This window comes from Clarias gariepinus, chromosome 1 (genome assembly GCF_024256425.1).
Source record: "Clarias gariepinus isolate MV-2021 ecotype Netherlands chromosome 1, CGAR_prim_01v2, whole genome shotgun sequence".
Lineage (NCBI taxonomy): Eukaryota > Metazoa > Chordata > Actinopteri > Siluriformes > Clariidae > Clarias > Clarias gariepinus.
In genome coordinates, this window is record NC_071100.1 from 10,647,905 (window position 1) to 10,792,083 (window position 144,179).

The following is a 144,179-nucleotide window of genomic DNA, read 5'->3' on the forward strand; positions in this document are numbered from 1 at the left end:
CACCGCTGCAAGACTTTTGGGTGGGGGCACCTATGGGGCGAATGGGCGTGGACACTCACAGCCAGCTAGGCTCTCCGATGTCATCTACCGGGTGCGGTTGGCAGGGCGGGCACGAGTTTTGCCCCACCGGGACCGTCTTGCGCCTCACCAGCCGCACGCCGGGGAACTATTGAACTCTGGAGGCCGGACCGCCTCAGGACTACATTCGCGTTCACCCCTCACCTGCCAAAGGACGCCGGCGTTCCCACCGCCAGCGCCGACCGCCTCCACGCCTCCGAAACGGAGTTCATCATGGTGACCAGGGACGGTCACAGCTCGGGTGGGGGCAGTGTGGCGTGGGCGGGGCGGCGGCTGACGACCAGCATGCCTTGCGGGGATGTCGGTGTGTGTTCACCATGTTGGGGAAAGGTGTTCTGGTTAGTGGCTTAGGCCCTGTTGTGTGTGAGGGGGGTGTGTGACGTGTGAAATGTGCTCCAGTTCAAGCTAGTGCTGAATTGGATGTAGGCTCCTGAGTGAAGGTGCTGCTCATGCCTTATATGCTGTGTGCTTAATAAAGTACTCCCAGCCATTGCATTGGGTAGCAAATAAGCTCACTCGTCTCTCCAGCACTCTTCCGGCGTAAAAACGCTACAATATATATATAAACAGTATATATATATTGTGCAATATGATGAAACTCTCATGAAGACCTTCCCAGGGAAGCAAGACCAAAACTTACCTCAGCTGCAGCAAAGCGTTTGTTGCTCGCACAAACATACATTAACTTTATACATTGTTCGACAGTGACCATACCTAACTGTTATCGCTCTTACTCTCCTCTCATCTTCTCTCTTTTCCCCCTTCCTGTCTTTCTGTCTAGCTATACATGTTGCTCCTGAGCTGCCAGTCATCCAGACCCTCTCTGCCCTCTGAAGCTGTCTGACTCGTCCTGGCATTTTGCTTCTGGTTGAAGATCTCGTCACATGGATGACCCGTGTGGTCTGCTTGAGATCTACATATGTGGTGACTAGGGACGGTTCCACTTTTCCACGAAGACAGGCCTGGCCTCCGCTGGTGCTGAGAGCTGTTCTCTGAGAACCTGTGCCAGTCACTTTATAGTTCAGGACTGGATTTTCCTACAATCTACCTGAGCCTTCAATATCAAACTAGACTCTATATTAACTTCACATCTCCTGTTATACTGAACTTTCAGCCTCCTAACACACAGTATGACGCAGATCAACCCCTGCTATTTATTATCGCCCAAATGAGGATGGGTTCCCTGTTGAGTCTGGTTCTTTTTAAGGGTTTTTCCTATTACCATCTCAGGAAGGTTGGACAATGAAACTGAAACACCTGGTTTTAGAACACAATAATTCATTTGTATGGTGAAGGGCATCCTTTTGCAGCCAATACAGCGTCAATTCATCTTGGGAATGACAAATACAAGTCCTGCACAGTGGCAAGAGGGATTTTGAGCCATTCGTCTTGCAGAATAGTGGCCAGGTCACTACATGATGCTGATGGAGAAAAACGTTTCCTGAGTCGCTCCTCTAAAACACCCCAAAGTGGCTCAATAATATTTAGATCTGGTGACTGTGAAGGCCATGGGAGATGTTCAACTTTACTTTCATGTTTATCAAACCACTCTGTCACCGGTCTTGCTAAGTGTATTGGTGCATTATCATCAGGCACCACCTTCAGGATATAATGTTTGAACCACTGGGTGCACGTGGCCCTCCAGAATGGTTCGGTAGTTCTTGGCAGTGACCCGCCCATCTAGCACAAGTATTGGGCCTAGGGAATGCCATGATATTGCAGCCTAAACCATCACTGACCCAACCCCATGCTTTACTCACTTACGCTTCTTTGGGGCTTCTCCACACCGTAACTCTCCCGGATGTGGGAAGGACAGTGAAGATGGACTCATCAGAGAACAATACATGTATCAAATTGTCCACAGCCCAAGATTTTGCTGCTGGCACCATAGAAACTAATGTTTGGCATTCGGACGAGTGACTAAATGTATGGCTATAGCAGCCCCACCATGTACATTGACCTTGTGATGAACCGTTTTGGTGGAAACAGGAGAGTTGTGGTGCACATTTAATTCTGCAGTGAGTTGGGCAGCTGTGGTTTTATGTTTCTTGGATACAATTTGGGTTAGCACCTGGGCATCCCTTGCAGACAGCTTCCTCTTGCGTCCACAGTTACTCCTGTTGGATGTGGTTCGTCCTTCTTGGTGGTATGCTGACATTTCTCTGGATACTCTGGCTCTTGATACATCACAAAGACTTGCTGCCTTGGTGACAGATGCGCTAGCAAGACGCACACCAACAATTTGTCCTCTTTATGTCACCCATAATGTTGTATGCATTGCAGTATTTTAAGCAAAACTGTGCTATTACTCTAATTCAGTGGTTCTCAACCTGCAGCTTGTCACAAATGCAAATGCAAATTTTTTTTACATGGTCCGCGATGCGGACCATGTAAAAAAAAAAAAATAAATAAATAAATAAAATAATAATAAATGGTTTTACAATTCATTTTAAAAAATGTATTAAACAAATAAATGTATAAAACAAACTTTGAACTATATTTTTGTCACATAAAAGCATTTTGGTGATCATGTTTTCATATATTGCGCGGAACTGACGCACCTATGGACTGATGCGATTACACAGTTAACGCGCACAGACAGATTTAAAAAATCATCAACTAACGATCAAAATGAACAAATGTGTTATTAAAGGAGAAAAAAGATGTGAGGAAAAGACTAATGAAGGAACACATGCAAACAAAAAGAGTCGTTGCATCAGCAATGAAGGTAGGAGAGTGCTTGAAGAATGGAAGAATCAATTTGCAGTCAACGAGCGAGATGGACAGCCTTTCTGCTTGCTCTGTAGAAAAATACTGGGTGTATGCAAAACTTACAATGTGAAAAGACATTTCGATACCACCCACGCAACTTTTGACAAGAAATATCCACTTGGATCTCAGGAAAGAGCTTTCCAGAAAACTAGTCTTGAAAAAAATGCCATTGCTGAACAGAATACAATGCGAGCTAGCTTAAAAGTGTCTCAGGCCGTGACATAAGGAACATTCAAAATTTCCTGGCTCCTTGCCAAACACGGCAAACCATTCAGTGATGGGGAGCTAGTTAAGAACTGTTTTCTGGAAACACAATGTCTGTTTGAGAATCTGAGCAACAAGAACGAGTTAATTCATGGGATAAAAAGTTTGCAGCTCAGCAACGACAGTTACTCGTTGAATTTCTGAAATATCTGAAAATTTGACAGAACAACTAAAAACCACTGCTTCAGCTCTCAGTTTGGCAGCGGATGAATCGACAGACATCGGAGACGTTGCTCAGCTTTGCATTTGGGTGAGATGTGTGAATTCAGAGACCTTTGAGGTAACAGAAGATTTATTCACGTTAAAATCGCTACACGAACGAACACAGGGCGAGGATATTCATAGAGCACTTAGTAAAGCATGCAAAGACATGAACATACCCTCAATGATGGGAAAACACAAGGTTGTATTGTGTTTCACTGTATTGTGCATCAGCAAGCACTATGCAGCAAGTTAGTAGATGAATACTTCATGGGGGTTATGGAGACCGTGGTCAAGGTGGTCAACTTCATTCGAGCGGCCTTTAATGCACCGCCATTTTATTGCGTTGTTGGACAAACTGGACAGTGCCTACGGATTTAGATAGTGATCTAACTCACTTTCCACTTCTGAATGACGCGTGTGATGGTGTACTGGACAGTTAAAACTGTCAGTCAAATGCAAGAAAAATTCATCTCTCGTTTTTCTGATTTTGAGAGAATAAAATATGCAGGACATTTTATCAGAGAGCCATTCACTTTCCCTGTGGAAAAAATCAAGGACTTGGCTGCAACTTTCGGTTTGCCTTGTCGCGCGCTCGAAGATAAACTGCTGGATGTTCAGGCAAGAGGACACAGCCAAACCGCACAGCAGTCATCCTCAGTTGCAGAAATGTGGCGAAACATCTCTGGACAAAACCTCAGATTATTAAATTCAAAAGTGCTTTCCATATTTGGATCCACATACATTTGCGAACGCACATTTTCTGCAATGACGCGCATCAAGTCACGTTTCCGTGCGCGTCTTACAGACTATAACTTACAGTCACAACTTCATTGTGCTGTTACTCCTTTTGAGCCGAATTTCATCAAATTGGTCGGCTCCCGACAACATCAGGTGTCCCATTAATGGTAAGTAGAATTATACTCTCCAATGATAATAATACATCTAATTGTAATAATTTTAGATGTATAATATCTGGTTATTGAGCATTGATGACGTCATATGTAAATAATATGCGGCTTGTCAGACTTGAACTTGGACATAGTGCGGCCCACTGCAAAAAATGGTTGAGAACCACTGCTCTAATTAAACCTTCACACTCTGCTCTGACTGGTGGAATGTGCAATCAGTGAAGACTGGCCACCAGGCTGGTCAAATTTAGCCATGAAACCTCCAACACTAAATTGGCCAGTGTTTCAGTTTCATTGTCCAACCCCTGTACATCACAATATTAACTGTTCAAAGGAAATTACAGATTTCGGATGGCTTCAGCATTGTTTTACAGTAAACAAACATTTGACGTGTTATAACCGCTGAAAGTCTTTCTTCAGTTTATTTAGCTTGGACACTATTTGGTCGGTTGTTCGTGTGAAGCCTGCGACTATTAGTTCTCTTATTTTCTCACACACTTTTTTTTTCTTAAAGCACTTTCCAATTTCTGCTGAATTTCTGCGAATGTCCAAAATGCCGAAAAAACGCCTTTGTTTCGTCCGCGCTCCACATTAACAGACCTTGGGTCTCCGCCATTTTTTTTTTAACGCTCCCTATAACTCCGCCCACCGCTCGTGACGTCACGGGTTTTTGCAACTAGACCAGCAGAGTTTAGGGGCCGGTTTAGTGCTTATTTTAGGTCAACGGCACCAATTTATTTTGTGGAAAAGTGCGGCACTGGTTCCAAAATTGGGAACCGGCACGGGAACCAGAGCAGTGGAAAAGGGGTATCTGTCCCCCAAACTCGGTGTTCTGGACAGACATCTCTCTACCTTCCTCTCCTTAAATTCTTCAGGATCTCACCAGGACATTTACAATGGTTCACGTTCTTTGTAGTAACTTATGTTTGGATGTAAAATAAATGCCAGGAAATTAGAAACTACAGCTTCAGAAATTCCTAGGATAGGAATGACTGCATTTTCTTAAAATGTCCTCCACAGTCTCATCTAGAACATGTATTTAAGGCACTGTTGAATACTGATGATCTGACTAATCTCAACCCAATCTGGATGGGATTTCCTAACATTTTATACACTCACTTACACAATAAAAATGATGTATATAATTGTTAATATTGGTATGTGTGGCACTTCAGTGTACAATCCACGTCCGTTCATGTCTGTGGAAATTCATAACTAAAATGTTCATAAGTCGGGGACTATCTGTACAGCCACCTGCATGTGAGCATAAGACTAGACGATGAAATTATTTATTTGAAACAATGCAACGATCCTGACTGATTTATTTCAAAACCTTTACAGCAGACTACACGATTTTTTCATATTCGTAATGTCTGTTTTCATTTCAAAGTCAAACACACGGAACATCATCTGATAAAGTGTTCCAGCAACGGTTGTGTAATTTGTATTTATTGTGCCGGTGAGAGAGGACAGTCTGTATAAATAACATCAGAAGACATACTGGCAGTTTTAGCAAGGCAGGCTTTATAAAGTGGAGCATGGCCCTCAGACCTGTGTATATAAAAAAAAAAAGTTCATCTGCAGTACATATCTGCATCTAAATATTAAATACAGTAACCAAATCATCCTAATAGACTAACAGGGTATAAATACAGCACTTCTCCAGTGTCCTTTACTGTAGATCATTTATGGTTTCCTCCTCCTCGTGAGTCAGACCCGCCTCGTGGTGTCGCTGCTTGTGGATCTTCAGGCTGATGTTGTGACTGAATGAGTCTCCGCACTGTTCGCACGCGAAAGGTTTCTCCCCGGTGTGGACGCGCATGTGCGACGTGAGGTTCTCCATCTGGTTAAAGGAACGCTCACACACTTGGCATCTGAAAGGCTTTTCTCCAGAGTGGATGAGTTTGTGCCTCCTCAGCCGGTTTATCCGCTTAAAGCCTTTGTCGCACACGTCACACACGTATTTATGGGGACCGCGGTGAGACCGGACGTGCTTGTTTCGTTTGTGAATGTTGTCGAACGTTTCTGAACAGTCAGGACAGCTGTAGGGCTGATCCTCTACAGGGTGGGTCTGCTCGTGCTCCAGTTTGGCGGGCTTGGTTTTGAAGACCTTCAGACAGTATTTACACGGGTGATCGTAATCCGAGTGGAGCTGAGTGTAGTGGATCTTTAACCCGCCCTCGGTGATGAAACGCTTCCCGCACTCCGGACAGACAATGAATTTGGTTTTGTGTTCGCACACGTGCTCCTTCTTAGCCGTGTGAATCTTCCCACAGTCCTGACACAATTTAAAGAACGACTTGGCCCCGTGCTCCTGTTCGGCATGGATTTGAAAACTGCCGAAGTCGTCGAACCGGACGGGTAGTGTTTCTAAAGTGTGTGTCTGGACAGTGTCACCTGAGCCGCACCGAGCGCAACAGAACGTTTTCTTGTGCTGATGGACGGAACAGGAGCGCGTGGCCTCACCCTGACACTCCGTACACCACACCACGAGCTTGCGCTGACCGTCCTCCTTCTGGTCCTCATCTGCCGACCCGTTAGAGTCCGTGATCTCTTCCTCTAAACGCGGCTCCCAGTCATCTGAACTGTCCCCGCTTTTAGACTTCCTCTTTCTTTTCCTTCTCACTTCCTCTTCCTCTGAGCTTGCCTCCTCATCGTTGCTGGATAAATACGAGCCGTCCTCGTCGATGAACATCTGATCGCTCCCCTCGTTATCTGACGACACAATCTGCACCACGATCTGCAGGAGACAGACGTTCTTGAAATACAGTTTCCGATTTTAACAGTCGTCTATATAATTATTTCTACCAAATTTATTAACAGATTCATTAGCTATTTTTTAGCTACAGATTCATTAGTTATTTTTAAGCATTAATAGAGCTTTGCACTGCAAGTTTTCGATTCAATAACTTCAATAATAAAAAATTTAAAGCTACCAAAATTACCTCTAAAGTAGATAAAAAGAATTATTCAGTTGTGAATCGTGATTCCTTTGTACGGTGATTCACATATATTGCCACACTGACTCCAAAATCCATGTTTTTAATTATTTTTAGAGACGAACTGGTCAATTGGCCCATGAGTAGAATCGTCCGGTTTTCAGTTTGATTGGTGATCAGTGATCAGCGTATCGGCCTCAGATATAAACGATTCTGTACCGAGTGAAGAGGATTTTGCAACAGAAACGCATTTTTATGGCGTCATGTTATTAAAAATCATGCGTGTTAAAAGCCTCTGATCTGCATCTTTTCCCACATAAAGAATATACCAATAAAGAAAAATAGAGTATAAAAAAGGAAGCGTGACACACTCGCAGTCACTTGACCCGAGCGCTCACTGTCAAGTTTTAAGAAGTTCCAGGAGGTAAAACATCTGTGCGGTAGAAGTGAATTACTTACGAAGTTTGTTTAGATTTGATAATTATGACAGATGGTGTTTAATTTAATTTGAAGTTAAAATGTCAAACTCTTGTATTTGACGTTAGTTTGTATTGTTTAAATGCTGCACTTTTTTTGCGCAATTATTAGTTTGGAGTGACACAGCGCGATTCCGGACGCAAGCCGCCACTTAACACCACAAACAGTTAGCTGTGTATTGATTTGGGAGAAAACGACAGAAATTGTCAGTAAAGGCTTATGTTATGTCTGAGCTGTAGATTTTGAAACTTTTAGTTCTGAAAGTTTAGTTGCACAACTTAGTGGTTTTGTATAATTATTTATTTTAATGTGTGCCTTAGTTTTTTGATACTTAAAGTCATTAGAAATACCTTTTTTAGTTTTTGCATCTGAGAAAAGGCTTTAAAATAAGACTGTATGACACTAACGCACTTAATTTATCTCAGTCAATTTTAAGCTGTTCCTTGTATTGTAAATAATGACAATGTTTATTTTTGATAAAATGCTGCATGCACTTTTAAAAAATAAAAGTTGATTAAAAAAAAAAAAAAAAAGTAATAATAATAATAATAATAATAATCTTTGTTTCTCTTATATATTTTACATTGGCGTTTAATTAAGCAAAAGTAAATTTTATCCAATTACTTGATTACATTTTTGGTAGAATACTTGATTACTAAAATATTCGATAGCTACAGCCCTATATAAATAAGATGTCCTTATAGTGTTAACAGTTTTAAGCAACTGTAACAAGAAAAAACAATTTCCCTCTGGAATTCGTTGAAAAGTTCTCTGAATCTTGAATATCGGGAGGTGCCTGATGATTCCCGTCCCTAATAATTAGCACTGAAAGGCTGTGTAACTTTTGCTGCTGATTGTTTGAATCTTTTTATTTTAAGTGATTTATTTCTCGACAACATTTTGCTTCACACTCCAGAAAAAAAAAGTCCACTAAAGTGCACTTTTTTAATACTGTTAACGTGTAGCTGATAAAAAAAAAAAAAAAAAAAACAACACACCTCGCTGCCATCGTCATCTTCGTCCTCTTCGTTTATCAGTTCATGTTGGGTCTCATGATTTTCGTTCCCCGCAGGTTCCGCCGAGGGCGGCTGACTTCTCCAGTCTCGGTGGTGGTCACAGCTCTGGCAGTATTGCGTGATGGAAAACAGCTTCTCGTTGCCCTCGATGGTGAAACTGCACTCTATTTGGCAAAGCCAACAGAACTGGAAGAGCTCCAGCAAACACTGTGTGCTCACCAACACCTCACGACTCCTGCGATAAACACGGGGGGAGAGGATGACTCAGCAAGTTGTTCATATACTTATACCCATGAATACACTGTGTATGTTACCAGAGGAGACCAGTAGGGGGCGACCTGAAGGTTTCAATCAGCGACACTTGAGTAGCTAGGTTTTAAAACAGTATTCATCTCCCACTGTTGTGACATGCATATTTATCACTGTGATACATCATACAGGTAATTTTTTTTTTATGTGCCAAGATGATGACACTGCTCCTACTGGTTACCTGCATATTACATCTTGTTTGGATCTATGGACTAAAAACAAAATTCAGGATACGTGAGGCAGCCATCACGCAAGTGCGTACACGTAATTAAAAGCAAGTGCATTTCCAGCCTCATCAAAAGCATCATCATTATCAGCAGCATGGACCAAGAATTTAGTCGGGAAACTAATCAGGACTGCTTCCCGTCTGGAGAACAAGAACCTGAATGTATTAAGAGTGGTCGAGTCACAAACTTAAACCTGCAGCCAGAGGTCACATGAGGTTCTACCAAAACTTCACTTGATGATAGGGGTAAATACTTACATAGCCAAGAAATATTTGTTTTTGGCAATCTAAAATTTGTTTCAAAATTGGAAAAAAAAAAAGTTTTCTAGCCTAAATTAAAATACTGTATATGGGGCGTTCAAGTCAAACCACGACTGCAGTAAAATGGCTTTTATCGTCATTTCAACCATATACAATTCAGTTCAGTACACAGTGAATCGAAACAACGTTCCTCCAGGACCAAAAGTGCTACATACAACAGAAATTAAACTATCTAGCTAACTAAGACACCGACAGAACAAATGAACACCATAAATTAACAAAAGTACAGTGGAACGCCTCTCGCCTTTACAGCCACCTACCACCCTCTCGGCTTCACACACACACACACACACACACACACACACACACACACACACACTGCCTTACACAGAAACTGCTCTGTCGCAATTCTTTTCAAAGGTAAAATAAAAAATGACAGGCTGATACAGGGAGGGAGAGAAAAAAAAAGGATCTTTACCCTCTAATGAGACTTAATTTTGCATTAGCTGTACAAACACAAAACAAAATATGTTTCACACACACGTGGTCACAGTGTTATAGTAAACAGAACACGCGTGCACGGATGATTCCTGGAAGGCCGGCGTTTCAGGCGTGAATCAGGCAGTCTGATCATGCTGGAAAAACTTTCTACCTTGATGGTGTTCACGCACATGTGAATTTCTGGGATAAGTGCTACGTTAGTGCAGCAGGGGGTTATATAGAAAAATAAAGGGAGTTTATACTCTCAGGACTATGTTGTTATTCTGTATATCCCGTTTGACTTGAACGCACCTCATATATATTGCAAACTCAATTTTTTTTTATCTAAGAAAAGATAAAAGAAGCAATGCTTGATTCTTACTGTAAGATGTTGGATCCCTCAGGAGTCTGAACGTTCTTAAATGCTGTAGAAAGAAAACAAACAAAAAAAAAAAAAAACACAAAAGTTTAAACACGACTCTTTCAGTAGGACGTCGATGCCCGTGTTCCGCTCATGTCTCACCCTCTGTCCTGGCTCTCTCGGTCAATCTCTTTGCGGGGCTCAGCAGTAGAGGGGAGAGCTGGAGAGCGTCTGTGGATTTGTCATTACTGCGATCATGAGAAGACAGAGTGGCCTGGACTGCTGTAAGATATTTCAACATATTTTCAATTCAGAGAAACGTTACTCAAAGTTCATCTTCATCTGAAGCTAGTAAAAAAAAAAGTTACACACCTGCACTTCTGAAGTGAGGTTGGAGAGTCCTGAGTGACAGCTGTGTGCTGCGCGTGTGTTGAAGTGGCGGGTCGGTCTGGCAGGCCGCGTCGCTCTGCGTGAGGAACAGTAAGCTGCTGGTCTGTACACAGGGGACGGCCTTCTTCCTCAGTTCTGGTACCAGGACATCGCCGACCTGTACACAGGGAAACGGTTATGGTTTAATACGGTATCGACTCGAATCTGTGGTTATGGCAACAGCTTTAAACAAAGCAAAACTCATTTTAAGTTTATATAATGTTTGAAATGTAAAGTTTATAGATTATGTATAGAAATCACAGTTTAACAAGAAACAGTTTACTGCTCACTTTACACTCAGTTTGTTCAGCTTCAGCAGAAACACAAACCAGCAAGCATCATGGAGCTGCTTCTGTACCTGTAGGTTTTGTGCATCTTTGGAGTCCAAGGTACAAAGAGACATGGTAGAGTAAAGGATAAATAAATATATTTATATACATACAGTTTTAAAATCATTTTAAATCATGTAGTGCAGATGGTCCTTCATCTGTAGGCTCTAATGTCACCAGGGAGAGAAATCGCTGGTCTCTGGTTAAAATAAATGATTAATTAAATGTAGCCTTTTTTTTATAGCATTGGTTTTCGCACATCCTTATTTTGGTAATAACAGATAGCAGGGATTGTTGAATTTACAGAATAAACTGAATGACCAGCCAGTTTTATTTTTCTTCCTTCTTTGATGGCACGGCCATAGTTCAGGCTTAAACAAGATATATCCATCAGAATTTGACTGATTTAATAACATGTCTTAAATGTAGTAAGAACATTCAATAATCCAGGACTCATGAATGCAAATAAATGGTCAAAAAACTCCCAACATCAGTTCAGAAAAAAATATCTTTTGTATCACTACACGGACTAACCAATCACAAATCTATAAAAGACTCTAAACGTGCAAATCATGAATCTTTTATTACAACACGATAGCCGTTCCACGAGTGATGATAATAGGCAGCAACAGCACCGAGATGCTTAACTGTATGTCTCAACTGTATGTCTCGCTCTGCATCCCAGGTGCTGTCCAAAGTGGTTAATGACACTAACTGTGGTTCCCAGCGTGGGTAAGAGTAGGTCTGTACGGTCCTACAGTACTAAGGAGAGAGCAGCTCTCTGACATATCTCACATTAACAACCAGTCACAGAAGCACTTTCGGCAACAAGACACATCTAATAACGTTATGCCGTCTTAAACAACACGCTGTCTCCTCCACCACATGCAAAGCTGGAAGACGTGTGCTGAGATAGACAAAAAAAAAAAAAAACATCTGGGTATAAAAAACACTTATTCAAAATCAAAGTAAAGTGATGGCCAGTCAGGTTCGGGTTCTGTCCCCTCCCCAGTTCACTTTAGTTCAAAAAGGCTTCACTGGCATAAACATTATTATTAATTATAATAAACACTATTCAGTACATTCAACAATCTTAGGCATTCGCTCTAACCCGCTCTCGCACTAACCGGCATTCGCTCTACCTCGCTCTCGCACTAACCGGCTTTCGTTTACCCCGCTCTCGCACTAATCGGCATTCGCTCTTCCTCGCTCTCGCACTAACCGGCATTCGCTTTGCCTCGCTCTCGCACTAACCGGCATTCGCTTTGCCTCGCTCTCGCACTAACCGGCATTCGCTTTGCCTCGCTCTCGCACTAACCGGCATTCGCTTTGCCTTGCTCTCGCACTAACCGGCATTCGCTTCGCCTCGCTCTCGCACTAACCGGCATTCGCTTCGCCTCGCTCTCGCACTAACCGGCATTCGCTTCGCCTCGCTCTCGCACTAACCAGCATTCGCTTCGCCTCGCTCTTGCACTAACTCGCTCTCGCTTCAACTCGCTCTCACGCTAACCGGCATTCGCTCTACCTCGCTCTCGCGCTAACCGGCATTCGCTCTACCTCGCTCTCGCGCTAACCGGCATTCGCTCTACCTCGCTCTTGCGCTAACCGGCATTCGCTTGACCTTGCTCTCGCGCTCTAACTCGCTCTCGCGCTAAACGGCATTCGCTCTAACTCGCTCTCGCGCTCTAACTCGCTCTCGCGCTAACCGGCATTCGCTCTACCTCGCTCTCGCGCTAACCGGCATTCGCTCTACCTCGCTCTTGCGCTAACCGGCATTCGCTTGACCTCGCTCTCGCGCTCTAACTCGCTCTCGCGCTAAACGGCATTCGCTCTAACTCGCTCACGCGCTAACCGGCATTCGCTCTACCTCGCTCTCGCGCTAACCGGCATTCGCTCTACCTCGCTCTCGCGCTAACCGGCATTCGCTCTACCTCGCTCTTGCGCTAACCGGCATTCGCTTGACCTCGCTCTCGCGCTCTAACTCGCTCTCGCGCTAAACGGCATTCGCTCTAACTCGCTCTCGCGCTCTAACTCGCTCTCGCGCTAACCGGCATTCGCTCTACCTCGCTCTCGCGCTAACCGGCATTCGCTCTACCTCGCTCTTGCGCTAACCGGCATTCGCTTGACCTCGCTCTCGCGCTCTAACTCGCTCTCGCGCTAAACGGCATTCGCTCTAACTCGCTCTCGCGCTCTAACTCGCTCTCGCGCTAACCGGCATTCGCTCTAACTCGCTCTAACTCGCTAACCGGCATTCGCTCTACCTCCCTCTCGCGCTTACCGGCATTCGCTCTACCTCGCTCTCGCGCTAACCGGCATTCGCTCTACCTCGCTCTCGCGCTAACCGGCATTCGCTCTACCTCGCTCTCGCACCAACCGGCATTCGCTCTACCTCGCTCTTGCGCTAACCGGCATTCGCTTGACCTCGCTCTCGCGCTCTAACTCGCTCTCGCGCTAAACGGCATTCGCTCTAACTCGCTCTCGCGCTCTAACTCGCTCTCGCGCTAACCGGCATTCGCTCTACCTCGCTCTCGCGCTAACCGGCATTCGCTCTACCTCGCTCTTGCGCTAACCGGCATTCGCTTGACCTCGCTCTCGCGCTCTAACTCGCTCTCGCGCTAAACGGCATTCGCTCTAACTCGCTCTCGCGCTAACCGGCATTCGCTCTACCTCGCTCTCGTGCTAACCGGCATTCGCTCTACCTCGCTCTTGCGCTAACCGGCATTCGCTTGACCTCGCTCTCGCGCTCTAACTCGCTCTCGCGCTAAACGGCATTCGCTCTAACTCGCTCTCGCGCTCTAACTCGCTCTCGCGCTAACCGGCATTCGCTCTACCTCGCTCTCGCGCTAACCGGCATTCGCTCTACCTCGCTCTTGCGCTAACCGGCATTCGCTTGACCTCGCTCTCGCGCTCTAACTCGCTCTCGCGCTAAACGGCATTCGCTCTAACTCGCTCTCGCGCTCTAACTCGCTCTCGCGCTAACCGGCATTCGCTCTAACTCGCTCTAACTCGCTAACCGGCATTCGCTCTACCTCCCTCTCGCGCTTACCGGCATTCGCTCTACCTCGCTCTCGCGCTAACCGGCATTCGCTCTACCTCGCTCTCGCGCTAACCGGCATTCGCTCTACCTCGCTCTCGCGCTAACCGGCATTCGCTCTACCTCGCTCTCGCGCTAACCGGCATTCGCTCTACCTCGCTCTCGCGCTAACCGGCATTCGCTCTACCTCGCTCTCGCGCTAACCGGCATTCGCTCTACCTCGCTCTCGCGCTAACCGGCATTCGCTCTACCTCGCTCTCGCGCTAACCGGCATTCGCTCTAACTCGCTCTCGCGCTAACCGGCATTCGCTCTAACTCGCTCTAACTCGCTCTAACCGGCATTCGCTCTAACTCGCTCTAACTCGCTCTAACTCGCTAACCGGCAGTCGCTCTAACTCGCTCTAACTCGCTAACCGGCATACGCTCTACCTCGCTCTCGCGCTAAATGGCATTCGCTCTAACTCGCTCTCGCGCTCTAACTCGCTCTCGCGCTAACCGGCATTCGCTCTAACTCGCTCTAACTCGCTAACCGGCATTCGCTCTAACTCGCTCTAACTCGCTAACCGGCATTCGCTCTACCTCGCTCTCGCGCTTACCGGCATTCGCTCTACCTCGCTCTCGCGCTAACCGGCATTCGCTCTACCTCGCTCTCGCGCTAACCGGCATTCGCTCTACCTCGCTCTCGCGCTAACCGGCATTCGCTCTACCTCGCTCTCGCGCTAACCGGCATTCGCTCTACCTCGCTCTCGCGCTAACCGGCATTCGCTCTACCTCGCTCTCGCGCTAACCGGCATTCGCTCTACCTCGCTCTCGCGCTAACCGGCATTCGCTCTACCTCGCTCTCGCGCTAACCGGCATTCGCTCTAACTCGCTCTCGCGCTAACCGGCATTCGCTCTACCTCGCTCTAACTCGCTAACCGGCATTCGCTCTACCTCGCTCTAACTCGCTAACCGGCATTCGCTCTACCTCGCTCTAACTCGCTAACCGGCATTCGCTCTACCTCGCTCTAACTCGCTAACCGGCATTCGCTCTAACTCGCTCTAACTCGCTAACCGGCATACGCTCTACCTCGCTCTCGCGCTAACCGGCATTCGCTCTACCTCGCTCTAACCGGCATTCGCTCTACCTCGCTCTCGCGCTAACCGGCATTCGCTCTACCTCGCTCTCGCGGACAAACTCGCTTTTGCGCACCAACTCGCTCTCGCGCTAACCGGCATTCACTCCAACCGGCATTCGCTCTCGCACCAACCGGCATTCGCTCTCGCACCAACCGGCATTCGCTCTCGCACCAACCGGCATTCGCTCTCGCACCAACCGGCATTCGCTCTCGCACCAACCGGCATTCGCTCTCGCTCTCAGCGGAGGACTCACTAACTTACGCACTAACTTACACACTTGCGCTCACTCTTGCACTCGCAAGAGAATGTGCTCCCGGAATGGAACTCGTTTGTAAGTCGGGCACTAAATGTAATTTTTTTTACTAGCAATTATAAAAATTTAGCGGTATATGCACTGTTACAAAAAAACTAAGAAAATAAAGCATGGACCAGAAGACAAGAAGCATAACGATATGAAAATGATGTTTTTTTTTCCTTCTAAGTGAGACACTTTTTGGCTGAGAAGTCTTGAAAAAGAAAATGTCAACACTGTGCACAAATTTAATGTCACTGTAAATTGTAAAGCCTTTGATGCCCTCAGCATAACCAAAAAATCTAAAAGATCTAAAAATAAATAAACGTTGCAGCAGTCTTTGTGAAGATAAATGTGTGTGTCATTCTTTAATATTTTCCCCACAACAAACAGCCGAGGTCACCATGTGATTGGTGCCATAATGACGTCAGTTATGCAGCTCGACCCTATGATGTAACCAGAGGTGAAACAGAACCTTTAAACACATCTCCTGATAAACACACTGACCTGAGGACAGACACACACACAGTTATTCACTCAGACCGGACTAATCCTGAACCAGGTGCCCCGTGTGTGTAGTCAGTGTAAACACTCACCGCCTCGGGGTCTGGAGCTTCGCCCCTGATGGTGGGAACAGACCCGGGTTTGAGTCGGAGTCTGGAGGCGAAGCCCGCTTTAAACTGTCCCTCATTCAGAAAACAGTCCGAGGTGAAGTGCTTAGCGCAGACATACAGGAACTTGGGCACGTCCGCGGGAATATCCCTCCCGTAAATGAAACTAATCCACTTAGCCTTCACCTGCTCGGAGGACGGCGGCAGGAACACGCTGGTGTGTCCCTTCTTACAGGCGAACACAGCGCACTTGAAATGAGCAGCCTTCTGCGCCATCTTGGCTTCTTCTTCTTCTTCGGCGTCTTCTCCTCCGGTGGGGGCGTGTGTGTTAATGATCTGGTGCGACATCAAGTGGTCGGGATCGGAAGTGCAGATCAGGAAAATGGTTAAAGCTAAAAATAATCTGCTGATCTTTAATGTAATCAGTGATATTATTATTATTATTATTATTATTATTACAGGTTGAGGTCCACTTATATGTCTGTCTGTGTGTCTTTCTGTACAGCAGAACTCCCTGTCTAACTTATTTATAGAAAGAAATCATATTCTGTAAGGTTAAGTATCTTACGCCTTGTTTACACTAAGTTGTACTTCTTGGAAGAAATGGAAAAAGTAGATCAGATAAAGATGAAGTTTTGTTTTAAAATGTAAAAATTCACCACTTCAGCACTGTTATTTCAGCCAAAGTGAAAATATGAATATGAACTAATCCCAGTAAAAATATTCACTTTATCTTTTCTAATTAATATCTATTGGTGCCGGTGTTTGTTTACATTGAGACTGTAGCGCATTAGTAGATTATTTTAAAGTAGATTATTAAATCCCGCACATAACTGTTCATAACATTGCTTTTACTCAACATTTCAAATTCTAATTTTATTTATCACATACACAGTCATAGACGGTATTATAAATGACCGCTGATGATGTAAAAATCATCAAGAAAGAAGAAAACTATATGCTGTAAAAAGAAATATGTGATGTACAAATAAAATAATAAAATTGAAATTGAAATGAAACCATGTCCAGTCATGAGCAAGACAATTTGATTTGATTTATGGTGCAGGTTAAACTTCAGGCAGATACTTAAGTACTGCAAAAGCTCAATTAAATAAAATTTTGTCCAGACAGATGCTGTGACAAAACATGGCAGGATAGACATACAGAAAATCGAGAGTTCTGACAACTGTGCAGGCTGAAGATATGAGCCACGAATGGACCGCTGTCTTCACTTCTCCTTTGTTAGAAGTAAATATTCGTCCTCGAATGGCTGCTCACAGGGGAGCGAAAAGAGGAAAAGATCGATGGAGCGAGATCAGGACTATAGGGAGGATGCCTTAACACCTTAAAACCAAGTTTTGTTTGCAGAGTGTCGGTGTGAGCAGAAGTGTGTGGATGTGCATAGTCAAGCGAGATCACAACACACTTAAATATCAGTCCTCTGTGTTCAGCTCTTCAAAAGCGTCTCACTGTAACACTGAGCACTGTTGACTGCTAAACCATTTTTATGATGATGTTCCAATACTTCTGGCCTACGAGAATCACAAAACACGATTCTTTAAATGGACTGCTTGTAGACTCTAGAATAGCTCCATAAATAAGACCATTTAACTCATTAACATCTTAATTAGAAAAAATTGTTTGTAATATATTTATCCAGGGTTGCAGGAATACAGTATTTCGAAAAACCTTCTCTACAGCAGAGGTAACGTTTTGGTCTTGTTTTCCTGTGAAGGTCTTCATGAGAGACTTAAAATCTCCAGTATTGTTGTAGAATATAGAATATAAATCACTAAAATCACAAAAACAAAGAAATTTGCAAGTGTAACTTCAGAACTGCTAAAATATTTTATTACATTTTTAGTAAAATACCACCTTAAGGAGCAACACAGCTTCTGCATTCACCAGCTCAGTATTGAAGTCAGCCAGTAATGTTGGGTCCATCCACCAGGTGTCAGCCCAATGAACCTAAATTTACACTGAACTGACAGAAAATAAAATAAATAAATCATAGTTAAATGTTAAATGTTTTGGCTTGGCTCGTGGACTGGAAAACAACTAACCCGAACCCTAGGTAGATCTGAAATTGGGTTAAGAACCAACACATTATTAACATTTGTAAGGACTGTGTTCACCTTTGTTGAAGAAATGTGGTCAGGGAACAAATCATAAATGGAGATTGTTAAACAGATGCATGGTAAAAAAAAGGAAAATAAATAAAATAAAATAAATATAATAATAATAATAAATTTAAAAATCAGAGATACAGTATGTATACATATACACACACACACAGACACACACACACACACACACACGTGATGAGAACTCACAGGATTGGGACTAAACAGCAGTGTGTCCATAATAAAACTTATCAGGGGAAAAAAGAGACACATTTAAATATGTTAGAGAGCATAAAGATTGTACTTTGTGTTTCACAGAGCCAGATGGACCACAAGTATGTCTTAATCTATTGATGAATTCATAAACTAAGTGAGTTTTAAGAAAGACTGAGTGTCTGGATTCATAAAACAAGAAAAAGTAAAAATACATTTAAAAGTTGTACAAACAAGCTTGATTTTAATACGGCTTGTTTTAAATTGTTTCTGATATTAATTTCTTCAACTAAATAAATATTTTTCTTTAAAGTCAATCGAGCCCAAACTCTATTTAAGACCCCCTGCAGTAAGGTGAAGTAAATCAGTAAAAGAAAAGATGTTAATTGTTCACAAGTAATGGATTTATTTCAGTACCTGAATCACAAGAACACAACGGTAGTCATCAGGAATTAATATTTTTTAATGCTGCTACACAGAACACAAGTGTCTGGACTGGGTCTAGGAACACCATACAGTACAGAAAACACACTCAGACCATCAAGAACTGGGACAAAAACTTATCATAAAATGTGAATAAAATTGTCGCATTGTCACTTTACTAAGAAACTCTGTCCTCTTTACTTATCGATTTATTCTTAACATCGTTTAGCACATTCTTCCTCCTGAGTCAGACTCCCCTCGTGGTGTCGCTGCTTGTGGTTCTTCAGGCTGAAACCTTTCTCACACACGTCACACACGTATTTATGCGGACCTCTGTGGGACTTGACGTGTGTATTGCGTTTGTGAATGTTGTCGAACGTCTCTGGACAGTCCGGACAGCTGTAGGGCTGATTGTCTTTAGGGTGGGTCTGCTCGTGCTCCAGTTTGGCAGGCTTGGTTTTAAAGACCTTCAGACAGTATTTACACGGGTGATCGTAATCCGAGTGGAGCTGAGTGTAGTGCATCTTTAACCCGCCCTCGGTGAGGAAACGCTTCCCGCACTCCGGACAGACAATGAATTAAATTTTATGTTCGCATACGTGTTCCTCTTTGCTGTGACAAACTTTCCACAGTATATAAAATGGTTTGGACCCGTGCTCCTGTTCGGCGTGGAGCTGAAAACTGGTCACGTCGTCAAACCGGACAGGCAGCGATTCAAAATCACGTGACTCTGTCTGGTCGCCCGAGCCGCACTGAGTACAGCAGAATGCTTTTTTGTGCCGATGGACGGAACACGAGAGCGACGACTCGGCCCTGCATTCTGTACACCACACCAGAAGTTTCCCCTCACCGTCCTCCTTTAAAGCTGTGAACAGATCTTCATCCACGGACACGTCAGTCTGTGGCCTCTTCATCTAAATGTAGCTCCTGTCCCAAATGAGGATGGGTTCCCTGTTGAGTCTGGTTCCTCTCAAGGTTTCTTCCTATTACCATCTCAGAGACTTTTTCCTTGCCACTGTCGCCCTCGGCTTGCTCACCAGGGACAAACTGACCATTTTGATTCATACTAATTCACATTTCATACAAACTTAAATAATTCTTTTGACTGTGTAAAGCTGCTTTGCGGCAATGAAAATTGCTAAAAGCGCTATACAAATAAAATTGAATTGAATTGAATTGTTCATCTGAACTATCTTGTTTATTTAATTTCCTCTTTTTGATCTTAACTCTTAACCTTCGCTGTGAACTTGCTTCATCATCATCATCGTCACTAGAGAGGTATGCGCCGTCCTCTTCAGTGGACCTTTGTTCATGACACTCGTTAACTGAAGACCCCGTTTAAATCACAACCTGAGTGAGGGAGTGAGAGATGTTATTTTTATAATGAGCAGAGGTAGAAAGTAGGTAAGTAAATTAGCCATAACAGTAGCTGATTAGCCATAGCATTATGACCACCTCCCTTATTTTGAGTAGGTGCACACTTTAGCCACTGTGTGTTCCGACACATTTCTATCACAACCAGATAGGGGTGGGCGATTTACCGGTAGACACGGTTATAGCCTAAGTATGAAAAAAAAAACAGCTTTTATTTTGTGCACTCTAAGCTACAGCGGGGAATTGTGGGTAAAATGTAATTTGATGGTCGGCGCGGTCTATTTCTATCAGAGTTGGTCCGTAGAACCAGTAGAAATTTGTCAACCGATAGAGATTTTGGTCTTAATCGCGATTGAGATCACGTGACGTTGCACGTTACATAACTACGCAATACACATTTACTTCTATGGGAAGCCAAACACATCTAAAGTGAGACGAAACCGTGGCATTCGATTGAGCTGGTGTGGGCAGACCAAATATTTGCGCGGCCCAGTGGATAGTGCAGTGCGACTATCTGGATAGCGAAAAGATTATCTGATTTATTTGCGCAGCCCGGTGAATCGTGCAGCGCGGATTTGAAGTCCTCTCAGTGTCCCACTTCTACTTGGCTAGCCTCTTTCCCTGTATACACTCCTGGACTTCCTTATTCCACCACCAAGTCTCCTTGTCCACTTTCCCCTTACCTAATGATACACCAAGTACCCGCCTACCTGTCTCCCTGATCTCATTGGCTGTAGTTGTCTAGTCAACTGAAAGCACCTCCTGACCACCCATGGCCTGTCTCAACTCCTCCCTAAAGACTACACAACATTCTTCCTTTCTCAGCTTCCACCACTTTGTCCTCTGCTCTGCCTTTGTTCTCGTCACCTTCCTCCCCACCAGGGTCATTTTACACAACCCCATTGCAAAGTCCACCACGATCTGTCCTTCTTAGTTTCTGTCCTGAAGACCAAACCTACCCATCACATTCCCATTACATCTGTTCCCTTCCCCAACATGTCCATTAAAATCTACACCAATCACCACTCGATTACCTCTGGGGATGCTCTGCCTCACTTCATCTAACGCAATCCAGAATTTCTCCGCTTCTGGCTCACATCCTACCTGTGGGGCATAACCACTAACAACATTTCACATCACACCATCAATTTCCAGCTTCAGACTCATCAACCTGTCTGATACTCTTTTCACCTCTAGAACATTCCTTATAAACTTCTCTTTCAGAATAACTCCTACTCCATTTCTTTTCCTACCCACACCATGTTAAAACAACTTGAACCCTGCTCGAGTTTTGTGTCTGTAAACAGTCAGAGTCGTATATTTCAGAGTTGTATTGTAACAAACACACAAAATCTCGTATCAGTAAGCTGTTGTGGCCGTAGATATTGGAATTCAACTCAGACAAAAGACAGAATTACACACAAATCTTTTTTTTTTACGCATGAATTTTTTTGACAATGATCTTATTCCATAATTTTCTAAATTCTAGAACAATACTGGAGATTAGGTGGATGAAATTTATAGATGTGATTAGGTGATAAATTAAGAACAACAACAAAAGTTAGTTGTTATTTTTTGTCCTGGAACAGTTCTTGCAAGAACAGTATTGTCTCAAATGCATTTGCAAGACCCATCAAGCACCATGATGAAACTGTCTCTCATTAAGACCTTTCCAGGAAAGCAAGACCAAAACTTACCTCTGCTGCAGCAAAGCATTTGTTGCTTGCGCAAACATACACTCATTTTATACATTGTTTGACTGTGACCACAACTAAGTGTTATCTCTCTTACTCTTTTTCTCTCTCCTCTTCTATCTCTTCTCCTTTCTCTGTTTACCTCTCTTTCTTTCCCTCTACCTATTTCTCTGTCGAGCTATACATGTTGTTCCTGAGCTGCCAGTCATCCAGACCCCCTCTCCCCTCTGGAGCTGTCTGACTTGTCCTGGTGTCCTGCTCCTGGTTGAAGATCTCGTCGATAGTTCAGGACTGGAGTTACCTACAGTCTGAGCCTTCAATAACAAACTGGGCTCTATATTAACTTCACATCTCCTGTTATACTGAGCTTCCAGCCTCCTAACACACAGTATGATACAGCTCAAGCCCTGCTATCCATTATCACCCAAATGAGGATAAGTTCCCTGTAGAGTCTGGTTCTTCTTAAGGTTTCTTCCTATTACTATCTTAAAAATGTTGGACAATGAAACTGAAACCCTGTTTTTAGACCATAATAATTCATTAGTATGGGGTAGATCCACTTTTTGCAGCCAATACAGCATTAATTCATTTTGGGAAGGACAGATACAAGTCCTGCACAGTGGCCAGAGGGGTTTTGAGCCATTCGTCTTCCATAATAGTTACCAGGTCACTATGTGATGCTTATGGAGGAAAACGTTTCCTGACTTGCTCCTTCAAAACACCCCAAAGTGGCTCAATAATATTTAGATCTGGTGACTGTGCATAAAAAGTATAATTCTAACCTCTCTGAAATGTCTTTGCTTCCATTTTCTTTGACTTCTTTCCATACTTTTTCCATTTGATCTTCATTGTTATCCTCTTCTTCTTCTTCTTCTTCTTGCCCCCATCTGTCAGACATAATATCAGAGGAAGATTCAGATGAGCTGTCACTAGAGGAATTTGAAGACAATGGTATTGCCTGGATGGACCCTGTGGCATCTCTTCTAAGAGCTGTTAAAATGAACACAAATAAATACATAAGGTTCACAGCTAGCAAAAATAGAACACAGTACCATGAAGATAAAAATCACCTAATGAGACAACTGTACTATCATTTGAATAGATGTTTTGTGATAGAAGACTAAACTGATGCCAGTTGCTCTTTTAGATAGTCTCTCTCTCTGCTCAGGTCATCAATCTACTCCTTTTGACACTCTAATCATATCTTACACATCTCCAACTCATGGGACTTTCTTTTGTCTGCCAACTGTACAGTGGGGGCAATGGACACATCTAATTGAAAATAATTATACATTCTACAATAAATTAAGACATTTCTATTACCTGTAATGATTTATACCGACCCGCTCCTGTACATTAAGTTTACATTAAAATCATCATTACACAAGGCACCTGTTGTGACGACCCTTGTGTAAGTGTGTCACCGTTGGATTGAATGGCTCCGGCTCCTAATTAGTTTGATCAAGGACACCTGTTGCTGAGTTCCTGTTTGGCCTTTTTAAAAAGCAGCATCACAATTGGCCAGCAAGAGCTGCACGTGGGACTTGGTTTTGTTTGGTTTCCGTTTACTTTTGTTTTATTTCATGCATCCAACACTCCTACAGCCCATTACATTTTCATGCATTCACTTAACTCTACACTACTGATTCTTGACTGTCTCATGCCATATTGTTTTGTTTCTGTATAGTTCTATTATGTTAATAAATTTTGTGTATTATTTGCACTTTCTCGTGTGTCCCCGTCCTTGTTTCATTCTTTTGAGCCATGGGGCGTAGCACCTGTTAACAGGCAGGAAAATGCATGCAGCGTGGCACGCTCCCACCCCTTTGGGCGTTCCCCGACCTTAGGACCTTATGCTAGCCATCATCCACACAAACAACATACTCACCGCTAGTGCCACTAACGGCCGTGTCATCCAATGTATCCGTGTTCCTCTTGGCCCGGATCCGCACGCCTTTTCGACTTTGCTCATGGCATAAATGCACTACTTTAGTATTCCTTCCATATGGTGGCCCAAAAAGCAAATCATCTTTCCCGTATATGTGTATGTTTTTTCCTTTCTACGTGTGTTTCTTCCCATTTAAATGTATAATTTTCCCCTTGACAATGTATGATTTTCCCATGTAAATGTACGAATTTTCCTGTTTGTGCGCAAATACTTTTTCCCCGTTTATGCGCAACTACTTTTTCCCCATGTGAGAACTCTATTTCTTCTGTATTTTACAAGTTAAAAGCTAAATCTAATGCGCAATGCACTATATGACTGATGTCAAAATGCAACTAAACACGGCACTGTGCTGGATATCAGCTCCAGAACTTATCATGATGGAATATACAGTGAATTATAGCTTTGACTCATATAACCTGCCTAAATATCATTGCACACTAAGTTCATCATTTCACTGAAAAGTATTCCTTGCTGGCAATAGATAATTTTCCACTTGACCTAAAACATCTATAGATTGTAATCAGATCAAGTGTCTGTGTGCTGTGGTGGAAAACAAGTCTGATCCATGGAGGCCCCACGTCACACCTTGCTGGACTTAAAGGATCTGCTGCTAATGCCTTGGTGCCAGATACCACAGCACACCTTCAGAGCTCTTGTGGACGCCATGCGTTGATCAATCAGAGCTGTTTTGGGGGCACAAAGAAGACTTGCACAATTCTTATGCAGGTGGTTTTATTGTTCTAGCTGATCAGTGTATATGTATGCTGTATATATTATACATGTACAGTGGCTTGCAAAAGTATTAGGCCCCCTTGAACTTGAAACATGAATCAATTTTATTGGAATTCCACGTGAAAGTCCCAATACAAAGTGGTGTACACGTGAGAAGTGAAACGAAAATAATACATGATTCCAAACATTTTTTGCAAATAAATAACTGAAAAGTGGGGTGTGCGTAATTATTCAGCCCCCTGAGTCAATACTTTATAGAACCACCTTTTGCTGCAATTACAGCTGCCAGTCTTTTAGGGTATGTCTCTACCAGCTTTGCACATCTAGAGACTGAAATCCTTGCCCATTCTTCTTTGCAAAACAGCTCCAGTTCAGTCAGATTAGATGGACAGCGTTTGTGAACAGCAGTTTTTAGATGTTAAAATTTAACTTTTAGTAATTTAAATTTAAATAAAAAAAACAAAACATTTTTTTTAATTTATTTTTTTTAAATAGGGCCAGGTAGGGTTGGACTACTCTTTTCCCTGAATAAATGAAACAATTATTTAAAAACTGCATTTTGCATTTACTTGGGTTATCTTTTTGTATTATTAAAATGTGTATGATGATTTGAATTATTTAAGTATGACAAATATGCAATAAAAATGTAAAAGATCAGGAAGGGCAAGATTATCCCTAATTATTCCTCATGGTGACCTAGTGGTTAGAGCACTTTGGTCCAGGGGCCAAGTAACAACCATGAGCAAGATGTTCACATACATAATAGGTATAGTGTGTTTTATTTCATTTGCATTTTGTTATGAAACTTAATGGAAGGCAGCACAGGAAACAAGGAAGTAATGTATAAATGTATAGCTGGAGTTCCAGAGAAAACTGGACACAGAGGTAACTGGGTCAGGTTTGTAGGCCTTCTTGCTCACCCTCGCCTTTGCAGTGCCGCCCACAAATTTTCTATGGGATCAGGGCTTTGTGATAACCACTCCAATACCTTGACTTTGTTGTGCTTAAGCCGCTTTGTAACTAATTTGGAGGTATGCTTGGGGTCATTGTCCATTTGGAAGACCCATTTGCACCCAAGCTTTAATTTTATGGCTGATGTCTTCAGATGTTGCTTCAATATATCCACATACATTTCTTTTCTAATGATGCCATCTATTTTGTGAAGTGCACCAGTCCCTTCTTCAGCAAAGCAGTCCCACAACATTAAACAGTATTACAACCCCCATACTTCACAGTTGGGATGGTGTTCTGAGGCTTCAAAGCTTTGCAATTTTTGTTGTGTCAGACCACAGGCCATGTCTCCAGAAATAAAAATTTTTGTTCCCATGTGCAGTTGCAAATTGTAGTCTGTCTAAGTAATAGCTTCCTCCTCCCAGAGTAACTTTCAGCTCATGGTGGTACAGAACTCGTTTACTGTAGATAATGGCACTGTCTTACCTGTTTCAGCCAGCATCTTCACAAGATCTTTTGCTGTTGTCCTGGGGTTGATTCGCACATTTTGCATCAAAAAATGTTCCTCTCTGGGACTCAGAATCCGTCTACGTCCTGAGCAGTATGATGGTTGTACATTCCCATCTTTCTTATACTTTTTTTAAACCTTCAGGAATTTGGAAATTGCACCTAAGGATGAGCCACACTTGTGGAGGTCCACAATTCTTTTTCTGATGTCTTGGTTGTTTTCTCTTGATTTTCCCATGATGTTAAAGAAAGAGGCTCTGTGTTTGAGGTGTCTTTATATGCATCCACAGGTGTGCCACCAATCAACTCAGATGGAATCAGTTAATCTATCAGAAGCTTCTTAGGCTCAGAATGAAATCATCTGGAGTTTTCTTTTTGTTTAAAGACACATAAAACTTAGTGTACTGCACTAACCCTAGTACCTAACCTAACCCTATACTGCATATATTTATGACTTTGATGAAAGTGATAAAAACCAATACATAAGAATTCTCCCTTGCTCAATCCTGACATTTAACAAATGCAACAAATATATTATTATTTAATGATATAAAAGAGAAAACATATACTCTGATTTAATGTATGACAGTAAATTTTTTTTTTCTTAAGTGTATGTAAATATCTGGTTTCAACTGACCCTTGGTTTGGATAACTCAATGCTTTATGTGTATTTGTAAACCCATTATAGTCATAGTTAAAAACAGGGAACATTGGTACATTTTATTGACTGCAGCAAACTCGTTTGCATATTCACAGTACACAAAAATAACAGTTTTTGTAGTCAGGACTACTGTACATTACTCAGTTACCCATCAGCCTTGATATCTGAGATTAAGTGCACCTGTGTCAGGTTTATTTCTAATGAGCATTACAGTATTTAAGATCTGTATCTGCTAACATCTGTTGTCTTCTGGTTGTTGGCCTTATGTCGTGTTCTTGTGTTACTGCATACCTTGTTTTTATACCAAAAATTAAACTGTATTTGTACCTGAACCTTCTCCTATTCCTTCCTGACATTTGTTAGTTTGACAGAAACATTTACATATATATTTTTTGTAAATACACTGTTTACTATAGAACAGAGAAGATAACATGCTATAAAACCCCACTGACAATTTTGCGGTTTAGTGTGAACCCTTTCCTGCACCAGCTATTTTTATGCAACTACATCATTGAGATCAGATGGGCAACTTATAGCTTTTTAAAATATATTTTTATACTACTTTTATGTTATTCCTGACTATTTGTTTAAATAATTTCTTTCAAGCTTTATTTTACAGTACTTTTTTCTCATTCTGAAATGAAAGTCAGAACTCAAATATGTTTTGATGGTGGCTCTAATTCTCCTACGTATGGGTGAAATAAAATATTTTATTAATAATAATAATAATCATAATAAAACATAGCAAATTAAAGAACATTGCTACCACCAGTCTGTCACAGGGTTCTGTGTGTGGGCTTTAGTTGAGGCATAATCACAGAGGTGAATACTTAGAAAGTCTTTTAATAAAGAAAACAGAACAGTTCTACTTCTTAGTTCCACAAATGTGAAAGTCTGTGTATAAGCACTTGTAAGCATTTGTTTTTCATCTAGCAGTTAAAAGAAGTAAAACATTAAGAATTTAATATGAACTGAAAACATTCTACATAACTGATCGTTTGTTCTGTCAGACTCTTAGAACAGAATCATGAAGCCATCAAACATCTGCTTTTGAACGATGACATGAGAGTTGAGCCACACATTTAACTCTGCAGTGAGTTGGGCAGCTGTGGTTTTATGTTTTTTGGATACAATCCAGGTTGCCACCCAGACATCCCTTCCAGACAGCCTCCAGTTGCATCCACAGTTACTCCTGTTGGATGCGGTTCGTCTTTCTTGGTGGTATGCTGACATTACCCTGGATACATCACAAAGACTTGCTGCCTTGGTCACAGCTGCGGCAGCGAGAGGCGCACCAACAATTTGTCCTCTTTATGTCACCCATAATGTGTGCATTGCAATATCTTGAGAAAACTGTGCCATTATTTGAAACCTTAAACATAAGGTTTAAAGGTAATTAAACCTTCACACTCAAGATTGGAACCTCCAACACTAAATTGGCGAAGGAGATTGCAGGTTTCAGCCTTCAGCATTGCTTTACAGTGTAGACAAAATAAAAAAAATAAATCAGGAAAGACCACAGAGTGTTCAAACTTTTGACCGGTACTGTATATTTACTGTGCATGTATACAAAAGATGCATGTATACTGTTTATGCTGATCCAGTCCTTCTAGCACCAACAATCATGCACATTTTGTTCATTCTGATGTTTGACATGAACATGACCTGAGGTTCTTCCCTGTATCAGCATGACTGAAAGCACTATGCTGCTTGAATATGATTGGCTTATTGGATAACTGTACAAACAAATGTGGGATGTAACTTGTTTGGATGTAAAATAAATGCCATAAAATTAGAAACTACAGCTTCAGAAATTAGGATAGGAATGACTTCATTCTCTTAAAATGTTCTCCACAGTCTCATCTAGAACATGTATTTAAGGCACTGTTGACTACTGATGATCTAATTAATCTCAACCCAATCTGGATGGGATTCCCTCACATTTTTATACATTCACTTACACACTAAAAATAATGTATATAATTGTAAATATTGGTATGTGTGGCACTGCAGTGTACAATATACATCTGTATCTTTGGAAATTCATAACTTAAAATGTTCATAAATTGGGGACTAAGTGAGCATAAGACTAGACAATGAAATTATTTATTTGGAACAATGCAACGATCCTGACTGATTTTTTAAAACCTTTAAGGCAGACTACACGATTTTTTCTTGAGACTTATTTGTAATGTCTGTTTTCATTTCAGTCAAACACACCCGAAACATCATCTGATAAAGTGTTCCAGCAACAGTTGTGTAATTTGTATTTATGGTGCCGGTGAGAGAGAGAGAGAGAGAGAGAGAGAGAGAGAGAGAGACGTCTGTATAAAACAAATAACATCAGAAGACATACTGGCAGTTTTAGCAAGGCAGGCTTTATAAAGTAGAGCATGGCCCTCAGACCTGTGTATAAAAAAATTAATATTCATCTGCAGTACACATCTGCATCTGAATATTAAATACAGTAACCAAATCATCCTAATAGACTAACAAGGTATTAATGCAGCACTCCTCCAGTGTCATTAGTCCTTTACTCTAAATCATTCATGGTTTCCTCTTCCTCCTCCTCGTCGTCGTCCTCCTCGTGAGTCAGACCCGCCTCGTGGTGTCGCTGCTTGTGGTTCTTTAGGCTGACATTGTGACTGAATGACTCTCCGCACAGTTCACACATGAAAGGTTTCTCCCCGGTGTGGACACGCATGTGCGACGTGAGGTTCTCCATCTGGTTAAAAGAACGCTCGCACACTTGGCATCTGAAAGGCTTTTCTCCAGAGTGAATGAGTTTGTGCCTGTTCAGCTGGTTTAGCCCCTTAAAACCTTTCTTGCACACGTCACACTCGTATTTACGGGGACCGCGGTGGGACCGGACGTGCTTGTTTCGTTCGTGAATGTTGTCGAAATTCAGCGGACAGTCCGGACAGCTATAGGGCTCATTGTCTTTATGGTGGGTCTGCTCGTGCTCCAGTTTGGCGGGCCTGGTTTTGAAGACCTTCAGACAGTATTTACACGGGTGATCGAAATCCGAGTGGAGCTGACCGTAGTGGATCTTTAACCCGCCCTCGGAGAGGAAACGCTTCCCGCACTCCGGACAGACGATGAATTTGGTTTTGTGTTCGCACACATGCTCCTTCTTAGCCGTGTGAAGCTTCCCACAGTCCGGACACAATTGATAGAACGACTTGGTCCCGTGCTCCTGTTCGGCGTGGATTTGAAAAGTGTCGAAGTTGTCGAACCGGACGGGTAGTGTTTCTAAAGTGTGTGTCTGGACAGCGTCACCTGAGCCGCACCGAGCGCAACAGAATGTTTTCTTGTGCCGATGGGCGGAACAGGAGCGCGTGGCCTCACCCTCACACTCCGTACACCACACCACGAGCTTGCGCTGACCGTCCTCCTCCTGGTCCTCATCCGTCAACTCGTCAGAGTCCGTGATCTGTTCCTCTAAATGCGGCTCCCAGTCATCTGAACTGTCCCCGCCTTTAGACTTCCTCTTTCTTTTCTTTCTCACTTTCTCTTCCTCTGAGCTTGCCTCCTCATCGTTGCTGGACAAATACAAGCCGTCCTCGTTGAACATATGATCGCTCCCCTCATTATCTGACGACGCAATCTGCACCACGATCTGCATCAGACAGAAAGTGTTGAAATACACAGTTTCCAATTTCAACAGTTGTCTATATAATTATTTTTACCAAATGTATTAACAGATTCATTCACAGTTATTTTTTAAGCATTAATAGAGCTGTGCACTGCAAACATAACTTTAATGTTTATTGTCTGATTTGTCTCAAGCAGCTGTATTTCTTATGAGTCTTGACTTGAAAAATTAAAAGCTACCAAAATTGCCTAATAAGTAGAGAAAAATAATTATTCAGTTATGAATCGTGTTTCTTTTGTATGGTGATTCACATATATTGCCACACTGACTCCAAAATCCATTTTTAAAATTATTTTTATGTTTATAGTAGAGATGAACTGGTCAATCGGCCCGTGAGTAGAATTGTCCGGTTTTCAGTTTGATTGGTGACCGGTGATCAGCCTCAGATATAAACGGCTCAGTACCGAGCGCGGGAGATTGCGCAACAGAAACGCATTTTTATGGCGTTATGTTATTAAAAATCCTGCATGTTAAAAGCCTTTGATCTGCAATTTTCTCCAAACTCTGTGAGCCGAATTCAAATTCTATTTCAAATTACAATTTTACTTGTCACACACACAGAATGAAATGCTTGTACGACCGTCCAATAGTTAAAATTTAAATAAATAATAAAATGGTGTATTCACATAAAGAATATAATAAAGAAAAATAGAGCATAAATATTCACATGAAAAAAAAAAAAAATGAAATAAGGATAGAATGATAAAAAAAAATTATAAAACAAATATAATCTATAATATTTGTCTTGAACCCGCTTATTACACACTGTCACTGTCACATTTTGAGAAGTTCCAGGAGGTAAAACAAAAAACCTTTTCTTTATAATCCTACAGGTGGCGCGCTCTCAACTACTCACACATATTCATACACATTCATACCATGTGGTAGAAGTGAATTATTTACGTTTACATTTAAGTTTGTTTATATTCAATAATAATGCCGGATGGTGGTAAATTTAATTTAAAGTTAAAATGTCAAACTCTTGTATTTGACATTAGTTTGTATTGTTTAAATGCTGCACTTGGGTTTCTTAGAGAGAAAACTAATGTTATAGAAAATGTGCTACGCCTAATTAATCATTATTTATGGAGAAAAAAAAATATATATATATATAAAAATAAATAAAAGTACAGTGGCTTGCAAAAGTATTCGGCCACCTCTGAGGCCGTCACAGAGCAGCTGTATTTGTACTGACATCAGATTACACACAGGTGCACTCTATTTGCGCTCATCAATTCGATTACAAACGTGATCGAGGCAAAAAATTTTGCCTCTAAGCTTCTTTTAATTAATTTTAAAAGCTTACGTTATGTTTTTGCTCAATTATTTGTTTGGCGTTACACAGCGCGATTCCAGACGCAAGCCGCCACTAAACACCACAAACAGTTAGCTGCGTATTGATTTGGGGGAGCGTTCTGTTACGGGATGCAAAATGGAAGGTAGCGATAAAATTATCAGCGAGCCAAGAGATGAAGAAATCAGCAAGAGAAAACGACAGAAATTGTCAGTAAAGGCTTACGATTTTTGAGCTGTAGATTTTGAAACTTTTAGTTTTGAAAGTTTAGTTGCACAACTTAGTGTTGTAGGATTACAAATTTATAAAATGTTAAATCTAGCTTCCAACATAATATAACATCAGTATACAAACTGAACAAGTTATGTACATTGGGTTTTACATCTTAAGGTAAAGTTGGTGACATTCTAAGAAGATCAAGTCTGGAACCCCAGGTGTCAGAGACATTAACCTTTTGCCTTTATGTACTTCCTTACATTCCTAAAGTCAATGGGAATGCTAATTTCAAGACCAGGCTGTGCCTTTGTCTCTATGATAATGTAAAGGTTTGGGTGATACTGTCAGGCTGATTAGATTAGCACCTATGCATTTGAAAGCCACTGTTATGCTGATGAGATCAGGGCTGGGGAACTTCCGTTACCAGGCTGACTCCTGTACTACACTATGCTTTGTTTAGGTTGTCTCCACCTCTTTGTATCCCTCCCTTTTGTAAAGTATAAACTCTCCAGAGCTGAGTTTTCAGTCAGACATGAATGACTACAGCGACGCTCTGCGAGTTCTCAATAAAGAGTTACTTCTGCTTGAATAATATCCCAACGTCTCCTAGTCTCTGAAAAAGTTCCCAACAGTGTTTTTGTATTTTAATGTGTGCCTTTGTTTTTTGATACTTAAAGTTATTTAAAACACCTTTAGTTTTTGCATCTGAGTAAAGGCTTTAAAATAAGAATGTAGGACACTAACACACTTAATTCATCTCAAGTAACTTAGCTGTTCCTTGTATTGTGAATAATGACAATGTTTATTTTTGATAAAACGCTGTATGCATTTAAAAAGTAAAAGTTTATTTTTCCAATAAAAAAAAAATGTTTCTTATATATTTTACATTGGTGTTTAATTAAGTAAAAGTACATTTATATACTCCATTACTAAAATATTCGATAGCTACAGCCCTATATAAATAAGATGTCCTTATAGTGTTAACAGTTTTTTTTTATGATCTGTTGCCCTTTTTTTATTTATTCCTCTTTGCATCTCAGAAAAACAAACATTTTTAAGCAACTGTAACCAAAACAAAAGCAATTTCCCTCTGGGACTCGTTGAAAAGTTCTCTGAATCTTGAATAATCGGGAGGTGCCTGCTGATTCCCGTCCCTAATAAATAGCACTGAAAGGCTGTGTAACTTGTTTAAATCTATTTTTTTTTTCTTCTCGATAATATTCTGCTCCACACTCCAATCCACTAGGTGGCGATATTACTAATTACCCTTACACTCAAAAGAAGTATTAGTTATAATATATTTGAAAGGAATTTTAGACTATTTACAGTCTGTATTTTTAGGTTCTATTATGTCATAAAACAGCATCAATTAATTCTGCATCAGGAACTGTCCCATTGATTTAACAAATCGAATTACAAAAATCATTTAACATGTAGCTGAACATTAGAAAAAATAAAATAAATAAAATAATAATAAAAAAAAAAAAACGCACACACCTCACCCTCTTCGCTCATCAGTTCATGTTGGGTTTCATGATTTTCGTTCCCTGCAGGTTCCCCCGAGCGCGGTTGACTACTCCAGTCTCGGTGGTGGTCACAGCTCGGGCAGTACTGCTTGACTGAAAACAGCTTCTCGTTGCCCTCGATAGTGAAATCGCACTTTACTTGGCAAGGCCAACAGAACTGGAAGAGCTCCAGCAAACACTGTGTGCTCACCAACACCTCACGACTCCTGCAATAAACACGGGGGGAAGAATGACTCAGCAAATTGTTCATATACTTATACTATGAATACACTGTGTATGTTACCAGAGGAGACCAGTAGGGGGCAACCTGGAGGTTTCAATCAGCGACACTTGAGTAGCTAAGTTACCATGTCGGCATTTTAAACGGTACTCATCGCCCACTGTTGTGACATGCATATTTATCACAGTGATGCATCATACAGGTAAAAATTCTCTCCATTTTTTTTTAAATGTGCCGAGCTGACAACACTGCCCCTACTGGTTACCTGCATATTACATCTTGTTTGGATCTATAAACTAAAAACAAAACCCAGGATACGTGAGGCAGCCATCACGCAAGTGCGTACACGTAGTTAAAAGCAAGTATATTTCCAGCCTTAAAAGCATCATCATCATTATCATGACGGAAACTAATCAGGACTGGTTCCCATCTGGAGAACAAGAACCTAAATGTAATAAGAGTGGTCAAGTCAAGAACTTAAACCTGTAGCCAGAGGTCACATGATAATGGGGGTAAATACTCACGCAGCCAAGAAATACCAGGACCAAAAGTGCTATATACAACAGAAATTAAACTAGCTAGCTAACTAAGACAGAACAAATGAACACCATAAATTAACATACGTAACGAAGAACTATACAAAAGACAAAAAAAAAGACAACATAAAGTGCAGATGTGCAAAAAGACAAAAAACTGTAATAGAAATACACAAAAAAGTTATTTAATTTATTTTCACCACAATTTCCGATTTAAAATTAATTTATATGATTAAAAACTCCCGTATACTCAATTTTTATTTATTTTTACCTTTAACCATTTCCTGGCCTAAAAATCTGATACTGCATGTCAGTGAGTTTTCTTTTCAAAAGAGAGAGATTAACGTTAAACCGACCGATAACGGAAAATCGCCAACTCGCGGAAGAGACACATCTGTCTGTGGTAGCTGTATACACACACACACACTCATTCACAAACACCACTCATTACATTACAGGAACTTGACTGGAAGTTATCGCCACATACACCGCCTGAGCCAGTGCTCCCATTAGTATAGCAGGGGATTATACAGAGAAATAAAAGGAGTGTTTACTCTCATAACTGCGTTCTGTTATTCTGTACAATCCCGGTTTGACTTGAACGTACCTCATATATATTGCGAACTCAAATTTTTTTTTTACCCAAGAAAAAAATAAAGGAATCAATGCTTGATTCTTACTGTAAGATGTTGGATCCCTCAGGAGTCTTCCTTACGTTCTTAATGGCTGTAGGGGGAGGAAAAAAACAAAAAACAAAAAAACGTTTACTAAACACGACTCTTTTGTTGGACGTCGGTCCAGTGTTTTCCTCTCATGTCTCACCCTTTGTCCTGGCTCTCTTGGTCGCTCTCTTGGTCAAACTCTTTGCGGTGGTTGGTGGAAAAAGGGAGAGCTCGAGAGCGTTTGTGGATTCGTCATTACTGAGATTGTGAAAACACAGAGTGGCCTGGACGGCTGTAAAATATTTCAACATATTTTCAATTCAGGGAAACATTACTCAAAAGTTCATCTTCATCTGAAGCTAATGGAAAAAAAAAAAAAAACGTTACACACCTGCACTTTTGAAGTGAGGCCCGAGAGTCCTGAGTGACAGCTGTGTGCCGCGTGTGTGCCGAACTGGCGGGTGGGTCTGGCACGCCATGGTTCTGGTCGGTAGACAGGGGACGGCCTCCTCCCACGGTTTCAGTGCCGGGACGTCGCTAACCTGTACACGGGGAAAAGGTTATGGTTTAATTCGGTATCGACTCGTTTGATTGAAAACATTTGATTTACAAATGGACCAGTTCGTAGATGCAAACAAAATATCTTACAAATAATGTAATGGAACCTTAAATTGCGAACATAATTCGTTCCGGTAGAGGGCTCGTATTCCAAAACACTCGTAAATCAAAGCATAGAAATAATGGAAATTAAAATTATTCGTTCCACAGAGAGAAAGAAAAACACACACACGGATTGATTATACCAGTAAGAGACGAGCACTAAGACCCAGCAGGGGAGATGAATACCCGCAGCGCCAGAGAGAGAAAAACCGTTGGCTCAGTTGTGATGACGCGACGCTCGGTGTCAAAACAACAAGCGCATGCGTTATACATGACACTCGGAGCTCGTAAACCACGACAACGCTCGTTTTTTTAAGTCAAAATTTATTAAAACTCTTTGCTCGTCTTCCGGAACGCTCGCGCCAGCTCAAATAAATAAACAAACAAACATTGCAGCAGACTTTGTGAAGATAAATGTGTGTGTCATTCTTTAATATTTCTCCCACAACAAACAGCCGAGGTCACCATGTGATTGGTGCCATAATGACGTCAGTTATGCAGCTCGACCCTATGATGTAACCAGAGGTGAAACAGAACCTTTAAACACATCTCCTGATAAACACACTGACCTGAGGACAGACACACACAGTTATTCACTCAGACCGGACTAATCCTGAACCAGGTGCCCCGTGTGTGTAGTCAGGTGTGTGTAGTCAGTGTAAAAACTCACCGCCTGGGGGTCTGGAGCTTCGCTCTTGATAGTGGTTTCTTCTTCTTCTTTTTTTACGGCGTCTTCTCCTCCGGTGGGGGCGTGTGTGTTATTGATCTGCTTTGGAAGTGCAGATCAGAAAAACGGTTAAATTATGCAATTTTAAAGATTGCTAATATTGATTTATGAATCTCTTAAAACAGGTTTACATGTATGCAAGGTCAAAAAACAGTGGTTTTCTCCAAAAATAGATTTAATTTTACCCTATTTCTAAATGATTCGTAAATGACTCGTGTGAAGCAGTTCGAAGAATCAGTCTGTCTAAATCCCTCCTTTCCGGAGGAAGGGGTAGCTGCAGATCGGAGTAATGGGCTGTCGAAAGGTCTTTATAATTGGTTGCGCAAGTTGCCTGTTTCACACAAAGGCTAATATTAAACACTAATGTTCTTTCTAATAATGCGTTTATGTAATGCAGCCAACACAATCCTCTATATTAAAATTTCATTTTTTTCCCTGTAAAACATCGATATTACAAATATTCCTTTCTAAACATTATACTGCGTTGCGACGTCATCCTCGCGCGTTTGAGTCATGGTCGTAGCTAGAAGGGATATATAGCTCCGACCAGAAACTAACAATGAAATGAATGAATTGTTATACCTATTGGATCGGTTTTCACGTCTAAACCTAATCCTTTCCGTAATACTTTTTGATGAACGAGATTTAAAGAACCGAGTCACTAAAATGATTCGTACTTCCCATTAATAAGAAAGTAGCTAAAGTCTGCTCGTTTTTTTTCCTTTTTTATTAATTAGAACTAGACACAACAATATAAAATATATAAAACCATCAAGACATCCAAATAGTACAAAAACTAAAAGATTTATTGTTGTGTAGTGAGAGAAAAATAACGTTAGATTGATGTGCGCATGGGCAATAGCTCGAGCTGTATTAGTTCTAGCCTTAACCCTATTAAACCCATAATCAAAATCAAATTACATTTAAAAGTATATATCAGACCACAAGCTGATTATAAAATTTATGTCATTTCTAATATTTTTGAAGTATTATTAACTTAGTATTTACTAAACAACATTACATAACTTTTTCATGAGTTAATATGATTCTTTAGGGTCCTAATGAAAAGTTTGTAATATACTTTAATGAAAAATTCTCAATGGTTGTGTAAAAAAAAAAAAAAAAAAAAAAAAAAAAGTACTTTTACCTGGTAAAAAGTAGCTCTGTTCTCAAGCAACCTATTTCATATATATATATATATATATATATATATATATATATATATATAGACATAACCATGTTCTATGAGAGTGTAAAGTAACTTACACTCGGCATTCATAGTGATTATTAGAAAAGGCGATCTGCAAAGATTCATAGAAAGATAAATCACACTCACCGAGCCTGATGAAGATGAAGCAGGAACACGAAGCGTTGGTACAGCTCCATTTTTCAGGAGCAGCTTCGTAGCGAAACCTGCTTTATATTGACCCGCGTTTATAAAGCAGTCTAGCGAAAAATGATTAGCGCAAACATTAACGGTTTTAGGTAAATCGGCGGGAACGTCCGCTTTAAAAATAAAATTCAGCCACTGCGTCCTCAGCGGCTCAGATGTCGGTAGTACATGGCGACTGCTGTGTTCGCCATTACACCCAACAACTGTACACCACAATCGCTTAGGCGGCATTTTCCTCCAGCGGCGAAACAACAATGGCCGACAGCTTCTTCTCACTCGGGAGCGGGTCTTTGCTAAAACACCGGTGTCAATCAACTAATAGGAGCGGCCTCTGTCGGTGTGGCGTCACATCAACAGGCATTTGAGAGTGGCCAGATTTTAGAAGAGGAACCTTGTTTTAATAAATGAAAAGAAAATCACTGGGCGGCTCTTTATCAATGTTGCGTACACACTCTCCTAACACACAGTTCAGTCCAAACAGCTCGAAAAAGTGCATGTAGGACCGAATGACCCCTTTGTCTTCACAAGTTAAAAAACCTCTCTGTCAGAAAAAAATGCCGTAAACACTCTTCCGATGCCACAATTAAATGACGAAAATCAAGCGGAAAAAAATAATGTTATATTGAGTAACCAAACAAAGCCTTACCGCCGCCATGTGCTTCTTCGCTAAACTAAAGGTACTTACATATAAACAGGATAACCGACGCAAAAGCTCCTTTCACCAATGAGAAACCTTTCGACACGCCCCCTACCTTTTTAGTACGCTGATTGGCCAACGCAGAAACTTCTTTAACCAATGAGAAACCTTTCCACACGACCCCTACCTTTCGGCACGCTGATTGGCCAACGCAGAAGCTCCTTTAACCAATGAGAAACCTGTCCACACGACCCCTACCTTTCCGCACGCTGATTGGCCAACGAAGAAGCTCCTTTCACCAATGAGAAACCTTTCGACACGCCCCCTATCCTTCGGCACGCCTTTTGCTCCAGCCTGCAGTGCCTTCCCGTGAGCCCTCACTGCTGTGATTGGTCAAATTCAAACACACTACGACATGCAGTGAATATGCGGTCAAAGTTCACTAAATGGCGCGGTCCTTTATGATGTGTCTACCGTTACAGCGTGTGTCGGGAAAACGAAACGGCCATTAGTATTACTGAATGACCCCTTTGGAGACCCGTCGATACATAGAAAAGATGGCGTCGGTTTTACCCTATATCAGTTCGAGCCGGAGTCTGACGATGAAAATACGTCTTTTTAAGAAAATGCCATCATCAATTAATTAATCATACTTACAGGCAGAAGTTCAGAGGAGCAAGCCGGTCCAAATAAACTGGGCACTGATCCATCTTTTAACACCAAGCGTTTGACGAATCCCGCGTTGTACTCCCCAAGATTGGAAAAGCAGTTATCAGGAAAATGGCGCGAACACAACACAAGATTGGGATTGTACTGCTGAGGTGTTGTTGGGAAAATAAATTGTAGCCACTCAGTCTTTGTAGATTCTTCCTTCGGAAGGGCATATAAAACAAATTTACTTTTACAGCGCAGGATACAGCGTCTTCTTGACATGATGTAACGTTAATCCACGTGGAAATTTGCACTTTTTAATGGAAAGTAGTGATGAGTCGTTCATGAACGAATCTTTAACATGACTCAGATGAACGAGTCGTCTCGGAGAGTGATTCGTTCATTTTTCATTGGGCGCATGCGCAAAGCATCGCAAACCCTCCGTATGATGTACAGAACGAACGACTCCGACTGGAAGGTATAAGAGGTGAGCTGTTCATTCTGTTTATTATAATATGTCCTTAGTTGCATTGTGATATTCTATCCAGATATGATATAACTGGAACTATAGTCAAAATTTGTGTACGTAGTCGTATTGGGGTATTTTTTTTTATTGAAAACGCTACATTTTAACTTATTTTTAATCAAATGAACGAAATGATTCAAAAACGATTCGTTCATTTTGATGAACGAGATTCAAAGAATCGAGTCACTAAAATGATTCGTACTTCCCATCAATAAGAAAGTAGTTAAAGTCTGCTGTTTTTTTTAAATCTTTTTTTTAATTAAAACTAGACACAACAATATCAAATATACAAAACCATCAAGACATCCAAATAGTACAAAAAATAAATATAAAACAAGACACAGGGTTTACATTAATCATTACAAACATTATTTTACAAATACTTCTCCCCTGACAACTACATACAGCAACTAAATAAAAATAATTATAGAAAACAAGATGGGATCATAAAAAAAAAAATCAGTTCTTTAGCAAATAGTATTGTTTGTTTACACTTTTTACTGTCAATAGTCTGAATAGAATCCACGTATAGTTTTATATCAACTAAGCAAGCCTTCAAACAAGGCTTCGAATTACTATTTCTTTTACTTTTATGAATATGAAATTTACCAAATAAAATTATAAGATTCAACATAAAATTAATGGCTGTACTCTTTGATTCAAAATAAAATAACACATCTTTTGAAGTCAAATCACAATTGTAACCTGTTTTCCTCTGGACATACAGGGATACTTCTCACCAAAACTTCTTTGAATGTACACATTCATAAATAAGATGAGCTAATTTTTCTGATTCATTCAGACAAAATTATCATTTATCATCAATATCCATAAAGTATAATTACTGATGTAAATATTATGAAGAATTTTCAAATGTAATTCTCTATGTTTGTTAGAGATACAAAATCTGTAAGGTAACAACCAAGCCTTTTTCCATATAAAATCTGTAAAACAAACGTTCCAGAAAAATTTCCCTCAATGCTGTAGGGATCTATTTTTTTAAATAAAACAGCTGTCTAATAAACTTATTTGTACATTTATTACTATTAATATCAACTCCATTCAGACAGAGAGCAGGTTCAGATCGACAAATATTATATGACTAAAGTCTGCTTGAAAAGTTGCCAAATGTCGATAGATGACGTCATGCGTATTTGCATATTGATGACGTAATTACGTGTGTTTTACCTAATCCTTCCTTACATGTCCAATTTAAAACTGTTATCAATTACGTTACATATTTTCTGTCAGACAACACAACGGAAATTATTAACCAGCAGTTACAGTACATCCTCTGCAAAGACATAATTCCGGAATCTAATTACTCGTTTAGGCGTTGAAATAATCTGATCAGCTTTAATGTAATCAGTCAATTTATTATTCTTCTTCTTATTATTATTTTTATTATTGTTGTTGTTTCAGGTTGAAGTCCAGTTACATGTCTGTGTGTCTTTCTGTACAGCAGAACTCTCTGTCTAACTAATTAATACAAAGGAATCATATTCTGTAAGGTTGAGTATCTTACGCTTAGTTTATACTAAGTTGTCCTTCTTGAAAAAAAAAGGAAAAAGTAGATCAGATAAAGATGAAGTTTTGTCTTAAAACGACTCCAGCGCTGTTATTTCAGCCAAAATGAAAATATGAACTAATCCCAGTAAAAATATTTATTGGTGCAGGTGTTTGTTTACATTGAGACGCTAGCGCATTAGTAGATTATTTTAAAGTAGATTATTAAATCCCACACATAACTGTTCATAACATCACTGTTACTCAACATTTCAAATTAAAATTTTATTTAGCACCTACACAGTCATAGACGGTATTATATGAAGTGAAATGCTTATATGACCGCCGATGATGTAAACATAAGAGTTTTCAATAAGAAAGTAAGAAATAAGAGAGAATTGTTTACAAGAAAACTTAAATCTTTTTCATGATACTGTTTCAATACTTCTGGCCTACGAGAATCACAAAACACTATTCTTTAAATGGACTGCTTGTAGACTCTAGAATAGCTCCATAAATAAGACCATTTAAATCATTAACATCTTAATTAGAAAAATAGTTTGTAATATATTTATCCAGGGTTGCAGGAATACAGTATTTCGAAAAACCTTCTCTACAGCAGAGGTAACGTTTTGGTCTTGTTTTCCTGTGAAGGTCTTCATGAGAGACAGTTTCATCATGGAGCTTGATGGGTTTTGCAAATGCACTCGACACAATACTGTTCTTGCAAGAACTGTTTCAGATCAGCTGACCTTCATGTCTTAAAATAACAGCTGCCTTACAATTGTTGTTGTTACATAATTACCTAAGTCCATAAGTGTCATTCCATAGTTTTAAAATCTCCAGTATTGTTGTAGGATATAGAATATAAATCACTAAAATCACAAAAACAAAGAAATTCGCAAGTGATCCCAAACTTTTGAGCAGTAAGTGTATAACTTCAGAACTGCTAAAACATTTTATTACATTTGTTGTAAAATACCACCTTAAGGAGCAACACAGCTTCTGCATTCACCAGCTCAGTATTGAAGTCAGCCAGTAATGTTGGGTCCATCCACCAGGTGAACCTAAATTTACAGAAAAAAATAAATCAACACTTCTAAGGAGTAAGATTTTTGGCTTGCCTCACGACCCTGGAGAACAACTAACCCAAACCCTAAGTAGATTTGATTGATTAGTTCTTAACCCAATTTCAAATGATTAAAATTGGGTTAAGAACTAACCAACACATTAACATTTGTAAGGACTGTGTTCACCTTTGTTAAAGAAATGTGTTTAGGGAACAATCATGAATGGAGATCGCTTAAACAAATGCATGGTAAAAAAAAAAACAATAATAATAAATACAGTATGTTTAATACTGAAAGTAAGGGCATTTTCACACACACACACACGTGATGAGAACTCACGGGATTGGGACTAAACAGCTGCGTGTCCATAATAAAACTCATCAGGGGGAAAAAAAAACACTTGAAATATGTAAATAGGTTGAATATGTTAGGGAGCATAGAGATTGTACTTTGTGTTTCACAGAGCCAGATGGACCACAAGTATGTCTTAATCTATTGATGAATTCATAAACTTGGTGAGTGTCAAGAAAGACTGAGTGTCTGAATTCATAAAACAATAAAAAGTAAAAATACATTTAAAAATTTTAGCTTGATTTAAGTATGGCTTGACTTTGATATGTCTGATATTTATTTGCTAGAATGAATTAATAAGATATTTTTCTTTAAAGTCAATCGAGCCCAAACTCTATTTAAGACCCCCTGCAGTAAGGTGAAGTAAATCAGTAAAAGAAAAGATGTTAATTGTTCACAAGTAATGGATTTATTTCAGTACCTGAATCACAAGAACACAACGGTAGTCATCAGGAATTAATATTTTTTAATGCTGCTACACAGAACACAAGTGTCTGGACTGGGTCTAGGAACACCATACAGTACAGAAAACACACTCAGACCATCAAGAACTGGGACAAAAACTTATCATAAAATGTAAATAAAATTGTCGCATTGTCACTTTACTAAGAAACCCCGTCCTCTTTACTTATCGATTTATTCTTAACATCATTTAGCACATTCTTCCTCCTGAGTCAGACCCGCCTCGTGGTGTCGCTGCTTGTGGTTCTTCAGGCTGACGTTGTGACTGAACGACTCTCCGCACTGTTCGCACGTGAAAGGTTTCTCCCCGGTGTGGACGCGCATGTGGGCACCGAGATTTTCCGTTCGGTTAAAGGAACGCTCGCACACGTGGCATTTAAAGGGCTTTTCTCCAGAGTGGATGAGTTTGTGCCTCCTCAGCCGGTTTATATCCCTGAAGCCTTTCTCACACACGTCACACACGTATTTATGCGGACCTCTGTGGGACTTGACGTGTGTATTGCGTTTGTGAATATTGTCGAACGTCTCTGGACAGTCCGGACAGCTGTAGGGCTGATTGTCTTTAGGGTGGGTCTGCTCGTGCTCCAGTTTGGCGGGCTTGGTTTTAAAGACCTTCAGACAGTATTTACACGGGTGATCGTAATCCGAGTGGAGCTGAGTGTAGTGCGTCTTTAACCCGCCCTCGGTGAGGAAACGCTTCCCGCACTCCGGACAGACAATGAATTTAATTTTATGTTCGCATACGTGTTCTTTCTTTGCTGTGACAAACTTTCCACAGTCCTGACACAGTATATAAAATGGTTTGGTTCCGTGCTCCTGTTCGGCATGGATCTGAAAACTGGCCACGTCGTCAAACCGGACAGGCAGCGATTCAAAATCACGTGACGCTGTCTGGTCGCCCGAGCCGCACTGAGTACAGCAGAACACTTTTTTGTGTCGATGGATGGAACACGAGAGCGATGACTCGGCCCTGCATTCTGTACACCACACCAGAAGTTTCCCCTCACCGTCCTCCTTTAAAGCTGTGAACAGATCTTCATCCACGGACACGTCAGAGTCTGTGACCTCTTCATCTAAATGTAGCTCCTGTTCATCTGAACTATCTTGTTTATTTGATTTCCTCTTTTTGATCTTAACTCTTAACCTTTGCTGTGAACTTGCTTCATCATCGTTATTGTCACTAGAGAGGTATGCGCCGTCCTCTTCAGTTGACCTTTGTTCATGACACTCGTTAACCAAAGACCCCGTTTGAATCACAACCTGAGTGAGAGAGAGAGAGATGTTATATTTTATAAAGAGCAGAATTAGAAAGTAGCTAAGTAAATTAGCCATAACAGTGAGATAGCTTCCTCGAGTAGGTTTACCCTTTTGCCACTGTGTGTTCCGACACATTTCTATCACAACCAGCTTTAACATTTTCCTTAATCTGATCTCTAATGGATCACACTACACGGGCCAGTCTTCACTCCCCATGTGTATCAATGATCCTTGGCCACCCATGACCCCATGTGGACCAGTTTACTGGTTTTCCTTCCTTGGATCACGTTTAAAAGGTTCTGACCACTGCAGACCAGGAACATTCCACAAGACCTAGAGTTTTGGAGTCGCTCTGACCCAGTCCTCTAGCATCACAATCTCGCCTTTGTCAAATTCACTCTTGCCCTTTTTGCCTAACATGGTATATCCAACCCACTTCCAGCCGCCATTGTGATGAAATATTGGAAATGACGCTGCTGTGAGAAGGACCAGATTGTGATGGCTAGACAACTGGGTCAGAGCATCTCCAAAACTCTAGGTCTTGTGGGATGTGATCCAAGGAAGGAAAACCGGGGAACCTGTGAGAGACAGGGTTAGGGGTCACCAAGGATCACTGAGGCACATGTGGAGTGAAGGCTGGCCTGTGTAGTCCAATAGATCCAAAAAATCCAATAGAAGAGCTAGTGTAGATCAAATTGATGCTGGTTGTGATAGAAAGGTGTCAAAAAAAAAAAAAACAGTCCTTCACTGTTATGGCAGCACAAGAGGGGACCTACTCAATATTAAGCACGTATTCTTAGTTTCTTTTACTATCATTGGAGGATTTTTTTTTTACTTTTGCTCCACTACATCCTATAACAAGGATTGATACTTTTACTTCACTATATCTCTACATGGTGTTGCGTTAAATAACTACAAGGCGGTGTATTATTCGAAGCGGGAATAATCGCCATTGGTGGCCAGGTTGGTGGAGTGGTTAACACAAGGACATCATCCTCTAGGGTGGAGGGTTCGATTCCGGTCTGAACGTTCTCCACGTGCTTAGTGGGTTTCCTCTAGGTAATCTGGTTTCCTCCCACAGTTTAAAGACATGAAGATTAGGCTAACTGGTGTTTCTGAATTTCCCATAGTGTGTGAAATAGATTAGCGCCCCTTCCATGATGTAAATCCACCTTGTGCCCCAAGTTTCCTGTAATAGGATTCAGGCCCCCACGACCCTGTATACAGGATAAGCGTATAGATAATGAACAAATGAATGAATAAATTACTCTTACATTGACTTAAAGGCTACATTGAGCTAATACAAGCTCAGTACTTTTGATACTAAAGTAAATTTCAAGGTGAGTACATTTGTACTTTTACTCAAGCACAAATGTAAATAGATCACTTCTACTTTCACTTGAGTAACATTTGACTTGGGGTATTTCTACCTTTATTCAAGTACAGGATTTGTGTACTTTGCCTACCCCAGAGAAGGAGGTTTAAGTCGATGGTGATCAGCCCTTTCTGATTATATTAATGTGGTCCTGCTTTCTGAGAACATCTGCTTCCACACTTAATGACGTAAAGAATAGCTGCTTACATAAACACACACCTCTTCATGCACTGTCTGATGATGTTCTATCCCCGCAGGTTCCCCCGAGGGCGGCTGACTCCTCCAGTCTCGGTGGTGGCCACAGCTCTGGCATTCCTGCGTGACTGAAAACAGCTTCTCGTTGCCCTCGATGGTGATACAGCACTCTAGATGACAAAGCCAGCAGAACTGGAAGAGCTCCAGCAAACACTGTGTGCTCACCAACACCTCACGACTCCTGGAGTAAAGGAGAAGGAGAAGCATTCTCTGTTGTCGTGACATTCATCATCATCATCAACACTGCTGAATTTATTTAATCTTTTAATAAAACCTAAGAAAATAAAATTGACTGCTTACTTAAAAATGTTCGATCCCTGAGGAGTCTGAAGACTTTTAACAGCTGTGGAGAAAAAAATGTTATATTAAAACTTTCCAGCTGAATCTAAATAATAAAATTTGAATGCAATTCTTTACCTTTAAGCCAAGACATCTCTTCTACCTCAGAACATGCTGAGAGCGGAGTCGGGGCATTTTCTTTTTCAGAAGACACCTATATAAAAAGAAAATATTGTATACTTGATATAGCTGCATTCAAAGCCATTGTAAAATACATGATGTACACATACAGAAACCACATTACAACATACAATTCTGACAAACACTGTTCTGTTTACAACACACACTAAACTTTGTCCATTGTTTTCTTAACATTCAAAGCTCAGTAACATTCTGTATTGTGTGTTTCTTATCATTAATATATAATTTATAATATACTTTATGATACTGTATCTCTTTTTTATTTCTGTTTTTTAAATGATTGTAGGCGTAGTGGTTCGGGTTTCGATTCCCAGTCAGGCTTGATTTCCGTCTCTGTGTGCATGGAGTTTGCATGTTCCTCCCGTGCTTGGTGGGTTTCCTTCGCATACTCCGGTTTCCTCCCACAGTCCAAAAACATGCAGATTAGGCTAATTGGCTTCCCAAATTGCCTGTAGTGTGTGAATGAGTGTGTAATTGTGTGTATGTGTGTGCGCCCTGCAATGGATTGGCACCCTGTAGACTGTGTACCCTGCCTCGTGCCCTAAGCCTCCTGGGAAAGGCTCCAGGGTCCCTGCGACTTTGAATACAGGATAAAGCGGTATAGACGATGAGTGAGTGAGTGATAAGTGAGTGAGAAATGACTGGAGTTAATCATGCCCTCTTGTGGCCAAATGCTTTATTGCAGTCATCGTTGTTTATTAATTCCTATGCAGATGGAAAATCCACCACCAAGAAGTAAAACTCAACATTATTAAGCTGAATTATTTAATACAATGTTAATCCTTCCTTTCCAGCAGGAAGACCAAACTAGATGTCATCTGTTTTGTAATTAAGATGGTGCCAAGAGGAATCATAAATTAAGGCCAAGTGAAGTTTAATGTCTATTTATTTCTTATTTTACTTTATTTTCATGTCTTTTCTAGATATTTTGATTGTTTTTTTATATGTGAATATTATAGTATTGGAATTTGGTAATATTGGTAATATGTAGGGGTGGCTGAAACATTATTTAAATTTACATTATTTCCTATGGGACAATGAGTTTCGCAATACAAAATTTCTTAAGAACTCAAAAACAGATTACATTCGTATGCCGAGGTACCGCTGTACGTTAAAGGAAACCCGCCAAGGACGAGGAGACCATGCAAACTCCATGCACCAGGAGCACCCGAGGCGGGAATCGAACTCAGACCCTGCAGGTGCGAGACGAAAGTGCCAACCACTATGCCACCGCGTCACAATTCTTTGTAGGAGAAAATACTACACGAAAAGGGGTTCATGTTAAACTGAGGTGACATTTCTCAAAAATGAAAGCGTAAAATCTATAAAGACATCTCAGATGATGCTTCTGGATCTTATTGAGTTAGACCCACATACTTTCAGCCACATAACTTTTTTTCATTCTTTATTTAAGCTGAGTCTGAATGAATTACTGAACACACTCTGGACTCATCGAGTCCTCCAAGATAAAGCTTGGTGAAGATCTTTATGGAAGAAGAAAAAATTTTATCATTCTGAGGTGTTTAAACTTGACCAGTTTTTTTTTTTTTTTTTTTAAGAGAGCTTAAAATATTTAAAATGTCCAGGATTAAAAAACTGTGGTAAATCATGCTTTAATAAAAAAAAAAAAAATCTTCATTTTGTGCTTTAATGCAAGTCATCATTGCTGAATACGATTCTTGTTTCTCTGTATTGTCGCTGTTTGATGACGTGTACACGCCGCGCCGGAACTTATTTTCTGATTTTTGTTTACAGTAATGTTTTAGTAACGTTAGAATACTTATTCCTACAGAAAACGGCACATAGTGCATTATTAATCCACAATTTAAGGATGTTTTATGTACCGTACAATGATGTTAAAGTGTTCCCTGTATAAACAGAGCCCTAATAAACTCGTTTGTACCTGATTGTGAGGTTTATTATGAGTCTGAGCTGTCCTCCTGCCTGTCCTCCGTTTACCCTGGAATACAGACGGAACTGCCGTTTTCTTTAAAACCTTCTTTGGTGCACATCCCAGTAACTCCGCCTTTAAATCCCTCTCGTAGTCGTCGGGTCTGAAGTGCTGGCTGCAGACCCGTAGAGACGAGTATTTCCTCCCCGTGTGGTTCACATCCCTGCCGATAGCCGCTAACCATCTCCCGCAGAGCTCCAGGTCTTTCTCGGGGAAGCGGTGAATAACCACGTCCTTAGCTTTCGTCTGATTGCGTTTCCCACAGCCGCGGACACTGCACCTCCATGACATTATTCACACCCAGGCTTTATAACCCCGAGAAATTAAACGCGTTTCTGTTGTTTTTCCTTAACGGAATGTTTTCTTCAACGCTTTTTTTTATCCATTGTGACAACAGAAAGCATCGTGATTACTGCCCTCTAGTGTACCGGTGCTGTCACACTACAGTGCTGCCAGATTAGATTAGATTAGATTCAACTATATTGTGCAAATTACACCTCAACGGCAATAAGATTTAGCCACCAATTGTGCAAATTCTCTGGAAAAATCACTCCATGGGGTCAAAATGATTACAAGAACTGTGAGCAAAAATCCCAGAACCACACGGGAGGACCTATTGAATGACCTGCAGAGAGCTGGGACCAAACCCAGATAGCACACACAGGTCGCGGAGACGTCTATACGACGTCATCTGGCAGAGGGCGTTTGTTAGAACGACCTTTAGCCTACGTATTTAAGACGTAAATGAATTCAAACGTCCCTGATCCACTCTTTAATCAGATGTTCATACATCTGCCAAAGGTCTGGTTCATGTGGGATAGACATCGTTTTATTAAAAATCCCCCCTCCCATTATTTTAATTAAATACCCTCGGTTAATTATAATTAACCATGGTCAACAGAATTCTGTGAGGGTAGGAAGCATAAGACAAACGAGATAAAACTGAGATTTTTTATTTTATATTTAATGTTTTACACCAGCAGCAACTTAAAAATGAGGTCTCAATTTGAAAACATGTACAAAACATAAAACACCACAAATAAGTATTAATCATAGAAAAACAATTAAACACCAACAGAAACGTTTTGTACTTTATAACTGTACGTTATGACTTTTAAATATGACCGTTAGAGACGGTTGGTCAGGAAACTCCTGAAGTCAGATGCAGACAGGACACTTTTCACTCACAAACTCCTGTGAAAAAAAATAGAGATAGATTTAATTAAAATTCATGATGCCTAATTTATCAAATGAACAATATTTATACTTTGTTCCTCTCGCTTTACAACTCATGAGAACAGACCGAAACCAGAACCGAACCGCAGATTAAGCACGCGCATATAACCGTCGGTATTTTAAGTGTGATTAAAAATACAAGAAATAGCTTAAACCAAAATAACGTGACTAAACATCGCTAAACAGCAGGTGACCTTAATCAGGCAATCTACAGACGATCAAAATACGACTATAAAACAAACTAAAATGATCTTTACCAGATGATACGCTCTTTAGCAGACATCTCCACGACGTACCTGTGCTATCTGGGAAGTAACAAATGCTACCATCCGTAACACACTCATCAGCCAGGGACTCAATTCCTGAAGTGCCAGACGTGTCCCCCTGCTTAAGCCAGTACATGTCCAGGCCCGTCTGAAGTTTGCTAGAGAGCATTTAGATGATCCAGAAGAGGTTTGGGAGAATGTCATATGGTCAGATGAAACCAAAATAGAACTTTTTGGTAAAAACTCAACTCATTGTGTTTGGAGGATAAAGAATGCTGAGTTGCATCCAAAGAACACCATACCTACTGTGAAGCATGGGGGTGGAAACATCATTGCTCTAGAGGAGATCTGCAGGGAGGAATGGGCTAAAATACCAGCAACAGTGTATGAAACCCTTGTGAACCTTGTGACAAAATGCAAAAAATGAGGAAAAAAAATCACGAAAACATAATGTAATCCTACTTTGCACGACAAATTTCAACCAACTTATGAATTCCCTTCCTGACACAACTCTCCTATTTTATCAGGGCTTGGGACCAGCAATGCATCCACTGGCTGGGAATTGAACCCAGACCTTCCACTTGGTAGGAGAGAAACTAACTCCTGAGCCACCAATGTCCTTTCAATTAATAATACTGATAGTATTGGCAGCATTGTGACGTAGTGGTTAGGATGGAGCCTCACACCTCCAGGATCAAGTGTGCTCTTGTGTGCCCTACATTGGATTGGCACCCCGTCCAGGGTTTACCCAACCTGGGATATTATCCAGGCCATACTAAATTCTTGAACAGCATAAGTGGTTTATATGCATGTTTGTGTCAGAGAGATATGACTCATGTCTCAGGGCTCATTGCAGATGTTTATTCACAAAACTATAGGACAAAACAGAGAATGTTAACAAATGTAGCAATCAGTTAAAAGAAAAAGATGAATGCCTTTAGCTTTACAATTAATATTTTCAACTAACTAAAGCATTAATAATAATAATAATAATAATAATAATAATAATAATAAACAGTTCCACTTAAAATGCCTCCATGATGAAAAAATACGAATAATGTCGCACAAACAAATCTCTTGATTGAATTCTGTCTGAATTACATATTACATATTTAATCTTCTAAATTCTTTTTGTAATTTATTGGCATCTGCACTTGCATATCCCATTACAGCATTAACTCTTCCCTGTGATTCAGGGTGTATGTTTCTCAGCTCTCTAAGTTTCTGAGCAACTAAGCCCCTACCAGTTTTCTCAGCTTGAGGGATCAAGAAGTCAAGAGCCTGAATAATGAAAGCAGAGTCTGGCTTTAAAGCAATCTCACACAGTTTTATGATGCCAGTGTACGCTTCTTCTACCAGTTCAGCCTTTTCCTTTTCTGTCCTGATGAGGTCTTCTTTCAGTCTCTTCTCTATGTTTATCTTTACTGACTCCTGTTTCTTGTTGCGTTCTTGGTCCTTTTCAAGTTTAAGTTCAAGTTCAAGTAGGCTTTATTGTCATTACAACCATATACAGTTAGTACACAGTGAAACGAAACAACGTTCCTCCAGGACCAAGGTGCTACATGCAACATAAATTTACAACATAAATTAACAGAGACACTAAACTAGCTAACCAAGAGGCCTAGTTAACTGGCTAGCATAGACAGGACAGAGAGATCTAACATAAATTACAACATAAATTAACAAAAACTAACTAGCTAAGTAACATTTTTACAGACAACATAAAGTGCACGTGCAAATGTGCAAACAAGAGCAACAACAAAGTGACAGTGCGCAACCACGACATAACAGAACATAAAATATGGTGTTGAGGTAGTGGGTAAACATAAACATTCCTTAAAACAGCAGCAAGATTTGAGGAATTAGTGCAAAAATGTAGTCCAGTAATGATCATTGTGCAAAAAGATTGTTAAAAACAGTGAAGCATTTACAGGTTGGTGTGTACGATAATTTGGTGGTGTAGGTCAGTGTGTCTGCACTTGTGTTGATTAGTCAGTCCAGTCTCAATATTTTGAGGTAGTTGAGTTAAGCTGTGTGATAATGTTTGTGTTTGTGTGTGTGTGAGTGTGTTTGTGTTTATCAGTCCAATCCCTTTTTGTTGAGGAGACGGATGGCTTGTGGAAAAAAGCTGTTGCACAGTCTGGATGTGTGTGCCCGAATGCTTCGGTACCTTTTTCCAGATGGCAGGAGTGTAAACTGTGTGTGAGAGGGGTGTGTCCGATCAGCCACAATGCTGGTGGCTTTGCGGATGCAGCGTGTGGTGTAGATGTCTTCAATAGAGGGGAGAGAGGCCCCGATGATCTTCTCCGCTGTCCTCACTATCCGTTGTAGGGTTTTGCGATCCGATATGGCACAATTCCCAAACCAGACAGTGATGCAGCCGCTCAGGATGCTCTCGATAGTTCCTCTATAGAAGGTGGTCAGGATCGGTGGTGGAAGCTGGGCCTTCCTCAGTCTTCTCAGAAAGAAGAGACGCTGTTGGGCTTTCTTCTGTAGGGAGCTGGTGTTGAGGGACCAGCTGAGGTCCTTCTCTAGGTGGACACCCAGGAATTTGGTGCTTTCGACGATTCCCACAGAGGAGCCGTTGATGCTCAGCGGAGAATGGTCGCCTCGTGTCCTCCTAAAGTCAACAACCATCTCCTTTGTCTTGTCAACATTTAGAGACAGGTTGTTGTCTTTACACCAGTCTGTTAGCCTCTGCACTTCCTCTCTGTACGCTGACTCGTCGTTCTTGCTAATGAGACCCACCACGGTCGTGTCATCAGCGAACTTAATGATGTGGTTCGAACTGTGTGTTGCTACACAGTCGTGAGTCAGCAGTGTGAACAGCAGGGGACTGAGCACACAGCCTTGTGGGGCCCCAGTGCTCAGTGTGGTGGTGCTGGAGGTGCAGTTCCCGATCCGTACTGACTGAGGCCTACCGGTCAGAAAGTCCAGGATCCAGTTGCAGAGGGAGGTGTTCAGGCCCAACAGGTTCAGCTTCCCAATCAGTTGTTGGGGGATGATAGTGTTGAATGCTGAGCTGAAATCTATGTACAGCATTCGAACATATGTGTCCTTCTTGTCAAGGTGTGTGAGGGCAAGATGGAGTGTAGTGGAGATGGCGTCGTCCGTTGAGCGGTTAGGACGGTACGCAAATTGCAGTGGGTCCAGTGAGGAGGGCAGCAGGGTCTTTATGTGTCTCATGACGAGCCGCTCGAAGCACTTCATGATGGTGGGTGTGAGTGCAACGGGACGGTAGTCATTGAGACAGGACACAGTAGACTTCTTGGGCACGGGGACGATGGTGGTGGCCTTGAAGCACGTGGGAACGACGGCACTGCTCAGAGAGATGTTAAAGATGTCGGTGAGAACATCTGCCAGCTGTTTAGCACATTCTCTGAGCACTCTGCCTGGGATGTTGTCTGGTCCAGCAGCTTTACGTGGGTTGACTCTGCGTAGAGTTTTCCTCACCTCAGCTGTAGTGAGACACAGCACCTGGTCGTTCGGAGGAGGGGTGGTCTTCCTCGCCGCTACGTTGTTCTGCCTGTCAAACCGAGCATAAAAGTTGTTCAGCGCATCTGGGAGGGAGCCGTCACTGTCACAGGCAGGTGATGTCGCCCTGTAGTTTGTGATGGCTTGTAAGCCCTGCCACATGCGCCGTGTGTCACCGCTGTCCCTGAAGTGATTGTGGATTTTCTGGGCGTGTGCGCGCTTTGCCTCTCTGATGGCCCGAGAAAGTTTGGCCCTGCTGTGCTGTTCTTTTGTACATTTTCAAAGACTTTTGTGTCAAACATGACATTTGAAGCTGATTTATTGCTGCTTTCATGTTGATTTTTGAGCTCATCAAACGTCATAGTGACATCTTTGCTGCGTGTAACATATTTGTTCCTCCCTATTACATGTTTAGTGAAATGACATTTACCTGTGCATACAGTGCAGTACTCATGTTTAATGACTTCACACCACAGAGCATTGGGGAAACACCAGCAGTTAAACTCATGGCAGTTCTCCTCACAGACAGAGCAAATAGTCGCCTTTCTGTCCTGAAACGAAACTTTTCTAATGGGAACTTTTTTTTTTGTAATATTCTGTGGCTGTAAAAGTGAAGTTTTTATTTTCATTAATCTTTTCTTGGTTTTCCTGAAGGACTTTCTGAATCTGAACCAGTTCTTTAGTTTTACCTTCTACAAAATGAATCCGGTTTTGTAGATTAGAAATACAGGCTTCAAGTCGTCTGGACTCAGTCAGGACATTTTCAGTTTGCTTTAGGCTTTTTCTATTCTGTTCTTTCAGTGAGGCAAAGAATTCTTTTAAACTGCCCTCTGTTTGTTCCCAGGCTGTCTGGAGGTCATTGTCATGCTTCAGGCTTCTTTGCTCCTTTTGAACATTTTCGAATAGAAAACACTCAGGTTCATTATCTTCATCTCTCCTACAGGAAATCCCTGCTTTTTTAATGGCATTAAGAGCATCTCTTGGTAGCCTTCTATTTGAATAAGTAAAAAAAATGACAATGTTGTTCTGTATGTCTTTACCAAATAAGGACAAAAGTGCATCAAAGATGTATTGCTGTCGGTCAGTGAGTCGATTCTGAGATGCTTTTACTACCAGACACACTGCATCGATTTCTTTCACTCCACTGTCACTGTGAAACAGTTTGTACAGATTATCAGCAATCTGCCTGTCATATTCTCTTCCCCTGGTGTCTCCATATCCTGGAGTGTCAATGATGGTAAGAGAGGATTGGTTGTCTTGGACAAAGACCTCATACACAGTGATTTTGGTTGTTTGGCTTTTTGACTGATCTGAGATGGGATTATCTCCTCCCTCTTCTGTAATCTCAAACCACACTTCATCTGTAAACTTCACCCCGAGTATATAATTCACCATGGCATTGATCAGAGTAGTTTTGCCTGTTCCAGTTTCTCCTACTATCAGTATTATTTTGGTTTGTCTGTCTTGCTGTCCAAATGTCCATTTTCTTACTGATCCATCTTGTTCAAGATTCTTTCTCTCTGTGAGGAGACGATATTGTGCCGGTGGACCTTCATTGATTAAGTTACTCTTCGAGATTAAATCATTTACAGTTGAAAATGACTCTTGAAATCTGTTAAATTAAATAGACATTCATAGACATCAAATTTAACATGATGCTAAATACTGCTTATATGACACAAAGGAGTTTTTGTGCTTTCATACATTGCAAAGACTTACTAATAATACATTTTCTAAAACTATAATTTAATAAAATAGTCATTTTTAATGTGAACAGAAGCTCATAATACAAAAACTTATGTGTTATAAATAGAAAATACAGTGGGAAGTATGTGTACATTTGGGAATTTCATGGTTTTCTGCATTAATTTTTCATAAAATGTGATCTGACCTCCATCTAATTCAAGAGTTTAGACAAACATAATGTGCATAAATTAAATCACAAAAGGGCGGCACAGTGGTGTAGTCGTTAGCACTGATGCCTTGCATGTCAAGGGTTTGATTCCTGTCCAGGTTCGATTCCTGTCTCTGTGTGCATGGAGTTTGCATGTTCTCCCAGTGCTTGGTGGGTTTCCTCCAGGTACTCTGGTTTCCTCCCACAGTCCAAAGATATAGGTTAGGTTAATTGGCGCTCCCAAATTGCCTGTAGTGTGTGAATGTATGTGTGTGTGCCCTGCAATGGATTGGCACCCTGTCTAGGGTGTATCATGCCTCCTGCCCTAAGTCTCCTGGGATAGGCTTCAGGCCCCTACGACCCTGAATACAGGATAAAGCGGAATAGAAGATGAGTGAGTGAATAATATCACAAAAAAAGTCTGGTCTTTCATGTATTTATTGAGAACAACCATAAAAACCTCACAGTGCTAGTGACATGTGATTTTTTTTTTAGTTAATGACCTCAAAAATGCAAATTGAAGTCAGGTGTTAGCACACCTGGAGTCATGTTAAAATGTTTTTTGGGAGTTTTGGAGGTGTGGACTACAAATACTCAACCTATCAAATACCACTTAAACTTTTGAGTTTGCTCTGCAAAAAAAGGATATGTTTATGTGACCCATTTCTCGCCAAAAAGAGCTTTCAGAGGATCCATGATCAATAATTGTTGATTTGCATAAACTGGGAAAGAGTTACAAAGACTTTAGGAATTCACGAATCTACAGTCAGGCAAATGGAGACACTTTGGGATCGTGACTACTCTACCTAAAGGTAGATAATGGTAGATCAGCTGAAACTCTGTAGAAGAGTGATGCAACAAGACAAAGACCCAAAATGACCAGAGCAAGTCCACAACAAAACGGCTTCAGAAAAACAAAATCCTCCTTTTGGTGCGACTTTTTAGGGTCCAGACCGCAACCCAATAGAGATGCTATGGAATGATTTGAAGAGACAGAGATAAAGCAGTTCTGCCAAAAATAATGGGCTAAAAGTCCTTCTGAACAATGTGAAGGTCTGAACCACAGATACAGGAAGTGCCTGGTCGAAGCATTAATTCCAATGGTTCCATTTCCATTCACTTATGGTTACTACCATTTCGAATGTTGAATTAGTTTGTTCAATAAAGATTTTCTTTGTGTAATTTTTTTAGGTACATTGTATTCGTCAATACCCTTGACTCTGAAGATCAGATCACATTTTATAACAATTGTATGCAGAAAACCATGAAATTGCAAAAAGTTCACATACTTTTTCTTGCCACCTTTGATATTTAGTCACATTACAATTTTGCAGCCATTTGCTCACCTAGTAGCCATAGAAGGTTGTTAGACTGAAGATTCCAGAAAACAGAGGCCTGTGAATTAAATAATTGTCATTAAACTACAGTTAGGAGTAAACTGATTTTCCAAATAAAATGCATGATGACACTTGTTCTATAATGAAACTATTTAAGAGCATAGTTTTATTCGTTTATTGAATCACTTATTCGTCATGTGTCAATGTGTCATTTGACACAGAAACAATTGCTGACCCAGGTGTAGAGGTGTAGCATTTTATTCACACATGGCCAAAACTATTTGTACCGTTATGTTAAAGAAAGAAAAACCTGAAAATGGTCACTGAAATAAGTTGAAACTGACAAAAGCAAAACAGCACTAATGAAAATCAGACATTTATTTTCATTTGTGTTTCAACAGAAGCTAATGAAACTATTGAAACTGGCCTGGACAAAAATAATGGCCCATTCCTCGTGAACAAACTGGTCCAGCGGTCTAATGTTTGAGGGCTGTCTTCTCCAGACTGCATTTATTATTATTTTTTTTTAATGCTTCTTTTGAAGCACTTGAGTTCAGACTGTGTCCAAAACATAACTCAAGAACCCTCAATTTTATCAACCTTTAATGAGACCACTCTCATTTCATCCCTCCTTATTAAAAGTATCTTTTGACCACATAGCAGTTACAGAAGGAATTCCTTTATGGTCATACTTTCTGATACTGTATCACCTAAATGAGGATACCTTCCTTTTGTTTTTGGTTCCTCTCAAGGCTTCTTCCTCATGCCATCTCAGGGTGTTTTTTCTTGCCATCATAACCTCTGGTTTTCTCACTAGGGATAAATTGAATTGAACATGTTATACAACTATTTTTTTATTATTTTTTAAATCTAAATTTAATTGACTTAAATACAACTTATTAACTGCTTGATACCTTTTAAACGAAACTCTATTGTGTGAATTTGACAACACTTTTTAAAGATCTTTATGTTAGTCTTATGTTAGACTGTGAAAATAAATGCAAAGTACTCTATAGATCTGGTTTATGATGCACACTCGTGTTACCAAGCTATATATATTTTTAAAATGAGAGCTAAATAATGTGTTTGTCTGTGTTTTTTTTTTTATGGTGTACGATTTGACTGCCTGTAATATTTTATTTGGAGCAGCATGGCTGATCGTTGTTGTTGTTGTTGTTGTTTTCTAACTTTACACATTTCCTGTTGTTGCTACACTATGCTCATATGTTTTTGTAGCTAAAACTGTAACTGTTGAAAATTGGTAAGATGAGATTAATGCTTGCCACAGGTGAGACCATTAGATTAAAAGCTAAACTACTATCAGAATATAATTGAAATGTAAATTTAGCATATCCAGGTTTCAGGGTTGCCCAAGTGAGAAACAAAGAAAAAAAGTAAAAAATACTTTTTTATATAACAGTCTTTAAAATTCACAATGTTCAAGCAAAACCATCACTGATCACCATCACTATGTTTTGCTTGATCAAAATCACTGTACAGAAAGATGATTTTGCAATATTCAGGACATTACAGTTCATAGCATTGCCATGATGTTTTATTCTACACTAATTTTTAACGCGGTAAAAACATTAGACTACAAATGATGTAATTTTACATTTCCTAAGCAATTATGGCAAAATCAAAGCAAGCTGAAATGAAACACATCTAAACTTACCTGTTAATCAGTGTAAGTCACGAGGCTTACCTTTCAGGGCAGCAGTAACTGTAGGGGTTTGGTATGTATGTGTCAGGTTGTGTCGAGAGATTCCCAGCTGACATCTGACAGTAATTAACACAAATGAAGGTGTAGATAAGCAAGCCGAGGATCACAGAAAGCAGCAGGTAGATATATTTGTCAGAGCAGTGTTTACTCAGTAGTAATTTACTGATCAACATAAAATCCAATAAATACTGTTCAAACACATGTACGGTAATTATGTTAATGACATTGGGTTGATACCTCTCTCTGTAGCTGTCTTACTTGTACTGACAGATTAAATACAATGTGAGTCACATTTTCCTGCTCCCTCTGCTGTGAGTGCATAAATTCTTATTTATATAAAAATAACTCACCAAATAAAAACATGCCATTCTGGATTGACTGTCAAGCCCAATAAGACTTTGACATACTGTAGCTGATGATCATCACATGACAGAGTGTAAAAAAATGCTTTAAAGGACCATGCACAGTGAGTAGGATTTTAATAACATGGTAGCAGACATCCAGAGCTGTAATTTCCTTGTTCAAATACTGTACCTGTCTTTTAGCTCATGAGCAAGTCAAGAGGTTGATTATAGAAGAAATAGAAGAGGTTGGTTTGTTTCACCAATGTAGAGCTTTGAGCACTCTTTGAGTGCATTGATCCGCATATATTATATTGCTTTTCTTATGTTTTGATGTGCAGTCTTTGGTGTTGGTGAGTCTCTGGACCAGACGACACAGTGAATCACCAGCTTTCTGACAGAAAGGCAACATCTAGTGAGACTGGGAAAATTAGGTTTAGGTTTAGTTTATTTATATAGCACATTTAAAACAGCCGCGAGACCGAAGTGCTGTATATCCACATCATAAGTCCAAAAATTCATGTCCAACAGCCACACCACCAATACTGGAGACCCTAGGGATGCATTTTCTTCCCACTCCTCTTCTCCCTGTACACAAATGACTGCACCTCTACAGACCTATGTGTCAAGGTCCTGAACTTTGCAGATGACACTACTATCAATTACCTCATTTAAGCAATTTCCCTCTGGGATTAATGAAGTTATTTGAATCTTGAATCTTGAATCTCATCCAGGACGGTGATGAGTCTGCATATAGAAGTGAGGTTGAGCAGCGGGCTGTCTGGTGCAGTCACAACAACCTGGAGCTGAACATGCTCAAAACAATAGAGATGATTGTGGACCTCCTGCACTTTCCCCCAACTCACCATCATAAGACAGCAGTGGAGTCATTCAGGTCCCTGCGCACGACCATCTCCCAGGACCTGATGTGGGACAATTACATTGACTCCATTGTTAAAAGGCCCATCAGTGGTTTCCTTCACCAGCTAAAGAAGTTCAACCTGCCACAGCAGCTGCTCACACAGTCCTGCTCAGTCGTCATTGAATCTGTTCTGTTCCTTTTAATAACTGTCTAGTTTGGCTCAGCTACAAAATCAGACATCAGAAGATTACAAACAATGGTTTGGATGCTAAAAAGATTATCTTTTGCTCCCCTGCCCATGCTTTTTTATCTCCCCAGGCAACTTTTTGAACAGTTAAACGTTCTTCTCACTGTGCAATAAATATATGTGCAATATTGTGTGCAATACTACTGTACAATATCCTGTGCAATACCACTGATATTTATTTAACTGATTGGATAAAACCCCACACCCTACTCCATTTTTGTTCTCCTTGTGTTGTTTGTTTTTGTCATCCCTGGAAACTCTGTCACCAAAAGAAAAAAAAATGTGTATGTGCAAACGTACATGGCAATAAAGCTCTTTCTAAGTCTGATTCTGATATATATTTGGAAATTAATTTCTTGTTTGCAGGGTCAAACTTGTCATGTTGCCATCCTACCAATTGATTCACTTTATTACAACAAGGAAGAGTGAAATATGATTTTCAAATAAACCTATGTCAAACCAGTTCCTTCAGTCTATTACTTTTAAATGAAAGGGTTTCTAGACAAACACATTATTTTGGCGTTGGGTGTGGTGGCTAATTATTAATCTTATAATAGTTTCAGGGCTCAGAACCTGACATCTGCAGAAAGTTTCAGGAAGTACTCAAGTTAAATAGATTGTACCGGCTAATACACACAAAGAGATATAAATATGTCTTTCAGTCTACTAGTGAAGCCACAAACTAGAAAATCAAAGATTGTCCATAGTCTGCTGTAATAATAATAATAATAATAATAATAATAATAACAACAATAATAATAATAAAAATTTCTTTATAATGCACTTTATATTTAAAATAAATGCTAGAATGTACATCGCCCTGCGGAACAGGAACTCGTCCTGTGCCCCAAGCAGAACCTGGTGCGCTAGCTTATTAAAACGGCGTGAGCACAGTCCACCCCGGTGATTATGTACGAGACTACCATAGTGTTGTCCACCCGCACTAGGACATGGTAGCCTCAACTGCTGGAGGAGGTGTTACAGGGCCAAAATAAAGGCATCAGTTCGAGGCAATTGATGTGCCACTCGAGAAGATGGCCTCTCCAGCTCCCTTGGGCTGGACGGCCATCTAAGACCGCACCCCAGCCTGTGAGGGAAGCATCTGTCGTTAGCGTCTCGCCACAAGAAAGACGCACATAGAGTGGGACCCAAAGTTAGAAACCGGGGTCTGAACCACATAGAAAGGGTACGAGGCCCCTGGCGCGTAACCCTTATTTGCCTCTGGGGATTGGCCCTGAAGTTTGGCATCCTGGACTACGGCAGGAGATGACCAAAAAGCTAACCTCTTTTTGGAGACCGGTGTTGCCCGAAACACCAGTGGCGGCGGAGCATGAACACCGACCTCCTGGGGGTGCCAGGGTGGGCACTTTGTTCTTTAAAGGAATTCTACGCGCCCCTCCCCGGGGGGAGCCACCCCCATGGTCCTGGGCGCATGAGCCTCAAGACTTCTTCTTATTGAAGAAGACAGTGCACCGGTCCGACCTCATTGAGGCAGCTTGTGAAGGGCGGCGAGCCGTACCCCAGTCTTTACAACGGGGTGTGCGGCTGCTAACGCTCTCTTTCTGCGCCTCTCCTCTGGCGAGAGTCGGACCAGGTCGAGAGTGGGTGGCCGACAGTCCCGATTCATGAGCACGGCGGAGAAGAAATTTCCAAAGGCCTTTTCGTATAATCTCGCCTCCCTAAACCCGGTGGCGATAAAATTAACGGCGTCGCCAAACAGGCCGGAGGGCGAGATGGGGGCATTAAGGAGGAACGCACGATCCTTATCCTTGATGCCCGTAAGGTTTAGCCACAGGTGTAGCCATAGAACGGCCGATAGCACGAGCCATCTGCTTGGTTGCGCGGAGAGACAGGTCTGTGGCTCTGCGTAATTCTAAAAACGCTGTATCATCCACAGTGCCGCCAGTGATCATCTCTTTTAACAGATCAGCTTGGTACGCCTGCAAGACCGCCATGGTGTGCAGAGAAGCACCAGCTTGACCTGCTGCCTGAAAGGCTTTTCTCAACAAGGCAGATGAAAGTCTACATGGCTTGGAGGGAAATGTTGGCTTTTTCAGGGAAGAGGATGTCCCAGGAGAGAGATAGCCCGCAAGCGTCTCTTCTATCTGGGGCATCATCGTCTAACCCCGCGCTTCCGCAGCAACGATATTCGAATAGATGGAAGTCGATGGCACGAAAACACGGGATGAATAAGGCTTGCTCCAAGAGCGAGTTAACTCGCTGCGGAAGTCAGCAAAGAAAGGGAGAAAGCGTCGTTAAGGCTCCGCCTCCGGGCCACCTGACAGGAGTCTGTCGTCTAATTTAGAGCGTTTGGGAAAAGCTTGCTTCTGCGGCCAGTCAATATGCAGCCGTTTAACTGCGCGTGTTATTACTTCGAGCAGCTCCTCAAACTCTCTGTCATCAATAGAGGAGGGTTCTGAGGGAACTACTTCCACTTCTGCAGAAGCAAGGGAGGAGGTCTCTCCTGCGCAAGGAAAGCGTGATCTTCACCCAAACACTGAAAACAAAAAGTATGGAGATCGCCCTCCGATAGGATTCTATCACACAGAGGAACACATCTCGTTTGAAACTCAGCCATCTTATCGGTGTCAAACACTCTTTGTTCTTTGTTTACACGCACACACGCGAACACAATACGCCCCGAAGACAAAAAGATGTCAGAAATGTTCCGGTTCACTCCTATTTATAACCTGCAGGTGCGATTCATTAGATGACGTCACCTGATCGATTATAAATGCCAAAATTTGGTGTGTTTGATACACACATGCTTCACAACCGGCAACACAGAAAGATGTTCCCATAGCGTTTTCACGCAGCATCGAGTGTAGCTTTTGAAAGGGAACAGTCCATTGCTGGGGTGGCTGAGGTCCTTCACAATCTTCCTGGCCTTGGTCCAGCACCACTTGCTGTAGATGGAGTGCAGGTCAGGGAGCTCAGTGCGGATGATGTGCTCAGCTGATTGCACCACCTTTTGTAGAGCTTGTCTGTCCTGCATGGTGCTGTTCCCGAACCAGGTCTTGATGTTTTCCATCAGGATGCTCTCTATGGTGCAGAAGTAGAGAGTATTATTAGGGAGAAAATTAGGGATAAAAAGACTGTGGGTCTCAGTGATATTGATGTCTACTTGAATTCTGTCAGTGATATTGCAGGGGAAAAGCTTGTCCAGTTACTTGAAAAGTACAATGACATATTCTCCTAAAATTCTCTGGACTGTGGGAAGGTCAAGGGTTTTGTTCAACACATCAACTAATGAGCGTCCATTCCGGCTTCTATATTGGAGGGTAGCACCCGCTCACTACTAAATATTTAAGTTCTAAGAAATCATTTAGAAATCTGTGAGTGAATAGACATCACCTCTTGTTCTGGCATGAAAAAAAAGGTGGTAGCTTAAGAATGTGCATGGATTTCAGACGGTTGAATGCCAGGACACTTAAGGATGTGATTTATTTAATAATAAATAAAACAAAATGATAGAATTATGAAAAAGCATAAAATTATAAAATATTAAAAGTAATTCTAAATAAGTGGGTCTTTAGTTTTGCTTTAAACGAAGGGAGGTCCGTAATTTTGCCTAACTCAGGCGGAATGGAGTTTAGGACCAGCGACTGCAAAGGAGCGATCACCCCATTGTTTGCATTTTGACCGAGGGACCACTAGCAGGTTTTGGTTTGCAGAACGTAAGGCTCTACTTTGGTGATAAAAGCTTGTCTCACACAAGTAGGAGATATGAGCACATCACCCCTATCTTATCCACACTGCATTGGCTCCCTGTGAAATTTTGCATAAATTTTAAAATACAAAATCAAAATGTGAATTTTTGTATTGCTGAGTTGAGGAGTCATTATTAGAGGGCGAGCCTAAAGAGAATTAGAGAATATTTTTTACAACTCTTGTGCAGTGCACACACTTTACCTGAAAAAGTGCACACTCTGGGGGCAGAGCTTTTTCTTACAAAGCCCCAAAGTTATGGAATAGTCTACCAATTAATGTTCGGGACTCAGACACAGTCTCAGTGTTTGAGTCCAGGGTGAAAACCTATTTATTTAGCCAAGCATTTTTAAAAATAGATTTGCCTTAGGTAAAGGAGCAGATCTGGGGGACTCATGGACGTAGAGTATTATGGTGAACTGGTATGTTTAGATGATGTCCTCCCCACTCTCACTGATCACTCAGGCTTGTGATTGGTTACTTTTAGTTATGCTGCCATAGTTAGTCCTGTTGAAGACCCTGCTTGCACTCTGTACTAAATATACATTTACTTTATACATTGTGTGACAGTGACCATACCTTACTGCCATCTCTCATTTTCTTCTTCTTTCTTTCTTTCTCTCTCTCTCTCTCTCTCTTTTCCTCTCTCTCCCTGTCTCTCTGTCAAGCTATACATGTTGCTTCTGAGCTGCCAGTGATCCAGACCCCCTCTGCCCCCTTGACCCGTCCTGGTATCTTGTATCCGGCTGGAGATCTCATCGCATGGATGCCCTGTGTGGTCTATTTGGGATATGTGTGGTGACTGGGGACGGTTCCACTTTTCCACAAAAATGTACTTGTTAGTTCAAGAGTTTCCTATAGTCTACCTGAGCCTCCAATAATAAACTGGAATCCATATTAAATTAAAAGCATCTTATGTTATACTGAACGTCCAGACTCACACACTATGATGCAGATCAATCCCTGCTATCCATTATCACCCAAATGAGGATGGGTTCCCTGTTGAGCCTGGAGCTTTTCCTTGCCACTGTCGCCATCGTCCTCGGCTTGTTTATCAGAGACAATCATATCATTTTGATTCATAGGCATTCACATTTCATACGAACTTAAATAATTATTTTAATTGTGTAAAGCTGCTTTGCGACAATGTCAATTGTTAAAAGCGCTATATAAATAAAATTAAGTTGAATTGAAGGGCTGTCAGCAATGTATATTGGCCAAGATACCAGAATCATCTGCACATGCTCCTTTTGAGAGCATTAAAAGCACTGCCCCTATGGAGTTAGTGTGCTTGGACTTTTGGGGAGCTGAAAACAACAAATGGTGGTCTGTAGATGTACTAGTTGTGACTGATTACTTCGGGAAGCTGGCTCATGCCTTTGCATGTTTAAACCAGACAGCTAAACAAATTGCCAAAAAGTGAAGCGATAGCCGCTCAGAACAAGAAAAGACACGCAATGTAAACCACAACCCATAAGTGTATTAAACAATAACGAAACAAAAGTTTTGCACCAAACCTAACAAAAATAATAATAATATTGACAAACTATATACAAATATCTGATGTGTAAGTGAGTGGAATAATTGTCCAAAGTCTGGGTTATTTGTAAATGGTGTGAATTTTGTGGTGGATCGGCTGGACTGGCCTCACCAGAAGCTATGGTACTAAGCCGGGAGCATGAATTTGGAGCTGGAGTGAAGTGGTGAAGCAGACTGGAGGGTAATAATCCAAATAAAAGGTTATATTTGCCCACGAGAGTCTTCACAATAGCCTTCAATCTTCAAGTTCATGTACACAAAAACAGCACCCTGTAACTGCTCCCCGGAACAACCAAAACACAGTACACAAGACCACTGAATATGCTCCATTCCAACTCATGTTTGGCAACATTCCAAGGCTTCCTGTCAACATCATGTTTGGGAAGGTGTTACATGACCCAGTGATTTTCGACTATGGCAGTTATGTTAAGTCACAAAACTTACCTTCATGTAGCCGCAAGCATTGCTCAGAAACACACTGCAGTGGAACAAGGATATCAGGCCAAGGTTTATTACAAGAGAGTTAAGGAAACAAGCTTCCTTGTTTTGGAGATCGAGTGCTTATAACAAACAAGAGTTAGAGCTGAAAGAGAAAGCTTGCTGATAAATGGGACCTTACTGTCTACACTGTGAAGGACCAGAATGTTTGAAAATTTTCTCTATCCAAGTCTAACAGTTTCTTACTTTGCATCAGCGGTTCTTCAGATTCTCCCTCTTCTTAGGTCAAAACTTAGGGGTCATCCTATATTTATTATTATTATTATTATTATTATTATTATTATTATAAAACCCATCAGTGTTACGTAGCATTTTGTTTTACCAAGACAGATAAATGATATAGACAAATGCTGGTGTTCTAATCAGTATTAATCAGCAATCTCACCCCATACTGACAGTTTTTTCTTCTCCTAGATTTACTATATTTTATTTATTTTTGTTACAACTTTATTGGTGAAACAGGAGAAAGATAAAAGTACTGTTATTTTAATTCCTTTTTTTCACTTATGTGGCGATTTAATTATATAAAAAAAAGAATGGGAAAGGAGCTTTTGGTTTTGTTTTGTGTTTTACTTAAATAAAGACGAGTTTTGGAACCAACATCTTGCTTCTGCAACTATGCCACGTCCACACACATGCTGTGCTCATGACAACATCAGCACTATTAAATACACACACACACACACACACAGTACCCACTACACTCTTTAAAATAAAGGTACAGTTTTGTACTAATGAAGGTACAAACCATTGTCACTGGGGCAGTACCTTTTCGGGGCACAGAATTGTACATTAATATAGAGAAACTAATTTGTAGCAATTCTGTTTTTTTTTTTTAATTCCAATTCCCAATTCATTATTTGTACCATGGGCAACCAAACTGTACCTTTTGTTTTACAAATCCGCGCTGAAAGATGGGGCGGAGCCGAGGTCTGCCGCCGTTCTCATATGAAATTTAAAGAGGACGTGGGCGATCACCAATTTGTGTAAAGTTTATGAAGAATTTTTAGGGGGGCTGAGTACAAATGTTAAGCCCCCCTAAAAATGGCCTATCGTCGCCCATTAAAATAGGTAAGCAGTATTTGTGCATTGTTTTGTTTTTTTAATTGTTATATAAAATATTAAGAGAGTTGTAGAGTGTATTAGCTACAGTGTTAATTACATGTTTATCATCCATGTTAATATGGGATGTAAATTGTCTTTTTTTGTATTCTAATCAGTTTTCTGGATGTTATTGTTAATGTGCTACAGTCTGAAATGTTTATATTACTTTTAAGTCGTTTCACTGAAGAGAAGTAGATTTTTTTGCTGCATGGCAGAGATGAGAGAAAGTTTAGCGTGCTCTCCTGTGCACGTGCGTAGCCATTACATACTGGGATTTCTACATTTTTTTTAAGGTTTAAAATTTAAAGTTAAATTTTTTTTTTCATTAAGCAATTACTCAGACTCTTTTGCTGCAGCAGTTTTTTTTTTATTATCTAATCCTTTGTTGCATATTTTATATTATTTTAAAATACATTTATTTTCTTTCATTAAAAAGTGCTTTATTTTATGATGACGGTGTACGAGTCGTTTTCTCTGAATGGGTTCAGTAAAGTCTAACAGCCTATGTAGTAGTTAACTAATGGTGTGATGCATAAAGTAACTAGCTTGCATAGATCATGCTACCCAGACATAGCTATTGCATTAACAGCTGTGATCCGAGACCCTTGAGATTATTAGTTTTCTTCCGTATGGACCAAGTGGTTGATTGGATTCTGGTTACATATACATGTCAAACTTGGTACACTTCTTGATCTTATTGAGCTGAACAGTTCTCCCTATGCGTGTCATGGGCTCAACTTAACATGAAGTCAGATATTTTTGGTTGTTTGCAGACAATGGAGACACATTACACACACTCACACACTACACATCCTACATGCATTAAACTTATGCTAAAAAGTGGCATATTAAGCGATTTATTTTTTTTTGTACCACCATTCGGGGCTTTTTAGGGGTCTTAACATGCTCAAAGTCATTTAAACTGGCAGACAGGTGGGAATGTGCTGCCATTAGTCTGGGTCCTAGACATGGCAGATTTTGTTACATAGCTCATACACACTTGCATGAAAAGTATGCAGTATGCAATGTGGTTTATAACTTTCTGTGTTCCATTATATTAAGTGACATCACAATGAGTGACATCAGAGTGTAATGCCTTTTTTTTAGCACCGGTGGCTTTTTTGTCTAAACATAACATTTTCCCTTTTATAAAATAATTGGTATGTTCTCTTTAAATGCATATGCCCAATTTGCCCACTGTCATTCCTGTGCATTCAAGGTGCTTGGGCCCACTCATTGTTGCTTGCAACTATATTTTATTTGTTTGTTTGTTTGCTTTCATTTTGTACATTGTATTCACTTTTTTCCACTACCGCTTAAAAGTTTGTTATTACTTTCTAACACTATGGTCGTTCCTGACTTTTATTTCTTTCTACATTGTAAAGCAATGCTGAAGGCATCCAAAAAAAAAAACCAGTTAATGTTGAGAAGTATCTGCTATTCATCATCTGTAAAGCCTTCATAACAGCTCTAATCTAAGGTGTTTCTTATTTGGTGATTTTTGAGGCTGGTAACTCTAAAGGAACTTCTTCTTTTGGTCTTGCCTTCCTGGGGGGATCTTCATGAGAGCTAGTTTCATCATGAGCTTGATGGGTTTTGCAAATGCACTTGACAATACTCTTCTTGCAAGAATTATTCCAGAAAGGCTGACCTCCATGTCTTAACAACTGACTTGTTGCTATTATCTAATCATAGTTAGTAGTATTGTTGAATAATGTAGAAAATAAATCACTACACAAAAAGACACTTGCTAGTGATTCCAAATTTTTGAGTGGTAGTGTATATCATTTTTCTAAATTCTAAACACAAGTTTTTTTTTTTTGGTCTACTTAACTACGAGACATAATATGTAAGTACCTTCCCTTAAAATATAGCATCCAGGTCTCCCATGATCCTGACCGGGATATGTGGTATAGACAATGGGTAATTAAAAAAGTTATGAGCATGAGTAATAGTGGTGGTATTAATTAATTGGATTATGAATTACTGAAGACTAAATATGATTTGATTCAGGCCTCTTTCTTTTTTTTTTGTCACAGAGGTACGATATTACTCCAGGCTTACTTCAGATATTTAATGACAAAATAGTAGGATAAACATATACATTCATGTACATTTAAAAAAAACACTAGAAAATGTAAGAATCAAGTTATAAGAAAAGGATAAATAAATTTAGCTTCACAAGTAATATTTTACGTTCATTATAAAGCATTAATGACATTTAAAATCCCCATTAAAATGCCAAATGCTACCATGATGGGAAAAAAAATACTAGAACAATAAAATTGATAAGCACATTTTATCATCGACAAATTCACTCTTGATTCAGATTTATTCCTTATTCCTGCTGTACTACATTTTTACATATTTAGTCTTGCAAATCATTTTTGTAGTTTACTGAAACCTGCAGTTGAATATCCCATTACAGCATTAACTCTTCCCTGTGATTCAGGGTGTATGTTTCTCAGCTCTTTTAGTTTCTGAGCAACAAAGACCCTTCCAGTTTTCTCAGCTTGAGGGATCAAGAAGTCAAGAGCCTGAATAATGAAAGCAGAGTCTGGCTTTAAAGCAATCTCACACAGTTTTATAATTGCAGTGTACGCTTCTTCTACTAGTTCAGCTTTTTCCTTTTTAGTACTGATAAGGTCTTCTTTCAGTCTCTTCTCTATGTTGATCTTTTCCGCTGCCACTTTCCTGTTGTGTTGAAGGTCCTTTTTGACATTTTCAAAGACTTTTGTGTCAAACATGACATTTGAAGCTGATTTATTGCTGCTTTCATATTGATTTTTGAGCTCATCAAACGTCATGGTGACATTTCTACTGCCTGTAACATATTTGTTCCTCCCTCTTACATGTTTAGTGAAATGACATTTACCTGTGCATACAGTGCAGTACTCATGTTTAATGACTTCACACCACAGAGCATTGGGGGAACACCAGCAGTTTAACTCATGGCAGTTTTCCTCACAGACAGTGCAAATAGTCGCCTTTCTGTCCTGAAATGAAACTTTTCTAATGGGAACTTTTTCTTTGTAATATTTGCTGACTAAAAAAGTGAAGTTTATATTTTTCTTAATCTTTTCTTGGTTTTCCTGAAGGACTTTCTGAATCTGATCCAATTCTTTAGTTTTGCACTCTACAAAATGAATACGTTTTTTTAAATTAACAATACAGGCCTCAAGACGTCTGGACTCAGTCAGGACATTTTCAGTCTGATTTAAGCTTTTTCTGTTGTGTTCTTTTAGTGAGCCAAAGAAATGTTTTAAATTGCACCCTGTTTGTTCCCAGGCTGTCTGGAGAGTGCTGTTATAATTTGGGCTCCTTTTCACAGTTTGACGATTGTTAAATAAGAAATGGTCTGGTTGGTTTTCTTCATCTCTCCTGGAGGGTATCCCTGCTTTCTTGATAGCATTGAGAGCATCTTCTGGAGGTATTCCATCTGAATGAGTGACCATAATGACAATGTTGTTTTCTATGTCTTTACCAAATAAGGACAAAAGTGCATCAAATATGTATTGCTGTCGGTCAGTAAGTCGATTCTGAGATGCTTTTACTACCAGACACACTGCATCGATTTCTTTCACTCCACTGTCACTGTGAAACAGTTTGTACAGATTATCAGCAATCTGCCTGTCATATTCACTTCCCCTGGTGTCTCCATATCCTGGAGTGTCAATGATGGTAAGAGAGAACTGGTTGTCTTGGACAAAGAGCTCATACACAGTGATTTTAGTAGTTTGACTTTTTGACTGATCTGAGATGGGATTATCTCCTCCCTCTTCTGTAATCTCAAACCACACTTCATCTGTAAACTTCACCCCGAGTATATAATTCACCATGGCATTGATCAGAGTAGTTTTGCCTGTTCCAGTTTCTCCTACCATCAATATGATTTTGGTTTGATTGTCTCGCTGTCCAAATGTCCATTTTCTTACTGATCCATCTTGTTCAAGATTCTTTCTATCCGTGACGAGACGATATCTTGCAGGTGGACCTTCACAGATTAAGGTACTCCTCAGGATTAAATCATTCACAGTCAATGATCCCTCTTGAAATCTGGTAAATTAAATATATTCGTAAGCATAAAATTTAATATTTGTACTAAACACCTACATTAAACAAGGGTTTTTTGTGATTTCATGTATTTGTGATTTAATGTAAACAGCAGTTCATAATAATAAAAAATTATGTATACCCCTAAGTCAAATATTGTTATAAATAGAAAATAGATATTTAAGTATATAACAATTCTGCAGCTGTTTGCTCACCTAGTAGCAATAATAGCATGTGGAACTGAAGATTCCGGAAAACAAAGGACTGTGAAGTAAATAAACATAATTAAATTAAAACATTATCACTGTTATAAATGTAACTACAGTAGGGGTAAACATTTTTTTTTTTATATAAAGTCAAGCCTTATAGCTTACCCATAGTAGCAATTAGGCTGTAACAGCCAGTTTAATCAACTTCTCATGACATTTGTGTTCTATGTTATGGGTTACTGATTGGAAGGCTAGGTTTGCGACCCAGCACCAACAAAGCTGCCACTCTGAGTTCAGTTTCCTAACTGGGATGTGTGAAACATTTATTTCACTGTACTGCAAGCTACATGTGATGAATCAATAAATATTATATTACTATCTTTTTAACTGTTTATTTTTTATCTCAGGTTTTTCCAACCAGGCCTTACATTTTACTTGACAGTTCTAGCCTCCAAATTCTTCCTCTATTTATGCATTCCTTTGCTAATCCTTTTTCATATTTTTATTTTACTTATCTTATTCTCTTTTCCATTTGGCAAATCCTATAAAGAGATTTATTCATGGTCACACTTTCCAGAATCACCCAAATATGTATAAACTTCCTTTTGTTTGTGGTTCTCTCAAGATTTTCTCCACATGCCATCTTAATGAGTTTTTTCTTGCCACCATCACATATGGCTATCTCACTGGGGATAAACTGAACAATTATTTTTATTCATTTATTTTTATCTCTTTAAAACTGATTGACTGTTTAAAGTACTTAATTGACCTAAATTTAACGTATTAATTGTCATGCACACTCGGAACGCGACCAGCACTAGGACCCGGAAGTTAAGCGGTCGCGAACCAGGAAGTATAAAAGAGGTAAACAAACCATAGCACCTCGCTCAGTCATTGAGTCGCCGATGCCACGTCGGAATTCTTCAAACCGTGAGTACTCACCTTCTTGGTTTAAAATCCGGATCGAGTGTGTATTTATAGGACGCGGGTTAGATTGTGTCTTTCCCTTACTCCCCATTCGTGAGAGTCCTTAGATCAAATAGCGTGATTATCCTGCCTACTCGTGTTCTTCAGCGTTTGGGTTTACCATTCACGCAACAAAGGACTAACCGCTAAAGCTACGTCTTCTGGTCACTCCAGGTTAGTTCTTGACAGAATGACTGAGCCTACCGCGGTGAACCCAGAGGACTACGCGCACCTCTGCGACGTGGTAGATCAGCACGCCAAGCTCATCAACACGCTAACCGGGGAGGTCGCTAATCTGCGCCGGGACCTCCAAGACGTCGCGGCGCTCCAGCGGGAGAACGCGGATCTCCGGGCGGCTGTGGATAGCGCGGCTAGCCGTTCTCCCGTCGCGGCGGCCGCGGCGCCGCCCCAACCCCCCCCCCCCTCCTTCTGATGTATTTCTGGCACTTCCGGATAAATGGGATGGCACGGACGGAAAGTGTAATGTGTTTTTAACAGCGCTTGATCTGGTGTTTGAGTTTAATGCCACCAGGTACTCCACCGATCGGCTACGCATCGCGCTTCTGGTCTCGTTGCTATCCGGGCAGGCAGCTGAGTGGGCCACGGCAGTTCTCCGGGCGGATACAGACACCGCGCACTCATATAATGAGTTCACCCACCAACTCAGGCTTACTTTCGAACACCCAGCGGGCGAGGTGGAGACCGACACCAAACTCTACCATCTGCGGCAGGAAGGATCGTCCGTGAGCCGGTATGCAGCTGAATTCCGGACCCTCGCTGTGCAGACCGACTGGGGAGATGCCGCGCTCCGGACATCCTTCTATGAGGGACTGGCTCCACGCATAAAAGACGAGCTCGCCGGGCGAGAGCTTCCTGCCACCCTGGAGGGGATGATCCAGCTCACCCTCCGTATCGATCAGCGGATCCTCTCTCGCCCGAAGCCAGCCCCGAGGACCCTGCCGCCTGCACCCACCTTCTCCTACACCGTACCACGACCATCCACTGCTCTCACCGCCCCAACTACTGGATCTGTCGGATCTCCACCTCCTGCCGTGGTTGACACCGGAGCCGGGGAACCCATGCAACTAGGACGCGCCTCCCTGACCGTGGCAGAACGCGAACGACGGTACAGAGAGGGGTTATGTGCCTATTGTGGGTCAGCGGCACATCACCGGGCGATCTGTCCACTTCGCCCGGGAAACGCCCAGCCCCGGTGAGTTCGAGGAGAGACTCACCGGGCCCTCTCCACCTCTCCATCACGACCAACGCCACCATTTCACGTCTCACGGTCCAGGTAACTCTCCAATTTGGCCACAAACGAGTTCGAGGTACGGCGTTCATCGATTCCGGTGCCGCTGGTAACTTTATTGACTCAACTTATGCCAAAAAATTGGGGATGAAGATTGAGGCGTTATCCCAGCCAGTTCAGATCACTTCAGTCGATGGTCGGCCCCTCTCATCCAGCCCTATCACTCACCAGACCCAACCAATCACGTTCATCATCGACCAACACCAGGAACAGCTCCAACTTCACCTCACCTCCATCTCATCTCCTCCCATCATCCTCGGCTACCCGTGGCTGCTGCAGCACGACCCCCTCATCTCCTGGAATCAGAATCGTATCCTCCAGTGGGGACCGACCTGCACTGAACTTTGCCTACGGGCCCAGGCTGGGACGTGTTCCACGGAGTCCGAGGCCCCCGATGTCGACCTCAACGCCATCCCTCCTGCCTACCGTGACCTGGCTGGAGTCTTTTGCAAGAGGAGAGCCACCCACCTTCCACCTCTTTGACCTTATGACCTGGCGATAGAGCTCCAGCCGGGTTCCGTTCCCCCCCGTGGACATCTCTACTCTCTGTCCAAGACCGAGACTCAGGCGATGGAGGAGTACATCACCAACGCTCTTCGACACGGAACTATCCGGCCCTCCTCGTTGCCGGCGGCCGCAGGTTTTTTCTTTGTGAAGAAGAAAGGGGGGGAACTTCGCCCGTGCGTCGACTATCGGGGGCTAAATAAGATCACCATCAAGAACCGACACCCTTTGCCGCTCACCAACTTAGCCCTGGACGCCCTCTCTGGTGCCACCGTGTTCACTAAGTTGGACCTCCGGAGCGCCTACAACTTGGTGCGCATCAGAGAGGGCGATGAGTGGAAAACGGCCTTCATCACACCCACAGGACACTATGAGAGTTTGGTCATCCCGTTTGGACTATGTAACGCACCCTCGGCCTTTCAACAATTTATCAACGACGTCCTCAGAGACATGTTAGGCCGATGGGTGTTCGTTTATCTGGACGATATTCTCATCTACTCCCGCACCATGACAGAACACACCCAACATGTCCGGGCGGTCCTAAAGAGATTGTTCGCCCACCAGCTGTACTGTAAGTTGGAAAAATGTGCCTTTCACCAGCACTCCACCACGTTCCTGGGTTTTGTTATCTCGCCCCAGGGTGTGGCCATGGACCCGCAGAAACTAGATGCTGTGCGCCATTGGCCCCTACCCAGGACGCTCAAACAGCTTCAACGGTTTCTCGGGTTTGCGAACTTCTACCGTCGCTTTATCCGGGGCTACAGTACAGTTGCAGCACCATTGACCAATCTGACCAGGCCCGCATCTCACCCCTTCCAACTCACTCCTGCTGCCATCACGGCCTTCAGGGAACTCTGCCACCGATTCACCACCGCCCCTATTCTCCTTCATCCCGATGCCAACCAACCATTCGTTGTGGAGGTGGACGCGTCGGATGTGGGCGCTGGCGCTGTTCTCTCCCAACGAGGTCCAGACCAGAAGCTACACCCATGTGGCTTCTTCTCCAAGAAATTTAATCCCACTCAGCAGCGATACGGGGTAGGGGACCGCGAGCTGTTGGGCATAAAGTGGGCCTTGGAGGAATGGCGTCACTGGCTCCAGGGCGCCGGTGAGCCATTCGTCGTCTGGACGGATCACCAGAACCTCATCACCATCCGGAACCTCAGACAGCTGAACCCACGACAGGCACGGTGGGCATTATTCTTCGAACAGTTTGACTTCCATCTGTCATACCGCCCGGGGTCCAAGAACACCAAGGCTGACGCCCTATCATGACAACAGGAGGAAGACGTCCCCCGGGCGGACCCCGTGCCTGTCCTACCAACCTCACGTATCGTGGCACCCCTCCAGTGGGATCTTGAAACGAGGGTCCGCCAGGCTCAGGCTGCGGAGGCCGGGCCGGCAGGTGCGCCGCCTGGACGACTCTTCGTCCCCCAACCACTACGAGCTGAGGTCCTCCAGTGGGGTCACTCTTCACCCGTCGCTGGACACCCGGGGAACAGAAGAACTCTACAGTTCGTGAGACGAGCATTCTGGTGGCCCTCCATGAAGAGAGACATCGAGGAGTTCGTTCAGGCGTGCCCGGTGTGCGCCAGGGCCAAGGACACCAATCGACCAACCCCCGGAGAACTTCAACCTCTTCCCGTTCCTCGCCGGCCCTGGATGCACATCGCCTTAGATTTCATAACGGGCCTGCCGGTGTCCGAAGGGAAGAACACTATCCTCACTATCGTCGACCGGTTCTCCAAAGCAGCTCACCTGGTGGCCCTCGCCGGACTCCCCTCAGCTAAGGACACCGCTGAGCTGATATTGGAACACGTAGTCCGTCTGCATGGGTTCCCCAAAGACATCATCTCGGACAGAGGGCCCCAGTTCACCGCCCGGTTCTGGAAGGCCTTCTGCCGTCTGATCAACTCCACCACTAGTCTGTCCTCCGGCTACCACCCCCAGACTAATGGTCAGACGGAACGGACCAACCAACAACTGGAGTGCTATCTGCGATGCTTCGTGTCCGACCACCAGCGCTCCTGGGCCCGCTACCTCACCTGGGCAGAACTGTCTCACAACCTCCACGTCTCCTCAGCTACCAACCTGAGCCTATTTGAGGTATGCTACGGGTTCCAGCCTCCGATGTTCGCCCATCAGGAACCGGAGGTTGACGTACCCTCGGCCCAACAGTTGGTCCGTAGGTGTCGACGGCTATGGGAGCGAGCCAACCGGAACATCCAGCGCGCCAACGCCAGCTACATCACCCAACACCGCCGTCGACACCCTCCGGGACGGTTGTTTAAAGTAGGTGACAAGGTCTGGCTTTCAACCAAGAATCTCCATCTCCACACAGAATCCCGGAAACTTTCACCACGATTCATCGGACCATACCGCATCAATCTACAGATTAACCCTGTCACCTACCGGCTCCAGCTGCCTGCGGCGCTCCGGATCCACCCGGTCTTCCATATCTCGCAACTAAAACCCTTCACCACTTCACCTATGGTTCCACCCACCCCCCCTGCTCCTCCTCCCCGAATCATTGACGGCGGTCCCGCCTACACCGTGCGACGGATCCTGGATTCGTGGCCTCGGGGCAGAGGCACTCAATACTTGGTCGATTGGGAAGGGTACGGCCCCGAGGAGCGGTCTTGGGTTCCAGCACGGTTCATCCTCGACCCCGAGCTCATCCGGGACTACCGTCACAGGGTATCCTCCACCTCAGGACCGTCCGGAGCCGGTCCTGGACAGGGGGGTACTGTCATGCACACTCGGAACGCGACCAGCACTAGGACCCGGAAGTTAAGCGGTCGCGAACCAGGAAGTATAAAAGAGGTAAACAAACCATAGCACCTCGCTCAGTCATTGAGTCGCCGATGCCACGTCGGAATTCTTCAAACCGTGAGTACTCACCTTCTTGGTTTAAAATCCTGATCGAGTGTGTATTTATAGGACGCAGGTTAGATTGTGTCTTTCCCTTACTCCCCATTCGTGAGAGTCCTTAGATCAAATAGCGTGATTATCCTGCCTACTCGTGTTCTTCCGCGTTTGGGTTTACCATTCACGCAACAAAGGGCTAACCGCTAAAGCTACGTCTTCTGGTCACTCCAGGTTAGTTCTTGACATTAATAGTGGCACAGTGATTAGCACTGTCCGCTTGCCCCTCCAGTGTCCCAGAGGAAACCCACCCAGCAAGGGGAGAACATGGAAATTTCATGCACACTGACTCCAGGTGGGAATAGAACCCAGACCCTGTTCAGTATGAACAAATCTGCAAGTAGCTATGCCATAGAGTTCTGAAGAGCCATGCAGAGCCATGGCCTTCTAGATGCATGGTTACCAGGTGACAGCACCTTTAGCGCACCTGGCAGCATGTCTCTTTAAGGGTTCTTCTTGTTACAGGGCCAAAGACCAAGACAAAGACAAACCATGCATAAAGAACAAAGATAAAAGTCAAAGGCAAAAGATCCAGCCTAGTCTTCACAAGAAGTCAGCATTGTGTGTGTGAAAGAGAGAGAGAGAGAGAGAGACCATCAGCCCAGCGTTTGCTCTCAGTTCTAAACATATACTGTAGATTCATGCATAAGCTCTAAGAAAGGGTGAACTCATTCAGAGAGCATAAGAGAGTTTATTTTTTGTTTCCAGAGCCCTGTTCAGTCTCAAGGAGACAACAGAGCTCTGTTTATTTTGTTTTGTCAGTTTTCTTTTGTTTCGTTTTTCCGTTCCCCTAATCAATAATCCCACACTAACTCCAAACGGAAAGGTCCTCATGTGTATACCATAAGCATTTTCTCATTTTGTTGACCCCTTTTAAAGCCCAGCATGAGGGCTCTTATAAATATTATGGTGCGGCTCTTAAACCTGCTGCAAAATGAAACAAAATGATTGCACCATCCGCAGAGCCCACAGGCTTGGAGAGGATACAGGAAATAGTTGGGTCATGAGTCATGTCCAGAGTTGACTCGCTCCCCAACCACCCCCCTCCCCCACACAGATCAGTGACACAAATACCCCCTCTGGTGGCCGAAACTGGACTACTACATTTACATTTAGGCATTTAGCAGACGCTCTGCTCACTCTACAGCCACAGAGCAACCCAGAAAGGTGCAATGCCTTTATCCTGCAGTGTGATCTAATATTCAATATAATATAAGTTTGCATTTATGGTGTTTCTGCTCACGGAGTGCAGAGTTTCTGTCAGGAAGAACAGACTCTTGGGCTTGGTGGATGGATTCAGTTGCAGGTGCAGAAGCAGCACACGAGTGACTTGGGTCGAGCTTCGTACGGGCGTGGCTGTGTCAGCAGGTGCGTGAGCTCGGAGCCGTGAAATCCGTATGTGTGGAGTAAATGCAGAGGCGTGGAGATGCACCGTGAAATCCGTCAGCGTAGCGTCAATGCCGAGACGTGAGGATAAGCCGTAGTCGAGTGAGCGCGAGCGTGGGTCTGAGCCGTGAAATCCGTCAGCGTGGTGTCAATGCCGAGTCATGAAGCTGGGCTGTAGTCGGGAAATGAAAGCGAAAGTTCAAAGGTGTTAAATCCAAGAGTAGTAATAAATCCAAACGTGAGACAAGAGGCAAAAATGAGAAACAAAGCGAGGTCGGTAACGTGAAAAGAATCATAAACTGAGCGTGGTGGACAATTTATGACGCGTCGTAGCTGGAAAACGTGGAATGTGGGGTGGATCCGTCGCATGGACGAGGGGAGTAGAAGTCGGACTGCACACGGGTTGATTATCCTGGTGATAGTGAAGGGTCCGATGAACCGGGGGGAGAACTTGCGTGAAAGAGTCTTTAAGAGAATGTCCTTTGTGGCAAGCATGACTCGATCTCCTACACGGCATCTGGGGGCCTTGGTGCGGTGCCGGTCCGCCTGTTACTTATACGAGGAGCGGGTTTGTAGCAGAGTTCGTCTAGTGGGTAGCCACGTTTGCTTGCAGCGGCGGACGAAGTGTTAGGCTGACGGAGTCTCCACCTCTAGTTCCTGGGCTGGGAAGAGTGGAGGTTGGTAGCCTAAGCAGCACTGGAATGGGGACAAGCCTGTCGACAAGGAGGGCAGAGAGTTGTGGGCATACTCGACCCAAAGGAGGAATCTGCTCCAGGTGGTCGAGTCCCGAGTAGGCATACAGCGGAGGGAAACCTCTAGCGCTTGGTTCATTCACTCGGTTTGTCCATTAGACTGAGGATGAAACCGAGACAACAGATTGGGGGTCGCCCAGACGAGTCTACAGAACGCGGCCCAAAAGCGAGAGGTGAACTGAGGGCCCCGATCCGAGACAACGTCTGTTGGAAGGCCATGGAGGCGAAATACGTGGAGGACTAACTGCTCCGCAGTCTTCTTGGTGGAGGGCATCTTAGGGAGTGGGTCGAGGTGCACTGACTTCGAAAAGCGGTCGACTATAGTCATGATGCAGGTGTTGCCATCGGACCAAAGGTGTTGCCAGCGGAACGAAGGTACTCGATATTCCTATGGTCAGTCCACACCAAAAATGGGAGCTCAGTTCCCTCTAGCCAATGTCTCCATTCCTCCAGCGCAAGCTTGATGGCCAAGAGTTCTCTGTCTCCCACGTCGTAATTCCTCTCGGCTGGGGATAGGCAACGGGAGTAGTATGTGCAAGGGTGCATTTTATTATCCTGGGCGGATCTTTGGGAGAGAATGCCCCCGACACCGGTTTTGGAGGCGTCGACCTCCACCACGAACTGACAAGAGGGATCGAGGATAATGAGGATGGAAGCAGAGGTAAACCTCCTCTTAAGCTCAGCGAAAGCCTTCTCCGCCCCTGTGTTCCAATAGAAACAGGTCTTTGTGGAGGTCAGGGAGGTGAGTGGGGTGGCGACAGAGCTGTAACCCCGGATGAAGCGGCGGTAAAAATTGGCGAAGCCCAGGAACCGTTGTAGGTCTTGTCGTGAGTTCGGAGTGGGCCACTTGGAGACTGTCTGGACCTTGGCTGGTTCCATCTCGATCCTAGAAGAGGAAATAACAAAGCTCAAAAAGGTGGTGCAGTGTGTGTGGAACTCGCACTTCTCTGCCTTGACATAGAGGTGGTTCTCCAAAAGTCTTTGTAGAACCTGTCGCCGGTGTTCCTCCAGGCCTTGGGAGAAAATTAAGATGTCGTCTAAGTAGACAAACACGAAGGAGTTCAGGAAGTCACGCAGGACGTCATTAACAAGGGATCCGAAGACGGCGGGGGTGTTGGTCAGGCCGAAGGGAACGACCAAATACTCGTAATGTCCCGTGGTGGTGTTGAAGGCCATCTTCCATTCGCCCCCCTCCCTGATGCGGACCAGGTGATAAGCGTTCTGTTGATATAACTTGGTGAAGATGCCAGCTCCCTGAAGAAGTTCAAAGGCGGTGGTCATGAATGGAAGTGGGTACCGGTTCTTTACGGTGATCTCGTTGAGACCCCTAAAATCTATACAGGGGTGTAGGGACCGGTCTTTTTATTTCACTAAGATAAATCCTGCCCCCCGCTGGAGAGGAGGACAGGCGGATGATTGATGTCTGTGATGTATGTGTCCATGACACATCTCTCTTGGTGGGTTAGGGAGTATAAGCGACCCTTTGGGGGTGATTATCCTGTAAGAAGGTCGATAGGGCAGTCATACGGTCGATGTGGTGGAAGCGACATGGCCCAGGTCTTGCTGAAGACCTGCTTAAGATCATGATACTCAGTGGGGACATTGAAAATATCCAGAGTCTTCTTAGGTTTGGCTGGGGTGAGGAGTGCGTGATGCGTGGAGCAAAGGCATGATGTGGCACAGGAGGGGCTCCAACCCGTAATGACCAGCTTGGTCCAGTCTATCTGTGGGCCATGGAGAGTTAACCAGGGAAGGCCCAGGACCAGGGCAGCATGAGATTACCTTATCACAAACAGACAAATCTCCTCAGAATGATTTCCGGACGACCTTAGAGTAAGCGGAAGCGTTCTGTGCATGATTGAATGCACAGAACGCTGTGCCTGGACTGCCAGTGGAGTGCTTAGGGGTGTGCAGGGAATCCTGAGAGCCCTGACAGTAGCGGCGCTGATAAGGCTGATAAGGCCATTCACAATTAGCATTACCGACAGCAGGGGGCAATGTTCTGGGAGTCTGTCAGGAGGATCGCCCTCTAGGGCTCCCAGTATGAGTCGAGGGCGTTTCCTTTTACCGGGCAGTTCCGGAGGATGTGAGCGGAACTACCGCAGTAGAAACAGGCTCCTTCCAGGCGGCAGCGTCTCTCCTGTTCGGAGATGCGGGTTCTGCCCAGCTGTATGGGCTCCTCCTGATTGCTCTGAGATGGGGAAGAAGATGGGCGAGGTGCTCTGGGAAAAGGTGATCTCCTAGCGGGGGGTGACCTCCAGGTAGGGCGTCTAGAACGAAGACGTGAGTCAATCCTCCCCGCGAGATTAATAAGTTTGTGGAGGTCAGAGGAAAGTTCGCGGGCGACTAGGTCGTCCTTGAGTCCCTCAGACAACCCTTCCAGAAAAACGTCTGCTAGGGCTCTGTCGTTCCATCCACTCAAGACAGCTAGTGTCCGAAACTCAATGGCATAGCCATAGGCGGAGCGTGACCCTTGGCGAAAGCGCAGTAGTCTGGTCCCGGCCTCTCTGTTGACGTAAAAGCAGTCGAAAACCCTCCTCATCTCCCTCAAAAAGTTCTCAAAGCTCTCGCAGCATGGGTCGTGAGCGTCCCAGAGGGTCGTACTCCACTCCCGGGCTCTCCCAGTGAGGAGCGTGATCACGTAGGCCACCCGGGACCTTTCTGAAAAAAAGGTGGAGACTTGCAGTTCAAAGATCAGCGAACATTGGGATAAGAATGATCTACAGGTTCCCGGTTCCCCTCTGTAGGTGGGGTGGGGGGGTGGGGGTGTTGGGGCTGGTAGGCGTGGCTCTCGCGGGGGCTCTGGGGTTATGCCCCGAGCTGTAGGTGTCTGGAGGTGCTGCCATGACATCAGCTAGTGTCTGCCTGGTGGTGGCGAGCTCCTCCTGGTGTTTTCCAACTGTGTGCCAGCGGGGCGGTGCAGGGGTGTGTTAGGAGCGATGACAGCGTGGGAAAACCTGACCGCGTGATCAGAAGTCTGACAGCGTGAGAAAGGAAATGTCAAATGAATGATGCAGTCTTTGATCAGCGCAGAGCACTGAGAGCATGACAGTTTCTGCTTACACCAAAGTTGGCCACTGCAACTCCAGACAGCTTCAGCAGATCCAGACAGGAAACATCTCCACCCTGCGAGCACCATTCTGAGCACCTAGCCAGTGGCTTCCCCAGCTATAGGCATGAAGCCTCATCTCTTCTCATTGAACAGGAGCCTGAGGCTTTACATCCTGGCCCTGACATAGAGCTTGAGAAGTTCAACTCAATTCAATTCAATTTTATTGGTATATCGCTTTTAACAATTGACATTGTCGCAAAGCAGCTTTACACAATCAAAAGAATTATTTAAGTTTGCATGAGATGTGAATGTGTATAAATCAAAATAATAAGACTGCCCCTGATGAGCAAGGCGAGGACGACGGCAACAGTGGCAAGGGAAAACTCCCTGAGATGGTAATAGGAAGAAACCTTGAGAGGAACCAGACTCAACAGGGAACCCATCCTTATTTGGGTAAACGGATAGCATGTTGTTATTGGAGGCTTGGGTAGGCTGTAGGAAATTTCAGTTCTGAACTATTGAGCGACTGAAGTCACAAGTCCTCAGAGAACAGCTTTTTGCATTAGTCGAAGACAGAACCGTCTTTGAGGAAAAGTGAAACCGTCCCCAATCACCACACACAGCCCAGGCAGACCACAAGCCAGACAGCTCCAGGGGGCAGAGGGGGTCTGGAAACATTGGTAGCTCAGGAGTGACATGGAACCCATGCAAATAGGTGCAATTAGATAAGCCACAGACGGAGACACCCCTGGAGGTGTTGGAGGGGAAATTGATCGATCAGATAAATAATACCCTGTTATGCTCTTTCTGTCAGCCATGCTCTCAGGGGCCAACATCAGGAGAACCCGACCAGAGGTGGTCAAGGATGCAAGAGCCGAAGATCTACAGGTGGCTACTGCCCAGAGTTCTGAACAGGCAGAACTGTGGCCATCTAGATGCATGGTTGCCAGGCGATGGTGCCAGAAGTGTAGATCAGCATGGACGTGCTGAACGTGGCAGGATGTCTATTTAAGGGACCTGATACCTGCGCGCTTTGTAGCACCTGGTGAAGGTATCAGGGCCAAAGTTAAAGACAGCGCGTGCATTCAGAACAAAGATCAAGAACAAAGATAAAAGACAAGAAGCTGATGTTAGAGAAAGAGAGAGAAAGTGGCATGCAATCAGCCCAACATGCGATCTTAGTCTCAATTTAAAGTTCTAAAGACATAGAATCAACCATAAGCCCTCGGAAAGCATGGACTCATTCAGAGAGGACTAGGGAGTTTATTTTTAATTTCCAGAGCACCGTTTGGGCTCAAGGACATGACGGAGCTTTGTTTATTTTGTGTTCTCAGTTTTCATTTGTTTCCATTTTTAGTTCCCAAATAAATAATCCTTGGAACTGGAATTTTGACTGTAACATTTGATAAATGACTTTCACTTTTGAATTTACTTTAAAAGTACCATTTATAAACTGGCAATTAGAATATCTTAGAAGTTACTATGTTTTATCTTGGTAATTATTTTTAACTTTGTAATGACTTTATTCACAGCAGTGCTCTGAACTGTTATGTTCTGTTCAAGATGATGTGAATATACTGGTATTAAGTCTGCAACATTGACAATGAATGCTGCAAAAAATATAAAATAATAATAATAATAATAATAATAATAATAATAATTAAAAGGTAAAGAACATGTACTTCTAAGGACTGTACTCTATAAATGTTATTTAAAAGCTATAAAAATTGAGTAAACAATATGAGAAATAGTGTAATATTAAAATTTTCTGAACATTTTAGAGTAAATCAAAACCATCTAAAGTAAAGCTGAGTAAGTCTTACCTGTCAGCTCTCTCAGTTTTTGAGCAACAAATCCTCTTCCAGTTTCCTCAGCTTGAGGGATCAAGAAGTCAATAGAGTGAACAATGAAAGCAGAGTCTGGCTTTAAAGCAATCTCAAACAGTTTTATGATGCCAGTGTACGCTTCTTCTACTAGTTTAGCTTTCTCCTTTCCAATCATGATCAACTCTTCATTCAGTCTCTTCTCTATGTTTATATTTTCTGCTGTCTCTTTCCTGTTATTTTGATGGTCCTTTTTGACATTTTTGAGGGCGTTTGAGTCAAACTTGATATTCAGTGGTGATTTATTGCTGCTTTCATATTTGTTTTTGATCCCAGTAAATGTCACCGCCATATCTTTGCTGCCTGTAACATATTTGTTTGTCCCCCCAACCTCCTGAAATGAAAATTTTCTAATAGGTGCTTTGTAATCTTTGCAATATTTGGTTACCGTAAAAGAGAGGTTTTCATTTCTTTTAATCTTTTTCTTGTTTTCCTCAAGAGCTTTCTGAGTCTGAGCCAGTTCTTTAGCTTTACCCTTCACAACCTCAATATGGTTTTGAAGATTAGAAACACAGGTTTCAAGATGTCTGGACTCAGTCAGAACCCTCTTAGTCTGCTTTAAGCTTTTTCGGTTCTGTTCTTTTAGTGAGGCAAAGAAATTTTTTAAACTGCACTCTGTTTGTTCCCAGGCTGTCTGGAGACTGGTGTTATATTTTGGGCTCCTTTTCACAGTTTGACGATTGTTGAATAAGAAATACTCTGGTTGATTTTTCCTGGAGGGTATCCCTGCTTTCTTGATTGCACTGAGAGCATCTTCTGGAGTTATTCCATCTGAATGAGTGACCATAATGATAATGTTGTTTTCTAGGTCTTTACCAAATAAGGACAAAACTCCATTACTCAAATACTTAGATGCAACCAAACATACCACATCAATTTCTTTCACTCCATTTTCACTATGAAACAGTTTGTTCAGATTCTCAGCAATCTGCCTGTCATATTCTCTTCCCCTGGTGTCTCCATAACCTGGAGTGTCAATGATGGTAAGAGAGAATTGGTTTTCATGGACCTCATACACAGTAATATTGGTTGTTTTACTTTTTGACTGATCTGAGATGGGATTATCTTCTTCTTCTTCTGTAATCTCAAACCACACTTCATCTGTAAACTTCACCCCAAGCATATAATTTACCATGGCATTGATCAGAGTAGTTTTGCCTGTTCCAGTTTCTCCTACCATCATTATTATTTTGGTTTGCCTGTCTCTCTGTCCAAATGTCCATTTTCTTACTGATCCATCTCGTTCAAGATTCTTTCTATTTGTGACGAGACGATATTGTGCAGGTGGACCTTCACAGATTAAGTGACTCTTCTGGATTAAATCAGTTATAGTCAATGATGCCTCTTGGAATCTGGTAAATTAATAAGACATTCACAAATATTAAATGTAATATTATGTCAAATACTGCATGTATTAAACAAAGATCTTTTTTTCGCTTTCATACATTGGAATAATGTAATAATTATTTATTTCCTCAAACTATAAAACCCTCCTTTGTATATATACTCCTAAATCAAATAATATAAATACAAAATAAATATCCAAGCACATAAAAATTTGGCAGCTGTTACTCACCGAGTAGCCATGATAGCACATGAAACTGAAGATTCCAGTAAACAGAGTCCTGTGAGGTCAAATAAACATCAATTATGAATATGTTTTATTTTTGTTACATTATAAACATTATGAATACCTATAGTTGGGAAAACCGTATAGATTGCTCATGATATTAATTAGGTTTAGCTATATTACAGACAACTTAATCAACTTCCATTATGACATTTTGTTCTATTTTGGGTCATTCTCAATTTGTCTTGTGTTGAGTTTAACAGTTTATCTCATAACTAAACTATTTATAATCATCCATCATTTATTTACGGTGAGAAGTTTTGAGGTTAATATTTTCTGGATTTACTTGTAAAAACTGTCAGTATAAAAGTAAAAAAAAAAAACTGAAATAATGTGTTGCATAAATATGCACAACCTTAAACTATCACTATGTTGAATCACCTTTAGATTTTATTACAGCGCTTAGTCTTTTTAGGAGCCTTTACTAGCCTTTTCTTTTCAAAAACGCAAATCCGGTCTAATTGGGCCTTTCCAAAACTTAATCTTCTTCTGGTGATTTTTGGTGATTTCTGTATATTCTTCTGTTAATTTGGATAGGGGCTTTCGGTTGTTGTCATGCTGAAATATGAAGTTTGTCTTGATGTTCAGCTTTCTAGCAAAAGCTTGTAGGTTTTGTACAAACAATGATTGGTATTTGAAACAGTCCATAATTTTCTTCACCTTTACTTACACGTCTTAAAGCATGATGCTGCCACCACTATGCCTTACTCTCAGTATGGTGTTCTTTTGATGTGCAGTGTTCTTTTTGCACCAAACATATGTATTGGAATTATGGCCAAAACGTTCAACCTTGGTTTCATCAGACCATATCACATTTTCCCACATGTCTTTGGGAGATTTCAAATGTATTTTAAAAGCTAGGCTTGAATGTTTTTTTTTCACCCCCTTCTCCATAGCCCAGACATATGAAGAATATGAGAGATCGTGGTCACATGTACTACACAGCCAGTATGTGCTAGAAATTCCTGCCCCTGAAGCTTCAGTGTTGCTGTAGCCTTTTTGGAGGCCTCCCAACCAGTTTTCCTTTCACATTTTTATTAATTTTTGAGAGATGTCCAGTTCTTGGTAACATCATTGCTTTGCCATATTTTTAACGCCTTAGAAAGTTTTTGTATCCTTCTCCTGACTGATTCCTTTTAACAATGAGATCCCTCTGATGCTTTGTAAGCTCTCTGTGGACCATGGCTTTTGCTGTAAGTTGCAACTAAGAAAGTGTCAGGAAAAACCTACTAGAATAGCTGCAATTTATCTGGGGTTAATCAAAGGTACTTTAAATAATGGCAAGTGTGATGGCAAATAACGCATATTTAACATGCGTTACAATAGGTGTATGGCTAATTGTAAACATAGCCACATCCCCAATTATAAGAGAGTTTACACACTTATGCAACCACATTATTAAATGTTTCATTTTTACTCCTCATGCCCCAACAATATTTCAGTTTGTTTTTAATCAAGTGAAATTAATATAAGTTAAAGGTCACATTAAAGGTTAAAAAAGTTCTGAAGGTTTTTATCTTTTTTTTTTTTTACATTACAAGCAGAAAAGGGTTTGGGTCACTTTAAAAAAGAGCCCTGCTGCCTAAGGGAGTGTGTTTTACTTTAGAAGTACAGTAAATGACTTCACATTTTACATTTACATTTTTGGCATAACTGAGTTTTCCTGCAGGGCCTCTTTAACTTTATCCAGCTTATAAAATTACACTGATATTCCCACCCAGATGAGGACAGGCTTCCTTTCGTTTCTCGTTCCTCTCAAGGCTTCTTTTTCATGCTCATCTCAGGATGTTTTTTCCTTAGTACCATTATCTTGCTATACATCTTTTCTTTAACACTTAATTTCATACCTATATTTAACTGAATTTATTTAAATAACTGAATATGTTTGAATTAAGTGTCATTTACTAACAACCAACCTGTAAGTTCTCTGAAATGGGGAGCTTTGTGTGTCTGTGTCTGTGTGTTTTTCAGTATCATAAACACTCACCTCACTCATCTCAATAATTCTCTAAAAAATGCTTATCATTTTCAGGGTCAAGGGAGGTTTGGAGTCTATCCAATGGTCTTAAGCCAGTACACTCAAAAAAATGAACATGGCTACCTGTTACATGTACTAAAATGTAATATGTGATTTGTACATAATAATTTCATGTTTCCAAGATGAACATGAATAAATTATGTTGTATTTACATGAAATTCAACAACTTAACATGTATTAGCTTTAATCATGTTGAGATAAACCAAATAGATCTTGTCACTATGAAAACCGGAAATAGCAAAACAACAAATATCGCGAGAAGACATCGCGAGAAGAGAACACAGCGTGTTGAGAAGACAAACGTTTGGCGGGCGTGTGGAAAAGGTAAGCAGGAATTAATTCCCGTCTTTCTAAATAAAAACCAAATACTGAACATAAATGTCACCTGCTGTTTAGCGACGTTTAGTCACGTTATTTTGGTTTAAGCTATTTCTTATTTTTAATCGTATTTTTAATCACACTTAAAATACCGACGGTTATATGCGCGTGCTTAATCTACGGTTCGGTTCTGGTTTCGGTCTGTTCTCATGAGTTGTGAAGCGAGAGGAAGAAAGTATAAATATTGTTCATTTGATAAATTAAGTATCATGAATTTTAATTGAATCTATCTCTGTATTTTTTCACAGGAGTTTGTGAGTGAAAGTGTCCTGTCTGCATCTGACTTCAGGAGTTTCCTGACCAACCGTCTCTAACGGTCATATTTAAAAGTCATAACGGACAGTTAAGTACAAAACTTTCTGTTGGTGTTAAATTTTTTTTCTATGATTAATACTTATTTGTGGTGTTTTATGTTTTGTACATCTTTTCAAATTGAGACTTCATTTGTAAGTTGCTGCTGGTGTAAAATAAAAATCTCCGTTTTATCCCATTTGTCTTGTGCTTCCTTCCTTCACAGAATTCTGTTGACCAGGGCTTGAAATTTAAATTTACTTGAGTTAGATCAACTTAATTTACAACTGAAAAATGTGTTGTACCAACGCTATTCATTTATGTTAACAGTATTAAATTATGTTGGACACAGCTGTAGTAAATAAGTTAAATGAACCTAATAAAATTAATTTGACTGAACCTAAGAACATTAAGTTGGGCCAACAAAATTGCTTAATGCTGAAAGAAAGCCATTAAATCAGGTGGAAATTCTTTCCATAATTTAATTACGTTCATTCAACAAGTTATTTTTTTGAGTGTAGGCAGCATACCCCTGGATGGGGTACCAATCCATTGCAGGACACACAAATGCAGATTCTTACCCACACACTACTTGGAATTTGTTAACGCCAATTAGCCTAGCATTCTTTGGAATGTGGGAGGAATCCGTAGTCCCCAGAGGAAACCCCCCGAACATGAAAACCGGCACAGATTTTAAAATCTTTTAAAAATGACTTTTTTAATTTCTTATTGCTGAATTCTGGTAAACACAGAGATTAATATAACTGACACTGCTTGTGTACCATTTTACCTCCTTTAATTATTTTATTTAACTTATTGTAGTTTCAATACATTTTGTTTGCTAATTGTTGTTGTTTTATCCTAACTTTAGACATGTCCTGTTCTTGCTACGTTCTGACTGTTTTCTTTTGAAGCTGCAGTTTTACTGTCAAAGCTTGGCAGGATGAGATTAATGCTCGCTATATAATAAAATATATTTTTTCCTGAGCAATTAAAACTAAATAAAAGCAATCTGATATAAAACTGTACACATTTCAATAAATCTGTATAAGTCTTAAGGCTTACCTTTTAGTGCACCAGTAACTGTAGGAGTTTGGTATGAATGTGTCAGGTTTTCTTTAGAGATTTCCAGCTGACTTGCACCAGTAATGTTCAACAGATGAAGATGAAGATGCAAGTCGAGGATCACATTCAGCTACAGGTAGCTGGGACAATGAGCAGTGTTCACTCAGTAATGTTTTACCCACCAAAATAAAATATAGCTTATGATAAACACATGCACACGTTAACGCATGTTAATGGGACTGGGTCAATACCTCTCGCTGTAACTGTCTCACTTGCAGTGCCGGGTTAAATACAAGCTCAGTCACATTCTCCAGCTGCCTCTGTAACAGTGCTGAGTTAAATACAAGCTAAGTCACATTCTCCAGCTGCCTCTGCAGTGGATGCATGGACCCTTATTCGTACCAAAATGACATATTGAGTTAAAAACATGCCACTCTGAATTTCCCGTCAAGCCCACTGGAAGTTTAACATAGTCGATAATCATCACGTGACCAGTATGTGCTGAAAACCAGGTTGCAGATTCAGGTTGCAACATCAAAAAAAGTTAGGTATATGAACTGTAAGTAAGATTACAGTTTTATAGACGGGTCCATAAACAGTTTATTGACAGTTTATTCACAGCAGTGCTCTAAAGTCCTTACAAAGTTGAAAAGTAAGATTCCTTGAAATGGAAGCAGACATCTACATATGTAATATTCTTATATTCTTATGGCTTTCAGCTCATGAGAACATCAGGTTTAGAGCCTAGTACTAGACAGAAAACAATTAATATTTAGAATGAGAAAGGTGGTTGTTATTTAAATCACTGAAAAAATGGCCATTACAAGCAGCAGTTATCTCTGACTGAGCTGTTACATGTGACTACTGCTGAGTGACCTGGTCACCCTTGAGCTTTGATGAATTGATGCCTCAGGATCTGGAGATTTTAATATTGAAGTCAGAAGACTTCTGCCATTCACTGTGGTGTTCTAAAGAAGCAAAAATATGGGATGGATGGATGGATAGTACACTATGAACTTGCAACCGTTTACTTACCTAATAGTCATGTGTGTAACTTTGCAATGAAAATATAATTCCCATATTCCCATATTAAGCAAGGCCCCTAACCCTCAACTGCTTAGATGTAAAATGAGATAAAAAAAAAAAAATTGTAAGTCATTATGGATAAGGGCATCTGCTAAATATGATGTGAAAACGTTAATGCTGGTTATAATAGAAACGTGTTAGAACAAACAGTGTGTTGCATATGGGGCTGCATACCCTCAGACTGGTCAAGGTGCCCATGCTGACCCAAGTCTAAATAACGCCTAAATTGTGCATGTTAGCATCATTAGACCATGGAACTATTGAGAAATATGTCCTAGTCTGTTGAATCACATTGTCTTTTAGATCATGTGGGTGTCTGTGTGTGTATTACATGGTGAAGAGATGGCACCAAAATTCACTATGGGACGAAGGCAAGCCGGCAGAGGCAGCGTAATGCTTAATATTTGCTGATGTCTGTGTTTTTTTGTTTTTTTTTTGCACCACTTTCACAAACATAGAAACTTTACAGAAATGCCTAAATGTTCCCCAAAATGAATTGTTAGCTAATGTTCTAATATTTAATAATGCCTAAAATGAGAAGATGTTGCTGACATGTTTAAGTCACGGGTTTGGGCATTTGGTTTGTTTGAACTCTCCTGTTTTTAATTTATTACAAATCCATGTATGCTACAGGGTGCTTGTGGGTCTCCCACAACAATAGATTTAGGGCAATGTACACACAAATACAATTCTTTTACCTTGATTTGTGCATTATGTTCTATATGCTTTATTGCATATTCAATTACTTTTTCCTGCCATCTGAGTATACAGTACAGTATGTTATGGAACTTAACAAGCAGTTATATAGATAAACAGCAAACAAAGTGATAAATATACAGTACCTCATGCCCTGTCAATTTGCTGGTCATCCTACAATATGTTTTTTTCCCCTAAAAGTAATAAAAATGTAATAATTTAGATTCTGTAAAAGTTAAGAACGAAACAGTTAATTAAACAATTGTGGGACAACAACATGCTACAGTTGGCAGTTGCACAGTATACACAGACACAGAAAAACTTCAAAATTTCCTATTACTGATGACAAAAAATATTGAAATGGCTTATATGGAGATCAGTTGGTTAAAATGGTATATTGTGGAGAATAATGAAGAATGAAGATAGATATCCAATAGAAATCATCAATTTAGTCAAATACCTTTCAATAGTTTGCCAGGACGAGGAATTAACCAGACTGCTTATTTTATAATGCTGCTTATTTAATTAGTAAAGGCTTAGAATACAAGCTTACGATAGCTTGGTAAAATTAGCCAGTATAAGGCAGTTACACAAAGCATTAAAGAAAGTTTCATTCATTCAGACTCAGTCAAGAAACTGTCACTCTTCTCTAAATGTTTTTCATATTGTTCTTTCAGTGAGGCAAAGAAATAAATTAAATGGTCTATTGTCTGACTGCAAAGCTCTCTTATACAGTCCCATGTGTGTGTGTGTGTGTGTGTGTGTGTGTGTGTGTGTGTGTGTGTGTGTAAAAAAATAATCTTATCATAGCGGGTCTTAGTATTAGGCAAATACAATCCCAGACAAACAACAACATATAACTTCACCATGCCATGAAGCAAAAAAGAAAACAATCATGAGTGAAAATACCCCCATGATTGAGTAGCTTGTACGTAGATCCACCTTTAGCATTACTTATGTCTTTTTCTTTTGGCATTGTGTTAAACACACTTGAATGTTCCAGATCAGCAAATTGTCAAAACTTCTGCTTATATAGAGGTCTGCACACCTGCAAGGATCTAAATCCTGTGGAAGCAGTAAAGGGGTCCTTAGTATTGGACTATGGTAAAATCCTATATTATTTTTTATTTGCTTGTTGAATAAATAAAGGCACAGTGGAAAAAGAAATATGTTGTTCAGCTGAGATTGTATTTGACAAATACTAAGACCCACTATGATGAACAAAATTTATTTATGACAAAAATAAAACCAAAATTTGAGTTGATTTTTTATTACATTTGATGCCTTCATTACCCAACACACTGCATTAATTTTCATTAATTACTAAAAGAACCAGGAATACGACCACCACAGAAACACACACACTAATAACATGCAGCTGCAAAAACTTCATTAATTTTTTTATTAAAATTTTTTTGGTAAATATTAGGCAAAAAATGTAGACAATTTAATAAACAATGATGCAGGTGATAAGCTACTATATCAGATCACCTCCTGTTTGTACAGATTCTCAGCATTTCTTTATATCCATATCTGCTCCCCCAGTGCCTCCAAGTCAATGTCTTTGACAGTGATTTTGTTTGTTTGATTTTTGCCTTTAAAAAGCATTAAAAGCCCTGCTCGTTAAAGACTGATGTATCTATTACAGTGTTTGGTTAGGTTTAAAAACCCTATGATGTCCAGTAGTTCAGTGAGTCATGGATTTGGGGACAATTAAGGGTGTCCAGTGGAGCTTTTTTTTTTTTTTTTGTCTCTTTGGGTAACAGCAATGTTGTCCTGCTCTGAAGCTTTTTGCGTGTTAAATGCTTAACAAGAACTCTAGCAATTAATGAAAATGGATTACTACTACTACTACTACTAATAATAATAATAAAGAATATATTGTGGCGTGGGCGGGGTTTTGGGACTAGTAACCATCATGCTTTGCGGGAGGGGTTGTTAGGTGTTCACCCTGTCAAGGAAAGGTGTTTGGGGTAGTGGTTTCGGCCAGGGTGTGTGTGTGTGAGTTAGAAGTGTGTCTTGTCGATTTGTGTTGAATGTGTGGTTGTGTGACTTATTGTGAGATGTAAATAAATTACTCCCAGCCGTTTGCATTGGGCAGCAAGGAAGCTCACTCGTCTCTCCACCATCCTTCCCGGCGATAAAACGCTACAGTGGTGTCAGAAGTGGGATGGAGAGTAACGGGTTAGAGCGCGCCCCGGAGCAAGCTACAGCTCCGTGCGCCGTCAGCCGGCGAAGCGACCTGCAGCTGCACCTGCCGTCCTACAATGGCGCTGTCACGCCCCACGCGTTCATCGCCCAGGTGGAGCTAGCCGCCGACTTTGCGGGCTGGTCCCCGGCGGAAACAGCCGTCCGGGTGGCCCTCTCGCTGGAGGGCGAGGCGCTCCGGTCGTTGGAAGACCTCCGGGCGGAGGAGAGGAAGGACTGGGCGAAGCTGCGGGAGTCGCTCCACTTCCGGTTCGGCGCGAGTGACCGCCAGGAGGCCGCGTGCGAAGAGCTAGCGACCCGCGAGCGGAGCGCCTCCGAGCCACTGGGGGCGTTCGCCATGGATTTAAGATCTCTCGCATGCCGGGGCTACCCGGAATTCGGGCCCGTCCAGCAGGAAGAGCTAGCTCGCCGTGCGTTCCTGCGGGGAATTCAGTCGGCGCGGCTGCGCGAGCACATCCGGTTAGCGGCACCGGCTTCCCTGTCTGAGGCGCTGCGCGAAGCCGAGCGTGCCGAGCCCATCCTGGCAGAACACCGCGGCGAAAGAGCCGAGCGTTTTCCCGTGGCTCGGGGCCGCTTGGTAGGTGAATCTAGGCGGGGACAGGGCTACCCGTCGCGGCTAGGACTCGACTCAGCATCCGGGATTCCGGGACGACAAGGACCGCCGGACCACCGCGGCAACGTTCCCCGGCCTGAGGACAGCGTACCCCAGCCGCCGTTACAACTAGCTGCGGGGAAGCCGCCTCCCACAGCGGTCTCTGTTTCCCCAACTGCCGGGCCCAACTTCCGGTCAGGATGTGTAGGAAATCGCGCGTTCGTCTACGTGAACTGTGGCCTGGACAACGTTTCGCTACGGGCACTCGTGGACACCGGCTCTACAGTTTCGCTGCTGCGCTGTGGAGTATTTAAACAGGGCGAGCGCGGTTGTATGCTGCCGGCCCCAGCCTTGACTATTCGCACCGTGTCGGGGAGCTATTTGGAGATACGGGCCTGTCGCACTGTGCGAATACAAGTAGGTGCAATCAGTCTTTCTCATCCATTCTTTGTGGCAGACATTGAGGACGATTGTATCTTGGGGTTGGACATTTTAGAAAGGTGGGGTGCGGTACTGAATCTCGCTGATGGAACGTTACGTGGTAACTTTGAGATGGCCGACTCGGGCGCCATAGAGCCAGCGTCCGGACCGTGGTCTTCACCGGTTGTGTTGGTGCGTAAAAAGGACGAATCGTGGCGGTTTTGTGTCGACTACCGGCGGTTGAACGAGGTAACGCGCAAAGATTCTTATCCGTTGCCGCGAATAGATGATGCGCTGGAACACGTTGCGGGCTCGGCGTGGTTTAGCTCGTTAGATCTGCAAGTAGAGCTCGCCCCGGAAGCGCGACCTAAAACCGCGTTCTCGATCGGGCAAGGGCTATGGCAATTCCGGCGCATGCCGTTCGGCCTATGTAACGCTCCAGCTACGTTCGAACGGTTGATGGAGAAAGTGTTGGCCGAGATTCCGCGCAATCGTTGTGTCGTCTACCTGGACGATTTACTGGTGCACGGCAAAGAGTTTGAGGTCGCGCTAGCTAATCTACGGGAGGTATTTTTGGCTATACGGCGGGCGAATTTGCGGCTCAACCCGAAAAAGTGCCAGATGTTGCGGCAAGAGACCGTGTTTCTGGGACACGTGATTAGCGCTCAAGGGATTGCCAACGATCCAGCCAAAATTGCCGCGGTACAGAATTGGCCTGAACCGTTAAACGTGTCGCAGCTACGCACCTTCCTCGGGTTAGCCTCGTACTATCGTCGGTTCGTAAAGGATTTTGCCACGATCGCTAGTCCGCTGCACGGGCTCACGAAGAAGAATCAGCCGTTTCGCTGGGACGGGGTGCACGCGCGCGCTTTCACTCGGTTACGGGAAGCTCTGGTCACGTCGCCCGTTCTCGGATATCCTGACGCGTCTCGTACGTTTATCCTCGACACGGACGCAAGCGATGTAGGGCTAGGGGCTGTTCTGTCTCAGGTTTCCGAGGGTAAAGAGCGTGCTATCGCCTACTTCAGCCGCGCGTTGTCCGGACCGGAGAAAAATTACTGCGTCATGCGGCGCGAGCTGTTAGCGGTCGTCGCGGCCCTTAAACATTTTAGGCCGTATTTATATGGGCAATCCTTCTCGCTGCGGACCGATCACGCTTCGTTGGTGTGGCTGCTTAGCTTTAAAGAGCCTGAGGGGCAGTTAGCGCGCTGGCTCGAGCGGTTGCAGGATTATAATTTTACCATTCAGCACCGAGCGGGAAAACTGCATGCTAACGCCGATGCTTTATCCCGCCGGCCGTGTAGCAAAGAGCGTTGTCGGCACTGCGAGCGGGTTGAAGAGCGCGTGGGTGGTCGCGACATAGAACACTCTCCGACCCCCGTGAATGAGAACATCCTCCCTGCGCAGTCCTCCGGAGCTCCCGTCGGTAATCAGCCGACCGAGCTGGCGTGCAGCCGAGTTACTGCGTCGCCTAGATCATCACCTGTAGTCGTTCCGCCTGTGCCACAGATGGACTGTGATCAGCTCATTGCCGAGCAGGAGAAGGATCCGGCGCTGCAGCGGGTACTAGGTTGGGTTAACGCGGGCCAGAGACCAGATTATGCCGCGGTTGCTCACCTGGGACAAGAGGAAAAAGCCCTCCATTCTTAGTTTAATCGACTCGCGTTGCGGGGGGGCTTACTCTACCGGCACTGGGAACGGCCGTGCGGCGTTGGCGAATCTTTTCAGCTGCTGGTGCCGCGGACTCTGCGGGCACGTGTGTTAGGGATGGTCCATGGGCACGCGGGCGCGGGACACTTTGGAGTCACTAAAACGCTGCGGCGGTTGCGCGCTCGTTTCTACTGGCCGGGCTGCCACACGGATAGTGAACTCTTTGTTCACAGGTGCGACGTCTGCACGGCTAAGAAGGGCCCTACCCAGCGCTCGCGAGCACCCCTGCAAGACTTTTGGGTGGGGGCACCTATGGAGCGTATCGGCGTGGGCATTCTCGGGCCGTTTCCCATTTCCGATCGCGGGAACCGGTATGTGCTAGTGGCCATGGACTACTTCACCAAGTGGCCGGAGGCATTTGCTGTGCCGGACCAGAGCGCTTCCACCACCGCCCGAGTGCTGGTGGATGAGGTGTTTAGCCGATTTGGCGCCCCGGAGCAGTTACACAGCGATCAGGGGCGTAACTTCGAGGCGGAGGTGTTTGCGGCGGTGTGTGAGCGCCTCGGGGTGAAAAAGACCCGCACCACGCCTCTTCATCCACAAAGTGATGGCCTCGTGGAGCGGTTCAATCGGACGCTCACCACCCAACTCGTCGTGCTGACCAGCGACCGGCAGAAGGATTGGGACGAACATTTGCCTCTCGTGCTGTGGGCATATCGCACAGCCGTGCAGGAGTCCTCTCAGCTGACGCCAGCTGCGCTGATGTTCGGGCGCGAGTTGCACACGCCTGTGGACCTTGTGTTCGGGCCACCTCCCCAGTCTGATTTACCCATGAAGCCTGGGCTGGATTATTTTTGTTCATTAAAAGACAAACTGTTCCGTGTCCATGAGTTGGCGCGTAGACACTTGGCGGAGGCCAGTGTTAAACAGCGCCGGGTGTATGACACTCACAGCCGAGGGCGAGACTTTGCCGCTGGGGAGCAGGTTTGGGTGTATTCCCCCGGAAGGAAAAGGGGGCTCTCGCCTAAGCTCATGTCTCACTGGGTGGGCCCCTGTACTGTAATCGCCCAGCTCTCTGAGGTAGTCTACCGGGTGAGGTTGACGGGGCGGTCGCGAGTGGTCGTGCTCCACCAGGATCGCCTCGCGCCCTACCAGCCCAACGCCAGCGGGACCTCGAACTCTGTGGAGGCCGGTCCGCATCAGGGAGAGGGTAGCGGCCCTCCTTCCCCCGCAAAAAGACCCCGGCGTTCACAACGCCAGCGCCGACCACCGTCACGCTTTCAGGACTGAGTTCGCCATCGTGACCGGGGACGGTCACAGCTCGGGTGGGGGCAGTGTGGCGTGGGCGGGGTTTTGGGACTAGTAACCATCATGCTTTGCGGGAGGGGTTGTTAGGTGTTCACCCTGTCGAGGAAAGGTGTTTGGGGTAGTGGTTTCGGCCAGGGTGTGTGTGTGTGAGTTAGAAGTGTGTCTTGTGGATTTGTGTTGAATGTGTGGTTGTGTCACTTATTGTGAGATGCTAAATAAATTACTCCCAGCCATTTGCATTGGGCAGCAAGGAAGCTCACTCGTCTCTCCACCATCCTTCCCGGCGATAAAACGCTACAATATGAATAAATAAATGGATGTCTCAGAGTTTTAAACTTTTATTCCTTTTTTTTTTCAGAATTGTGTGTCATGACTGTAGGGAGGAGGCGAACGCAAATGCAGGGTTAAGATAATAAATGAGGTTTTTAATGAAAAGTCCAGCAAAACAAAACAAAAACCAAGATACAACTGAAACAGGGCGGGGGAGGCTTCCCCAGGCCGGGTCTGCAGGCAGTTCTTAGAAGGTTAAACTAGGCCACACCAAACGAACTGGATTTACAGCCTCCGTGTCGGACTCAGTGCTGACTCTCGGTCAGCCTTGAACTTGAACTTGTCTTTGAGAAAACAAAGGATCTTCCACCTGCAGACTCCCCTCAGTCCTGGGTCAAACATACAAAGGAAACACAGTGATTAAATACGAGAGATACAAAAGACATTGTACAACAGTGAACAGACAAAGGGCTACGGGTTCGGCTGGAATAAATAGGGACACACACGAGGTAGACACAGGTGCACGTAATCTAGTAATCAAACATGAAACATTACACACGCAGACACAGTAGGGGGAGACAAAGAGACGGCTCAGTAGTCGGGTGAGCCAGATCTTACTCCCCAGGACTGAGGTGGCTCTAATGTGACATTGTGGAATTATTTAACACTTAGATTTGGGTCTCTTTAAGAAGTAATTATTATTTTTATTATTATTATTATTGTTGGTGTTTTTAATTCCAGTGCTCATCAAAAAAATATACCAAACCTTCTGCATTACAACATTAACTCTGTCTGCATGCTCTTAATTAGATATGCTTATTATTCCTCTTTTAATGCATGTTACATTGCCATATTTAATCGTTTGACTTTACTTTTTACTAGTAAAAGCATTTTTTTTTTAGTTTATTAAAATATCCCAACACAGCATGAGCTCTTTCCCATGATTCATGGATGAATGTTCCTCAGCTCTCTCAGTTTTTGAGCAAAGCCATTTTATCAGTTTCTTCAGAGTGTGGGTTTAAGAAATCGAGAGCCTAAAGAGTGAAAGCAGACTGGTTTTAAAGCATTCTCAATGAGTGTTACGATTGTAGTGTGGGCTTCTTCCACCAGATCAGCTTTTCCCTTTTCAGTTTTAATCAGTTTTTCTTCCAGTTTTTCTGCTTTCACTCTTCAGGCTCTCGATTTCTTAAACCCACACCCTGAAGAAACTGATAAAATGGCTTTGCTCGAAAACTGAGAGGGCTGAGGAACATTCATCCATGAATCATGGGAAAGAGCTGATGCTGTGTTGGGATATTTTAATAAACTAAAAAAAATGCTTCACTTTGTGGATCTTTTTCTCTTTCTGTTTCTTGTTTGCTTTCAAACTCCTTTGTAACAATTTTAAAGGACGTTGTGTCAAACTTGATATGTCATGCTGAATAACTGCTTCTTTTAAATTCTTTTTTAAGCTCATTTTCAAATGTTACTATGAACTTTCTGAGGCATCTAACATATAGTATTACTTCTGGACGTGTCATATTGTTGTGTCGTACTTGTCGTATTCACGTGTTTAGTGAAATGATATTTACCTGTACATACAGTGCAGTGGTTATTCTTCATGACTTCACACCACCTGACACTAGGGGCACTCCAAAAGTTATTCTCATGGCAGCTCTTCTCACAGACAGAGCAACTGATTACACTTCTGTCTCACCATGAAGCATTTTCAAACTTCACTTTAGCACACACAGAATACACCATTTACATCTCAACTTTTACAACATTTTCTAACTTTTACATTTTTTTCTAGGATCTTGGAGATAAAGATGAGGTTTGATATTGGCCTATAGTTGACAACTGACAGAGGTCAAAGAGACACTTCTTTATAACATTATCACCTTATTAACTGCGATGTACTGTAGTTTAAAATATTAAAGAACATAGCCATTGCTGAGTGAAGAATTAAATATTTCCAACAGGGGTTCTGTTGTTTCTGGAATAAATTGTTTGAGAAAACCTGTACGTACAGGGTCTAGTACACAGGTTGATGATTTTGCAAAAGCAATAAAAAAAATTAGTTTGGTCTCTTGTAGGGGAGAAAATATTCTAAGAGGTGAGCTGATATAGTTAGCTTATCACCCGCATCAATGTATATTAAATTGTCTGGTTTTAAAGGCTGAATTTTTTGCCTAATGTTAAAAATTTTTTAATTAAAAAAATGCATAAAGTTTTCGCTGCTGCATGTTATTGGTGTGTGTGTGTGAGGATGTCCCCTAGAGGGCGCCTTGAGCCCAGAGACTCTTTGTGTTTTTTTTTTGGACTACGTTTCCCAGAATCACCTTGGTCAGGTGATGGGAGCGCTCACCTGAACCAAGGTGGCTCATTAGTTTTGTTATAAATAGCCTGTTTAAGTTCTGTTTCGTTTGTCTTGCATCTGTTTTGTAAGGCTGATTGTAATACTTTGATGGATAATACTTAGATCTCCACCCTTGACACATGGTCTAGCACCCTATCTATTTTGTTTATCTGCTACAATATAAGACCTATATGTGTTATTCACATTTTTCCAAACTTTTTCAGTTTCAGAATGCCACCAGTACATAAAGGTCATCGATTCAGTGTGCAGGATGTGATTGCTGCAGTCCAAAATAAAGAGAGCGATTTTTAAATGGTCTTGGATTACACTGATGCAAGTGATGTATGCAAAGACATGATTGCACTTTTCCCAGTAAAGACGAGGAGAGGACGCTGCAGACACTGCAATAATAGATACACAAACACACTGTGTAGCAAGTGCAATGTTCGCCTGTGCTTCTCAGATGAAAAGAACTGTCTTAGGGAATATCATTGCAAGTAAACAGACTTCATTTAAACCACACTGAATGTGACCAAATGTTAACAAATTAACAAATGCTTATTCATAAAAAAAAGACTTTTGTTTAATTTTTTATTATATATACTGCTATAGGACAAAGTAAGTGAACAACCCTGCAAATGAATGCTTAAATGTTCTTTTTCCCTTTTCAGACAAAGTGAGAACAAATACAGAAATTCTGCTCACAACTAGGCCCAACGTTGCAATATTACAACATTTCCCTTAAAACTTACTAACATAAGAAATGTAAAAAATCTTTAATTTCTACATCAGAGGCCTCCTAAAACAATATTTGAGAGGTCAAAACATTTTTTGCTTATTTTCTTTTTATATTTGGGTCTTACAGGGTTAAATTCAGTAAAAAATTTTTTTTTTTTTTTTTTTTTTAAACTTCAACTAATAATGTTGCATAAACACAGTGCATTTCATTAATTACACAAAAATGTGCTCTTGATTCACATACATTCACAATTAAAACTCTATTACGTGTTACATGGCCATGTTTCATCTCCTGATATTTTTCTTTTCACCAGTTTTTTCACATCATTTTTTTCTGCTGATTAAAACCTGGTCCTGCATACTCCATTACTGCATTAACCCTTTCCTGTGATTCAGGCTTAATGTTCCTCAGCTCTCTCAGTTTACGAGCAAAAATGTTTTTTTTTATTTCCTCAACTTGTGGGATCAGAAAGTCAATAGCCTGAACAATGAAAGCAGAGTCTGGCTTTAAAGCAATCTCAGAAAGTCTTATGATGCTGGTGTACGCCTCTTCCACCAGTTTAACTTTTTCCTTTCTGGTTTTAATCAGGTCTTCATTTACTCTCTTCTCTATGTTTGTCTCCTTTTCCTGTTTTTTATTGCTGTCAATCTCCTTTTTCCCTTTTTCAACAGCCTGCGAATAAAACTTAATATCTGATGCTTTGAAGTTGTTACATTCAAATTGTTTTTTAAGCTCATCGTATGTCATTATCATCTCTTTACTGAGTATAACATATTTCTTGTTTTCTTTGACATGTTTCTTATAGTGACATTTACCAGAGCATGAAGTGCAGTACCCGTGCTTAATGACTTCACACATTTTAGCTTTGGGGGCACACCAGCAGCCATACTCATGGCAGTTTTCCTCACAGACAGAGCAACTTGTCACATTTCTGTCCTTCCAAGAAGCATTTTCAATGGGAACCTTTTCTTTGTAATATTTGGTGACTGTTAAAATAAAGTTTTCGTTTCTTTCAATTTTTTTTTGGTTTTCTCCAAGAGTAAGGGTTTTTTGAATCTGAGCCAGTTCTTTCCCTTTGCAGTCTACAAACTGAATACGGTTTTGTAGATTCATAATACATGACTCAAGTTGTTTGGACTCAGTCAGAACACGTTCAGTCTGGCTTAAACTTTTTCTGTTCCCCTCTTTCAGTGAGGCAAAGAAATGCATTAAACTGAGATCTGTTAATTCCCAAGCTTCCTGAAGAGCTCTGTTGTACATTTCGCTTCTCTTATTAGTTTGACGATTGTTGAATATATAGTGTACAATTTCATTTTGTTCATCTTTCCTGCAGGGAATCGCTGCTTTCTTTATGGCATTAAGAGCATTATCTGGAGGCATTCCATCTGAGTGAGAGATACAAATGAGAATGTTGTTCTCTATGTCTTTACCAAATAAAGACAAAATTGCATCAAAGATGTATTGCTGTCTGTCAGAGAGTCGATTCTGAGATGCTTTTACTACCAGACACACTGCATCGATTTCTTTTGCTCCACTGTAAGTGTGAAAAAGTGTGTAAAGATTATCAGCAATCTTTCTGTCATATTCACTTCCCCTTGTGTCTCCATAACCTGGAGTATCAATAATGGTAAGACAGGTCGTGTTGTTTTGGGCAAAAACCTCATATACAATAATTTTTGTTGTTTGACTTTTTGTCTGATCTGCCACGGGATTCCCTCCTCCCTCTTGTGTAATCTCAAACCACACTTTATCCGTAAACTTCACCCCGAGTATATAATTTGCCATGACATTGATCAGAGTAGTTTTGCCTGTTCCAGTTTCTCCTACCAACAGTAAAATTTTGTTTTGCATGTTGTTGTCTCGTTCTCCAAATGTCCATTTTTCCACTGAGCCATCATTATCAAGGTTCTTTCTGGCTGTCAGAAGACGATATCGTGCAGGTGGACCTTTACTGATTAATTTACTCTTTTGTACAATCCAAGATGTGTCTTGAAATCTGTTGAATGTATTGGACAGATATACTGTTAAGTCAGACTGATGTTATACTTTAACTGTTACTTATTGTTGTAAAACATGCAAAATGTATCACTGAGCATGTAATAGTATTAAAGTTTGTTCACATACCCGGTAGCCATAATCTTGGTTAGTTGAGGGGTTGATGAGACAAATGTCTCAGAAGTTCCCTGCACAGCTGAATGACCTATTAATGTAATTTAGAGATGTTATTAAAATAAAGATGTGGAGAAACTTTATATTATTTACTGTTACAAACAGGGACTGAAATTAAATTATGTAAAATGTACCAATACACAACTCAGATATACTGTAATTAATTCTATTGTAATTATGCTGTGATAAATTGAACTACATTAAATTGATGTCTGCTGTGATCCCTAACTCTGTGTGACTGTGTGTGTGTGTGTGTGTGTGTGTGGGTTTCTTTAAACAGTCTAAAAGATAAAATGATAAAGTCTAGCTTTAAAAGCTAATCACATCGGTGTGTTTTGAGGTAACCAAAATGGCTGCCAGGTTTTGCCTTTGGCTTCAGAAGAGCATCGGCCTACACTGTGGAAAGTAACAAAGTACAAGAACCCAAAATGGATTCATACTAATACTGATGCTGTTTCATCAAACAATGGCCTTATTGAAAATATTTAACAAACATACTGAAAATGATTCACTGAGATTTTAGTACCTTATTTGTCTCCACTGTATGAACGAGCTGCTGGCTTTAGAAGTTTCTAACGTGCTATCAGACATGAAAAAATAGACTAAATAAAAATTAATAAATATTGAGTTAAAATACCCTTTCTAATGATCATATAACTTTAGCATTCACATAAATTAAACAATTAGGTTAGTCTTTCTTATTGTTTTCACCCTTCCGTGTCTCCACCAAGGAGTGCTTAAATGTAGTATGTACATGATTTAAGATCTTTGATTGCCCATCATATTTCAGTGGAAAATTAGAATATAAAAAAAAAACAACTCCCTGACAATTCCATTTTGTTTCACCGAAAGCAATGACGAATATAGACAGATTTTTTTCTTTTTTTAAAAAGGGGGAAAAGAAGCATATAAGGTGAGAACACCAGAAATAAGATGAAGATGTAAATTGAACATACCTTTGCTTGAGGGTTGCCAAAAATGAAAGAAAGAAGACCTGATGATAACTGGTGAGAGGAGATGCTCAAGTTGTTTAACAGATTAAGAGATTTGACAAACCACATCCTTTTTTTTAGTAACCACATCCTATTTACAGCAGACAGAGCATCTTCTCATGCATAACTCACAGAGAATAAGTAGCTATAATATAAATATTCATTAAGCATTTCAGGACATTAAAAAATGTCTCATGCTCCAGGATCTCAAAATTGTATAAATAGGGACAGATGTCATATCTGTCATATCATGTGTTGCTTTGCAGCCTAAAATAAAAACAAAGTTTTTGTTATATGTAGCTGTTTTTACTCAGTGCAATGTTTAAGATCTAAGTGAAAGATATAACCACAAATATGTCAGAAATATGTCGCCTGCCTCCTAAAAATGACTTGCAAACTCAATCAGGTGAAGCTAATCACTTTTCTTTGCAGGACTGGTCAAGTTGAGTTAAATCTAATTTTGACTTTTTGTTGACTGCAGTCTTCAAATCACTCCACAGATTTTCAGTGGGGTTTAAGTCTGGGCTCTGACTAGGCCATGCAAGGACATTCATCTTTTTCTCCTTCACCCACTTTGCCAATGACCAACATTTTTGCTGTGGGTCATTGTCATGTAAGGAGGTAAACCGTCTTCCCAGTGAGAAGTTTCTGGCAGAGGGCAGCAGATTTTACTCAAGGATTGTGCCCCATTACCTCCAGTCCCTGCTGCAGAGAAGCACCTCATAACAAGATTTTACCACCTCCATGCTTTACTGTAGGTATGGTGTTATTTGGTTGGTGAGCTGTATTGGGTTTCCACAATATGTATTGTTTGGTGTTGTGGCTAAATAATTAATTTGTCTCATCTGACCACCTCTTTTTTTTTTTTTTTTTTTTTTTTTGCAAAGCTCAGTTGTGACTGCATGTAGCCTTTCTTGAGGAAAGGCTTTTTTCTTGCAAGCCTTGAAAATTATTTTTGTACACAATACACATAATTTGTGATATAATTGTCACATGCTCACATTGAGCACTCAGTCATAAATTCATGAAACTGCTTCAGAGTTGCTGTAGGCCTCTTGGTGGCCTCTCTCTAATTAGTTTCCTCCTTGCTCTCCTATCCAGTTTGGAGTGACATCTTGATCTGTCTGAATTGTACCAAATACCTTCCGCTTCTTAATAGTAGACTACACTGTGCTTATAGGCAGTGACAAAGTGTTTTTTGGTATGCCTGTGCACAACATTTGACGGTGACTTGCCACTCATAGTTTATTGTTTAAATGGCTTTGTGTGCCCTTGAGAAGGTGATTAGCTTCCATCAATTGAGATTACAAGTCACTTTTAGGGGTGATCCTTTTCCAAATCAAAATCGCAGTGAACGATTCTGCTTTTTATCTTTTTTTTTTTTCTGACATGTTGGTTTTATATCTTTCACTTGGATGTTGGTCAGTTTTAAAAAAAAAACTTCAGTCTGCAATGCAACAAAATGTTATTTTTTAAAGGGGATGATATAAAGATAAACATAAAAATGGGATGTGAGTAAAACATGTTAATTGTTGGTAGTTTTCTTATGTCTGAAGCTACTAAGAATCAGTAGCAACACAGGGTAAAGTGTGATGCTGAAACCAGCCTCTTGTTTGTGTTCCATTTTTAACCACATCCTTAACATTCATTGGTAACTGATTACAAATGAAGATAATTTGCAAAACTAATCTGTAAAACTAACTCTTAAGTTGCAGCGGGGAAAAATTCACATTTTGTGCAAAAATAGATGCACAGGTTAAATGCACAAATATGCAAAATGTGACTTAAAATTTGCATACAATAAGAAATATACATACAGTAATAGATATTTTATTTTCAAGGCAAGAGCACTGTGGCAGCCCCTTGCCAGGAGCAGCTGAAAGACGAAAAACAACAACAGAGTGCCTGGTTGATGTTTTGAATAGAGGAATCACCTGATTAGAGGAAACTAAAACTGTAGCAGATTTATAGCCAAGATGAGCCGTACCGGAGCAAACTGCTAGTGTCTTACGAACCGCCACGCCTACTTCGATCAAAGGATGCAGGCTGCTTGTCAGTACCGCATATTATGAAAAATACAGCAGGGGGCAGAGCTTTTTCTTACAAAGCCCCAAAATTATGGAATAGTCTTCCAAATAGTATTCGGGACTCAGACACAGTCTCAGTGTTTAAGTCAAGGCTAAAAACCTATTTATTTAGCCAAGCATTTTTATAAATAGATTAGCCTTAGGTAAAGGAGCAGATCTGGGGGACTCATGGACGTAGAGTATTATGGTGAACTGGTATGTTTAGATGCTGTCTTCCTCACTCTCATTGATCACTCAGGTTTGCTGACAGTGAGGTGATTGTTTGCTTTACATCTCAGGAAGCCCTCATGTTTGTGTTTCCTTCTGGCTCTCCCTTTTAGTTATGATGTCATAGTTAGTCCTGCCGGAGTCTCTGCTTGCACTCTACAGTTAATATACATTCACATTATACATTGTGTGACTGTGACCATACCTAACTGCCATCTCTCCTCTTCTTCTCTTTCCCCCCCTCTTTCTCTTTCCTCTCTCCTCATGTCTCCCCCTTTCACTCTTTTTCTCACTCTGTCGAGCTACACATGTCGTTCCTGAGCTGCCAGTAATCCAGACTCCCTCTGCCCTCCGGACCTGTCTGACCCATCCTGGTGCCCCACTTCTGGCTGAAGATCTCGTCACATGGATGCCCCGTGTGTCTCTCTGGGATGCGTCTGGTGTCTGGGAATGATTCTCTCTACCTAGAAAATGGTTCTGGCCTTGACTGGTGTTGGCAACTGTTTCTCTGGGGACTTGACAGTTCGATAGTTCAGGACTGGAACTTCTTACAAGTCTACCTGGGTCTTCAATAACTACCTGGACTCCATATCAACATCAATTACCATCAGCTATTATAGCTGAACTGCCTGCCACCCTACACACTGTATAAATGCAGATCATTTACTGCTTTCTGTTTCACCCAGATGAGGATGGGTTCCCTGTTGAGTCTGGTTCCTCTCAAGGTTTCTTCCTACTACCATCTCAGGGAGTTTTTCCTTGCCACTGTTGCCCCCGGCTTGCTCACCAGGGACAAACTGACCATTTTGATTCATACAAATTCACATTTCATACAAACTTAAATAATTCTTTTGATCGTGTAAAGCTGCTTTGCGGCAATGACAATTGCTAAAAGCGCTATACAAATAAAATTTGATTAAATTTAATTATCAGGTTCAGTGGGTGTGCTTGGGTGTAGGTGAATTAAACCTGTGCTGGACCTCCAGGACTGGATGTGAAGAGAAAAATAGGTTTTCCAGATTTATATTATGAATAAGTATAATATTGGTTTATTTCGTAGGGTACGGAAAATTAGTTAGTTAATATATTAAATTATGGAAAAAATTTGGAGAAATTCTTTCAGCCACTTTAATGAATGCTGATCACCTGATTTTCATAATCAATACAACCCAGTGGAGTAGAGGAAAAACAAATCAACACCATTCACCACTTAGTACATTAACTGAACCAGACACCTGTATATCTCAATCCCATGACATAAAGCAAGTGAGAGCAAGTTTGTTAGTTACAGTTAGTTAAAAAGAGCACACACACATTAACTTTTCCTTAAACAACAACAAATCTGCTGATGTACATTTAAACACAAGCTCATCTCATCCAGTACAAACACAGTTAGTCAGGCTTTATTCTAAAGAAATCAGCAGGTGGCTCTCTTGAGGTTTGTGTATTGGAGGTACACATACAAGTATGTTACAATATTAGGAATTAGAATTTAAATCATTCACATAAACTGTCTCGATGCCACACAAGTGTTACTGATTCTGATGATTTGATCCACACCACATAACAGTACTGAGCTGCACAGGTTCAGAACCTCATCTGGACAATATATTCCACACACAACCATCGATTTGATGTGAAATGCGGCATCATAAAAGTGTGGTGCAGTCAATAATCCACTGAGGTTCTGACGGCACTGTAGTACTGAGCACCGTTAATATTCTCACCCAATCGATCAAGCACATCTAAGGAGAAAAATGTGAGCTAACCTTAATGTACTTGGTGAACATCTGACGCAGAGGAGAAAACAGGGAATTACAGGAGAAAGAGAGACACAGTTGAGAAAACGGTTTGCTTACAATTTAAACTGGTTCTTTATAATTAGCATAAAAGATAATAAGAATAATTAGCATATGCTATAAATAGCATAGAAGAGAGACAGAGAAAAAAATAAAAACAGAAAGAAAGAAAGCAATGCTGAGTAGCAGGAAAAAAGAAATGTGGATTAAAACCTTAAGTCATGCATTAATCAAATTAAAAATACAGTGGAACCTCAGATTACGAGTAACGCGGTTTACAAGTGTTCTGCAAGATGAGCAAAGATTTTTAGTAAATTTTGACTTAAAAAACGAGCATTGTCTTGGTTTACGAGCACTGAGTATCATGTTTCACGCATGCGCTTCTTGTTTTAACGCCGAGTGTCATGTGATCACAACTGAGCCAACGGTTTTTCTCTCTCTTGAGAGAGAAACACACACGCGCACAGAAATTAAGGCGAGAGAGACACACTCTGCTCTCTGAAGAAACTCTGCTCTGTAGCAAAACTTTTCAGAGGTAAGGTGCTGGGTCATTTGTTTGTTCGTTTGTTTTACTTTACAGCAGTGATTCTGTTAGTTTGCGCTCACACAAGTGTCATTAGCAATTTTTATTGCTAATTTTCAGATAAAACAGTGTAGTGGGAGGGAGACGTTGATTTATGACCGCTGTTTACGGAAGTGTAGTCCAGTGCGGAAGATGCTTTGTGAGTAATGCAGTCCGGTGTGTGTAAACGCGAATGCAAGATGTCAGCTAGGATATAGAGCCTGAGTTTTGTTCTTCAGTAGTTTTTTTGTTGTTGTTGTTGTTGGATTTAAGTGCAGGATCCACCCGAAAGTTTGTACTATAACCTGACAATGCAGGAAATAAAAATACAGGCATGCATCGACCAGTTTGTCCTTCTTATCATTACACGAGCATGAATTAACAGGCTGTTACGCTGTCGCAAGCAACATTAAAATAAAGCGGAGAAGCTTTAATAATTTAGAATAGAACAACAGTCTTTCTGTTAATGTGCGTGTGTTAAACGAGAGGAGAAAGTTTTAATCTGCCAGGATTTATTTTTTACTTTTTTGAAAGATAAAGTGCAGGTTAATGTTTTATTTTTACTTTATATTTTGTATTAATTATTTTTATGTATTTATTTTTTATGTACATTATTTCTTATGGGAAAATTAAATTTGGCTTACGAGTGTTGTGGAACACGAGCCCACTTCCGGAATAAATCATGCTTTTTATCGAGGTTCCACTGTACGACTAATTTATTTATTTTCCACAGTATTATTTTACCCAGATTGAGAACAGTGAAACAGGATGAGCCAGACAATGAAGCGGCTCTAAGCCCCTTTTTGTTTGCTCTGGTGATGGACAGGATGACAGATGAGGTAAGACAGGAGTCCCCATGGACTATGATGTTTGGAGATAAAATTGTGCTCTGTAGCGAGAGCAGGGAACAGGTGGAGGAACATTTGGAAAGGTGGAGGTATGCTCTGGAAAGCAGAGGAATGAAGGTTAGCCGCAGCAAGACGGAATACATGTGTGTAAATGAGAGGGACCCAGGAGGATCGGTGAGGCTACAGGGAGCAGAGGTAAAGAAGGTGCAGGATTTTAAGTACTTAGGGTCAACAGTCCAGAGCAACGGAGAGTGTTCAAAGGAGGTGAAGAGGCGGGTACAGGCATGTTGGAATGGGTGGAGAAAAGTGTCAGGTGTGTTGTGCGATAAAAGAGTATCAGCGAGAATAAAAGGAAAGGTGTACAGGACAGTGGTAAGACCAGCGATGCTCTACGGCTTAGAGACAGTGGCGCTGAAGAAAAGACAGGAGGCAGAGTTGGAGGTAGCAGAGCTGAAGATGTTGAGGTTCTCTTTGGGAGTGACAAGGATGGATAGGATCATGAATGAGTTGATCAGTGGGGCAACCCATGTTAGATGTTTTGGAGATAAAGTCAGAGAGGCCAGATTGAGGTGGTTTGGACATGTTCAGAGGAGAGATTGTGAATATATCAGTAGAAGGATGCTGAGGTTGGAACTGCCAGGCAGGAGGTCTAGAGGAAGACCAAAAAGGAGATTTATGGATGCAGTAAGAGAGGACATGAAGTTAGTTGGAGTAAGAGAAGAAGATGCAGAGGATAGGGTTAGATGGAGGCAAATGATTCGCTGTGGCGACCCCTGAAAGGGAACAGCCGAAAGACAAAGAAGAAAATAACAGTAAAACAGGATATAAATTTCACACTCATCTTGAACATAAAACCTTTTGACATTTGATCTGATAGCTGTCTAATCATCTCAGATTTTGCACAGACAATATTAAATTTGTCTCACATACTCTACCTTGACATATTTGGCATATAAATGCTCATCTAGTGGAAAACTCTGGACCGTGTGCTCGTCCCAGGCGTGAAAGGTCCCAAGCTTGGCCCATTTGTTGGTTGGGTATCTGTGGACAAACAAGAATGCTTATTTGCACCCATTACCTCAGGATATTTAAAATGAATGATAATTAAACATCAATGCAGGTTAGAACTGCATGGATAAAAGAACAAAGAAATGCATTAGTCTTGTTACTGTTTTACTGAATTAACCAAAATTGAAAAGGTCAAATCAATTTTAATAAGATTTAATATTGCTCCTCGCTCACTCTGAAGTAGGTCTTGATGTAACTCATGTTACAAAGAAGCATAACCTCTTCTATCATGAGATCTTTCTAGTCTAAAAGACCTCTCCTTCCATTAAAACTAAATAAAAGTTTCTCATGTTTCTCTTTATACTGTATGGAACATTTGCTGTACACCGTTACTATAGCAATAATAACAATTTAGAACACGTGCATTAAAATAAACCATAGCCACTGCCAAAGCCGCTGCTATAGAAATAGAAAATTGACCAGCACCATCTAACCAATCAGAATCAAGTATGCAATTTCACGAAGGTTTAATGATAAATAATCAGAAAAAAGCACAAATACTAGAAGGAATGAATACTGGAGTAGTTTTGCTTAACATATATTTTGCGTTTTTGTACTATACTGTATCTAGACTCTCAGACACACTCTAATGTATGCATGGTTAATAAATAATGATTACAAGTGAAAGGATGAAAAGTTACTGACTACTAACAGGCACAGTTACAGGCACAGATATACCCCGAACATATGACGTAAAAATCTCATGTCACACACATCCAATAAACCAGACGTTCTCGTGCTCTGACCTGTCACTGATCTAGACTAGAAAGTCTTTGGGGGTCGAAGAGAAGAGCTCAAAATTGGCAATGTCCAGCTGCTTCACCTGAATGGGCTGACACAACTCAATGACAAACCTAGAGGTGCACACAGAGGAACAGAATGGGTGAACTTGAAGAAAAGGTGGAAATGTGAGTGTTGGGTGAGGAAAAGGTGTGATGGAGAGACGGGAGGAGAAAAAGAAAACAGAAGGAAATATCAGAGTGAGGGAGAAGCTGAAGTATGTCTAAGGATTTGTCTTTACCCTACATCTGTCACGAGGTGAGAATGAGCAGGCGGAGAGATGGATCCAGGTGCAGAGAGGCAGGTGGTTCTGTGAGGCGTTGAGCGAGCAGAGCAAGAGATAAGGGGCAGTGTAGCAGTAGCAGGGCGAATCTGGATCGTAGTCGGGGGGCGAGAGCGGAAGTCCGAAGCCGTGTAATCCGTCAGCGGGGGCGACGAGCCAAAACAAACACTAGGCAGAGCCGTAGTCGAAAAACGAAAGCGAAAGTTCAAAGCCGTGAAATCCGAGTGCGATCATAAATCCTAAGCGTGAGACGAGAGGCAAAAACGGGGACAAAGCGTGGTCGGTAACGTGAGAAAGAAATCATGAACTTGAACGCGAGAGAACTGCGGCGAAAAACACACAATAATCCAGCGGCGCGCTTGCGCGCCGCGCCTCCTTATAAGCCGGAAGAAATCAGCGCCAGATGAGAACAGTTTACGATGCGTCGTAGCTGGGACACGTGGAAGGTGGGATGAATGCGTCGCATGGATGAAGGGAGTAAAAGTCGGACAGCGCATGGATTGATTAGCTTGGTTATTGTGAATGGACCAATGAAGCGTGGAGAGAGCTTGCGTGAAAGCGTCCTTAGGGGAATGTCCCTGGTGGCGAGCATGACTCTGTCTCCCACATGATACCTGGGAGTCTTGGAGCGGTGGCGGTCAGCCTGTCTCTTGTAGGATCTGGACGCTTGCAGTAGGGATCGTCTGGCTCGTAACCACGTCCGCTTGCAGCGGCGGACAAAATGTTGCGCCGAGGGGACCTCTACCTCCTCCTCCTGAGAGGGAAACAGCGGTGGTTGGTAGCCCAAACAGCACTGGAAAGGGGAGAGCCCTGTGGCGGCAGAAGGCAGAGAGTTGTGAGCGTACTCGATCCATGGTAAGAACCTGCTCCAGGTAGTGGCATCCTGGGTGGTCATACACCGGAGGGCGATCTCCATAGCTTGGTTCTTGCGTTCTGTCTGGCCATTGGACTGGGGATGAAAGCCGGAAGACAGGCTGGGGGTGGCCCCGATGAGTTTACAGAAGGCTCTCCAAAAGCGTGAGGTGAACTGAGGGCCACGATCTGATACTATGTCAGAGGGGAGACCGTGGAGACGAAAAAACATGAAGGATTAGCTGTTCAGCGGTCTCCTTGGCGGAGGGAAGCTTGGGGAGTGGAACCAGGTGGACGGATTTGGAAAAACGGTCAACGATGGTCATGATACATGTGTTCCCATCAGAGGAGGGTAGGCCCGTCACAAAGTCAAGCGAGATGTGCGACCAGGGCCGGTGAGGAATGGGTAATGGTCTGAGAAGGCCGGCCGGTGGGCGGTTGTTGGGTTTGCAGCGGGTGCAGATGTCGCAGGCTGCCACAAAGCTGGAAACGTCCCTACCCATCGTGGGCCACCAGAAGCGTTGTTGAAGAATAAAGAGTGTCCGAGCAGAGCCTGGGTGACAGGACAGCTTGGAGCCATGGCCCCATTCCAGGACCTGGGAGCGTAGGCGAGGGGGAACGAAGAGACAATCTGGAGGGACATTGCTTGGGCCAGGCTCCTGAGTCAGTGCCTGCTTAACCGTAGCCTCAATGTCCAGTTCTACGGCTGCTATCAGACAGCGCGAGGGTAGGATAGTGTCGGGCGGCGTAGGGTCATGGGGAAATGAAAACTGGCGTGATAGAGCATCAGGCTTGGTGTTCTTAGAGCCGGGTCGGTAGGACAGGACAAAGTTGAACCGGGAGAAGAAAAGGGACCAGCGAGCCTGTCGGGCATTAAGCCTCTTGGCCTTATGTAGGTATTCGAGGTTCCTGTGGTCAGTCCATACTAGAAACGGGAGCTCGGTTCCCTCCAGCCAGTGCCTCCACTCCTCTAGCGCTAGCTTGATGGCTAGTAGCTCTCGATCGCCCACATCGTAGTTCCTCTCAGCCGGGGATAGGCGATGGGAAAAAAAGGAACAGGGGTGCAGCTTGTTATCCTGTGGCGACCTTTGGGACAGGATGCCTCCGGCACCGGTGTTAGATGCATCCACCTCCACTACGAATTGGCGGGAAGGGTCGGGGATGATTAGTATGGGAGCTGAGGTGAACCTTCTCTTGAGCTTGGCGAAGGCTCTCTCTGCCTCCTCACTCCAACAGAAGGGCGTCTTGGGGGAAGTCAGAGAGGTTAATGGAGCGGCGACGGAGCTGTATCCTCGAATGAACCGGCGGTAGAAATTGGCAAAACCAAGGAATCGTTGGAGGTCTCGTCGCGAGGCTGGGGTTGGCCAGTTGGAGACTGCCTGAACCTTGGCCGGTTCCATCTCCAGCTGCGAGGGGGAGATGACAAACCCTAGAAAGGTGGTAGTCGTCGTGTGGAACTCGCATTTCTCCGCCTTGACATATAAGTTGTTTTCGAGAAGTCTCTGTAATACTTGGCGAACGTGGCGCCGGTGCTCCTCCAGGTCGTGAGAAAAGATTAAGATGTCATCTAGATAGACGAATACATGAAGGTTCAAAAGGTCTCTGAGTACGTCGTTAATCAGGCTCTGGAAAACGGCAGGGGCATTGGTGAGTCCAAAAGGCACGACCAAGTATTCATAATGCCCGGTCGGGGTATTGAAGGCGGTCTTCCACTCGTCACCCTCCCTAATACGGACGAGATGATATGCATTGCGTAGGTCTAGCTTAGTGAAGATTGTGGCTCCCTGGAGAAGCTCGAAGGCTGTGGACATGAGTGGTAAGGGGTAACGGTTCCTGACGGTTATCTCGTTGAGCCCTCTGTAATCTATGCATGGGCGAAGGGACCCGTCTTTCTTTTTGACGAAGAAGAACCCCGCACCTGCGGGTGAGGAGGACGGGCGGATGATGCCAGCGGCGAGGGACCCCGTGATGTACTCGTTCATGGCTCCTTGCTCTTGGCGCGTCACGGAGTAGAGGCGACCCTTTGGAGGGAAGGTGCCAGGAAGGAGGTCAATAGGACAGTCATAGGGTCGGTGAGGAGGAAGTGAGGTAGCCCGAGCCTTGTTGAAGACTAACTTGAGATCGTGGTATTCAGCGGGAACATTTGAGATGTCCGGAGGGTCTTCCGGCTTAGCTGGAGCAGAAGGAAGAGCAGAGAGAAGACAAGACTTGGAACATGAGGAGCCCCAGCCCGTGATGGTCTGCTTAGTCCAGTCAATCTGGGGACAGTGAAGGGCAAGCCAGGGCAAACCAAGAACCACAGCGGCATGGGATCTATCAATGACCAGCAGACTGATCTCCTCAAAATGGTTACCCGAGGTCCTTAGGGTAAGTGGGAGGGTGCGTCGTGTGATGGCGGGTAGGGGAGTGCCATCTAGGGCCTGAACGGAGAGTGGCGGTTCAACAGGAGCGCAGGGAATCTCTAGCTTCCTGACTGTAGCGGTGCTGATAAGGTTACGGTCAGAACCGGAGTCGATGAGCGCCTGAATCCCGTGAGCTTTACCGCCGATGATTAGCGTAGCGGGAAGTAGGGGGCGAGGTTCTGGGAGCCTAGCTGGAGGAGCGCCCTCTAGTGCTCCCAGTCTGACTAGAGGACGTCTCTTCTTTAATGGGCAGGTCTTGAGTGCATGTCCTGAGGACCCGCAATAGAAGCAAGCTCCCTCCTGGCGGCGACGCTGTCTTTCCTCCTCGGAGATATGGGTCCTATCTAGCTGCATAGGCCCCTCCTGCTTGGGCTCTCTCGGAGAAGGAGGTTCTTGAGGTGTTCTGGGAAATGAGGATCTCCGAGCAGAGGGTAGTCCTCTGGAGGCCTGCCTTGAACGGAGACGCGCGTCGACCCGGCCGGCAAGGTCCATGAGTTCATTGAGGTCGGTGGGAAGTTCCTGAGAAACCAGCTGGTCCTTGACTGCCTCTGACAAACCCTCGAGGAAGGTGTCAGATAGGGCCCTATTGTTCCACCCACTGGTGACAGCGAGGGTCCGAAATTCAATGGCGTAATCATAAGTGGAGCGGGCTCCCTGGCGGAGCCTCAACAGCCTGCTCCCAGCTTCCCTGCCAATATGAGAACGGTCAAAAACCACCTTCATCTCCTTGGAGAAGGCGCCAAAGTCATTGCAACATGGATCGCGAACCTCCCAGAGGGCCGTGCCCCACTCTCGGGCTCTGCCTGTAAGGAGGGTGATGATGTAAGCCACCCGTGACCGTTCTGAGGAGAAGGTGGATGCTTGTAGCTCAAAAATCAGTGAGCACTGGGAGAGAAAAGATCTGCATGTACCTGGCTCCCCTGCGTAGGTGGGTGGGGCTGGCAAGCGTGGTTCGCGCTGGGCTTCCGTGCTTGTGGACCGTGCTGAGTCTAATCGGAGATGTTGCATCTCCGTGGTGATGTTGGCGAGAGTCTCCCTGGTGGTGAGGAGCTCTTGCTGCTGCTTCCCGAGCAGAGTGCCCTGGTTCTTCAGAGCCACTCTCATCCTGTCGTACTCTGCTGGATCCATAACTGGCTGGATTATTCTGTCACGAGGTGAGAATGAGCAGGCGGAGAGATGGATCCAGGTGCAGAGAGGCAGGTGGTTCTGTGAGGCGTTGAGCGAGCAGAGCAAGAGATAAGGGGCAGTGTAGCAGTAGCAGGGCGAATCTGGATCGTAGTCGGGGGGCGAGAGCGGAAGTCCGAAGCCGTGTAATCCGTCAGCGGGGGCGACGAGCCAAAACAAACACTAGGCAGAGCCGTAGTCGAAAAACGAAAGCGAAAGTTCAAAGCCGTGAAATCCGAGTGCGATCATAAATCCTAAGCGTGAGACGAGAGGCAAAAACGGGGACAAAGCGTGGTCGGTAACGTGAGAAAGAAATCATGAACTTGAACGCGAGAGAACTGCGGCGAAAAACACACAATAATCCAGCGGCGCGCTTGCGCGCCGCACCTCCTTATAAGCCGGAAGAAATCAGCGCCAGATGAGAAGCCGGTGTGTTGGCGGGGCGGTCCGGGGGTGTGTGAGGAAGAGATGACAGCGTGGGAAAACAAACCAGCGTGGTGGAGAGCCTGACAGCGTGAGAAGGGAAATGTCAGCAGACGAGGGCGGTCTTTGATCAGCGTGGCGCGCTGAGAGCGTGACAACATCAGTGTCTTGTATTTGTAATATACAGTACAAGTGAACGTGATCCCAACCTAATACTTCTACACAGTGTACTACATAAGCAGTGCATGCAGTCAATGGGTTTGGGTTTGTCTTACCATATCTTATTGCTGCAGGGGTTCAGCATGTAAACATCAACATTCTCCATCAGGATGGCAGAAGTGCTCTAATGGAAAAAGCATAAACACACAATTAAGTATTATCCCGGCTCAAGAACTTTGAAAATGAGTTAGGAAACATCCTGTCTGCGCTATTTTGGGTCCGGGTTGATTCCAGGCCAGGCTTGATTCCCATCTCTGTACGCATGGAGTTTGCATTTTTTTCCCGTGTTTGATGGGTTTCCTCCAGGTACTCTGGTTTCCTCCCACAGTCCAAAGACATGCTGTGTGTGTGTGTGCCCTGCAATGGATTTACATCCTGTCCAGGGTGTACTGTACCCTGCCTTCTGCCCTAAGCCTTCTGGGATAGGCTCTGCGACCCTGAATAGAGGATAAAGCGGTATAGAAGATGAGTGAGTGAAAGAGAACCTGAGTTCGGTGAGTAATTGGGAACAGCTTAGAACTTGACAAATACAACTTTCCTTTAGCTTATATAAAAATAAATAAAATAACAGACAGAACATAGTTTTTAACTTTAGCCTTAGACTACTTTAGACTAAAAACTGCAACAAAAAGGCTATAGTCAAAATTGTGTTTCAACTCATTTTTACCTTAAGGACCACAGGTAATAAAGTGCACAACAAAAAAAATAAATAAATAAAAAAAAAATAAACAACTTTTATCTTCATATCTGTATCTGTCTATATTCAATTCAATTCAATTTTATTTTATTTGTATAGCGCTTTTAGCAATTGTCATTGCCGCAAAGCAGCTTTACACAATCAAAAGAATTATTTAAGTTTGTATGAAATGTGAATTTGTATGAGTCAAAATGGTCAGTTTGTCCCTGGTGAGCAAGCCGAGGGCAACAGTGGCAAGGAACTCCCTGAGATGGTAGGAAGAAACCTTGAGAGGAACCAGACTCAACAGGGAACCCATCCTCATTTGGGTGAAACAGAAAGCAGTAGTCCTGAACTATCGAACTGTCAAGTCCCCAGAGAAACAGTTGCCAACACCAGTCAAGGCCAGAACCATCTTCTAGGTAGAGAGAATCATCCCCAGACACCAGACGCATCCCAGAGAGACACACGGGGCATCCATTTGGCGAGATCTTCAACCAGAAGCGGGGCACCAGGATGGGTCAGACAGGTCCGGAGGGCAGAGGGAGTCTGGATCACTGGCAGCTCAGGAACGACATGTGTAGCTCGACAGAGTGAGAAAAAGAGTGAAAGGGGGAGACAGGAGGAGAGAGGAAAGAGAAAGAGGGGGAAAGAGAAGAAGAGGAGAGATGGCAGTTAGGTATGGTCACAGTCACACAATGTATAATGTAAATGTATATTAACTGTAGAGTGCAAGCAGAGACTCCGGCAGGACTAACTATGACATCATAACTGAAAGGGAGAAACAGAAGGAAACACAAACATGAGGGCTTCCTGACATGTAAAGCAAACAATCACCTCACTGTCAGCAAACCTGAGTGATCAATGAGAGTGGGGAAGACAGCATTCAAACATACCAGTTCACCCTAATACTCTACGTCCATGAGTCCCCCAGATCTGCTCCTTTACCTAAGGCAAATCTATTTATAAAAATCCGTCTACAAGTGTAACTCACTTCTCAGGACAGGCCTAACAGTTGTAGGGTTTACATAATAATGACAACGACTGACTGTCGCATTCTCCACCAATTTATGTAGACATTTTAATGTGGACACAATTAAATGTATATATAAACAGTTTGGAAGGTGAAAATTAATAAAGTTATTCAAGTACTGTTTACTAGATCAAGGAAAGTCACAAGAGCAGAGACTTGGGTTTAATCGTACGGTGTTACGTCCTTGGACGTAGTTTACTTATTAAATTGATTGAATGGATGTGTAAATGTGCGTGCCTTGGAGTGCGCAGTTTTTTTCTCTTTCTCTCTCTCTGTGTCTCTCTTGGTAGAGCCTGATTGGATCCAGCTGCAGGAAATTACGAGGCAAGCGAGAGTTTAAATGCTGGGAAGCAGAGCAGGACGCGAGGAGCTGTGTGTGTGCGCGTGTCGTTAAGCTCCTCCGTGCGTGTCTTGAATTGATTTGCCCTCCGTCTCCTGCTCCAGACAACTTTGGTGTGGTGTTAACAAATTTCGTTACTTCGTAACGAAAGTGTATCAAAATATACTAGTAATATTGCCAGTCCTTTGGGACGTTTAACTCATTTATTGTGGCTTACTTTTTATATTTAATAGCCTATCTGTAATTTCCTTTTCCTCCTGTTTAAATGGGAAGCTGTAGGAGGGGGATTGCCTTTTGAGTTTTGGTGACTTCTTATTTTCTCCTGGTTTTTGGCCAGTTAGGGAGACAGGAAAGGTCTCTGTATTTTCTTTTCCTTTTATTTAGTAGGTAAGTCAACGCTGCCAAGGCTAGTTAGTTTCTCGTTCTGTTTATTTTTTTGGCCTTGATCCCTTTCCGACCCGATGCTTCCTACTGTATCTACTTACTGTAAACAGAAATAAATCTGTTACCTTTTTTGTGGGAAATCTCTGTTGTAATCATTGAATCTGTGACAGGAGAGGGGCCTAACTTGTATTCCTTTTAATTCTTTTTTTTTTCCTTCTTGTCATCGGCCTTGCCAACCCTAGACTGGCCGGGACGTGACAGTTGGGGGCTCATCCGCTCGTTCATTATATTCGTGGAACCAATTTTTTTGCTTAGCTGTTTTTGAATTTTGGGTAGGGGAGGAAATTGGTAAAATGGATTTTGATTTAATAAAATTTACACTCTCGCCTACCGTAGAAGAATTTAATCGATGTAGAAAGAAGGATCTAATATTAATAGCTGAATTTTACAATTTAACTGTCCCTAAAGAGCAGAAGAAACAGGTCATTAGGAATGAGTTATACGACAAGTTAGTGGAGTTAGGCGTTCTACCTGGGCATGGTTCAGTGGAGGGTGCCGAGTCAGAAATTAAGGGAGAGGGCGCAGTTGAAGACGAAAATTCGGTGAGTGGTAAAAAAGATCCTCAAATAGTAGACCCTATGAAAACCGTTCGTTTAAAGGAGTTAGATCTGGCATTAAAAAAACAGGAGCATGAAACGCGACTAGTTCAGTTGCGGGAATTAGAGATAAAGATTGATCGGGATATCATGCTTCGGAAACTAGATTTGGAGGCTCAAATGCTGCGCAGTAAACCGGTCCCTCTGCCGTGCGTCAGGCCCCCTTCCAGTAGCTCTGAGGTTGGGCAACCAGATTTCGATGTGGGTAAGTACGTTAAACTGGTACCGCCATTCCGTGAAACCGAAGTGGACTCGTACTTTGTGGCTTTTGAACGGGTCGCGGTTAAATTAAAATGGCCTAAGGATATGTGGGCATTATTGTTGCAGTGCAATCTTGTTGGTAAAGCCCAAGAAGTTTGTGCAGCTTTGCCAATTGAAGATTCGTTAAGTTATGATATTGTGAAATTGGCTGTATTGCGAGCTTACGAACTGGTACCGGAGGCGTATCGTCAGAAGTTCAGGACTTGTTCAAAAACAGCTAAGCAAACGTTTGTGGAGTTTGCGCTTAAAAAAAAGCGCTGTTCGAGAAGTGGTGTCTCTCTACCAAAATTGCAACACTTGAAGATTTGCAGGAACTAATTTTGTTAGAGGATTTTAAAAATTGTCTACCTGAGAGCATGGTACTGCATTTAAACGAGCAGAAAGTCTCTAGATTGTCTGATGCTGCAGTTCTGGACGACGAATTTGTGCTTACGCATAAAACCGTATTTTCTCCAGTGCGCGTTCCTAAATTTATTTCCACTGTGGATGTAGGAAAAGATAAGGGAAACGTTTTTTTTAGACCTGCAAATGAGTTGAGAAATGCGGCACAACGGCCTGATAGGAAACGAGTTTGTTTTTATTGTCTTGAGCCTGGCCACTTAATCTCAAATTGTAAGGTTTGGCAGCAAAAGGCAGGTGGTAAGCCAAAAGGGGTAGCGTTTACCTCTGTTCCTGAACGGCCAGGTTCGCAAGCAAATTCTTCGCCCTTCGAGTCGTTTCTACAAACATGTACAGTAGCACTCGTAGATGATTCTTCCGGTCCTAAATCTATTATAATGTTAAGGGATACAGGGTCCGCCCAGTCAATTATACTGGAAAGTACACTACCGTTTTCGCCGAAATCATACACTGGTAATAATGTACTCATTCGTGGTATCGAAATGGGATGTTCTTCAGTGCCATTGCACACTGTCCATTTGGAATCCGACCTTGTTTCTGGCCCTGTGAACATTGGTGTGCATTCCCACTTGCCTGTGGAGGGGGTGGACATGATTCTAGGTAATGATTTGGCTGGAACTAAAGTTTTCCCGTACCCAATCGTATCTGCAGTGCCCGTTTTAAGCGACCAGAATAACGAGCAGGTGCTGTTCCCTGCTCTTTTTCCGTCGTGCGCTGTAACTCGTGCCCAGAAAAGAAAGTTTGACGATGTCCTTGACCTTTCGAGTTCGTTCTTGGTTTCATCGCCGGCGAGCACGGAATGTAAGTTACTTGTGCAACCGCAACTATCCCAAAATGAGTGCTTAAGGGAAAGTGATTCTGCTTTAAAAGTAGGTAGAAAACAGTTAATTGCTGCTCAAAAATCTGACGCATCGTTGCGTGCATGTGTTGAAGCTGCTGCAGGCAGAACGCAAATGTCTGATGCACCGGTAGGTCATTGTTGGGACGACGGTGTGTTAATGCGCTGGTGGAAGCCGTCCGATTCTGACCGTGAATGGGTTTATCAAATCGTTCTCCCTACCGGTTATCGAGCTCAAATAATGAAGCTAGCCCACGAGCATATTTGCTCAGGACATCTTGGTGTAACAAAAACGCACGGTCGTATTGCCAGGCATTTCTTTTGGCCAAGTATGAAATCTTCAGTATCTGCATTTGTTCGATCCTGTCGCATCTGTCAACTGGCGGGGAAACCTAATCAGTTAATTCCTCAAGCTCCGCTTCAGCCTATTCCTGTTATAGGAGAGCCTTTCGAAAGACTCATTCTTGACTGCGTAGGGCCCTTGCCTAAAGCTAAATCTGGTCATCTGTACATCCTCACAATAATGTGTACGGCTACGCGCTACCCAGAAGCCGTGCCCCTGCGCTCGATCACCACTAAAGCGGTAGTGAGGGAGTTAGTTAAATTCTGTTCCACGTTCGGATTACCTAAAGTAATTCAAACGGATTGGGGAACGAATTTCACCTCCAACTTGTTCGAACAGTTGATCAAAGAACTTCAAGTGCAGCATGAAATGTCAAGCGCCTATCATCCGGAGTCGCAAGGTGCGCTCGAGCGCTTCCATCAGACGCTTAAGTCAATGCTGCGCACCTACTGCATCGAAACTGGCAAAGACTGGGTAGATGGTTTGCCCCTCTTAATGTTGGCCGTACGAAGCACTGTGCAGGAGTCATTAGGGTTTAGTCCTGCCGAACTCGTGTTCGGTCACACTGTTCGTGGACCGTTGAACTTAATTCGCGAACAGTTTCTTTCTAAAGAGACTCCCCGGATGCCCATTCTGGAGTATGTAAGTACGTTTCGTGAGCATCTCCATAAAGCTTGGGAGGTAGCTAAGCAACATCTTTCTGATACTCAAGCCAGGATGAAAACGAGGTATGACCGTAAGAGTGTTGCTCGTAGTTTTCAACCTGGGGATTCCGTGCTTGTGTTGTTGCCTGTGCCCAGCTCGCTTATGCATGGGCGGTTTGTTGGCCCGTACAAAATTGGAAAGAAACTGAGTGATACAAATTACACTGTTCTCACTCCCGATCGACGGCGTAAAAGTAGGGTCTGCCACATAAATATGCTAAAAACCTTTGTTGACAGAACTAAACCTAGTGTGAATTCTAAAAATGACAGTGTGTCTGCCGTAAATGTAGTTGGTCTGGCTGTTGGTTATTTACCTGAGGCAGATGGTTTATTTGGCACAGATGCTCAAACTTCTTGTGGGAGGCTTGAAAATTCTGCTATTCTGTCCACACTGCCGTCTTATCTCTCCTATTTGCATGAAGAACAACGCAGTGATATTATAAAGCTGATCCACAGGTATCCCACACTGTTTAACGATGTTCCTTCTCAAACTAACGTGTTGGTGCATGACATTGATGTGAATCGAAGTCCGCCCATCAAACAGCATGCGTATAGAGTGAACCCGTACAAACGTCAGTTGATGAAAAATGAAGTTGAGTACTTGGTGCATAATGGTTTTGCTGTCGCCAGTCAAAGCCCATGGAGTTCACCTTGCATTTTAGTGCCCAAATCAGATGGTTCCCTTCGGTTTTGTACGGATTTTCGCAAGGTAAATAATGTAACCAAGGCAGACTCGTTTCCCCTCCCTAGAATTGAAGACTGTGTCGACCGAGTTGGTTCATCACGTTTTGTCACCAAGCCCTACCCAATCTTCTTAAAGGCTACTGGCAGGTGCCATTAACGCGGCGCGCCTCCGAGATCTCCGCTTTCGTCACGCCAGACTCATTTATGCAATATACTGTGATGGCCTTTGGTATGCGGAACGAACCTGCCACGTTCCAACGATTAATGCAGACTGTACTGTCGGAGATACAAGACTGTGAAGTTTATCTTGATGACGTAGTCGTTTATTCTATGTCGTGGGATGATCACTTATGCACCCTTAACTTAGTTTTAAAGAGCTTGGCTGATGCTCTATTAACCCTTAACCTTGGTAAATGTGAATTCGCTAAAGCGATGGTTACGTATTTGGGAAAGGTAGTGGGGCAAGGTCAAGTCAAGCCTGTGAATGCTAAGATTGAAGCTATCGCAGAGTTCCCTTCACCTACTAACAAACGTGAATTACGACGTTTTTTAGGAATGACCGGATATTACAGGGGGTTTTGTAGGAACTTTGCCACGGTGGTTGCACCCCTTACCGACCTCCTAAGCACTGCCCGCAAATTCACCTGGGATGAAAAATGTGAGTCCGCCTTTTGCTCTGCCAAAGATTTGCTGTGCAATGCTCCAATATTATCTGCTCCGAAATTCGATTTGCCCTTTACACTGCAGGTTGACGCTAGTGCTCGTGGTGCTGGTGCGGTGCTGATGCAGCCCGATGATGCTGATATTGAACATCCTGTGAGTTACTTTTCGAAAAAGTTCACCAAGTGTCAGCAAAATTATAGTACAATCGAAAAGGAGGCATTAGCCTTACTTCTAGCCCTCCAACATTTTGAAGTGTACCTAAGTTCTGGGAACCGAATTATAGTATACATGGACCATAATCCTTTAACGTTTCTGTCGCGTATGTCAAACTCTAACCAACGTCTAATGAGATGGGCATTGATTCTTCAGGAATTCGACTTGGATATACGCTATAAAAAAGGTGCAGAAAACCTGGTAGCTGATGCGTTATCCAGGGCTTATGTTGGGGAAAATTAATTGCATTTATATGTATGAAAAATCGAATGTGTAATTTGATTTTATTACAAACCTGGTTTTGTAACTAAGGGCGGGGGTGTTACGTCCTTGGACGTAGTTTACTTATTAAATTGATTGAATGGATGTGTAAATGTGCGTGCCTTGGAGTGCGCAGTTTTTTTCTCTCTCTCTCTCTCTGTGTCTCTCTTGGTAGAGCCTGATTGGATCCAGCTGCAGGAAATTACGAAGCAAGCGAGAGTTTAAATGCTGGGAAGCAGAGCAGGACGCGAGGAGCTGTGTGTGTGCGCGTGTCGTTAAGCTCCTCCGTGCGTGTCTTGAATTGATTTGCCCTCCGTCTCCTGCTCCAGACAACTTTGGTGTGGTGTTAACAAATTTCGTTAGTGTATCAAAATATACTAGTAATATTGCCAGTCCTTTGGGACGTTTAACTCATTTATTGTGGCTTACTTTTTATATTTAATAGCCTATCTGTAATTTCCTTTTCCTCCTGTTTAAATGGGAAGCTGTAGGAGGGGGATTGCCTTTTGAGTTTTGGTGACTTCTTATTTTCTCCTGGTTTTTGGCCAGTTAGGGAGACAGGAAAGGTCTCTGTATTTTCTTTTCCTTTTATTTAGTAGGTAAGTCAACGCTGCCAAGGCTAGTTAGTTTCTCGTTCTGTTTATTTTTTTGGCCTTGATCCCTTTCCGACCCGATGCTTCCTACTGTATCTACTTACTGTAAACAGAAATAAATCTGTTACCTTTTTTGTGGGAAATCTCTGTTTAGTTATGAATTCAGCAAAGTATGCAGCTTTGATTGTTTACTTGAGTTACATTTCGTTCTCAACCGTTGGTTGGCGTTGCTGATTGGTTGGTGCGCTGTTGTAGAGATGACGTCTTTTGGGAAAGCCATTCGGTGAGCCGTTGGTTGCCTGGTTACCGATGGCTGCGCTCCGGAACTTCTCCTGAGAGTTTCTTCATTGCGGGACTTTGGCGTTCTGGCACAAAGTCTCGTTGAGAGTTCTTGAAAAGCGGATGACGCCAGAAGCGACAACGTAGCACCCTCGAGGGTAAAAGCCCAAGTTGCTTGGAAGAGGTTGTTGGGGGTTGCAAGTTGTAGTAGTTGATTTAGACAGACAATTCTGCTTGAGCATTTTCTTTTGATCCTTTAAAGTCAGTCCATCTCATGGATGATTGGTCAAATCGGAAACAATTGCAGGGTTTAGCCACGCCTCACGTGGTTACCCCTTTCGTGCATATATTAGCCCGATGTTTCGGCTGTCACGTGGGGCCCACCCGGTTGGAGTTTTTAATGCCTTTTATAAAGTAATTTTGCATAAGCTCTGTTCATGCCACCGATTTCCTGTGTTCACTAACAATTTTTGAATAAAGCCAGCTTTAGATTGATATCAAACATTACATAACTTACCCACTCATTTCTTCCATTATCTAATAAAAGGGGTTTGTAAATGCTGATTACACCATTTAAGTTATGAAGAATCATCATACATACTCAGAGAAATAAAAGATACTGAGTAAATATTTTCGCCCTACTGGCACACTTTTAAGGTGGTTTAAAATAGTGTCCATGCCCTTGTTCATTGAAAGGCATGTGCTTTGGAGGTCAACAAAAGTGTCAAAGTGTAACTTGGTGGTCCCCCCCGCCCGCAACTCGGGATGAAGCTGTAAAACTGTCCGCTTTGTTTACTTTTGTTTTAAATTAATAACAAATCCATATATGCTACATGGTGCTTAGTAAATACTGGCCTTCCATAACAATAACTTTATGCATGAGCTAGCATGTTAATGTAGACCCATTAAGATTGTTGCGATTGTCTATCTCATGGACAAGCAGTTATGGGACAAAAACATGGTAAAGTGACAGTCGCCTGTATACACAGGCAAAAGAAATGAAAAAAACATCTACAATTTTATGATAAAATATATTCCTTACATTTTTTATCATTATACCATAAAATTAAAACCACCAGCCTGGAGGCTGTACTACTGTAGGTAACTTTTGTTACTAATCATAAATAAGCAGACTGAGAGGACCATTCATCTGACCATGGCACAGATGATCAATAGCTTAATTCTTTTTTTTTCTTGTTTATTCAGTATGATTTTTATAAATGAATAATATCTATTGCTGTTTTTATTTGGTAAATTTAACCTATAGGTGACCTGGTGGAGGAGACAGAAGTGATCCAACCCAAAATGTGACAACAGTGCCACCTAAAGACCTGTGAATTATGGAACAACAAAAAGACTATGGGTTATACTGTAGCATTTATACTGTATATCCTTATATCCTGTGGAGAGGGGACTTAGTATTGCTTACATGTTTTTGTTTTTTGTTTCATTTTTGTTAAATAAAAAATGGCACAATAAAAAAAGTTATATATCCTGTGGAGGGGGGACTTAAAATTGCTTACTTATTTTTGATTTTGTTTTTTCATTTTTGTTAAATAAATAATGGTACAATGAAAAAAATAAAAGTTATATGTTGATATTCAGCTGAGGTTGTATTTGATGAATACTAAGAACTGCTACAATCAGATGATGTTTATGATGATTTACCAATTTTACTATTGTCTCACCATTGACCTGGGCATTAAGTTGCTTTGATTGTGTAGAAGCTCACTTTCAGCTTTTGGGGCTAGTGTCTAACAGTGTCTGTTGCTACTGTAAGCATCAAAGGCTATGCTCCTTGACAACTGATGTCGCTATTACAGTGTGATTGGGTTTAAAAAACCGTGTTCTGACTTCCTGAGTGTTAAATACTTAAGTAATCTAACAATTAATGTAAATAGATAAATAATAATAAATAAATAAATAAATAAATAAATGCTTTAGAGTAGTAAATTAGAGCATTGATAAACATAAGGTTTAAAAGCAGTATAAAATAAAATCAAGCCCTACTAGTTTTAAAGCTGTGATTTTCTTCCCGTTAAAAACATAAGTGTATGAGGACATTTTAAGTTTTGTTTTGTTCGAAGTATTGTTACTATGATCAAAATGTTTTCTGATTAAAAGCGTTGGAATTGTTAGCTTTATAATTTTATAGCAAATTTTTTATATCTTCCATCTTCTTTAAGCAGTAATAATAATAATAATAATAATAATAATAATAATAATGGTATGCAGTAGTGGTATTTATCAGGATTATGAATTACTTGCAGTATTATTCAATGTTTGTGTCAGAAAGAGGCGACTCAGGCTCAGTGCAGATATATTTAATGAGAAAATCTGAGAAATAGGCATTTACAAAGAGAATACAGGTGCTATTGAAATACAAAATAAAGCTATTTAAGTAAATCAAGATAAAAGACATCAATCCATGAACAGTATAGATTGACAAGTAATGATGTTTTCTTTTTTCTTTTTTTTGTTGCAGCTTAAATACATTCATTTAAGGGGCTTTCCAAGCATTTAATGTGCATTACCAAACCAAAGCAAACTATTAATTGCATTTCTAAATAAGCACAATGCCTTTTATTAGTTAAACAAACAACTGCATGTTCATAATGGTTTATGTATTACATGCTATATGGCCATGATTAATCTCATGAATTTATTTTGTACCAGCAAAAACATTTTTACTTGACTGAAACCTCTCCTGCATACTCTATTACATCAATAACACTACTATTATATTACTACTAATAACACTACAATTATACTCTTAATTTAGATATGCTTACAATTTCTTCTTCTTTGCATGTTTCCTGGCCATATTAAATATTTTATATTCACTTTTTATTAGTTAAAGCATTCATTAGTCTACTGAAATATCCAGCCGCAGCATTAACTGTTTCCTCTGATTCAGGCTTAAGTTCTCTCAGCTTTTTCAGATTACAAGCAACTACATCTTTTCCAGTTTCCTCAGCTCGAGGGATCAAGAAGTCGATAGTCTGAACAATGAAAGCAGAGTCTGACTTTAAAGCAATCTTACACAGTTTTATGATGGCGGTGTACGCTTCTTCTATCAGGTCGGCTTTTTGCTTTTCATTCTTGTCGATGTCTTCTTTCAATCTCTTCACTATATTTATTTTTTCCTCTTTCTCTTTCTTGTTGCTTTCCAAGTCTTCTCTGACATTTTTAAATGATTCTGTGTCAAACTTGGTATCTGATTCAGATACATTGTTCCCTTCATATTTCTTTATAAGTTCATTATAACTCATTACGGTGTCTTTGCTGCGTGTGACATACTTCTTGTTCTCTTTGACATGTTTATTGTGATGACATTTACCTGTACATGAAGTGCAGTGGTCATTTTTCATGACAGAACACCGTGAAGCACCTATCGCAGCCCAGCAGCCATACTCATGACAGTTTTCCTGACAGACAGAACAACTGGTAGCCTTCCTGTTCCACCATGAAGCATTTTCAATAGGTACTTTTTCTCTGAAAGATGTGGTGACTTTAAAAGTAAAGTTTTCATTTTTCTTAATCTTCTCTTGATTTTCCTCAAGTGCTTTCTGGATCTGAGCCAGTTCTTTCCCTTTGCGTTCCACAAAGTCAATACGGTCTTGTAGATTAGTAATACAGGCTTCAAGTCGTTTGGACTCCTTCAGAACCTCTTCAGTCTGCTTTAAGCTTTTTCTGTTCTGCTCTTTCAGTGAGTCAAAGAAATCATTTAAACTCTCCTCTGTTAGTTCCCAAGCTGTCTGAAGAGCTCTGTTATACTTTTTGATCCTCCTCTCAGTTTGCCGATTGTTAAATAAGTAATGCTCAGGTTCATTTTCTTCATCTTTCCTGCAGGGAATCCTTGCTTTCTTGATGGCATTAAGAGCATTATCTGGAGGTAATCCATCTGAGTGAGTGATAAACATGACAATGTTGTTCTCTATGTCTTTACCAAATAAGGACAAAACTGCATCAAAGATGTATTGCTGTCTGTCAGAAAGTCGATTCTCAGATGCCTTTACTACCAGACACACTGCATCGATTTCTTTTACTCCAGTGTCACTCTGAAACAGTTTGAACAGATTCTCAGCGATCTTTTTATCCACATCTGTTCCCCTGGTGTCTCCATAACCTGGAGTGTCAATGATGGTAAAACAGGTTGCGTTGTCTTTGGCAAAGACCTCATACACAGTGATTTGACTTGTTTGACTTTGTGACTGATCTGACGTGGGATTATCTCCTTCCTCTTCTGTAACTTCAAACCACACTTCATCTGTAAACTTCACACCGAGTATATAATTCACCATGGCATTGATCAGAGTAGTTTTGCCTGTACCAGTTTCTCCAACCATCAGAAGGATTTTGTTTTTCATGTTGCTGTCTCGTTGTCCAAATGTCCATTTTCTTACTGAGTCATTCTCATTTAGATTAGTTCTGGTTGTGAGGAGACGATATCGTGAAGGTGGATCTTCAGAAGAGGAGGATATTAATTGACTCTTCTTAATTACATCACGTACGGCCTCTGATGCTGCTTGTAATCTAATACTGTAGGTGTTTAACATAAATAACATTTATTAAAATTTATTTTTGTTTTATGACATTTTCTGTTTAGATTTGTGCTGTCTCAAACATTACTTAAAAAAATTCCTGGTACATTATGCCAAAGCTCTTTTCTAAAAATAAAAATCTTATAATATATACTCAGCAAAAAAAGAAACGTCCTCTGACTTTTAACTGTTTTTACTTTCAGTAAACTTAATGTGTAAATATTTGTATGAACACTAAAAGAGTCAACACCAGAAGACATAAACTAAAAATGTTTCACAATGTGTCCCTGAATGAAGGGAGGCTCAAAATCAAAAGTACCAGTCAGTATCTGGTGGCCACCAGCTGCTTGAAGTACTGCAGTGCATCTCCTCCTCATGGACTGCCTATTGCGGACAGTCTGAGCACTGATGGAGGGATTGTGTGTTCCTGGTGTGACTCGGGCAGTTGTTGTGGCCATCCTGTACCTGTCACGCAGGTGTGATGTTCGGATGTACCGATCCTGTGCAGGTGTTGTTACACGTGGTCTTCCACTGCGAGGATGATCAGCCGTCCTTCCTGTCTTCCTGTAGCGCCGTCTTAGGCGTCTCACAGTGCGGACATGGCGATTTATCGCCCTAGCCACATCAGCGGTCCTCATGCCTCCCTGCAGCATGCCTAATGCACGTTCACGCAGATGAGCAGGGACCCTGGGCATCTTTCTTTGGGTGTTTTTCACAGTCGGTAGACAAGTCTCTTTAGTGTCCTGCGTTTTTAAAACTGTGACCTTAAATGCCGACTTTCTGTAAGCTGTTAAGGTCTTAACGATCATTCCACAGGTGCATGTTAATTAATTGATTATGGTTAGTTGAACATGCATGGAAAACATTGTTTAAACCCTTTACAATGAAGATCTATAAAGTTATTTGGATTTTTACAACATTATTGTTGAAATACACAGTCCTGAAAAAGGGACGTTTATTTTTTTGCTAAGTGTATATATTTGTTATTTGTTCATTTTCTCAAAGTACATAATTTTGTATTTAGAAAATATTACATCACATTAAAATGTTCTAACTGTTTACTTACCTAGTAGCCATAATGTGTGCTGAAGTTTAAACTGAAAATCCTGAAAAGACCTGTGAAGTCAATAAATATTATTCTTGAGGTCTATTTGAACATCTGTTATATAGTTTATAGTTGGTATATAAATCAACTATATAACAATTGTTCAGTAAATTATGTATTGATCCCAACAGAAAATTGATGTGCAATAATATAATTTAAAGCTGAGTCAATAAACAATCTTCACCTCCATTGTTTAAATAAGAGATACAATACAATTAATACAAAAATACAATTATTTTACTTTTCACATGTCAGTGTTTGTAATTTTTTTCGCTTTGTATTAAAACCTAGTTACACTAAAAAGGGGTCTGGAATCTAACTTTTGGTGCGGTGTAGGCCTAGTTCAACCAGAACTTAACCAAAACCCCAAAACAGACAAACAACAACTTAACCAAAACCCAAAGTGTATTAAGTGACACAAAACAAACCAAAAAGGTGCACCAAAAAAAACACAATACATACAAATTATATACAGTATATATAAAAAATGGATCTTTGTGTGTATGGATGGAAGGAAATGTCCAGAGTCCGGGTTATTATGGAGGGTGTTTCAGTTTGTGTGTGTTGCAGGAGAAAATGTAATGATAAATCCATGGCACAAATGGTCAATAGTTTAATTATTTTTTTATTCATTGTGATTTTTAACATTTTCTCTTGCTATGTTAAATTAAGGAAGTTTTTTTTTTTGTTAGACAATATTAATGATTTTGTTTGGAGTCAGAAATGTCACAAAACTTGGCTAGTTGCGATTAGCTTTGATGCCTTTATAATGCTATAATGTTGTATAATGTACAAATCAATAACAAATGTGAAAACATCTGCATTCTGTTTAAGATTCAAGACTACTAGTGAAAATGTAAATGGTACATACCTGTGTTTCAGGGAAGCTCACGAGAGAAACAAACACAGACTGGCGTTAGAACTATGACTCACTGACTATATACTCAGGGACATCCCACAGAATGATGTTATGAGAGATCAGCCAATGAAAATCACTGAGAATAAATATTATATATTTTGGCACATACTGTGTGTGTGTGTGTATGTGTGTGTGTGTGTGTGTGTGTGTGTGTATGTATATATTGTGGCGTAGGCGGGGCTTCGTCTGGCGACCATCATGCCTTCCGGGAGGGGTTGCTGTGTGTTCATCCTGTTGGGGAAGGGTGTTTGGGTTAGTGGCTTCGGCCATGTTGTGTGTGTGTGTGTGTGACCTGTTGAATGTGCTCCAGTTTCTGCTAAGGCTAAATTGGATGTAGGTTCTCGTGTGAATGTGCTGCTCATGCTATACATGTGTGTGCAAAATAAAGTACTCCCAGCCATTGCATTGGGCAGCAATTGAGCTCACTCGTCTCTCCAATGTCCTTTCCGGAGGTAAAACGCTACAATATACATATATTTATGTATTTTTTCTGAGGAAAACATACACACTATTAGAGTATTTATATACCACGGTATGCATAATGTGCCTGACTGTAAACAGTGTACATACTCAACCCAAATTTCCAGATCAAAGGTCGCTGCACTGTAAATAAAATGAAAAAAAGCTATCTTAACGTAAAAACTTTCAGTAACAAGTTGAACAGCTCTTTTAAGTGAAGAGGAATTTATTACATTGCTGTTTAGTTGACACAACATGTACCCAGTTCACGTGTACCAGACTCAACTTGTAATACAAAAATTTTATCAGTTTAAGTAGTATTAGTTGTGGGTTGTGGGTAATTAATTACTTTTCTCTAGGGTTGACTAAGACCATCTTTCCATCTACTCAAAAGTTGTCTCCCATTTTAGCCCATTCATGTGGTTTGTTCAAGTTATTGTTTTTTCGACAAAACAAGTTGGCCTAACAATACCCGAACTATTAAAACACACAAATTTACTTTATTCTTTCAAAACTAGTCAAAGTTAAAACAGTAATCTGCCGTGAGCAGGAAAATACTAGTTCTATCTTGCTTAAAGGTCAGTAAAATACCTGGATAACACCAGATGCTTATCGGTATCGTATTGATTCCTTTATATTACAATAACCATTTTTAAAAACTAGCAAAGATGAAGTTTTTTTTTTTCTCCTCAATGTGTCAGGCATCAAAAAAAAAAAAGACTATGGCAACAAGAGTTTGTTTCTCAGCATGTGAATCTGAGGTAGGCGTGTCTCTCCAGGTCTAACATAAATCATTCTCAGGAGTAACTACATATTTGGAGTGATGTTTAAATTAACCGGGTATCTAATCGATTCGCTTTTCATACAGATAAGTTAATCGATATAATACTTGTAGATAAGCATTAGCGACTCTGAAGCCAAACTAACACAGACATTTTTAATATCACTTAACTTACTGATTACTGAAGCTTCTTAACTGTTAATTAACTGATTTTTCTCTAACTTTTGTTGGTTGAGCGCTCGCGCGGCCATGCATGCTGGGGTGGAGCATGACGCTGTTGATGGGCAAAAGTCAAGGCAAAGTGGGGAAAAATACGGTGGCCCTAAAGTGCAAAACAAATTAACAAAACTGAAAACAAAAAAACAAAACCCAAAACAAAATAACAAATTCAAAACCAAATGAACAAAACGGTAAACAAAATAACTAATATCTGACTGGCCGAGAAGTGCAATACAAATTAACAAAACGGAAAACAAATTAAAAACCAAATAACAAAACCCAAAACTATTTTTTTTTTGGAGGGGGGCAGTTTTGTTGTTTTGTTTTTGTTATTTTGTTTTCGGATTTGTTAATTTGGTTTTGAATTTGTTAATTTGTTTTCCGTTTTGTTAATTTGTATTGCACTTCTCGGCCAGTCCGATACAAACCGGAAAAGGTAGGTATAGATTGCGAATGAAATGCTTACCGCTGATTGGACGAAACATCTGTCACTCAAGATATACAGGAAGTACTGTAGTAGCGGTAGATTTGTGTGTATGAATGTGCAAACATTATTGTGGTTTTAAATATGGCCCTGAAGTCAGTTTTGTTAATTTTTTTGCACTTCACGGCCATCATAGTTTAAAGTGAAGCAGAACACACAAGAAACAAAGATAAAGAAACAAGTTCCTACTTTCTGTATATATACAGATGTCTCGTCCAATCAGTGGTAAGCATTTCATTCGCTAACTATACCTACCTTTTCCGGTTTGTATCGGACTGGCCGAGAAGTGCAATACAAATTAACAAAACGGAAAACAAATTAACAAATTCAAAACCAAATTAACAAATCCGAAAACAAAATTACAAAACCAAAACTATTTTTTTTTGGAGGGGGGAAGTTTTGTTGTTTTGTTATTTTGTTTTTAATTTGTTTTCCGTTTTGATAATTTGTATAACACTTCTTGGCCAGTCAGATATTAGTTATTTTGTTTTCCGTTTTGTTAATTTGGTTTTGAATTTGTTATTTTGTTTTGGGTTTTGTTATTTTGTTTTCAGTTTTGTTAATTTGTTTTGCACTTCAGGGCCACCGTAGAAAAAAGATAGATACAGTTATTGAAAGTTTAGCTCGCTAGCTAGGTAACACACTAGATAATACCACAGAGCGGTAACATGGCTAACATTGGCTAAGCTCACCTCAGTAATGTCAGGGTGTCTCAGTATAACAATAAGTGGAAACACAGTGACCTCATGTATACAGTATAATGCTAACTGTCTAAAATAACTGTAAACTAACAAGCATATTTTATTTAAATAAATATATAAATAAATACTTATCCAAAATAAAGAGTCCACAAAACGACCATCTTCACCTCTTTAGTGCAGTTTGATGGCGTCAGTCTGGTGAGGTTTTTATAAATCACATGATTGCATCACAGTGAAGGTAAATTGCTGGCTCAACTTGACTTTTTTAGTTTATTTAGTCTTCGTCTCCCAAGTTTTCACAGTGTTTTTACAGTGCATGAGAGAGGCTGGATTGAGGGTGCAGTCATATCTCTGCCATGCTTCACAGTGGCATCTGTTGTGTGAATATTTCAGCAAATCTACAGGTAAGATGTAGTATTCTGCAAGGGCATCCACATGAATTCTATTTTACAACTGTACTTTAAATTGATAAAGTCTCCAGAATTTCTGGTATTTTTTATCTCATGAAGCTGAACATCCTCTAGATTTAATATTATGTTTAGATTAAATATAGAAACATGCTGACATTGTCTGAATTTATTTCAGATCATTATCTCATCTCAAATTTGTTTCAGTAACAATGTACATACACTGCCGTGCTTCCGGATTAAACGTACATTCATGTTAGTTACTGCACAGAGCATGCCAATAACATGTACTGTAGGAGGGAGGAGATCATGATTTTTTAAACAACAGAATTTACATTATCAGGCAAAAATTCTTATTTTTAAATTTAAAACAAGAAACAAAGATTGAATAATAAACATCATCAGATCAGCACTTAAAATATTTTAGTCTCTTTCAGGAGACTGAACTAATTTCATTAATCTCTTGAACGTAGTTATAAACTTGTGTACTACAGTAGATCCTGTAGCTGCGCATTCATTCAAACAGCCAATGCCATAAATAACTGAACCTTGTTTACAAATACTCAATTCTTCGTTCAGCAATAACTACATTTCCACAGTATATCTTCTGAACTGGTGGTTATTAAACTCCTAAATACGAAACCTGACCGTGTCCCCTGTCAGCTGTCCAAATCTTTGTCTTCTTTGTCTTTCAGCTGTTCCCTTTCAGGGGTCGCCACAGCAAATCATCTGCCTCCATCTAACCCTATCCCCTGCATCCTTTTCTCTCACACCAACTAACTTCATGTCCTCTCTCACTGCATCCATAAATCTCCTCTTTGGTCTTCCTCTAGACCTCCTGGCTGGCAGTTCCAACCTTAGCATCCTTCTACCGATATATTCACAGCCTCTCCTCTGAACATGTCCAAACCACCTCAATCTAACATGGGTCTGGGCAATTTCAATAAAAAAATATATATATATTATATATATAAATTGTGTATGTGTGAGAAAAATGTGTCTAGATAATAACGAGATGAATGAATGAAATTTCTCTGATGAGCAAGCCAAGGCTGACGGCGACAGTGGCAAGGAAAAACTCCCTGAGATGGTAATAGGAAGAAACCTTGAGAGGAACCAGACTCAACAGGGAACCCATCCTTATTTGGGTGATAACAGATAGAGATGATATAACATCATGTGTGTTATGCAGCTGAAAGTACAATATAACAGAAATTCTTTAAATTAACATGAAGTCCAGTTCAGCATAGGGATGAGTCAGTAGGTGCAGAGGGCAGATGGGGTCTGGGTCACTGGGAGCACAGGAGCAGGATGTGTAGCTCCAATCATAATAAGGCAGAATTCAGCTGGAGCTGGTCCTTCACTGGATGCCTCAGGATCCTCGCAGGGTTGGCCTTTGTTTACTGAAGCTGGCACAATCTCCAGATGTCTCAGGATGGGTAGAAAAGTACAGAACAGATGGAAAGAATTAGCGTAGTTGCCATTCAGGATAGGTCTACTGGAGTATGAGGTTATGGGATGAGTTACGTGTATGCCAGATTAAAGAGATGCGTCTTGAGTATACTTTTAAACTGGGAAACTGTGTCTGAGCCCCGAACACTGTCTGGAAGGCTATTCCAAAGTTTTGGAGCTAAATATAAAAATGCCCTACCCCCTTTTGTAGATAAAAAAATTCTGGGAACTACCAGAAGTCCGGAGTTTTGTGATCTTAAGGAGCGTGGTGGATTATAGCGTATCAGAAGACTGGTTAGGTATGTGGGAGCTAAACCATTTAAAGCCTTGTATGTAAGTAATACTATTTTGTAATTAACTCTAAACTGAACAGGTAGCCAGTGCAGGGATGATAATATAGGTGTTATATGATCATATTTTCTGGATCTAGTGAGAACCCTGGCGGCTGCATTTTGGACTAACTGAAGCTTGTTTATTGAGGATGCAGGACAACCACCTAGTAATGCATTACAATAGTCCAGTCTGGAGGTCATGAATGCATGAACTAGCTTTTCTGCATCAGATACAGATAGGATACTCCTAAGTTTGGCGATATTTCTAAGATGAAAAAAGGCTGTTTTTGTGATATTGGAAATATGATTTTCAAAGGACAAGTTACTGTCTAATATTACGCCCAGGTCTTTTACTGTTGAGCTAGTAGTTTATTTCTGTACTATGATGGGGCCTGAAACCTGACTGAAATTCTTCGAGGATGTTGTTTTCCTGCAAGAATGTGCATATTTGAGCTGATACTGCTTTTTCTAATATTTTTGATATAAAGGGAAGGTTTGAAATCGGTCTGTAATTTATTCCTCTGGATTCCTTTCACTCTCCAAGATCTTGTTAAACAAACTAGTCAGAAACTCTACAGTCACCTCTCCTAAGCACTTCCATACCTCCACAGGTATGTCATCAGGACCAACGTTTTCTCATTCATCAACTCTTTAAAGTACTCCTTCCATCAGCTGTCCAAATATAAGCCCATATCAAATCTCCCTTTTATCTCCAAGATGGTACAAAATGTAGTAGTGCAGCAGCTATGCTTAAATCTAAACGAGTATAACCTTCATAAAAAGTATCATTAAGGAGTTAGGCCTTATCATAGCACAGAAACAATGCTAGTTTAAGTAATAAATGACTCTTACTGTCCTCTGATTAGAATCGTGTCTCCTTGCTTGTGTTAATTGACCGTATTGCAGCTTTTGACACCAATGATCGTAGTATTCTCCTTGAGATTAGAAATTGCTGTACTGACTCATCGTTATGAGTTTATAGATGTAAATAGTAAGCTCTCTATCCATACTAAAGTAAGATTTGTGTTTTGCTGTATAAATTAAATTACACAGTTTTTGTTTCATCCAGCTGTATTTACTTAGTGCAACTTTTAACATCCAAGTGAAAGATCAACAAGTGAAAGATATAACATCAACATATCAGGGGAAAAAAGGAATTACACATATGGAAAAGGATCACCCTTCCTTTGACTTTCAACTGTGATTAGCTGTGATCATTTGGGTTAATTTAGCATGAATAGCTGAAGCGTTTCAATCTCTGAGTGCAACAGAAGTACAGAATCGACTATACTGTCGATAGATCTCTTTGATTAAGTTTTGGACAGGCACAAATCAGGAGCTGGATACAAAAAAAAACTATCACTGCTTTATCACACCCTAAAAGCACAGTGAAGTCTATTATTAAGAAGTGGAAGGTAATGACAGTGACGCAAAGCTCACAGCAAAACTGACCACACAGGGGTTGAAGGAGAAAAAGCTGAATGTCCTTGCATGGCCCAGTCAGAGCCCAGACTTAAACTCCATTGAAATGACTTGAAGACTGCCATCCACAAATGGCCACCATCATTTTTAAATAAACTTGAGCAGTTCTGCAAAGAAGAGTGAGCAAATATTGCAAAGCTCAGATGTGCAAAGCTTTGTAGCCATTGAGAAAGTAATTACTGTACAGTAGCTTTACCTGATTGAGTTTACAAGTCATTTTAAGGATGGGATGATGCTTTCCAGGAGTGATTTTTTATTTGTTTCTGACATGTTGGTGTTACATCTTTTGTTTGGATGTTAAAAGTTGCAGTAAATACAATTGATTGAAAACAAAAAAAAAACTGGGTCTTCTTTTATTTCAGGCTGCAAAGCAACAAAATGTAATTCTTTTATCTTCACCACATCCGCATTTCTCATGTGCATGCAAGCACAGTGTTAGTGTGAGACGAGAAGAATTTCCTGTGTTTATCACACAAACCCACCATCATAAATATCCCAGGGCGTGCACACACACATACACACTATCATGTTCACACACAAAAAAGGAACTCGTCTAGTTGAGATGTCAGTTTGAATGTAAAGTCATGTCCTAGTAAAAAATTGTGCTAATTGAGATTGAATTGGTGTGTATGTGGCCCATGAAGTAAAATGAATTTGATACCCACTGAACAATTCAAAGCTGATATATTTTTATATTTATTTATCAATGTTCTTGCGAATGGAGGCAAATAATTTGAATTCTCTGCATTCACTGTCATAACAGCACACTTATACTTCCAGTCAAAAGTTTGAACGAATCCTCTAATTCCAGGGGCTTTCCTGATGGAAATTGCTTTGAACAGTTGATATTGAGATGTGTCTGCTCTGTAAAGCCTTCATAACAGCTCTAATCTGAGGTGCTGGTGATTTCTGAAGCTGGTAACTCTAAACGAACTCTAGTCGTTGTTGTGCTCTTGGAGTAATATTGATAGGCCAGATACTCCTGGGAAGGTTCACTGCTGTTTCAAGTTTTTTCATTTGTGAATAATGGATCTCACTGTGGTTTGTTGGAGTCCCAATGCCTTGAAAATGTCTTGGTAACCTCATGTAGGGGTTTGCACCGACAAAGACCAATATTTTATGTCAAATGCAAAAAAGCTATGATCCTCTGTACCTCATCTTCCACTGTTAGTCAGAATGGATAAATTAGCTTGCTGTTGTGTTTGTGGTAAATTAAGTAGCATTTTAGTACCAATAATATGTTGGATGAGTTAACATAAAATATAGCAAACTTGTGATTTGATTGTAGTTTTGTAGTGAGTCATTTATGGCCTTTCAAAAGGTTAATAGTCCATCAGTTATTTTACTTTAGTAGCTGCTGGCAGCACTTAATCAAAGCAGACAAATCTGTGGTCTAATAAAATTATAATGTAGTTCAGAAGATGGAGAAGTAGCTGTAGTAAGTCACAACCAGACATTGTGAATAAAACAGCTTCCCATAGACAATGTGTGTATCTTGAGTTACTTGTACACAAATCGACAACTTTTATATGTAAAAGGATGAACATGGTATATATTCTTTCACTGCAAAAGCTTAGGGCCAAACAAAAATTATGTAGAGTGCATCCGGAAAGTATTCACAGCGCATCACTTTTTCCACATTTTGTTATGTCACAGCCTTATTCTAAAATGGATTAAAGAATTTTTTCCCTCAGAATTCTACACACAACACCCCATAATGACAACATGAAAAAAAGTTTACTTGAAATTTTTTCAAATTTATAAAAAAAAAAAAATGAGAAAGCACATGTACATAAGTATTTACAGCGATAAAGCTCAAAATTGAGCTCAGGCGCATCCTGTTTCCCCTGATCATCCTTGAGATGTTTCTGCAGCTTAATTGGAGTCAATCGGAAGCCACTCCTTAGTTAAAGGCACATGGCAGCCTGCCAAATTTTTTCTGTAACCTTCCCCAGATTGTGCCTTGATTCAATCCCGTCTCGGAGGTTTACAGACAATTCCTGTGACTTCATGCTTGGTTTGTGCTCTGACATGAACTGTCAACTGTGGGACCTTACTGTATATAGACAGGTGTGTGCCTTTCCAAATCATGTCCAACCAACTGAATGTACCGCACGTGGACTCCAATTAAGGTGCAAAAACATCTCAAGGATGATCAGAGGAAACAGGATGCGCCTGAGCTCAATTTTGCAAAGGCTGTGAATACTTATGTACATGTGCTTTCTCAATTTATTATTTTTTTAAATAAATTTGCAAAAATCTCAAGTAAACTTTTTCCATGTTGTCATTATGGGGTGTTGTGTGTAGAATGTGACATAACAAAATGTGGAAAAAGTGATGCGCTGTGAATACTTTCCGGATGCACTGTATTTTATACATTTTTGAACGCTCACAATGCATTAGTCTTTGGCCTTGAGCATAAATGAAAGTGATAAATACAGTTGTTTTAAAGTTTACATGAAGTATATGCTTAATTTTTCTCTTTCTTTATTATTGAGCAGAGCTGATAGATGTTTGCTACCTAACCTCCGAGGCCACAAAATCTCTGATATCTGAAATCTCTCTCAGTTTGATTGTATCAGTAAATGGCATAATCACCAAGAAACCTACAATAAACCTTTTTAATTATTCTGGTAATGGTTTTACTTCACAGATGCACATGTTAGAAAAAAAAACATTACATAGTTAATACGAATGTGCACACATTCACTTTATCTTGTGTTTAACATGTGTCTAATCTTGCAGCATTCTTGCTTGATTGAGAATTACAGCAGGGCAAAAGTATAACAAACCACACCCTTTACTGTAATCTTTACTTATTTACTGAGAAACCATGGACTTTCTCATGTTGGTGATTTGATGGAAAATAACAAGAAGTGAAGCAGTATGTTACTCAGGTTTTATTACTATAGTTTTGCATTACCACTGTCATATGAAATAAATATATAAACCATTATTAACACTATTGCAAAAGTATATGGACACCTCACTGTAACAGTGGGTCTTCCTGAAGCGCTTAGCACACAGTTGTCTAAAAGTCTATGTGTACTGTTGAATCCAGGCCCAAAAACGTGTTCTAGCATGGCAATGCCTCTTTAATTCAATTCAATTCAATTCAATTTTATTTCTATAGCGCTTTTAGCAATTTTCATTGCCGCAAAGCAGCTTTACACAGTCAAAAGAATTATTTACGTTTGTATGAAATGTGAATTTGTATGAATCAAAATGGTCAGTTTGTCCCTGGTGAGCAAGCCGAGGGCGACAGTGGCAAGGAAAAACTCCCTGAGATGGTAATAGGAAGAAACCTTGAGAGGAACCAGACTCAACAGGGAACCCATCCTCATTTGGGTGAAACAGAAAGCAGTAAATGATCTGCATTTATACAGTGTGTAGGGTGGGAGGCAGTTCAGCTATAATAGCTGATGTTAATTGATGTTAATATGGAGTCCAGGTAGTTATTGAAGACCCAGGTAGACTTGTAAGAAGTTCCAGTCCTGAACTATCGAACTGTCAAGTCCCCAGAGAAACAGTTGCCAACACCAGTCAAGGCCAGAACCATCTTCTAGGTAGAGAGAATCATTCCCAGACACCAGACGCATCCCAGAGAGACACACGGGGCATCCATGTGACGAGATCTTCAACCAGAAGCGGGGCACCAGGATGGGTCAGACAGGTCCGGAGGGCAGAGGGAGTCTGGATCACTGGCAGCTCAGGAACGACATGTGTAGCTCGACAGAGAGAGAGAGAAAGAGTGAAAGGGGGAGACAGGAGGAGAGAGGAAAGAGAAAGAGGGGGGGAAGAGAAGAAGAGGAGAGATGGCAGTTAGGTATGGTCACAGTCACACAATGTATAATGTCAATGTATATTAACTGCCCCTTCATACACCTACATAAGTAGAGGCCGCCTACCTAGTATGCCTACGAAGGAGTATTAAGTTTGTCATCCGTGAAGTGATTGGGTGTACTATAGATATTCATGTGATAAAAAATAATCTCTTCACGGGAGATGCTGGACTAAGGGTGCAGCCAGTATAACAGTTTACTGGTAATTCAATAAATGTTTTACAGATGAAAAGTTTGACAGCAAAACAAGATAAAAACTATTTTATACTTTTACTCATTTTGGAAAGTTGTTGTCCACTTGGCTATGTATAACACGACATTTTTATTCTCACTTTCTGCAGTGTTCCTCCTGCTCTCTTCCACTCTTTCTTTATGTCAACCAAAAGTTATCAACCAAATAGAGGATTTATAATTTAATATATAATTTATACATGCAATTGGTCCATATCAATTGGTAACATTTTTCTAGCTGGATGTTTGGTTGCTGTGGGCAATGCAGGGAAATGCATAATGTTGACCTTATATGCTATATTATTAATAATAGTTTCTAAACTATAATAAATAACTAATATGAATAGACTTATAAACTATAATTCCTTCACCAGAACCTGGTATATAAAAAAAAAAAGTAGCATGTAAGCGTCAGGATCTGCATGCGGGCGAAGCTGCGGGTAAACCTAATGTACGCTGGCAGAGCTGCGGGTAAACCTTATGTATGGAGGTGGAGCCGTGGTTTACCTCTAGTAAGTTATAAGAGAAAAATAATTTTAAGGATATAAAAGGTTTTATAGATACTAAACTATTAAATTGCATTGTATAGATTTATGCAGTATATAACACTTTGGAATCAATTTTCACATCTTCAAAACATTTTTAATGTAACAACGTTTTATCATCAAACTCTTTTCATTCATATTTTTAAAACCACTGAATTGTGAATTGGGCGGCACAGTGGCTTGTTGGTTACCACTGTGGCCCTGCACCTTCAGGGTCCGGGTTCAATTCCCGCCTCGGGGTCTGTGTGCATGGAGTTTGCATCTTCTCCCTGTGGTTTGTGGGTTTCCTCTGGGTACTTCAGGTTCCTCCCACAGTCCAGACATGAAGATTAGGTTACTTGCCACTACCAAATTGCCCATAGTGTGTGAATGAGCATGTATATGTGTGTGCTCTTTTAAAGAAATGAATCAAACTAAATAAATTAATATTAAAAGGAAATAAACAAAAACTAAAGTTTTGCTGAAGAAAATGTAAAAAGTATTTTGAGTACTAAAAAAAATACATTGGATGTATTTGTCACTGCTACACAACAAGTCACCACCGTCAAATTAATTTCCTGTTGGTGTTAACATCTGACGGTGTTGACAAAATTCCACATTATACAAGAACCTGAGCAGATAAACAGCTTATAGATGAAATAGGAAGTCAAGAAGAGGTCCTTAGAGTTTCAATTGACTACAAGATTTCCTGACTGTATTTATTTTATTAGAAATGTCTGAAGGTGTTCACAGAAACTCAGGACACAAATTCAACAAATAAAAAATGAGTAAAAAAAAAAAATTATATTACAGTATATAAAAAAAGTTGAGAACTGTTACAAAACATGTCCAGCACATAATAGTGTGTTTTTTTGTAATATATACAGTGTGTATATATAAAATTTAAATAATGACTTGGCGTTTGTTACGATCCTTCTGTTCACTGTCCAAAGATATACTGTAAATATAGCATAACGCCCAAATTCAGAATAAGAAACTGTAGATCTATACACCAGACTATTAAACGCCATCCAGAATGCTGTATGTGGACATGTCTCTGGTTGACAAATAAACACTTTCTACTTTCGTTTCAGGCATGCAGATAACAGTGCTAATGGTGCCTTCAAGACGGTGAACATTGATAAGGCAAAAGGACCAAAGGGCGTTTCAGATCCAGTCCTTAGAGCCTGCACCAAACAGTTATCACATTATTTAAAATCAATTTATTAAAAAAAAATCTGAAAGCAGCATTATGGAATTTTTCCACAATTTTATTTGAATACCAACACTGTAAAAAAATGCTGTAAAAAAACGGTAATCTACTGGCAGCTGTGGTTGCCAGCATTGCACTGTTAAAAAACAGTGGGTTACTGTTATTAAAATTAACAGCAAGATACTGTTTTGTTAGCTACAGCATACAACTGTTATTTAGCAGTATATAGCTGTTAATATACATTTTAATCACAGCCCAATTATTCTAAATTGCAAATGCTATTATACCCTGCATTTTATATTTGTGGAAAACAAAATAAATAATGCCAACTTACTGTTTTAGTCCTTTTTTTTTTCCATTTAACATTATATTAATTGTTAAGCTGTTTGTTGTGCCAAAAAGAAATGTGAAAAATGCAAGCCATCATATTTTTGAGTGCATAAACTATGGTGCAACAAATAAGCGCCCATAACATGGAGAAATACAAAGATGGCTTAAGAAAACAAACACAATTTCAAAATGCCTCAACTTGACATTAAATAATAAACAAGCTTCAAATCAAGCTTCCGAAAAAAAAATAATGAAAATAAATAAATCAACACAAGGCTTTATCAAACACAAGCCCTTTCTGGATATAAAAAGTAGAATACAAAAAAAAAAAAAATAACAGTATATACAAACCACTGTAAAACAAAAAACATTTTAAATAAAGTGCCACTCAAAGTCCATCAATCTTTTTAAAAGATTTGACACTTTCAGATTGACTGTCATGGTCTTCTTTTAAACAGTTTTCCCAGTCTTTTTAGATGTCACTTTCCTTTTGCAGCCTTGGTCCCTTTTTCCGGATTTATTCCAACAAATCGTCTAAAAAAATAATAAGGGAAGACTTTCTGTCATCAAACTTAAAAGTCTTAAAACTTTAATAATAAAACAAGATTTAAAAGATTTACACAGTACTGTAAAGCTTGTTATTTAATACATTAGCTAATGTTATGAAGTGTTACCAAACTTACAGCTTAAACTTTTAAAGACCCAGAAACTTTAACTTTACTTTTTAAAATACTATTATTACCATATTATTGTAAGATAAAAATTAATTTACCTTTGAAGGAATTCCAATGTGGATGCTGCTTCCTCTTGATATTGCAGGTTAAAGATGTAATACAGTGAAAACAAAGCA

At 41.5% G+C, this 144,179-nt stretch overlaps 7 protein-coding genes, 1 long non-coding RNA gene and 1 pseudogene across 11 annotated transcripts in view; all 9 read right to left on the reverse strand.

Moving 5' to 3' along the window:
- Positions 1-5,659: 5,659 nt before the first annotated feature.
- Positions 5,660-16,387, reverse strand: LOC128513314 (putative zinc finger protein 286B). The gene is made up of 6 exons (XM_053487089.1): positions 16,095-16,387; positions 10,668-10,842; positions 10,458-10,577; positions 10,317-10,359; positions 8,641-8,893; positions 5,660-6,966 (listed from the first exon to the last, which is right to left on the reverse strand). The coding sequence occupies exons 1-6, from the start codon at positions 16,383-16,385 to the stop codon at positions 5,899-5,901; spliced, it is 1,950 nt and encodes a 649-aa protein (XP_053343064.1). The 5' UTR covers positions 16,386-16,387; the 3' UTR covers positions 5,660-5,898.
- A 12,639-nt stretch (positions 16,388-29,026) lies between these two features.
- LOC128513118 (zinc finger and BTB domain-containing protein 24-like) lies at positions 29,027-38,317 on the reverse strand. Of its 3 annotated transcripts, XM_053486969.1 has the most exons (8): positions 37,568-38,317; positions 36,175-36,273; positions 35,373-35,386; positions 35,236-35,342; positions 35,005-35,136; positions 34,863-34,908; positions 33,398-33,632; positions 29,028-30,354 (listed from the first exon to the last, which is right to left on the reverse strand). In XM_053486969.1, exons 1-8 carry the CDS (start codon positions 37,853-37,855, stop codon positions 29,269-29,271), a joined length of 2,007 nt encoding a protein of 668 aa, XP_053342944.1. In that variant the 5' UTR covers positions 37,856-38,317; the 3' UTR covers positions 29,028-29,268. The 3 variants fall into 3 exon arrangements, with proteins under 3 accessions (XP_053342866.1, XP_053342781.1, XP_053342944.1); XM_053486891.1 differs by having other exon boundaries at positions 29,027-30,354; positions 35,236-35,386; positions 36,175-36,270; XM_053486806.1 differs by having other exon boundaries at positions 29,027-30,354; positions 35,236-35,386.
- Positions 38,318-42,751: 4,434 nt separating this feature from the next.
- LOC128513406 (zinc finger protein 502-like) lies at positions 42,752-48,513 on the reverse strand. Of its 2 annotated transcripts, none has more exons than XM_053487258.1 (5): positions 48,098-48,513; positions 46,132-46,207; positions 46,015-46,057; positions 45,679-45,895; positions 42,752-44,087 (listed from the first exon to the last, which is right to left on the reverse strand). In XM_053487258.1, exons 1-5 carry the CDS (start codon positions 48,434-48,436, stop codon positions 43,014-43,016), a joined length of 1,749 nt encoding a protein of 582 aa, XP_053343233.1. In that variant the 5' UTR covers positions 48,437-48,513; the 3' UTR covers positions 42,752-43,013. The 2 variants fall into 2 exon arrangements, with proteins under 2 accessions (XP_053343233.1, XP_053343165.1); XM_053487190.1 differs by having other exon boundaries at positions 45,667-45,895.
- Positions 48,514-50,507: 1,994 nt separating this feature from the next.
- LOC128520098 (uncharacterized) lies at positions 50,508-61,152 on the reverse strand (annotated as a pseudogene).
- Positions 61,153-68,755: 7,603 nt separating this feature from the next.
- LOC128520105 (uncharacterized) lies at positions 68,756-83,724 on the reverse strand. The gene is made up of 3 exons (XM_053494148.1): positions 83,354-83,724; positions 70,643-70,691; positions 68,756-70,430 (listed from the first exon to the last, which is right to left on the reverse strand). The coding sequence occupies exons 1-3, from the start codon at positions 83,703-83,705 to the stop codon at positions 68,756-68,758; spliced, it is 2,076 nt and encodes a 691-aa protein (XP_053350123.1). The 5' UTR covers positions 83,706-83,724.
- A 102-nt stretch (positions 83,725-83,826) lies between these two features.
- LOC128520112 (uncharacterized) lies at positions 83,827-88,876 on the reverse strand. Its single transcript, XM_053494161.1, has 4 exons — positions 88,816-88,876; positions 84,990-85,038; positions 83,888-84,765; positions 83,827-83,837 (listed from the first exon to the last, which is right to left on the reverse strand). Exons 2-4 carry the CDS (start codon positions 84,998-85,000, stop codon positions 83,827-83,829), a joined length of 900 nt encoding a protein of 299 aa, XP_053350136.1. The 5' UTR covers positions 85,001-85,038; positions 88,816-88,876.
- Positions 88,877-100,347: 11,471 nt separating this feature from the next.
- LOC128513734 (uncharacterized) lies at positions 100,348-102,257 on the reverse strand. The gene is made up of 2 exons (XM_053487319.1): positions 102,247-102,257; positions 100,348-102,118 (listed from the first exon to the last, which is right to left on the reverse strand). The coding sequence occupies exons 1-2, from the start codon at positions 102,255-102,257 to the stop codon at positions 100,441-100,443; spliced, it is 1,689 nt and encodes a 562-aa protein (XP_053343294.1). The 3' UTR covers positions 100,348-100,440.
- A 24,574-nt stretch (positions 102,258-126,831) lies between these two features.
- On the reverse strand, positions 126,832-130,881 carry LOC128527908 (uncharacterized). Its single transcript, XM_053500565.1, has 3 exons — positions 130,825-130,881; positions 129,915-129,964; positions 126,832-128,840 (listed from the first exon to the last, which is right to left on the reverse strand). Exons 2-3 carry the CDS (start codon positions 129,923-129,925, stop codon positions 127,145-127,147), a joined length of 1,707 nt encoding a protein of 568 aa, XP_053356540.1. The 5' UTR covers positions 129,926-129,964; positions 130,825-130,881; the 3' UTR covers positions 126,832-127,144.
- Positions 130,882-143,454: 12,573 nt separating this feature from the next.
- Positions 143,455-144,179, reverse strand: part of LOC128518753 (uncharacterized) — a 1,482-nt gene continuing 757 nt past the window's right edge. The window contains exons 2-3 of the long non-coding RNA XR_008357775.1: positions 144,102-144,179; positions 143,455-143,863 (exon numbers count right to left, since the gene is read on the reverse strand). The exon at positions 144,102-144,179 is cut by the window's right edge and continues 103 nt beyond it. This is a non-coding gene — a long non-coding RNA (uncharacterized LOC128518753). The remainder of the gene's footprint in view (positions 143,864-144,101) is intronic.

What these genes read in the sequence shown, in the direction of transcription:
- LOC128513314 (XM_053487089.1), bottom strand. Translation starts at nt 16,385, where the DNA reads ATGGCGCAGAAGGCTGCTCATTTCAAGTGCGCTGTGTTCGCCTGTAAG. An exon ending in ACCTCACTTCAGAAGTGCAG is followed by an intron (nt 10,578 to 10,667) that starts GTGTGTAACTTT and finishes AATATCTTACAG; the next exon opens with CAGTCCAGGCCACTCTGTCT. An exon ending in CGAGAGAGCCAGGACAGAGG is followed by an intron (nt 10,360 to 10,457) that starts GTGAGACATGAG and finishes TTCTTTCTACAG; the next exon opens with CATTTAAGAACGTTCAGACT.
- LOC128513118 (XM_053486806.1), bottom strand. Translation starts at nt 37,855, where the DNA reads ATGCCGCCTAAGCGATTGTGGTGTACAGTTGTTGGGTGTAATGGCGAA. An exon ending in CAAGAGAGCCAGGACAAAGG is followed by an intron (nt 34,909 to 35,004) that starts GTGAGACATGAG and finishes CTCCCCCTACAG; the next exon opens with CCATTAAGAACGTAAGGAAG. An exon ending in GAGGGATCCAACATCTTACA is followed by an intron (nt 33,633 to 34,862) that starts GTAAGAATCAAG and finishes TGTTTATTGCAG; the next exon opens with GAGTCGTGAGGTGTTGGTGA.
- LOC128513406 (XM_053487190.1), bottom strand. Translation starts at nt 48,436, where the DNA reads ATGTCATGGAGGTGCAGTGTCCGCGGCTGTGGGAAACGCAATCAGACG. An exon ending in AGAGATGTCTTGGCTTAAAG is followed by an intron (nt 46,058 to 46,131) that starts GTAAAGAATTGC and finishes TTTTCTCCACAG; the next exon opens with CTGTTAAAAGTCTTCAGACT. An exon ending in ATGAAGAGGTGTGTGTTTAT is followed by an intron (nt 44,088 to 45,666) that starts GTAAGCAGCTAT and finishes TCTCTCACTCAG; the next exon opens with GTTGTGATTCAAACGGGGTC.
- LOC128520105 (XM_053494148.1), bottom strand. Translation starts at nt 83,705, where the DNA reads ATGGCGGTGACATTTACTGGGATCAAAAACAAATATGAAAGCAGCAAT. An exon ending in AAAACTGAGAGAGCTGACAG is followed by an intron (nt 70,692 to 83,353) that starts GTAAGACTTACT and finishes TTTACTTCACAG; the next exon opens with TCCTTTGTTTTCCGGAATCT. An exon ending in CATGCTATTATTGCTACTAG is followed by an intron (nt 70,431 to 70,642) that starts GTGAGCAAACAG and finishes TTAATTTACCAG; the next exon opens with ATTTCAAGAGGGATCATTGA.